The following is a 144,179-nucleotide window of genomic DNA, read 5'->3' as shown; positions in this document are numbered from 1 at the left end:
CAGGGTGATAACTTTGGACCCCCCCCCCCCACCCATTTTATATAATATTCTTTCTACTCCTACGCACATCCCATCCCATTAAATCATCAAACAATATTGCTTCCCCCAATAGTTCTCGTCTATAGTGTGTGTTTTATTATGATAAATCATGAGAAATGTCAGTGATGCTAAAGACAAGGTAGGAAGTGTGATTGATAGGTGTAATATGAGGGTTTGACAAGTGTGTGATGACTTTGGTATGCTATACATTTTCCTTTTCTGTTACATTAACAGGGAGGAGCTGGCTTGTTTATATATGACCTCTTGGGTTACATCCATCTTCTGTGTGAACAGTTTTAAAGTCCTACCATAGATTCTCAGTTGGCTTTAGGACCTAATTATCACTTTGACATGAACTATTGTGGTTTCTTTAGAGTGGCTGGTCCAGTGGAAGACGACCTTTATGCCATTTTCAAGCCTTTTTCAGGTTTTCTTCCAGAGTTGTCCTTGTTTCAAGATCCACCCATCTTCTTAAAGTTAGAGCCTTTTCATATGTCTTGTGATCCATAATTTGTCTTAACTATAGAATTGCTTAACAAATTAAATTACAGTCCAAATAAATCAATTACACATGTTTATTGTGTATCTGTGTGTTTTAATCAACATAAACGGATTAAAAAGAGGCATACAGTGAAGCTGGATGCAATGGTTTGTGTCAAAGGAAGAGGTTGGGGCCTGGTGTGGGGGTGGATGTCGTGTCCCAGCCACACTGCAGGAGGAGGTGCGTCTGGGTGGAGGGATTCCCATCCTTAAGAAGTCTGGTAGCTGGTATCTGGTTACCCCTGTAGGTCTGCTATGATTACCCTCCAATCCAGTTCCACAGTCCTCATTTACTCCAATCCACAAGAGGAATCTTACGAAGTCAGCACTGCAGCCAACAGGAACATATAAACAAAGGGCTACCTCAACACATCAACATTAATTTAAACAAACCAATTATTTCTTCTACAAATTTCCCTTATAAGCTGTTTCTACTTCTTAGAAATTATTTAATGGTCAAACAGAAGTAAAGGGCTTAGAAAAAAACAACAAAAACTTCCTCTGTGGTTGAGATTTGTGTTGCCTCTGCTTTGCTAGCCTGTTGTAAAACACCAGAAGTGCTGTAATCCACGTGGAGGCGTTTGTCACCTAACACCAAACTGCAAGGAGAGAATGGCGGTTTCTCTCCTGCTGGAAGGAATTCTGCCGCAGGACATCCGACCTGACGCCCCAATCAGCTGCTATGACCACATGGTGGAAAACTCTTCTCCAGGACACATCAGGAGGACTTTGTGTACTTAAGTCAAGACAATGGAATTTATGACATCTTTGGCTTAATGTGCAGGAGGACAGGAGCGTACCATCTCATATACTTGTATAAGAGAAGTACTTTTGCAGTTTGTACATGTTCATTTTGAATGAAGATTTTTTAAAGTAAGACAGTTCTCAGATTTTGTCACAATGAAACCACAATAGTATTTAATTGGTAATGTGTGTGATATATGAAAGTAGTGTATTTATGTAAAATGAAAGGAAATCTTTAAACATATAGAAACCAGTTGTGTTAAATGAGCCTTTATTCTAAAGTATATTCCCATTAAAGGTATAGTGGAGGATGTTTTTTCCGGGTGGATTATCAAAATAAGTGGCCCTCCTAATAATCAATCATTCTGGTGATATGTGTACGTAAGGCCGTCCTACATGCTCGTACCCATTTTCACTTACTTAAAGTTGCAAAACTACCTTTGTAAAGTTAGCTTGTATAAACACTGCAAACATCAACTTTTAAAGAGAGTGTGCACGAGGAGAAATGGGCTTGTGCATGCTGTCGCACACGTTTAATAGACGTTCCCTCTGGGGAGCGGGTACAGGGTCGTACATGTGCATTTTCTTTAAAGTAGTTCTTTTGAATAAAATCTCAAAAATACTCAACTATACCTTTAAGTCAAACATAGTTTCCTTCAGACATTCCACCATTACTGCATAACCCACTTCTTTATAGTTCACCACCAGAACAACCCAACCGCTGTGTGAAGTTCGTTAGAAAACATAATTTGTAGGTAGTTGACTTTTAGTTAACCAGGAAAAGCCTGATTGAGATTAAAACTATCTGTGATGTGAAGAAGCCAGCAGTACAAAATTAAAACCTTTATAAATAAACAATTCAGAAAATATAGACAGATCTATGAAATCAGCCAAAACATCTGGAGGCAAATGTGTCTGACTCTAATTTGTCCAACATTTCCTTAAAAGCCTCCAATGGGACCATGTTATGATGACAGATTGCAAGTCTATCACAGAGACACACAGCACAACCAAGCAAACTCACTCATTACCTGCTGCTATTTAAAATGACCACAAACAAATGGGTTTTTTGATTGTGTGAAGAAGAAGTCTGCAGCAACACTCCCAGGCCAGGATTTGAACCCAGGACTCTTTGCTAAAAGAGCTCTGTGCTAACAGCTGCTCCACCATGCAGTACAGGAAGGTGGAAGCTTCCTGAATTCATTTTTATTTAAAAAAGGACACAAAAAGAAAAGACATCTTGATTGTTAATTTGCTTGTGGATGGTTAAAAGTCACATTACGTTCCAATGAAATATGTCTTTCTATAGCCAGTGCGTACTTTTAGAAATTCTGAAACATGTTGATTTGTTCAGAGATTAAACAATTTTGTACTTTTTGGTTAAAACAAGCTAGTAGTAGAATAAGTTTTAGCTTCTTTTTTTTTTTTTATCTCCTCTACAAGTTCGTTGGAGATATGTTTGCTCCTGCTAGTTCCCAACCTCCCAAGAAGAGAGATGCCCCATTGTGGTGGATTTATTCTCTCCAACGTTGAATATGGAAGCTATATCTGAAAGAATCATCAGCTTTGTTCCAACAAAACAAAGGAACTGGAACCCTATTGATTGTGTTTTGGCAACTAAATGATCTCAGATAATATCTCTAGAATGTCTAATGGCTGAAATATTAAACTACTACTAAAGTTTCATAAAAAATTAAGCATGAATGTTAATTTAACAACACGGATGACAAACAGATAAAAAAAAGAGGTATTTGTCAATATTTACGCAGATTTTAAAAATTAAAATCTGGTAGAACCATCTCTTGGTCACTTGGTCATGAAAAATGTCTTCAAAAACTCCTCTGGTAATTACCGACATTTCAAAAGCCATTTTTACATCTCAACTCCACTAATATTCAGCTTTTATATGGGCCATGCTACATTGGCGGGGGTTCATAAGTATTTTAATATAATAGTCCAGCCTGTTTAGCTGTCTCTTACACTGTGAGCAAGTTTTATCTTGCTTTTAAGTGGATGAGTAGGCATCACTGTTTGCTGGTGAGAATAGGGAAATCAGTCTTTGTTTACTGTCAATCACATTCAGCCCGCATGGGGTGAGGCACAAATTATTGTGACTTTTTTCCCTTCTATTAGTTGGAGTCTCTAAACACAACTCTTTACCACACCTAACCAGGATATTTAAAGAAATTACATTTTCCCATATCGTGCTACACAGGGGGTTGGTAGTTTGGTAGAAGAGGCCTGCCTGGAGTATAATGCATCCAAGAACCACCACAGATATTGACTATGTAAATACTGAGCAACCAATCAATTGCATTAACAATGTAAAGGTAAGTTTTTATTTAAGGCCTACTTCAAAACCTTCAAATCCTTAAAAAGGGCATAGAGAATTGGATTTCATGGTGTTTGAATAGGAAAGGTTGACTTAGACAAACTTTATTGTCATTTTGTATGCACAGAGTATACAAAACAAAATGACGTTGCTTACAGCTTGCAACAGTGAAATGAGCAGCTTACAGCAGTTAAATGAACTTTACCATTATAAAGTCAACAGTGATCATCATGTAAACAGTATATAAGAGAAAAAGAAAGCCCATTTAAAAAAAATAATGGTGCAAAAGGGAATTAATATGGAAAGGTTTAGTGGAGTGCAAAATAAATACAGTATGAAGCAAAATGCAGTATACCATTGAGTTCTGTCTTATTTAAAAGGAATATAAATGTTTTAGCCACATTGGTGGTGCAAAAATAATGTTTCTAGTGTGATACAGACTCCAGATTAGAGTTTAATAGTTTTAAGCTGGGCATACACAGTATGAAACCGCAGGGTTTCGTCGTACAGTGTGAGTTCACAGCTCACGATGCATGTTCTCACACTGTGCAGCAAGACGCTCTGGTGCGATCTACCTGCTCCCACTGTACGCCTAAAAACCACGTTGGACTCAGCTCCGCAGTGAGATGGCGCTACTGGGACTCATCTATCCAGAAGCCAGGCGAGCAGAAGAGGAACATGAATCTCACTAGAGTGAAACCCGCTGCTTTGTTAATTTTGTTTGCTGAAAGCCCCTAAAAAGAAAAGACGACAAAGTATTTGGACAAAGACATGGCTGAGCAAAAGAGGCTACTACGGTCTGTCAATTTTACAGAGAGAAATGCATTTCAATCGCACCCCCGCCATGCTTCTCTGTTTTCATCTGAGAGGAAGAAGAAGAAGAATCCTTGTCTGCTGAATTACTGATTTTCAAAAAAGTTTGATTTTCTCCCAACCGGACCATTCCTGATCGGGTGGTGGTCTTGAGCCTGATCACCCCTTGGTACCCCCTGTGGAGTACACTATGCAGGAACAGTCTGAAAGTTGGCCCAATTAAAAAAATCTTGCACAACTGGAGAATCAGCCCAAAATGGGCAAAAAATCATACAGTGTATGCCTGGCCTAACAGTCTGAGGGAAAAGGTTGAAAAAGCTGTTTCAGAACTTGCTGGACTTGAAGTTGATGCTGTAAAGCCTCTTCCAAAAGGGCAGCAGGGAGAACAATCCATGGTGGGGAGGTGAGGGATCATTGGTAATGTTATGGACATGGAACACGCAGCTGAAATGTCTATAATGGAGGGAAGAGGAGCCCCGATTATCTTCTCTGCTTTTCTCACCACTCTTCTCACTTTCTTCCAACCTGAGGTGCTGCAGCCTCCACACCACACAGGGAGACAGCTGGTCAGAACGCTCTCTATGGTGCTTCTATTACAGTCATGAGGATGGATGGGGGCAGGTGACGTGACGACCTCTGCATTTCTGACACATTTCTATATATTCTTTTATACTGCTAATTCAATTCAGCCACTTCTACAGATATAGCCTCAAGTGTCTCACTTTCAAGCCATTTAGGCATCTTTGAGATTCAAGCGAAAGAAGGAAATCCCACATGACAGCATTTTTAGTAATAAACGGTGATATCCTCCACTAATAAAAGTGCATTTCAGGAAAAAAAATAAGAAAAAAACAATCAGAGAAAATTAAACCCTGGGGTAAGATTTGGTCGCATGTTTGACTCAAGCAAGCAGATATTCAGCACATGCTTTATGTTTGTATCTTCACGCTTGTGTGAGCAGAGCTGCTTGCACAGACATTTGCGCTGAAGATTGGACTTTTTTTCTAGTGTCTTGCTCTGTTTTTACCCCGGGGCCTTGTTATGTGAAGAGCCAGATCAAAGCAGCAGTGCTGCTCTAAGCTTGAGAAAGAAACAGAGAGAAAGCGACATGAAGGGATGGAAAGAAGGAGCAGCCCTGGAAGACTCCTGCAACTTCTTCTTTTGCTCTAATTATCTCCTCAGTCAATGCCAGAAGAATTAGTGACAGAAACACTTTGGTAACACACTGGTGTGAGAGCTTGTTGTAGATCCAGCTTCATGCACACTTAAAAATCAACAGCATGCCTTCATGAAGACAGATTTTTAAAACTAAAAAGGAATTTTAGATTGCATTCTAATCTGTTGTATTCATCAATTACTTTCAACTATCTCATCATTGATCAGAGGTTTCTAGTTTAACCTTTCTCATTTTTTTAGGTGTAAAATATTTTTGACTTCTTAATTTCTCTTCAAGACTTTTGCTCCACCTTCACTCCTGTCCCGTCACTGAGAGCTCTTTTCCTGTTGCCCTTTTCTGAGAACAAGTCAGCAATGGTGACGTACTTCCATGTCGCGGCGAACAAGCTGTACTCTGCAAACAAACACAGTGAGGCTGGGACTGGCAAGCTGGCAGATAAAAAGATGAAGACAAATGGGAAGAAAACCATTACATAGATGGGGTTACTGTTGTAAAGAGAGACTTTTTTTCTTGAATTCTTTTAAATAAATCATTTATCACAAAGGAAACTAGAGTAGCTGTGTATAGAGTACAATAAATCATTTTGATTTATTGTACTCTATATACAGCTACTCACACAGACATGGATACAGAAACAAAAATAAAACTGTTTAGTTTATCAGTGCAAAACATGGAAATAACAATAAAATGTTTCCAAAATGTAAAATTACCCCCCCCCCCCCCCGTGACAAATACAGAATATTTTAAAATGAAAACAGTTAATTGTAGATGCATTTTAAATAAAATTCAGATCTTTGTTACTGTACTGCATTTATCTAAGATAACTTGAATGACTCGGCTTCATGAGTAAAGGTGTTTTTAGTTTAGGAGTTGGTCGGAATCACATGTTCAGCTATAATTAGGGGTAGAAATGAGGAAACCCTAAAATTTTTAACATAATTGGAAATTTGACATGAATTTTCAAGTATAATAACAGAATAAAAAAAAAAAGAACCTTTAAATATGTAATTACTTTTTTTGGTAAGGTATAACAATGAACACCTCTACATATAGTCACTGGTTCACAGGTTCTATATTCCCTTTAAACTTCTCCATCATTTTAGATGTGAGTAATCTATCCCTGTTACAGGGATATGTACCAAATGCTTTTAAGGTAAGATAAATATCAGCTGTGCTGCTGCCATCAACACCTTTGTTTATAGATGTTGGAGATTGGCCCATTTTTCAGTGTGGTCTTGTTTCTCTAGCTTTTCCTGGCTCGGAGCTCGTCTGCCTGGCTGTGTGTTTCCTGGATGGGGCCGCCTTTTACAGCTCCCTTTTGTTAAATTAAAACAGCTAAATAGCTAAAATAGCTATAAGCAATCATAGGTGCATCATACCAAATGGGAACATTGTTACTCAGCATTTTATTTCGAGGTTTGTGTAAACATGAGAGATTTAGTTTGACTTGCTCATGACTATTGAAATAACATTTAACACCATGGCAAGATCCAAGAGCTGTCTGGGGACATTATCAAGAAGACTGTCATGTTTTATATTGTAAGACCAAAATGCAAATATGAGCTTCGGATCAGAATGTTGGAGCTTTGGTAACAAAAACAGAAAACTTTCATATCTTGTAGCAGGCTATGGAGAACAGGAGGAACTGAAGATGAACCGGGAGAACCTGAGAGTTTACATACAAAGGGAAGGGTGGGTAAGGACATCAGATTCAGGTTACCTAATCAGGAAGATTAGGAACAGCTGTGGAAAAGAGAAAGATGTGCAAACCAAAGAAAGATGAAAAATAAACATTAAGTCATCTACAAACCAAGGGGGAGATTTTCCTCACATTGATCTGAAGAATTAAATACACAAACAGGAAAGTGCCCTGAATAACATTTACTCAAACTGGAAAAAACCCAACCAAAGCTAAAGGACTAGACCTATATGATGGCATCATCAGATGCACCAATAATGAACACAGAAAAATTAACTAAAGATGGCAACACAATTTAAAAGAATAACAGAGAACTAAGAGGTGACCAAAACACAGAAATGAAAACCAGAAAGCTTTAGCACCTTACAAGTCTGGAAAGAGGTTAAAGAGATCCCAAATAACATTAAAATCAGTCATTTCCCTAAACCGAGAATATTTTATCACTGGAGGACGTTCATTCATGTGATCATCTCCTACTAAATGACTTAAAACATCCTTTGCTGACTTTGTCCAGTGAGTTAGAGGGCCTCTAGAAAACACATTTGATCTAACCTAGTATTCTGTAAAATACTGATTTTGCTTAAGAAAACAAATAAATATCAGAAGTGAATATAAAGTTTCACATATTGTTATGAAAAACCTTTGGCATGACAAGAGTTTCTTTACTTGGAACGACTTATTGCAGTTATTAAAGGAAAAAATGTACTGCACAAAATATTGGTACTGTTAAAATATGAATCACCATAATTTGTTTTCTTTCTACATTAGCAATTCAAGAGTAGCCCATAATGACTTGTATATATGTCTTAAAATTTAAACCATAAGACTTGAGACTCGGCTCCAAACAGCTGACATGTATTACATAGAAGTTTGCAGAAATGTGGCATTCATTTACTGCATTAAAAGCTTTTGGGTTTATGTGCTAATAGAAGATCATAACAAACCAATCAGAAATAACAAATTTGTTAAATGCTGTCTAACATATTTAGATAAGTTTGGACAGAAAATTATAATTAATTACAGCATATTACATAATAAATAACTTATATATATATATATATATATATATATATATATATATATATATATATATATATATATATATATATATATATATATATATATATATATATATATATATATATATATATATATATAGTCTAAATGAAATTGTTGCAGATGGACCTTCAGTTGCTGACTTTTGTCCAGTGCCCACAATCAGTCATTTGGGAAATTGGGGGTCAGGAGAACAATCATTTAAATGGCGAGAGAAGCGTGCTGACATGTAATGATGTGGAGTTTTGTCACTCAGGAAGTAGCCTTAGAAAATGTTTTTCATTCCAGCTTTCTGCCACTGTTTGTTAGTGAAAGCACTCATGTTAACGAGAGGTGGATTCCTCTGGAATGCAAAATAAAGTCTTACAAAAACGTCAACAAAACCAACACTGAGGAGATAAAGAATACAATTACCTTCGCCTTGTAATATTCCCCTTCTTCCTGAAAACAAAATTTCAAACACATTTTAAGAAAGAGTATTTACTGACTAAAAAAATAATCATTACATATAAGAGTTAAATTATGAAAGAGTATAGGTAGTAAATAATAATTCTAAAACTCAGGCCTTATTTCACACTTGACGGTAAAACTTAGGACAACTATACTTAGAATAGAACATAATAGAATAGAGCAGAATAGCATGTAATGTAATGGAATAGAATGGCATAGAAAAGAATAGAGCAGAACAGAACAGAATATAATTGAATAAAACGGAACAGAATAGCACAGAACATAATAGAATAGAATAGAATAGAACAGAAAAGAACGACACGGAACAGAATAGAATGGAACAGAATATAATAAAATAGAATAGAATAGAATAGAATAGAATAGAGCAGAATAGAATAGAATAGAAAATGATAGAACAGAATAACATAGAATAAAATGGAACAGAACGGAATAGAATAGAACTGAACAAAATACAATAGAACATTGTAGAACAGAATATAATAGAACAGAACAGAATAGAATAGGTCAGAATAGAATAGAACAGAATAGAACAGAACAAAATACAATAGAACAATGTAGAACAGAATATAATAGAACAGAACAGAATAGAATAGGTCAGAATAGAATAGAACAGAATAGAACAGAACAAAATACAATAGAACAATGTAGAACAGAATATAATAGAACAGAACAGAATAGAATAGGTCAGAATAGAATAGAACAGAATAGAACAGAACAAAATACAATAGAACAATGTAGAACAGAATATAATAGAACAGAACAGAATAGAATAGGTCAGAATAGAATAGAACAGAATAGAACAGAACAAAATACAATAGAACAATGTAGAACAGAATATAATAGAACAGAACAGAATAGAATAGGTCAGAATAGAATAGAACAGAATAGAACAGAACAAATCATATACAAATAAAATGGAACACAATAGAATAGCATTAAAGAGAATAGAACAGAATAGAGCTGAACATAATAGAATAAAATTGAACAGAATAGAATAGAATATAATAGAACATAAAGAGTAGAATGGAACACAATAGAATATTGTTGTATTGTCTCCCCTTGGGGAAATGTTGGATACCTACAAAGCTGTCTTGGATGTAACATCCCCATGGCACCACCCTGATTTACTGTGGGGATGGCGTGTTAAGGTGCTTCTTGTGATTTTGAATTACAAGATGGTTTTAGAACAAATTAGCAGCTCACATTTTTTCACCTTTTTAATTGTAAAGGTGACAGCCATCCTCTTCCTTCTGCTTTACAATTATGAACACTTTTTTTTTTATTATTCTATCACATACAGTTCCAATAGAAAACATTGAAGCTGCTGTTTTTTTTCAACATGTAAAGCAGTTCAAGAGGTGTGAATACATTAACAAGGCACTGTAAGCCCATACCAATCAATGTGTTTGGTTACATTAAATGCAATGACAAGACAAACTCCACCAGCCCCTAGAGCAGAGCCCTCATAAACATCCAGCTGTTTTCTTGAGTCAAAAATAAGCAGCAATTTCCATCTCTTCCTTGAAGCAGAGCTGAGATTCTGTCATAGATCAATCTCACTTGACATGTAGGTGAAAATTATCACATCATGCCAGTTTTAATGGAGGGGTGTGATTTTAGTGTCTCGCAGCTTCTGAAGATGTTGCGTTTCCTGGATGCATAACATGTTCTGACAAGCAGGGAAGATTCGCATGAGAGCATCTTAAGAGTGCAGTCAAGCTTGGATTAATAGGAGAACATCATGAGTGAACTTTTACAGGGCAGTGAAAAAGTATTTTCCTTTGTTGTTTTTGTAACACTTGAACTTTTCAGATAGTCACATTCTAACATTAGGCTATAATTAAAGTGAAAAAATGCCATTTCCTGTGATAGATAGTTTGCCCCCTCATTAAATCTTGAATAAACTATAGTTAAACAAACACTTGGGACAGGTCTTCCTATCACTTGAATAGAAGCGTTCTAAAAGAAAATGGAATAACTAAAGCACTGCAGGCCTCATTTGCACTAGCTAAGATCAGGATCAACAATTTATCAATGAGAAAGACACTGGGAGTGCTGGTATCTACAGAGGAGTCCCAGAATAAAGACACAGCTAATCATAAAGAACACAGAGGCTCGTTTCAGATTAGTCAAAAAGCATCTTGCTGATCTCCAAGACTTGAACTGACCAGACCAAAGCAGAAATGTTTGGAAAGTGTATTTCCCCTTACAGCTGCCATTAGACTAGCAGATCATTCACACAGTGTTTACAGCATCATCTCAGAAGTCATATAAGGAGGTGGTGATAGTTAAGGCCTGCTTGTTTTCTTCCGCTTCTTTACCTCTAATAGAAATTTCTGGACAGCTGGACATGCAGCCATTGGTTTATAAACTCCAGCTTAAGTTACCTTTGGTTAAACTACTTTGATAACGGAAGGAGGAAAGTGTAATAATGTAGTAATAGAATAAAATACTGATAGTTTCAAAGCTAATAAACACTGGACAGTATTTAGTAGAGGCCTTGGTTCACTAAAAACTACCTCTGAACTCCACACATAACTTTAAATTTCATATTTGACTCTTCATTTCATGGGATCTTTTTTTTTGTGTGTGCAAAAAACATTATGTGGGATGTTCCGCATATTTAGAAACAAGTTCAAATGTATATGTTCATGTTTTCCCATATTCTTAGGGTTAGGGTTTAACATTAGTTTTTATCAAAAAATGTTATCAAACTTTTAGCTACAAACATATTACATTTTATTATTAAGTTTAGTTAGCTTGATGCAGTTCTTTGTCCTGTCATATTCTTTGAATCCCCCCCCACCAAAGTAAAATCAATCAGCTCCTCTGTGTTTATGAAATATATTTGTAATGGCGGCAGAAGAGAGGACAATGTGTGCACTGCAGATGGCTGTAAACAAACATCTGAAGACAATAATATTTCAAAAACAGAATGAAATTTTAAACAGCAGAGGCAGTCTGGGAGAGAATAGTGCAGAGAGCTGGTGCAAATAATGTACTTCATCAGATCCTCACGTCAAGTAGTACACACACTCATACACTGGAAATGTAATGAAGTGCACTTTGTTAGCTAAGGAATTTGTCCATGGTTCACAGGTTTATCTGGGAAATGTGAAGCTTTCTCAAATATTTGGCAAGACACCAGGCAGATTCTTTGGAGCAGGGGAGAAGACATAAAGGGATAAAGGAAAAATAGAAATAACATTATTAGACGCTCTATATATTAACTAAGGGATTGATAAATTCACACTCAGATTGGGATTAATGGCACACAAACAGAACACAGGCTGTAACATTATGCAATGTGAAGTACTTATGATTTGGGTGTTTTTAAAGAGATCCCCTGAACCATGTGTGCATCAAATGCAAACCTGGCAAAAATGAGAGGTAGTCAGAACTCTTTAGAGTAAGTTCACATTTAGTGTGCCATAACTTACTTATTTGCTAAGTACTTTTTGCAGTCTCTTGCAGCAATGACACCATAAAGCAAGTGCCTTTTATACTCACCCCACTGTCCCCATAACAAACCAAACATAGTCCCACAGACCAAATGAAAAACATTCTCCAAAAAGAACAAAGTCTTCGACTTGACGGATGGAATTTATTAATAGCTTAATTGTATTGTTGTCACATGCAATGAACCCGAATATGGGCTCTGATTATAAAGTATTCCTTTTATTAGGCCCAGATTTCTGTAAAAAAACTTTTTTTATTTAAACGATTCAATATTCTGAGAGTAATTTTTTTGTTTTGTTTAGCTATAAGCTACAAAATCATCATGATTGAAAGAAAAAAATTGTGAATGATTAATTTAAAGGGCGACAGTGGTGTTGGATGTAGGAGTTTGCCCTGAAATTGAAGGATTGACGGTTCAAGCCCCAACTCCGACTTTCAGTGTCGTTGTGTCCTTGGGCAAGACACTTCACCTGCATTGTCCACTGATGGTGGTCAGAGGGCCCGGTGGCGCCAGTGTACGGCAGCCCCGCTTCTGTCAGTGAGCCCCAGGGCAGCTGTGGCTACAATGTAGCTTGCCACCATCAGTGTGTGAGTGTGTGTGTGAATGGGTGAATGAATGTAGTGTAAAGCGCTTTGGTCAAGTCTCCTGACTTGAATAAAGGCGCTATATAAGTACATGCCATTTAAATGTATTTCTGTCATGATCTTGGCACTGATGACTGGCTTAGTTACTAACTCCCTTCACCTGTCTAACTCTGCCCGGCTTATAATCACTGCTATCTGATCCATCTGCTCCTGCCTCTATTTAAGGTGCTTGCATCCAGTCATCAGTGCCAAATTATTCTTGTTCTCTCTAGCCAGTGGCGAGACAGTTTTTAGTGTTTCTTGGTGTTTCTGATTTCTTGATCCTGACCTGTTCTGCCTCTCAACCACTGAGCCTACCTGTTCCCATCTGATCTCAGTGGAGAGAGTGTTTTTAGTATGTCTGAGTGTTTCTGATTACCTGATCCTGACCTGTTCTGCCTCTCAACCACTGAGCCTACCTGTTCCCATCTGATCTCAGTGGAGAGAGTGTATTTAGTATGTCTGAGTGTTTCTGATTACCTGATCCTGACCTGTTCTGCCTCTCAACCTCTGAGCCTGGCTGTTCCTGTCTGAGCAGTTTGTCTGATCTGCCTATGGACTCCTGGACCTCTCAGCTTGCCTGTTCCTGTTCTTATCTGTTTGCCTGACCTGACTTTGGACTCCTGCATGTTCACAGGGGCTGAAGCATCTCGGAGCACAGTGCTATACTAGCTTTGCTATCAACAGCTTACTGACAGAATAATACTTGCGGTTGTGATGGCCTTACGGTCGGAAACAGCACCTCTTTTGAGTAAAATAAATTTTGTTATTTTAAAATTTAGACTGTGAAAATTTTCCCCTTTCTCCGTGCAGCCTGAAACACTGCATTTACACCTGTGGTTGTGGCTCATTTTCAATAGAGAAACTGACTGCTCTGTAATTCTTGTAGAAGTAAACCCAGCTGTAGGCTAAACAGCTAAACTGGGGTCTTACATCTACCTCTATTCATGTTTTTGGGCCAGTGAACCAGTGGGCTGGTCTGTATGTCAATTTCGGGGCTTGACCTAAGTACAGGCCAGAACTCCTCCTCTCCTTGAACCCCAGTCGGCCTCAGCAGATGGCCGCTCACACTGAGCCTGGTTCTGCTGGAGGTTTCATCCTGTTAAAAGGGCGTTTTTCCTCTTCACTGTAGCTTACAAGCATGCTAAGTACAAGGGATTGCTTTCGAGTCAATGAGTCAATGCAATCAACTGGTTTTCCTTAGATAGAAAAGAGGTTTGAGCTTCTCTGTACGTCCATTTCACCCACTAAACTTGTGCTATTCATCTATGACAAGGTAAACTCAGTTTTGCATTCTATGAGCACTTTAAGGCAGTTATTGTTGGCTTAGTCTCTATTTCGCTGCATGCAAGTGCTTACTGAAGCTCAGTTAGGCTACATGGCAGCCATTATATTATTTCAGCTTCCTTGCGATGTAGGATTTTATTTAGCACACTTTTGTTTTTATTACACCTCTACCAGAACTTAGAGGCCTGAAAATCAATGGTGTAGGCAGGTTCTTTTCAGTTGCAGCACCAAAGCATGGAAACATCTGTCAGATTGAGATCTGCTCAGGAAAAAAAAAGGCTCAAAACACACCTCGTCAAACAGGCTTTCTACTCTGGTTGAGTTTGATACGCTAATTTGATGACTTGCACGACTTAGTTTTTTTCTTCTTCTTTATATCTAGTACTGGACCCATTTTCTGTAAATTCATAAAACATTTTTTTTGACTTGGTTTTGGTCTAAAGTAACATTTTTTAAAAAATCCTTAACAAAGGAACAAAAAATATCTAGAAAGTAATGATTCTTTACTTCAGACAGAGATAAAGTAAAATGAATTAGCAGACTATAGCACTCCTCGGGTAGTGAATATGTGAGAACTGATCATTGATTGCTAAGGAATTCTGCATTTAAATGCATGCATTTCTGAATGTGGTGAGCGAAAGGAAAAGAAAAGGCATTTTAGCCCTGAAGAAAAAGCTGAATGCAAAGAGGCCACATGCATATTTTTTTTGCTATATAATTGTGTGCCTGAAAGTGTGCAAATATGATGGATGACTGGGCCTCACTGAATGTCCTCCGAAGGGCAATTAGTTTGCATATGCATGTGAAGTACTTTGTATTCTTTAATAACTGAAAAGCTGCCTGTAGTTTAATGGAAAGAGAAAAAAAACAATAAAATAAACCAGACAATAAAAATCAGTAACGACCTGAACTGATCTTTAAATTGCTAAACAATGAGTTGCAGAATTCTCAATCATAGCTACATTTCTACTGCTTTCTGATGATAATTTAACTATAACATATTTATTACCTGAGAAATTTACAAGATGGACTTATATTAGTACTGACAGAGTATGGTATTATTAGTATGAAAATAGTTTCAGGCGATTCTACAGACTACTTAGATTAAAAGCTACCATAAAGGGAACAGAAGCTAGAAATTGATACACTTAAGTCAATCAAAGGATTGCTTTGATCCAGACCCAACATAAGACTTACTTAAACAGATTGCACTCAAATTAATCAAATAAGTAACTAGAAAAAAAAAGAAGAAAAGAATTCAGTTTTTTATCATGATAATGATTTCAAATTGATTACCTTTTATGTAAAACAGTTATGAGATTATGTAGCGGAAGTTAAAAGCTCATTTATATTAAAATATTCACACATCTTTACCAGGGGTGTCAATAACAGATGAGATTTTTTCTGAGACTTCAAATGCAAGCATAGTTTGTAGAATAAAAACTGCGCTGCCGAAACCATAAAAAAAAGGACAAAATAAGTGACCAGTGGACAGACTTGTCATAATCTTTGTGCTGATGAACGGCTTAGTTACTCATTTCATTCACCTGTCTAACTCTGCCCAGTTTCTCATCACTGTTCAGCTTATCCACCTGCTTGCTCCAAGTCATGGTGCCAGATTATTCAAGTGAGAGTTCTCTGGTGTTGCTGTTGTTCTTCTGATTTTCTGATCCTGACCAGTTATGCCCTAAGACCTTTGAGCCTGCTTGTTCTTTTTCGGATTTGTTTGCCTGATCTGTTTTCGGACTCCTGCTGGTTTCTGCTTATGAACCGAACCTGGATCTGCCTCCTGACCTCGGCTTGGATTTCCCCTCAGTCCCTCTTAGGATCTCAGATCTTCTGGCCTGGACTCCTGTTAACCTCTTTGACACCGGCTTGGGCTTAGTTTTCTGGATACTCCTGCCTTCCTTTGCCTGTTTGGGTCTGCTTAACAGCCAGTTCAGCAGTATTCAGGCTCAGGTATCCGGAACTCTCTTGGAGGCATTTGCCACATGATGATGATGATGATGATTGCTGGATTCTACTCCCTCTGCACACAGACTGAACTCTAAAACCAGGTTAGTGACTCACACGCTCGTAATTGCCCTCTGTCAGATTTTCATGAGATTTTTCAAAGCAGAGATTCCAGCCACTGACGCCTTTGTTGCCGAGTTGCAGATCCGATGTACATCAATAAATTTTTTTGTGAATCACACTTATCTGCTTCGAATTCTGGGTCCCCAGTTCTGAGCCTTGTCAAAATCAGAGCTCCTTGCGACTCTTTGTCTGCTTTACTTTTCCGAACAGTCAGTGCTTAAAATAAATAATAAGTTGTATTTTTGTTGATTCCAGGTCAAATTGAGTCTCCTTTCCCATCCTATCCTTTCAAAATATTCTGCTGCTTTGCTGATTTCCTTATCTTCTTGTAGATTGTTGTGATCGCCTGAAATGATCAATTAGTTCTTCATTTTGCTGTTGAAACTATGTTTGCTGAGTGTTCAATTGCTGTTTGTTCATGTATTTGGTTGGATATTTATGAAAAAACCCTAACACTAGTCAATTATGGTATATGTCTTATTTAAAACAACTTCTCCAAATTAGCCCTAAGTGTTCATAACTTCCAAATGGCCTCCTTTTGCTGCGTTCCCTCCAGCCCTTAGTCACCTTTTGGTGACACGTGTTTGTAAAGCAGAGTCTGCAGTAAAATTCATGCTAAGAAAAACATAAGTGTCATATCTGCACAGCCTGCAAACAAATCCCTCAGACTGTTTTCTGTAGCGTGCTGAACTTTTACTCAACCCAAGCTCCACATTAGCAGAGCTGAAAAACACATCCAGTTCAAAACATTGACTTCACTCCCTCAGTAAATTTACTGGCCTATGCTGTCATCCATGTGTCCAGTCTGCCTTTTTTTTTTTTGGAACATCGCAGATGGGTGTTTGGGTGTGAGTGAGCATTAGGACTAAGATCCGAAGAAGATTAGTAGGGTCCAGAAAGCTGCTCCGGGGCTTCATGGGCTTTTCAACAGAAATGCCACTTTTGCTGCTACATTAGTGGAGGGAGGATGTGGCACATGTTGCTCTTTCTTTATCGCTCTGTCTGTTATTAGCTAAGTGGCTAAGACATTGAAAAACATGACTGCAGGGGTAGGCAGTTATATCTAGGTCTTATTTCTCTACTCTTCTCTACTATACAATGCACTACTCTACACTTCACTACTTCCCTCTTTCACAGTAGACTTACTACTATACTTAACTCCATTACATTGCAAATAAGAACCCTCCACTACTCCACATAACGATATTTATATGATATATATTATGTTATAGAAAAATAAGTGTGACGTATCTGCTCTCACATTCTTTCTTTTTAGCTGCATCATGAACAGCTTGGTGGAATAGCCAACCAAAAGTTAGACATCTATTCCTATGGTTCATTTTGGTAATACTGGCAACCAAGGAAGTACCAGTACATTATTTATAGTGGGATCATTGGGAGCTTCTGTATGACTGCCTGTAGCGTGCTGCAGCTTGGGGGACTGCTGTGTTTCAATAAAGGTGTGGCATATGATTAGTGGCTTCTCTTATGATTATAGCTTTAACTTTATGGGTGTGGACTATTTTCATGGTAAATCGAGAAGCTAAATGAACAGGTCTTTTGTTCCCTTTTCAAGGGTCGTGGTGGAGAGAGAGGCTGAGCATTATATTACTAGACACATGTTGGTATGAATTAAAATAATTAGATACAGTAGATCCCAACTAGTTGCATAAAATGTACAAAATAAAAACAATACTATTAGTTTTTACATCTATGGAACATAGTAAAAAATAAATAATAAGTCAAAGACAACTACAGTTATAGTAGCTTGAACATGGCATTAAATGTTGTTTTTGTTACTTATTCTGAGATTTTAACTAAGATGTTTTATAGATTAGATACACATGGATTTAAATGTTTTAAGCCAGTACCTTGTGTGTTTCCTTGCCTTAGATGCTTCAGGTATCTCTGGTTCATGAGGAATGCAGCATTTGTATGTGCAGGATTTGTTGAATGGGTCTTGATCTGCTGATTCCAGCCTTACTCTCTCTCTAAAAAAAACAAAAATCAAGTCAAGAAAACTCAATTAATTTACTTGTTACCAGTTGAAGCAATTCATTTAAGTTGGAGTTGTATTTTCTAATGCAGCTTTCCCTAACAAACTTTTTTTGTTCCACTCAGTTTTGGTCTGAATATGCTATAACGTTTGCACACTATTCTAATTATCAGAGACTATATTAGTGGATTTCATTATCTGCCGTAATCATCTGATTTTCAAGCAATAAATGCGTATCATATTTTTCTCCATATGTAATGAATCTATTTACGAGTTTCACTTTCTAAAATAAGTGACAAAAATGTTTATTTTTTGAAATCACACTTGTATGATTGCAGTTTAAATTCACAATCCACTCTGAGAGGACTTCAATAATGACTCATTTGCTAATAATCACAATGATAAAGTTTTCCTGCACCGGACTGATTGGGTGTTCCCTGATTTTAATTGAAGTAGTTTTTTTTTTCATTTGGATTGCTGTCCTAGACATAGGATGTCCAGAATAAATACCAAGTTTGAGCACATAACAACTGGGGACATTTACAGGAGCCTGGCTTTCAAAAGGATTTTTTCAACTCCATGATTCTAGCCAGTTATAGTGAGGAAAATGAAGAAACTAATTAAAATAAACTAATTTACTGATCTGGATTGAAGAAAACACTCTGCACTGCAGGGAGTCAGGTGAGATGGTTCGGTATCCTCTCTGTGATGGTTGCTAGAGGTTTTCCTACTGGGCAAAGGACAGATAGAGGCACCCTATCTGCCATCTGGCTCCTCCTGGTTCCCACGTTGCAAAGATTCCCCAGCTGGAGGTGGAGTGTTTCTGGTTTAAGGAACGTCTGAATTTTCAGGACATTCAAATGGCCTAACGGACTAAGAGGAAGACACTCATAAATGTCGATGGATGTTTCTGCACTATTTGTCCTAAGAAACAGATGTTTAACCTGCTTAACTTCTGCTAATTATACAATACTGATGATATATATCTGACAAAATATAAATGATAATGAATTTAAGAAGTTTAAGAAATTTACTTTAATTAATTAACGGAAACATTTTTGAGAGAGTCTGTTCCTTTATGACAAGTTTCAAAAATGTTATTATTTTTTTTTACTTAAACAAGGCTCTGGTACTTTCTCCGGGGCTGGGTCGCAGAGGCAGCAGTCTGAGCAGAGATGCCCAGACTTCCTAATCCACACACACCTCCTCCAGCTGCTCTGAGGGGACCCGAGAGATAGTCCCTCCAGCGTGTCCTGGACCTTCCACAAGGCCTCCTCCCAATGGGACGTGCCTGGAACACCTCCCAAGGGAGGCGACCAGGAGGCATCTGGAACAGATACCTGAGCCACCTCAGCTGGTTCCTTTCGACGTGGAGGAGTAACGACTCTACTTCAAGCTCCTCCCGGGTAACTGAGCTCTCGAAGGGTGCGCCCAGCCACCCTGAGAAGGAAAGTCATTTCAGCCGCTTGTATTCGAGTTCTTGCCCTTTCAGTCATTACCCAGATCTCATGACCATAGGTGAGGGTGGGAACATAGAACGATCGGTAAATCGAGAACTTTGCCCCCCGATTTAGCTCCCTCTTCAACGCGACAGTCTGGTACAGCGACCGCATCTGGCATTCAACAAGATTTATTCAATGTGATAAGGCTAGTTTGGAGCAGTTGGATTAGGCCCATAGCTTAACCAATTCTCATCAGCAGTGTGGTAGAAAAATATTAGGTAAATGATCAAATCTGTGCAGATTGTTCATTCATTTTTTACTGCAATAGGAACTCATGACTCAGCAGCAAAGAGGAAAAAAAATCCGATACAAACTAAATTATCAGGAGGCATGCCTGGTGATGTCATAAAATGAGGAATAATTTCTCAATGAGGGGAAGGAACTCTTTTTTTCATGGATCCTGTTATAATCAGAGTCAACATTTAGGAAAAATGTCCAAAGATCAAATTATTTGTAAAATGTGTTTTAGAAGGTTATATATTGAGCTTTGTGATGACATACATGTGGTTGACATATAGACAAAACGGTTCGGCATTTCTTAGGGTTAAAAAAAGATTCAAATAATTTAGCATTTTTCTTGATGATTGCTGCAAAAAAAAACTGTATATTTTCTTATCATAGAAAAACTTATTTTTTTCTCATCATCTAACAGAGAGAGGGATATTTACCTTTGCATTGAAGCAAGCCAACAGCATCACACAGCTTCTCATACAGAACATCCATTCATCCATTTTCCATCACGCTTGATCCCTGCTGGGGTTGCGAGGGGTGCTGGTGCCTCTCCTGCTGTCAATGGGCAAAAGGCAAGGTACACCCTGGACAGGTTGCCAGTCTATCACAGGGTGAACACAGAGACTCACAGGGCAAACAATCATTCAAGCAAACACTCACACCTAAGGAGAATTTAGAGAAGCCAATCAACCTAATGTTCATGTTTTTAGACTGGGAGAGGACGCCAGAGTACCCAGAGAGAACCCATGCATGCACAGGGAGAACATGCAAACTTCATGCACAAAGACCCTGGGCCGGGAATCGAACCTACAACATTCTTGCTGCAAGGCAGCAGTGCTACTCACTGCCCACTGAGCAACCCTCATACGAAACAGTGGTCTTGAAATGCTTTCTCTGTATTCCTGTATAGTTTGATGCCAAATGCGTATAAAATATTTGATGCAGAAAAGCTTTATTTCAGTCTTACCCATAAAAATAAGGATAAGGTGTTTGTTTATGATCATGTTATTCTACTGCACTTAAAATAAATATTTATTTATTTTAAGTGCTTTTTTGTTGCAGTGTTATATTTTTGGGTATAACATTAGATTGTCAAACTAAAGTTGTACCAAATAACAAACATTTTGACAACAGTATTGGCTTTTTGAGTATAAAGCTAATTTCTCCTTCCATCATCTAATAAAGCTAATTTGCATGTATTATAATTTAAATTAAACAGTGCAAAGAACCACCACTACTGATTGGAGGTATTTTTGCTTTGTTCCTTCATATACTGAGTGTTATATGAATAAGGTTTTTAAAAAGGAAATCCTGATCAAATATGAATTAAATTAAACGCCAAATTGAGAATCCAACACTCAAATATATGAATCGGTGGCTGTCAGCTCAGAACTGAACCCTGAATTTGACAGGCACACTGAGACCTGAAGTGTAGTCAAGGGAGAAAACCACCACAAGATGTGGTTTTTGGGTGTGTTCATGTCACCTCTTCTCTTTGCAGCAGGAACGGTGAGGGTGAAACCCTATTTAGGAACAGAAAGCAGCTAAAGCTGAAGGTGTGACCATGCACCACTGTGTGTGAGGGCTAGAGATGAGGCAGTTTGCACTTTGAGCATGTTAAAGTGCAATCACTGCAGCAAGGTTTAGAAACATGCTGCAGTGTGGTTCAAGCATGCTTCAACTGGATCCATCCATCCATCCATCCATCCATCCATCCATCCATCCATCCATCCATCCATCCATCCATCCATCCATCCATCCATCCATCCATCCATCCATCCATCCATCCATCCAGGGTCTACTCTAAAATCTGCCTTAATTTCAGTATAAAATTTGGTATTTTTACTTTGAAAAATTCCCCAAAACAACTGAGAACTGTGAAAAATTTGAAATGAGAAATAAATGAGAAACCTCTGCTCAGAGACAAGCTGGTATGTTAGCAGTAATGATGAGAGGAAGGCCTCTGAGGCACCAAGTATAATTGGAGTTTTCCCAGCCAGCTGAGTCTTTGCCTATTAGACAAGATGAACGGTACCAACAAAGCCTCAGCCACAGAGCTGTCTGTGTCTTCTATAAGCACATAACATAGATAACAAGACTTAATATAAAAAATTCATATCTTACAAGCATCTCATGTGTCTATCAGCTATGCTAAGACAGCAATAAAATTAATCTACAAATGTTTGACTTAACGATATATATTCTTTAAACTGGCTTGATGTTAGTTACATTATCTCTTTTTTTTGCAGCAATGATGTAAGTATACTCGAAAACCTTACCCACTACCAGCTTTATTTGTTCATGCACATATTTTCCTAGTGGTGACATAAAAAAACAACAACTTAGAAGGCAAAAATAGACAATAAAACTGTATTTGGTGTACAGATAACAGATTCTGTATGCATGACTGGTCCCCAAGCTGCAGACAGGATAGTGAGCACAGCTGGTAACTAAAAGAGTGTGTGTGGGGGCGTGCGTGTGTCCGTGTGTGTGTATCTACATGGTAACCGCATCTGAAGTAGCCCCCGTTGCACGCTCATGGCACCATGATTCAATAATATAGAGCCAGGGCTTTGCCTGAATATTAATCTGGGGGCCCAAACTTAATTTGTCTGGCGATAGGGGGACACAAGCCCATCTGGCTTTATGGTAAGTGTGACTGCGTGTGTGTTCGGGAGGGGGCTGTTTTTCAGTTGCGAGACAAAGAGAGACCTATCACCCTTCTGGAGGAAGACGAATCAGACAGTGGAGGCCAGTCGCTTAATGGAGAAATACAGACACACAACACAAAAAGTCTTAAAATGCATGATACAAAATAGAGAGTAAGCCTAAACTATTCGACGCATATTAGCTGCAAAGAAAAATATATTTAATTGCTTTTTAAAATACAGTATTAGATTTGAATTAAAGCGCACAAACTTCAAATCTATTACTAATTAACTCAAAACTTTGCTTTTCTCCATACAACAATGCTTTTCAATGTTTGTTTCGATTCATAAAAGATTATTTCAAGCGTCATCACTGCCTTTTTTGCAGGGAAAGTCTTACGTGTGCAGCTGCGTATGTGTGTGGATAGACATCACCAGCCCCCCCCTGGGGTCAAGTGGGCACCCCTTTGTCACATGGCTTACAGTCCTTGGGGACAGAGGCAGCATGCCTGGGGGGCACGAGGGAAACCTCTCCTTGACCTCCACTGTGTGCAAGTGACCTTCCTCTGACGTGTAAGGTTAGATTTTATACTGCTGCTGAGGTCAAAGGCAGTCACGGAGAGGATGGAGGCTGAATGGATGGAGACAGTGGGTCAGTGGGGGTGGGAGAAAAAAAAGACAGAGGGGAAAGCTGGGACAAAGACCAAAGGAGTCTTTTTCTGAACAGGAGCTGAGTGGGGGGTGGTTTGAGGGGGTCAAAAGTCCATCTAGCATGTCTCTCGCGTTGTGCTTCACAGTTGTGGTTTTTGCTTTTATTGCGTTGCACACAGGAGGGATGCACAGCGAAGAGAGGTGATAATGTGAAGAGACAGAAAGAAATACACACAGGCATGGGAGAACAAATGGACCTTACATCTCAAAACCTACCGCTGTTTCTCTGTTTTACATACAACACATAAATACTTCTTCAATCGTTATTGTTTTGTTAGCCCACACAAGGTAATGCATATTTTTAGAAGTATATATATATATATTTTTTTTTTTAAAACTACAAATAAAAGTCTGTAAAAATTGGTGCGAATTTATAATTAACTCCCTTTAAAGGAAATTCCCCTGATGATACATCTGGAATAACCTGTATTATACCAGATTAATAATCAAAAATAAACATCATCATAAGGAGGACCAATTAAGATGCTATACAGGCTAGGGATAAAGAGACAGACACCAACGCTGCAAACTTGTAAATCACCGTTTCCACTTTCAAACAAGGTAGTAGTAGCATCATGCTGTGTGGTTATGTTCTCTTCAGTGACAGGGAAGCTGGATAGAGTGGATAGGAAGATAAACAGAGTTAAATACAGGACAGTCCAACATGAATAGATGTTATTAGGCTGCAAGAGACTGGAGACTGGGGCAGAGGTTCACAGTTCAAGCTATAATGATTTATGATTTATATTAAAGCATAAATCTAGAAAAGCTCAGTCAAAGTTCAGACAGATAGAAAGATTTTGCTTTTCCAGTCTGACACAGCTACTATAAATAATAACACAAGATTGACATTTTTGTCTCTGAATGAGCAAAGCTGGTACATCCCAAAGACTTGCAGTAATTCCAGAGAAAAGTGGTTTTGCAGAGTATTAATTCAGGAGGCCTGCATTTATTTAAATGCATTCCAGACTGGTATGAATTCTAGTTTTAAAACAAAAAAAGGAAAAGAAAAGTAAACCATTTTATTGTTTTCACTTCAAGGTTATGTGCTGCTTTAGGGTAATCTTGCACATGTAATTGAAACATAATACTTGTAAATGTGAAAAATTATATTAATTATTTTGCAAAGTGCTGTGTGGCCTGTATTAGTTTTTATTTTTTATTTTTAAGAGTCATATACAATTTATAATCAAAGCTGGACCAAGGGTACTGGATGTATATCAACAAATATTCGTAACAGGAACAAGACTAAAATAAAATAGGGCCTCTACATCTTCTGTGTTTACTTTGCTGTATTTCATACATTCTTACAATTGGTTTAAAAGTAATAGGGCAAAATTACAACTTTTTGAATGAAACATTTAAAGTTTTTGAAGCTAAAGATATGACTAATTCTATTTTATTTATTTCAGAAAATGTTCAGAGATGCATAAACTGTGCTTTATCACATTCTGAGTCAGCTGTAGACCCCGAGACCCCTGTTTGACTCCACTGAGAGACTATTCTTGTTTCATTTTGACTCATCAAAGTGTCTCTAGTTGCCTCTTTCATTCTAAGTTAAGGAGGAGCCATATTTAGTGCTGATCCCCCCCACACAGATTGTCTGATGCACTTTCTTTCATATTTAGCAAGAGTCAAATATCTTATTCTTTCATTTTCTGTTTTCGTTTTAAACCACTACCATTACCACGCTTTACATTTGGCATTTTTTTTTATATTACTGTTCTTTTTATATATTTATCAGAGGGGATTTCTTATTGAATACTAGGGAGGTTTAACCTTAATTGAGGCTAAAATAAATGGTAAAATATGCTATTGCTAATGTATATTGTGAAACTTCATAAATGTAGTCATTAAACTGCCTTAAATATGCACTGAAATGCACCTGATCCCATGACTATGTTGCGTATTAGTAAGCAGTTTATTCCACTCTCGGACGTGATCTCCCCTCCAGTCTGGATCAGCAGCGCTGCCGGAGAAATTCCTGTTGAGATTTGAATCTTGGTCTATTGAGGTAATCAGCGTGAAAGTGGAGCCCTGATTGGATAACATGCTAAAATATGTCACTTCCAGTGAGGCTAAACTTCTCAGAGGGTCTATGGAGCATGGGGTGGGTCGAGAAGCTGGCTGCTCAATGCTGATTGGAAAACATACTTAAGGAATGTGGGCAGACAATGAGGAGGTTTTCTTCATCAGTGGAGATAGAGAAGTGATCATTCAGTCAGAAAAGTCATCTTATACTGAACTCTGGTCGTAGTTTTCTGGAGATTATTACTTCAGAGCACTTTGCAACAGCCATTTTCACCCAGTAGTGTGTTTTATGCGCTTAACCCTTTATAGAGCAAGTAACCCTTTGTGATCATTTGCATACCCCTTCCAAATGGACGCCCCCCCCGTCCCTCAGTGAGGTCTAGAAGCACAAGATCTATATCCAGCGATTCAGCAAAGATGCTGCTACATGGCTGTACATCTTATTTTGGCATTTCACCAATTAGATGAGCCCTTGAATGATATATTACAGACTGTAAATTTAGTTGGAAAAAAGTAAACCAATGAATAGTTAAAACGTTAATAAGCCTAGGTAACAATTATATTTAGGTTCATAAACTAACAAAAAAGTGCCATTATTAGCATTAATGCCTCTAAGGCTATGTTGTACCAAGAAAAAAAATTGTTTCTTTCTCTCAGAGTGTTTTTCGTGAATTTCCTATAGATACACTTTTGTTATTTTGCTTAATATATTCGGGCAAGTTGGCTTTTGTTGTTATTACATTGACATTAATGTTTGCCATCAAAATATCCATGTTTTTTGAATGTTACAAAGGTAATAAGGTCTTGTCCTGGATTCCAATAACACTATTGGCTGGAAATTTTGATTTTCAAAATATTTCACTGAGTGCCCTATAAAGGGTTAATACGTTAATAAGGATTTTTGCTCCTGGTGCAATTAGAAAACATTGCCTTTTTAAGCTTTGGCTACTGCTTCAATTTACACCAACATTCACATTGTTTTCTGTGAAATAGTTGTTTCCAAGGTAATATAAACAAACCTGTATATGTATATTTACCTGCTTTTCAAATGACATGAAAATGCTTGTTTTTTAAGGTAAAGAGTTGGTATAAGGTTACTTGAGAATGTTTTTTATTAAATACACACCCTGATAGACCTTCACAGGTGTCAGCTAGCTTGCAGCACAGTGTGTTAACATGGATGTATCAGACAGACCTGACTCTCAGTAATAACCAGGAGCCAAACTGGTTTCTACACCTGCATGTTAATTCTAACACTTTGGTGTTTCCTTTGGCTCTGAGGGCGGTGTTAAGACAAACTGGAGCTTAATTGCCTGCCTGCAGTCACTCCGTGCACAAGTCAAAATGTTCTGTTCACACCCACATAAAGTTTAGAGCTTTATACCCAGCATCTAAATAGGATGTTTGAATATCAGCTTATTGGAGTGAGGAGGACAGAACACATGCCAGAAAGGAGAGCTCAGTCAATAACTTAATCAGTCTCCCTAAGAGAAGGAGTAATGATAGTGTGTAATTATGTCCGATATGTTTCGCCACAAGCACCACAACCTGACTGCCAATAATGAAACTGATCAGTTAGAGAAAAATCAATCAACTCTATCTGATTGTCTAAAGGATATGTCGATAAAACTGATTTTTCTCCTCATATTTGTGATTAATTCAATGTTTTTACAGTCCCAATCGATTGATAGATGTTGGGCAGGAAATTAGAGCTCTTAACAATATGGAGGTTTAACAGTTGTATTGACGCACAGACCAAAACATGAAGGTACACAGTCCATGTGGCCACTACTAGTTCTCTTTTTGTCTTGTTTTTATTATTTTTGGTCAGGTGATCCAAATATAGGTGTAAACTAAGTTCATCTCCAAATAATGCAACCATTGTGGCACCCGGTGCCGCCAACCTCGATGTCAGCCCCCACTGTCTCCGAGACGGGCCGAATCGGGGGTGTAAATAGTTCTTTGTCCGAGCGACTTGTGTCTGAAGTGCAGCCAGCAAAGTTCACTCAGAGACTCACACATTGTTCCTGCATCTACTCATCTGGTGGATATTTTCAAACTTGAACATTGTGTTTGCGCTCTCAGAAAAACCCATTCCAGCGTAGCGCACATACAGTAGATGCACAGAAGCAAAAGCCTGAGGATATGGATAATAAATTATTATAAATAAGTAAGAGATGCACCATCCCACGTATTGTAATTATCATATATATTGTATTGACATTTCACTCAGGGCTCAATGTCAAAAAAGGTACACATTTAATGAAAGTATAAATCTTGGCTGTAGATAGAGCATGCATCGTTAAGCATGATATTATTGTTAAAAAGAAGCTGTAACATACATTGTTACCTCCAGGAGCCATAAAGATACTGTAATGGAAATTCAACGCTTCGCCACGGATCTCATTTTAATGGTGGTGTTAACAGTGTAACCCTGTGCCCCATTTACATTAAGCCAACAATGGTGCACTGAGAAGCAAACTCTTACTCTCTGGAGCCCATAGACTTAAATGTGGCTATACAGTGGTAAGATTGTTTATAAATACTGTGGGATTTAAGCTGAATATTAAAGCAAAAATGTCTTTAGCAAATTTCTCTCTTCACAAACATACATCCTTTCGGTTACAGCAATCAACATGAGTCTCTCTCAGTAAACTAAAATCTAATTTCTATTGCTAATTGATTAGAAGGCTAAAACAAAGGTAAGGAATAAATGCCTGCTAAATGTAAAAAAAAAAGGCTTCAACCAATTTTTTTTAGGAGTGAATCATGGCTAGATTTGTTATTTCCTGTACGTTAGAGGAGATACCAGGGCTTTTTTATCATTATTTTTTATTATTATGAGCTTTTGTTTTTTGTTGGTTGTTTGTTTTAATGATCTAAGCAATACATAAACAGAAAAAACACTCTTTAAAAAGCAAAAAAAGCTCATAATGTTTCAGCAAATACAAACGAGAACAAATATTTTTTTTTCTCCAAAAAGCTGCCAGTACAAAATAATTTATTTCATTTCTTGCAGTTTGTTCTTGATTCACCGTTTAGAGAAAACTTTTTTTACTGTGATGCCCAAGAAGTATTGCACAATTGGTCAGAAATCTGAAGTGCTTGTGATTACTATCCTAACAAGTACTGCAGGAAATGGGATATTTGAAGTTTTTACTATTTGAGTTTTATTAAAGAATGGAATGTCCTAGCCAGAGGAAAGCTTGTTGTTTTTGTCACCTAAGGCACTAGAAGAAATGTTTCTGTTCTTGTGCGCTATGTAGACTACTTAACACTTAAAAATGTCACATATGACAGCTTGTCAGAGTCTAACCTTCGATAAAAAAAGAACCCTGAGATTTCCTCACATCATTGTGGACACAGCCTCAGACGTACAGCTGAGAAAGCAGACGGTAGCTGCTTTAAAACTACTTTGGTTACCAGGAAACAAAAAAAGACTCAGGTGTGAAAACGCCTCATAGACCATGTTACCATGTGTGCAAGTTTTGTTTTTCTGTGTGTTTTTGCTTGTGTTTTATGTGCCAAGAGAGTTCAATGTTGTTAGGAGAAAAACAAAAGAAAAAAAGATTGCATCGAGATGAAGGGGGTTGGTTGCAGATAAAGAGGGAAACAACAAAAAGAAAGCATTTCTTTGAGTGTTTGTTGCAATGTAAGATAAAAGTCTTTGTGAGCTCTCAACCTGCTGACATAGAAACAGACAACAATAATAAGAGCTCTGCAAATAATTAGCACAGAGGCAGCTTGTTCTGTGTTTATTAATCCACACTGTTTGCTTCTTCACAAACTTCAGGGTTTGCCTCCTAAAGTACAAGCGTTGTGGTAATTAATATTTTTGCATCAGTTGAGCAGATTAATTAATTATTGTTATCATTTTTCAGTTTAATTGCATCAACCAGTCCTAATTAGAAAAAAACTGGATATAATGTTAGTCTCTGCGAATCACAAACACGGCAAATGAAAGTCCAGCAATCTGCAGCCAACATGCTGAATGAGAAGCAATCAGGTAAGATGTGGAAACAATCCCTATCTGTTCTGTATTCTGCATGTCATTATTTAGTAACTCTTATGTTAAAAAGTCCTTTTGGTGGATCCAGCTTCCTTAGGGGAGGAGTTCTCAGACATTTTTGTTGCATTACCACCAGAAGCCTCAATGTTTTTTGTTGTGATGACATGAACGTCCACAGATTGTTGATGTAGGGATGGTCTTTGACTAGGCCAGGCATCCCCAAACTCGGTCCTCAACAGCCGCTGTCCTGCAGGTTTTAGAGGTTTCCCTGCTTTAGCACAGCTGATTATAATGATTGCAGTAGAGCAAAAGCTTTCAATTAAAATCAGCTGTGCTGGAGCAAAGAAACCTTTAAAACCTGCAGGACAGCGGTTCTCAAGGACCGAATTTCGGGATGCCTGGACTAGGTCATTCTAACACATAATATTCTAACACTTTCAGCGTTCCTGTGTGTGGGTTAGTGCGAGTTGTGCATCTCTACTATAGAGGATCTTTGTGGAGAACCTGGGTTGCCCAAACAGGTGAAAATAATCTTTATAATCATAGTGCGGGGCTTAAAAGAGCAGCAGAGCCTTCATTCAGTGCTGGTTTCTTGTGTTGTAGAAGTTTGTTTTGTTGCCTTCTAGTCTCTAGTTTTTCTCAAGTATTGTCCCTGACGTTATTGGTTTTTGTTTGGTTTTCAGTATTTTTGTATTTTAGATTTTTGCCTCTGTTCCCCTTGGACTTTTATTAAATCATCCAAACTCATCTGTGCCAACGCCTCTCTGCATTTGGGTCCTCAAATCCTCCACACAACCTGACAAACAGAGCTGTGTATTTAAATCCCTTGGTAGAGTGCCGGTTTGATAGAAATCCAGGATACTCCTCTTATCTAGACCAAGGTTCTCATAGTTTGGAGTTAGAAGGATTAACTTTAGTTTAACTCAGAACCAAACAAATACATTTTTTTTTTTCTTTCTTCCATAAAATACAATAATTTATTCTTCTTCAACTTTAGAGCTAAAACTTACTCTTAGTTAGTGTTTCTGTCCCAGGTTGAGAACAGCATTTCATTTTTCTTTGAAACTTCTAAAACTGAACAGAATCAGTGAATGTTAGAAATAAAAATGGTTTCTGTCCAGCCAACAAGCCATGTTCTCCCAGGTAGCTCTGGGCCTGGTGTGTCGCTGTTTATATGTAGGCTGTGTGTGGGCTCCGTGTTCATACTGTACTCCTCAACAAAAAGAGACATCAAAGATAGCTGACTACTCATCGACATCAGTGACTCAACTTACAACAAATTGTTGTTCATCCCCCCCAAAAAAAGAAGAGAGGAGAAACAAAGTTATAAAATCCTGACGTGTAGCATTATTTAGAGACAGCCTGCAGCCATTGTAGGACCTTGTGGGTGGGAAACACTTAAAAACCAAATTCCGCCTGACTCATGAAACAAATACTCACAGACTGTCAGTATGAAAAAAACAAAAAAACGTCAGTCCTAGCAGTTATATTTAAAGGGGTACACAGTCTGATTTATTCTCCTCCAGATTCAGTTTTACTCACTGCCTCCACATTTGCCCTCCATGTATATTTTTGTACAGGAGTTTGACATCTCTATGAATGGTGTTATTTAACTTGTGAATGCACTTCAAAAAACATCCTCTCAATGAGCCATCTATTTAAAAAAAAAATTTTCTCAAGAGAAGTGATCATCTTTTAGGTTTATCACTTCTCACTTGGAGCAGGTAGAGCTCTGAGTGTTGGTAAATCATAAAAAGGACAGTCATTTACACAATATCCTAACAACCATGTTGATTAATATGCCACAAACCAACAAATAAATTATAAAAATGTTAAAGCAGGTGAGTGATTTTAACTTCTTGTCTTATTTTAAGTAATGTTGGGCTGCAAGCTGTATTGTCACAAGATCCTAGTTTCCAGAGTCACAACAAATTCATCTCGAAAGACCGCTAATAAGTCCTTCTCGTAACAACCAGCGAGTCAGATCAGTGACATGCATGCAGTGTTTTTTGGGCCGGGACTTTGTAGGAATGACAACAGTTAGAACGGCCTTGCCAAAGCATTACAAACATGGCTATGCTGCAGGACTCACCTGTCGATACCGCAACTGACTCACTTCTAACCAAAATAGTGACAATTTCTTGTTTAAAATAGGAGCAAAGGGAAGCACTTTGCCCATTTGTTGATGGGAAAGATGTCTGTGCTTTCCTTCTGACAGGAACTCGTAGAACTTAACTCAGTTCTACACATATCAATCTGGTCAGGTTAGGTTTTAAGACCCTTTAGGCTCAACACTGTCTAAGCTCTCCTATCATGTATTGCTATCATCATTAATTACTAGCATTACTATTGTTAAAAACAGCAGTGAACTGCTTTGTGGACAAAATTCACATTTTCCATTTGGAAAGTTTGCAAAGCCACTTTATAGCAGCACACACAAAGGTCAGAGTGAGCACTCTTCATTTTCTCAAAGATCCTGCTAGTTGGGAAAGGAAATGAGATCTGTCAAAGTGAGTGGATTTTTTCACACCCAGTAAAAAACTCTCTCTCCTTTAAACAACTTTTCCCCCAGGGTGTTGAAATAATTGAACTCCCAGCTTCAAGGAGCAACCTAAAGCGAAGGGATAAGCTCATGACTGTTCATGTCGTAACTGAAGATAGTTCTAGCAGCATCTGTCAGGAGGTTACGGGAGTCTCAGTAAAATTAAATCCATCTGAAGCCCGACGGATTTCTATGACAAACTTTCTATGTTAAATAAATGTCTTTTCACCATGATGGCTTTTTGCACAATCAGTGCACAGGTTGGTAATACAAAGTATCTTGTTGACACAATTTTCAGAGAAATTGGAATGCCAAAGTAAACCATCTATATCACGATAATAATACTAGTTGCATTTTAGTCTTTTGATAAAAGTTTTTAATTTTTTCCCCCGCTAGATTCATTCACAGTGTTGTAACACAGCCCAAAGCGGATTTAAATCCCTGCATAGGGTGCTGGTTTGATAGATTTCCAGGCTACTGTTCTCAAATGCATTTTTAAAAAAATACAATAGTGTGCAAATTCACTCCTTATTAGACTTTCCCCACACTAATCTTTTTTATCATTTTATCATGACCGTTTGGAAGCATTTGGCTGCTTTTTTGACAGTAGGAGGCTCAGTTTGTCTTTCTTATAGATTGTGATTTTTTATTCTCTTATTTTAGCACTTTGTTGCACTCCTGTCTTGTTTTTGGTGTGGAAAAGTTCAATGCTTCACCGATGCCGACCGAACACCCTTGCATTTTCACTCCAGACTCACACTGTAGTGTGTTGCTAAAATAAATTAAGTACAAGAAATACAGCTGAAGCCACAAGTTTACAAAAACTGTATAAAAGACACATAAAGCTGTTTGGCTTCCTGCCTGAAATTAAATTTGACTAAATCAAAGACGCTAATGTTGACCCCATCTGATGCTCCAATTGATTTGTAGGCTTCACTGACGCTAAGCTGTAGCTGTATCTTCAGGCGACACCTCAAACAGTGCTTCATTATGTGACATCATTGGAAAATAAAAATAAGTTACATTTCAACCCGCAAAATAAATAAAAGATGTTGCCTGACGCAGGAGAGATATTATCCACAATATGTCCTGTACTGACATGATAAAAGATTACTTAATATTTTAAAATCTAAATATAACAACCAACATTACAGTGTTTCAAATGCTTACAGGGTCAACTACCTAAATTTTGCAGACTTTTCTGGAGTCTGATTAGACTACAACTGAATTCCTCTGCCATAATGTAACCTGGCCAGCCTGATCTACGGCCAGCAGGTTGTCCAGAGGCCATATGGAGGTGAAATGTGAAAACTTTCATGGCTGAGGAGACCATCCTCCCTGTGAATTACAGGGGTGGTGGCAGCATCATGTCACCTCAGCTTCACGAGAGACTGTTGCTTCTTACAAATTTCACATTGTGCCTGAAGAACAGCATCTGTAAATTTCAGACCTACAGTCAAAGACCTGAGCTCAGTCTCACAGAAAGTGTCTGGACAAAAAAACGGTGTGTTTTAGCAAAGTGGCCTAATTCAGTTACACTTCTAAGGAAGAATGAGTCAAAATTTTTGCAGTTTTAGCAGCTTTTGGAAGGATGCAAAGCACATCTGACTCAAGCTCTGCAGCTTAAAATGCAAATAAAATTCAAGCAAACGCTATGGAAATTCATGCGAACTTTGCATTCTGGTTTGATATAAGGTGAGACTGGGAGAGAGCTGTTCATTTATTTTTTATCTGTTTACCTAAATATCTTGTTTTAACTTTACATTTTAAGAAACTGCCTTTGTTAATTTACTCCCACCAAAGGTTACTCAGCCCTTACAGTAATCCAACATGCTGCTCTCTGACCATTCAAACCAATAAATACCTGATTTCTAAAGCACAGTAACCTGAGTTTAAACAGGAACTTCTAATCTGTATAAATATGCCAGACAACATGTTCCCTCGTTAATTCTGCTCATTCTTGAGAAGATGACACTGTTTCTAGATCCGGTTTCTACGGTCTCTGTAAAGTTGTAGTCAGATTTATGGATGAACTCACAGTTGTTCCAAAAAATGTCCTCTGATCATGCCGACACCTCCATGACAGATTTGTACTTGTTTTTATTGTAATGACGCCTCAGGCTTAAGGATCGCACCAAAGCACCTTTTGTTCGGGGTTTAGATTTAGGTTTATAATTATAGATGCTCGCCAAATGAAATATAAAAGGTGCATCACTGCATTTCGTTATTAAAACAGTCACCCTAGATTATACCTTGGTACCAGTGTAACTGCTTCCCTGGAAGAATCTGCCTTGCTGTTTTAAAGGCTCATAAAATTATTTAATCATCACTTTGGTGACAGCTAGTGCTGAGTACATGTTTTTTTTTAATCTCTATTTTATCACCGGTTGAAGAGATTTAGAGATCGACGCTAAAAAAACGTTATTTTAGACATCAGGTTGACAGCATGTTGGTCGTATCAGGTCTCTGCTGTAGAAGCTGCAAGCTCGCAAAACTTACTGCTGTCATTTACAAGCTTTCTGTCATCACAGATGCTTAAAATTCCTTTTATAAGGACATAAATGAAGAGGTTAATGCTATAATAAACTCTCTGGTCATTGCAAGAGCAAGTTGTAGCATTAACATAGAGGCTGTTTACAGTGGTGACTGGGATGTGATTGAAATAGCATAGAAGAAAATAATAGGATTACAGCTTGTACTGGAAATAAAACGCCCTCTGCATTTATTGGTCTCCTCTGGTAAACCTCTTTCTTTAAAAGAAGAATGATTAGACCTATATGTAAGGTTGATTGACTCAGTGTGGAAGATAATATAATAAATTAGATTAAGATATATTTTTTAATATGAAATCATGTGTAATGTCTGCTGTCAGTGGTGTGTATGATCATCTTTTTGTTTGGAGGAAAGCATTTCATCTTGTAGCCTCGTTAATATTGTCTTCCATTCAGCACACAGTTTGAATTGGATTGTTTTTTTTCAATATGCTGAGATTATTTTTGATGATGAGTGGCACTATATGAATAAATTGAATGGAAACTTAATTTACACACACAAAGGATAAATGCACACTAATAATCAAATTAAGGGGTGGATTGTTCCAAATCAGAGGTGTAATTTTGGGAGGTTGTCAGCTTGATATCAAATCTCACACACACCCCTGTTAAATAGGTGTGCGGTCTTTAGCTTTATATCTTCATGCCATATTCTTCCTCCTAGTGGTGCGTTCAGCAGCTCATTGCTCTCTAAGCATTGTCTGTATGCTCGGCTGTCTCTGCCCTCGCAACTTGAGATGCTGTATGTAATTGAACAACACCATCTGACATGTGTGAATAATTCCTTTGTTTTACTTTCAGGATTTTATTTCTTCCAGCTCACAAGAAGGGATGCCAAAAATTATTCATTTTTACTAAAGGAATCCCTACATTTGATCCAGAATAAATATTTCATTTTTTTTAGTGTTTATTTTTGGATAAAGCCCATATCAAAAAACACGTTCCTTAATTTTTTTCCTCATTGTGATCTACTCAGTTTTTCGTTGTACTGTCATTAATCTGTTTTCTATATTTCCTTTGAGTATTTTAACATTTAAATTAACTTAAATTATATTTTGAAAAAGGTTGGGATGGCACTATATTAGAAGGCAGTTTGGGAGGCGAAAGGCAGGTAGATCCTGGACAGGTCACCAGACCATCGCAGGGCAACACAGAGGCAAACAATTCACGCACACATTCACACCTAAGGAGAATTTAGAGAAGCCATTTAACCTACCGTAAGAGTCATGTTTTTGGACTGTGGGAGGAAGCCAGAGTACCCGGAAAGAACCCACGCATGCACAGGGAGAGCATGCAAACCCAGAGCCGGGAATCGAACCCGGAACCTTCTTGCTGCAACGCAGCAGTGCTACCCACTGCACACTGTGCAGCTCTGGGCATTTGCATTTTCACCTAATCATCAAATATTATTCAGCTCCAAATAGATTTTCTTTTGTAAATATCTATCCTTTTTCTTGAATAATTCAAATGGAAAAGTTAAAAAGCTCAAAATCTAAAATACAAAAGTGTAATTTAGCGGTGATATAGGCAACATTGGTATATGTAAAAAAGTAATCTTTATCCTATAATCCAAACAAGAATTTCTCTTATAATCCAAACAAGAACTGTTTCAGCCCAGTGTAGAGTTCATCTTCAGTGTCTGTAATGTGTGATTTTTGATCAAACTAAATCATGTAAAATTCTACTGATTTCCTTTTTAAGGATGGCAGTTAATGTAAACGTAGACTTTTTCTTGGAAATCATAGGCGGACCTCTGGTGACATGACTCTCTGAATCTGTATGAACAAAGGGAGCAGATAGTTGCTCAAGCACAGCTTAGCACAGCTTTGTAGGCTTCAGCATCAGGGCGTCACTGGAGATGATTCACGCTCAGTTTTCTGTTTACTGAGGGAATGTTTTCTTAGTTTGTCTTTTGCCCTGATCATTTTTTTTGCCTTTTTTTCCCAAAGCATTTGAGAATAATTTGTGATATTTGGTTATACAGTTGACTCAGCCTGACCAACCATTTACATGTGTGTGTAATTGGTACCAGAGGAGGTTGTAATAAAGTCTGCATGTTCACAGACAGAGCAGTACCTTGTACTGGAGTTCATGTGATCCCCACTTGTGCTCTTAGCTCTTTTATGTGTGTGTTTACACACGCTGCGCACTAGGAACACGCCTTGCACTGCATGCCGCCTCACAAATCAAAGGACTGCTGGCACGCAGGGGACTAGGTCTGTAAAAGCAAGAGAAAACCCGACAGCTGCAGTAGGTCTGATGAAGACATACTTGAGTTGAAATGTCAGTTCTCTATTCTTCAGGGCTCCCTTTAAAACGAGTTGTCCTCAGAAGTTTATTTTCACACAGGCAGATTTAAAAATCATGCAATTCTCAAACTTCAAAAAAGTTAGAATTGTTTATAAATCACACTGCCTGAAAAACAGCCCTACTTTTTACTATCAATCCTTTGGTTTAAAATAATTTTAAGAGTTTGAAGGTTTGTTGAAGGAAAGAGTTGAAGTGATGGAGGGATTCTGGTGTAAAGGCAGAGTAAGCTGGAGGAGGTGTGGGAGGAGGAGGATCCTGCAGCAGAGAGGAGTGGAAGGAGATGAAGAATGAGACCAAGAACTAGGGATAAGGGAAATACACTAGATACTATGTGGGATCTAAAGCATGGCATTTGCATATTAAGATAATTTATTTAAGATTTTGTTTTCATAAAAAGGTGCTAGAGTGACCTGAATGTTTTGTTGTTGTTTTTTTTTTTAATTAAGAGTCATAATCTCTAATGTGTTAGCATTACAGCTGCTGCTGTTGAAAATGTTGGGAAATTATTCTAGCAAGAAAATACAGACAACCATGTTGCTAAAAATAAAGTAAAGGAGATCATTACTGTAAAGGTAGAGGTTTGTTTTTTTTCTTTTAACTGCAGGATCTAATCAGGACTAGAGAGGTTTAAAAGTAAAAATTAGGTAAGATTTATTGAGGTTTTAGAATGTCCAACAAACCTAAACCATTAGATTAAAAATCTTCTGATCTCAAGTGTATTTTATAAGAGAAGACCTTCTTTTTCAGTTGTTGAAGTGTAAGAAACAGGACTGAGTAATTACCATCGAAGCACAAATATTCCTCTTTATACTGATGTTATGTCAGAAGTTGTTATAAATTTCTTTAGACTAAATATAAACAATAAATAAAGTAAAATTTTATGCCTTGAGAAAGATAAATCCATCCACAGTCTTTGACAATCTGCAATGGGCAAATATTTATCAGTTCGGAAATGCCACCCCTTCATAAAACTGAGCTGTTCTTCGGCTTTTAACGGCTGTTTAAAACTGTGCGTTGCAGATAATACCATTGGTTGAAATGAAATTTAAAAAATGACATGATTTACGTCCAAACGACATCTAGATTTGGTTGAAAAGGGAAAGATGAAGAGCTGTAATTTTCAGATCGCTGAAAAGACACTGAAAGCAAAGGTTTTAACATTGAAATATTTATGGACTAAATGAAGCCTAACATGACAGACTGACCAGATTAAGCCTAAATACCAAAGTCTTAATTACGTCTGGTGTTTATGGGGTCTGAACCGTCTAGATCTTATCATCCCCTTACATTTACCCAGACTGAAATAATGCCCATTCCAGCAAATTATGTACCTGAGGTAAAAAAAAAAAAAAGACATCTCTGGCCCTGAAGAGAAAACTTTTCGATTTTTGACAGTGCTGTGGGCTTTAAATGATGAATTCTCTGAATGCACATTTGTAGTTTTCTTCTTCGAAGGTTGCATTAAACCTTAGAAGAACAGGTTGCTGCTTCTAGCTGGAGATGTTTCCACATGTCATCCACTTGGGTGTATAAAAAAATCCTTGAAAAATAAAACATCTTTTTTCTCTACAATGCAACGTGGCACACATCTCCTAAAGTGGAAAGATTATGATAATGAGGCCTCTAAATGCAGCTTCTGTAAGCAGTAAGGGCGGTAGACAGAGAGTGACAGCATAAACACAGCAAAAAGAAAAGAAGGCCGATCAAAATTAAGATTGACAGACGGACTGGAAAAACTCTGACAACCATATTGGAAATGATCCAAATGAGTTTTCATGAGTAACTAGATTCAGACCAAACAGGATGCTTTCTAAACCTCTACTGTCAGGCTGATGGGTCTGAGATGGCTCATATTGGCTTAATTCCCTATTTCCCACTTTAAGACATTCTCCCTAGATTTAAAACTAAGAAAAAAAACATCAAATCATATTCAAACCCTTTCTATTTTCCTTTTATCATTGGAGACTGATTGAGTAGATATATTCTTTTATCATTTGGTTAGCATGATTTTTTTTGTTATATATATATTTGTTTTTCCATGATTGCTTATTTTGTATTTAAAATTATAATTTTCTCTAATATTTGTCTTTGTTTTTAGTCACTCAGACCTTATTAGGAAAATTGCCAACAAGCAAAGCTATTGGAGTCTGTTTGTGACAAACTTTAAAACCATTTAATTTTATTTAAGATTTGATCCTGCTGATAAATAATGTCATATAGAAATCTTTTCTCTCTAATAAGAAACAAGAGTAAGCTTGCTTCATATCATCTTCAACCTTCCACCTATGGGACAAATATTCAGATTTCAATTTCATTTTTTTTTATTGTGTCACACTGATAATATTTGTGATACGACGATAGAGTTTAGTGGCAAACTACAACTAGAGATAATATTAATCTTGTAATATAATGTGCGGGCAAAGAGATGTTTTATATCAGATCTGATAGAATGGTTTGTGACAGCTGTTTGAACTAGTGCACAAGTATTTAGCATGCTAAGTTCAGCTTTATAAAGTGACTTTCAGTTTTTCTGCTTCTTTATTTGCTCTTTCTAAATGTCTGGATCCAGCTGTTCTTTCTTTCACTGTCTATCACATAAGTTGGGGGTCGCCTAGCATGCTTTTCACAGCTTGCTGCCACCATGACAGTCGCTAAAGGCGGGAGTCTGGCAACAAAGACATCAAGTGCTGCTTCCTACAGCTCGTCTGCGGACACTTCCCCCGACCTCCAACATTACTGTGCGTGTATGTGTGTGTATATGGTATATGAGAAGGTTAACTTCTGCTCCAGTGAGCAGCAGAGGCTCTACGGATGCTGCCCATTTCCCTTTACATGTCCCTGATTATGGTGTACTTATATACAGGAGTGTGTGTGTGCGTGTGTATTTGTGTTGATTGCTGCTTGAGTGGTCGGTCACCGAGTGCAGCTTGCAGCGGAAGGTTTGCTCATGCCAGCCTGTCAGCCACAAAGAGAGACACACTTCTGGGTGGCTGCACTGGTTGGGTCAGGAAGTGTTACACACATACTGTTACACATCAACGCTCTGCAATTGCAGCATTTAGTTGAGAAGAACTTTGTAAGGGAGATAAAGAGGAATAATCGTATAATTCCCCTCTTTGTATTTACTGTGCTACCATAATATCCCTTTTCCTTCTAAAAAAGTTTTCTCCGCCTCACCTTAGCTCTTACACTTTTCCCCTCTGCAAAGATGTGTTTGTTGACATTGGCAGCTGCTATGCTGCCGCTGGCAGCAACAAAGTGAGAACAGCACACTGCAGCACACTTTTCAGCCGGGCCACGGCAAGGGCATCCATGCTCCTGAACAACAAAGACGTCATGCATCCTCACCTAAAAGCAGGCTGTTTTAAGAGCTGTGAATGGTACGTGTTAGAGTGCAGTTCACATTGCTGTTGCAAAAAACAGCCTTGTAGATGTTGCAACAGAACAGTATTCAACTACACAATTAGTGCCTGAATATATATCAGAATAAGAGATAAAATGACCAGAGTTTTGGAGGAGAATGTCTATGTTCCTGCTGTGAGCTTTGTTTGTGTCTTTTCAGCTGCTTCCGCATTCAGGGGTCACTACAGCAACTCCGTATGACTTTTTATTAGACTTGGCGAAAGTTTTACACCACATGCCCTACCTGCTACAACCAGAATCCAAACCCAGGTCCATCCACATGGTATTCAAAGCCTTGGACCAATAAAAAATTGGGACAAGAAAATATGACTACATGTAGCACATTTAGCACAACTAGCATAACCATGCAAAAGTATTTTTTTGGTGTATTTAGAATAGATCCTGACCTAGCATTTTTAAATTCAATATGCTCTGAAATCTGAAGGCTGCAAGCTCAAAATAAATAACTTTCAATTGTTCAGTCTTAAACCTAATCTTTCCAGGTTGCATTTCCTTTAAACTTTTTGTTGTTCCTCTTTATTAATTTTTAAGACCCATGAGATGGAGGGAAAACTATGGGACTCTGTGCACATTTCTCTCTAGAATCACTTGATAGTCTTGAAATGTCATTGTGTCCTGCAGAGATTCAAGACACCCTGTACCAGATGATGCATAGCAGCTCCAGAACATAGCAGAGCCTCCTCCATGTTTCACTGTAGGGACAGTGTTCTTTTCTTTATAGGCTTCATTTTCTGTCTGTCAACATAGAGGTGATGGACTTTGGAAAAAAGTTTTATTTCTGTCTCAACCATCCATCGGATATTTGCCAAAAAGGTTTGGAACTTGTCAACATGTAGTTTGGTAAATTCCTTTCTGGCTTTTTTATGATTTTGTTTTTAATATGTGTGTCCTCATTTGTTTTCTTCTATTAAGTCCACTTTGTCTTAAACAATGACGGATGGTTCAATCTGACACCGAATTTCATTAAGCTTGAATCTCTTAAGAAGTTTTTCTGGGCTCCTTTTTTACCATTCCTATTATCCATCTCTTTGATTTGTAATCAGTTTCTCTTATACTGCCACGTGAAGGGAGGTTGGCTACAGTCCCATGGACCTCACATTTCTGAGCAATACGTTCAGAAATATGTATATATATATATATATATATATAATATATATATATATATATAAATATATATATACCGGTATATATATATTACTTTTGTCAGATTCAAGTTATTTCTGGGACCATCGTGGGTCTATTTTTCATTAAATGAGGGGCACCAACAATTTGTCAACATTTGTATCTGTTGACACTCCTTAAAAAACAAAAGATCTGTTTTGTATTTGTTACTGGCTACTATTTCATGAAGTCAAATCTTAATACTGTAAATATTATTACAAAATTGTCTGCACTGAACTTTTAAATGACCTCTATCAGTGACATCGTCAGGATAATTATTACAAAAAATTATCAGATGTAAAATACACAATTTGTACCCTGTAATAACTACATTTAAAGATATTTGACAGATTTCTAAGTCAGATATGTTTAATGTAGATTTACATTAGTTTGTCTGCTCTCACACTGAACTTTACCAGAGTCTGTTCTGTTTGTGTCGCCATTTTGTTGTAAGTCAATAAAACTTTAGCTTAGAAAAAACCAAGATTGTTTAGGTGTCTACGTCATTGAATGGCGACTGTTACCTAATTCATGCAATACTTAAACATTTACCTCCATGAGTCGAATCTCTGTTGATGACTTGAGTAGACAAAATCCCAATGTTGTAATATTTTTTCATTTTCCATCTGCTATTTTAAACCCACTGATATATTAAAGCTTTTTGTTGATTCTGAAGCAGATGGCTGCTCACACTGAGCATGGTGCTGCTGGAGGTTTCTTCCTGTTAAAAGGGAGTTTTTCCTCTCCACTGTCACTACAAGTATGCTTAGTGTGAGGGATTTGCATCCGAGTCAATGAGTCGATGAACTGGTTAAGCTGTAAAGTGCCTTGAGATGACATGTGTTATGAATTTGTGCTATATAAATAAACTGAATTTAATTGAAGTGTTATTAATCCTTATATAGATCTTTTGCTGCAAATGTTAAAATATTTTACTTATCCCTGAAAATAGTTTTAAATTTGCCTTCATGTTTATCCCTGATTGATTACTCAGGAAGTGACGTGAAAGAGCAGTCAATGCTTTTTCTGGAGGCGGCTCACCCATCTTCATTTAAACCAGTAAATTGGGTGTTTTGCTGACTCAACACGTCCTTGACTTGAAAGCCCACTGAGGCAGTTCATACAGGAAGTGAACAGGTCTTGACATCATTTCCTTTATTACTGCCTGTCCAGGACGTAGAAACACAATTTTTACCCTCTTTTAAAAATCCCTTCAACCTTCCTCAAACACCAAAATGCCCCCTGAAAAAACTATGTTAATAAATAATTTGGGCATAAACATGTGTGACTTTTAAATATGAATAAGTCAATCTTTTCTAAGTTTAAAAACTAACATATTTTAGTAGCAACAGAATAAACATTTTACAGTATACTCCAAAACACTGCAGAGGATCTAATCTCTATCAAACATAACTGAACAGCCTGAATTTAAAAATAGCTGTGATAAAATCGTTTTTTTTTTGGTAGTAAAATAAACTGATGCACAGTAGCTTGCTGCTGAGATGAAAAGTTCAGGAGAGCAAGCTAAACCCACTTCATAGCCCACAGTTATTGATTTCTCCCACAGAAAAGCATGCGGTAGAGTAAAACATCTGGGAATGCGTCTGTGTTTTTAACTGCACTTTGTTTGCAAAATATCTGGCCTCTGCACTCCTCGAACGACACAGAATACATTTTAAAAGGCTCTCTTTTTTTGTGTGTAGATCATCTACAGAAATTCTCAAACACTGTGCAGAAAAAAAAGAAAAGCAAACATCTAAAAGCAACACATTCGCTGTGAGAAAGTTAATGAATGTGTGAAGGTTCATCAAGACCTGCAGACGTCTGGTCTGTGTTTAAATGGGGGCTACAGTCAGCGTGAGTCTAACCTCAATTTATTCAGAGTAGTGCTCCCTTCCCCAACGTGTTGCTGCTCACTGCCAGCCAGCTGTGCATCAGATCAGGAAGCAAATTCTTCATACATTTACCCTTTGTTTAAAAGTTGAAGAGCTAATTGACAATCATTTCTTATTGGGAGAAAAAATACACATAATTTTTTGTAAGAATACAACAGGAATTTCCCCCATCCATGACTTTAAAGCAACATTTTTTTGAACTGTTCAGTTTGCATTTCTGTTGGTAAAGTAAAAAAAAAAAAAAAAATACATATACATATTTTATATGAATGCATTGTCTGTAGCCCTCATTGATGCAGGGTTGTACCTACGTCTGCAACTATGATTATTTTGCGAATCGATTAATCTGTCGATTTGTTTGTTTTTTTATTAATAATCGGATAGCCAAAGATTCTTTAAAGAAGATTTTTTTTAATAGAATGAAACCAGGTGAAACTAAAACTTTTCCACTTGAGGAGTTCTGGATAGAGCATACTGAGAGCAAAATGTCAATATATTTTGGGAGGTATTGCAAAAGGTCAATATATATTTTTTTACGATTTTACTAAAATTACTGCTTTAAGTGGGCCACTTTTTCAGCTAGTGAGGTGACGTGGAACGTCACCTCATTGGCGGGGAAGGAGCCCGAGCTTGTGCGGGAGGTGGAGCGATACCGGCTAGAAATAGTTGGGCTCACCTCTACGCACAGTCAGGGCTCTGGAACCCAGCTCCTTGAGAGAGGCTGGACTCTCTTCTACTCTGGAGTGACCCGCGGGGAGAGACGGAGGGCGGGGGTGGGGCTGCTTGTCTCCCCTCAGCTCAGCCGTCTCGTGTTGGAGTTCACCCCGGTAGATGAGAGGGTCGCATCCCTTCGCCTTCGGGTCGAAGGGAGGACTCTGACAGTTGTTTCGGCCTATGGGCCGAACGGCAGTACAGAGTACCAGGCCTTCTTAGCATCCTTGGGGAGGGTGTTAGAAAGTGCCCCTCCCGGGGATTCCATCATTCTGCTGGGAGACTTCAACGCCCACGTGGGAAACGACAGTGACACCTGGAGGGGCGTGGTCGGGAGGAACGGGCCCCCAGCTCTGAACCTGAGTGGTGTCTCATTATTGGACTTTTGTGCAAGTCATGGATTGTCCATAATGAACACCATGTTCAAGCATAAGGATGTCCATCGGTGCACCTGGCACCAGGACACCCTAGGCCGAAGGTCGATGATAGACTTTGTAGTCATATCTTCTGATCTTCGGCCGCATGTCTTGGACACTCGGGTGAAGAGAGGGACGGAGCTGTCCACCGACCACCACCTGGTTGTGAGCTGGATACGCTGGAAGAGGAGGAAGCCTGAAAGACTCGGCAGGCCCAAACGTGTAGTGAGGGTCTGCTGGGAACGTCTGGTGGAACCCTCGGTCAGGGACGTGTTCAACTCCCACCTCCGGGAGCGCTTCTCTCAGGTTCCGAGGGAGGTTGGAGACATGGAGTCCGAATGGGCTGTGTTCTCTGCCTCTATTTTCGATGCGGCTGCCCGTAGCTGTGGCCGTAAGGTTTGCGGTGCCTGTCGTGGTGGCAATCCCCGAACCCGGTGGTGGACACCGATAGTAAGGGATGCTGTCAAGCTGAAGAAGGAGTCTTATCGAGCTTGGCTGGCTTGTGGGACTCCTGAAGCAGCAAGCAGGTACCGTGAGGCCAAGCGTGTCGCGGCCCGGGCGGTTGCAGAGGCAAAATCTCGGGCCTGGGAGGAGTTCAGAGAGGCCATGGAAAAAGACTATCGGTTGGCCTCAAAGCGATTCTGGCAAACCGTCCGCCGCCTCCGGAGGGGAAAGCAGTGCTTCGCTAACACTGTTTTCAGTGGGAGTGGGGAGCTGCTGACCTTGAAGGAGGATATTTTCGGGCGGTGGAAGGAATACTTTGAGGATCTCCTCAACCCGACAGACACGCCTTCCATGGGGGAAGAAGAGACGGGGTGCTTGGGGCTGGATTCGTTCATCACCCAGGCTGAAGTCACCGAGGTGGTCAAAAAACTCCACGGTGGCAAGGCTTCGGGGGTGGACGAGATCCGTCCTGAGTATCTTAAAGCTCTGGATGTTGTTGGGCTGTCATGGTTGACACGTCTATTCAGCATCGCGTGGAGGTCGGGAACAGTCCCCCTGGATTGGCAGACTGGGGTGGTGGTTCCCCTCCATAAGAAGGGGGACCGGAGGGTGTGTTCCAACTATCGGGGAATCACACTTCTCAGCCTCCCCGGAAAGGTCTATGCCAGGGTGCTGGAGAGGAGAGTCCGGCTGATTGTCGAACCTCGGCTGCAGGAGGAGCAGTGTGGTTTTCGTCCTGGCCGTGGAACAGTGGACCAGCTCTACACCCTCTGCAGGGTGCTTGAGGGTTCTTGGGAGTTTGCCCAACCAGTCCACATGTGTTTTGTGGACTTGGAGAAGGCATTCGACCGTGTCCCTCGTGCTACCCTGTGGGGGGTGCTCCAGGAGTATGGAGTCGGGGGCCCTTTATTAGGGGCCATCCGTTCTCTGTACAATCGGAGCAGGAGTCTGGTTCGCATTGCCGGCATTAAGTCGGACCTGTTCCCGGTGCATGTTGGACTCCGACAGGGCTGCCCTCTGTCACCGGTCCTGTTCATAACTTTTATGGACAGGATTTCTAGGAGCAGCCAAGGACCGGAGGGGGTCTGGTTTGGGGACCAGCGGATCTCATCCCTGCTTTTTGCGGATGATGTAGTTCTGCTGGCTCCCTCCTGCGAAGACCTACAGCATGCGCTGGGGCGGTTCGCAGCCGAGTGTGAAGCGGCCGGGATGAGAATCAGCTCCTCCAACTCCGAGGCCATGGTTCTTGACCGGAAAAAGGTGGCTTGTCCCCTTCAGGTTGGAGGAGAGTCCCTGCCTCAAGTGGAGGAGTTCAAGTATCTTGGGGTCCTGTTCACGAGTGAGGGAAGAATGGAGCCGGAGATCGATAGACGGATCGGTGCGGCTGCTGCAATAATGCGGACGCTGCACCGGTCTGTCGTGGTGAAGAGAGAGCTGAGCGAAAAGGCAAAGCTCTCAATTTACCATTCGGTCTACGTTCCTACCCTCACCTATGGTCATGAAATTTGGATCATGACCGAAAGAACGAGATCCCGGATACAAGCGGCTGAAATGAGCTTCCTCCGCAGGGTGGCTAGGCTCTCCCTTAGAGATAGGGTGAGGAGCTCGGTCATTCGGGAGAGGCTCAGTGTAGAGCCGGTTCTCCTCCACATCGAGAGGAGTCAGTTGAGGTGGCTCGGACATCTTCTTCGGATGCCCCCTGGACGCCTCCCTCGGGAGGTGTTCCAGGCACGTCCCACTGGGAGGAGGCCCAGGGGACGACCCAGGACACGCTGGAGAGAATACGTCTCTCGGCTGGCCTGGGAGCGCCTAGGGCTTCCCCCAGCAGAGCTGGAGGAGGTGTCTGCGGAGAGGGAAGTCTGGGAGTCTCTGCTTAGTCTGCTGCCCCCGCGACCCGGTTCCGGATAAAGCGGGACGACGACTACGAGTACGAGTACTTTTTCACCTAAAGGCATGTTTAAGAGTCTCTATACTCCAGATAAAGATTAATTGATTACTAAATTGATACTAAGTTGGTGATTATTTCAATAATCGATTAATCACGATTAATCCAATTAACTGTTTCAGCCCTAGTTGTACCTATTGACCAGCTTGCATTGGGCAGAACGTGCTGCAGGCTGCAGCCAAGACACGTTTTCATAACAGACTGACTTAATATTTTGTCAAATCCAAAAAATAAAAATACATTTGAGTGTTTTTTTGTACCCCCCCCCCCCCCCCATTATTAATATCAGTCTGATATTAGCCAAAAAACTAATATTAGATTATATCTGATAGAAGAACTCTGCTTCTGTTTAAAGTTTCTTGAACTCATTGGTGGATATAACATCAGTCAGCTGTTCTCACATCTATTAGTAACTGTTGTTGTTTGTTTTAAGAAAATCACTTCATCAAACATTTTCTTAAATCATACATAACAAAATAGGTAATTAAAGTAAGATTCATGAGAATATTGTATTGATTTATTATCACTGTCAATTCTCTAAGGTATCATAAATGGAATGAAAAAGTTCAGTCGAGATACCCTTACAAAAAATGTTTTTTGTGGACTTTGTCAGAAAAGAAAAAGCATTTACTGCATTAAAAAAAAGAATAAAATAGGGATGAAATATATGGTATATAAGTAATGGTTTGTGAATAGCAAGAGAAGGTCACAGCAAACCTATAAAAACCACACAACAGCACTGGTGGAAACTTAAACGCAAATACAGAAATAATGAAGTTAAAATATACCATCGCACAGAGATAAATAAAAAAGGACATGTTAAAGGCTGAGAAATAACTAATCCAATAGGCATAAAAATGTAAACACAGTCCCCCATGATGAGGACTTTTGGGGCCCAGGTTCAAATTCTGCTTGCATCAGGCAGAGCATCTGGTGTAAAAAAATTTAAAGGCTGTTAAAGAGTCATATTGACCTGCTGCAGTGACCCCTACATATGGGAGCAGCAGAAAGGAAACAAACATTGGCGTAAATGAACAATGTTTAAAAAATTCATATTTTAAAAGGCAAAGTTCGCTGTACTCTTCAGTTCATGTGTTTGGTAAATTCAAAGGGTGGCTTTTTGGTTAAAGCACTGAGAACCTTCATCAACTTTTTGGTTAAAGCACTAGAAAAAGCATGTTTATTTGAAACTGCATTTTAAATGCTCTATATTTCTGCTGAGATCTACCAACATTATGTCAATGTCAGCACAATCCTTAAGATTTCTTCAGCAGATACCAATAATGAATCCATGTCCTGATTACTTTTGTACCACTTTTCAGAGAAGGGCCTTCAGCTCTGTGTTGCCTTTTGATAAATGCTTCCACACAACAGGACTATTTTAGGATTATTATCTAAAACAAAATAATGCAAAGTTCAGGTTCAGGTTTTGGGTGACAGCCTCACAGTGCAGTCAAGTGGTGAAATAATGGCAAGACCAATATTCATAAAGCAACATGTTTATGCATTTGTTCTATAACATTAAGAAATAGTTAAATCCCCTTCAGGAGTACATGGCTTCCTATACCTCAGTTGCACTGTGCAATGGTATGCAGAAATACTTTTTCCAGACAGTTTTGCAGATTTATAAGAGTTTTAAAATTCACAGCTTATTTAGTTCTGCTCCGCATTTAATGCCTAAAGGAGATATTTTTAAAACAAACTCTGCCTTCAGGTGTTTCCTCTACTGCCTTAAAGCCTCCTCTATATTAGATTGCTTTGTTACACTTTCTGTTAAAAAGAAACCTTGTATTTGTATTTAATATGAGTGCTATAAATATGTATATATTTAAAACATGTCAGAAACTATAGGTTAACCACATTAGCACATGCAGTTGTATGTGCTAATGTAGTTACTAAGTATTTACTAAGTCTTAAGTAAATAATCTGATACCTTATAGATGGTTGTTACAACTGTCACTATTATTTTTTTCTTTTTTTGTTCATTCTTTGTGTTGTTTTTGGTATTCTACAAGTTAGTAGTGAGAATTGTACTTTATTTAGGTGAGTTTATATTCATTATTACCCATAACTACGAAGTTAAAAAATAAATATTCTCTTGATTATGGATAGCTGATAGAATTAATGTGTTTTTTTTACCTTCTTCCTCCTTTTGAAATAGATAAGGAAAAGTAAGTTTTTTTGTATACATGTTTATGGATATGTATGTACTTGTATTATATGACCTATCATCTCTCTTCTCTTAATTATATTTTTGCTTTCTTTTTTAACCTGTTTTTATAAAGTAAACAACCACATTGCCTGTTTGATGTTGATTCTGTGAAATAAATACCAAAATACTCAGTAAACTGTAATGAAGGTCTCAAACTGAAGTTCTTAACAACTCTATGATCTCACATCCTTTATGTTTAGTTGTGCATTAAACTCAAAAAAATTGGATTGGAAGAGGAGAGTTAAGCTCACTGAAAAAATGCATAACTCAACTACTGACTGACAAAAACATTCATAGTTAATATTTTCTTTTCTAGATATATGTTTTTTTAGATGTACATTGTACATGTTCCCCATGTTTTGGTAAATATGAATCACATAACCTCAACCCTCCTTACAAGTTAGTGTGTTGCTCTGCTCTGAGGCAGCTGATTGCTTTACAGTAACACGATTAACAGGATAGACTCCAACAGCACGGTGGCCATCATGGTCCCTAGAGGCTGAGGTGTCCGTCTCACTGAGCTCAGCTAAATGAACGGTGATGCTGATTATGAGGCAGGTTTGGCTTTGTCTGTTTCAATCACCAGCAATAATTTCCTCAGTGGGAAAACAATAACAGGAACACAATGAAAAATGCAGTTATGGAAAAAATAAATAAATCAGGACACCTGAACAGATCGTTTTTTGAGACAATTTGCTCAAACATAGATGTCTAATTTATTGCTTACTTGTTAACCCTTTATACGGCACTCAATTAAAGACTTTAAATATCTAAATTAAGTCATTTTCTCTTAAAATTAGTAAATTTTTTCTTGGACTGAGCAGGTAAGTGAGACACTTTGCAAATGGAATAAGAACATTTACATTTAAAATAAGGGGAAAAGTGTAGTCTCCTATATCAAGAGCATAATATCAAATAATCTGATTGTAAGGATAAAAATGCTTCATCCACTGGGAGACAAGACCTTATTATCTTTGTAACATAAAAGAAATATGGATATTTTGATGGGAAAAATGAATGTCAATGTGATAACAAGTAACGCCAACTTGCCCGAATATATTAAGAAAAATAACAAAAGTGTTTCTAGAAGAAATTCATGAAAAACACTTTGAGACTAACTTTTTTTTAAAGGTACAACATAACCTTAGAGGTTTATTAACTCTTTAGATTTACTAACTTTTCAATTAGCTTTTTACCTTTTTTTCTTGACTTATTCTTTTTTCCAACTTAATTTACAGTAGTAGGTAATATATCATTCAAGGGTTCATCTAATTGGTCTAATGCCAAAATAAAATGTACAGCCATGTAGCGGTATCTTTGCTAAATTGCTGGATATAGATCTTGTGCTTCTAGATCTCCCTGAGGGACAGAGGGGACTCCCTTTCTAAGGGGAATGCAAGTGATCAAAACTGTCACTTGTCCTATAAAGAGTTAATGATTATGTTTTAGTCACAAGTAAACACACACACATCAAATATCTTTTAGTCATTGAAGAAATATTTTCAAACATAATAGTGTGCTTAAATTAGGAACACACTAGAACACCTTCCAGCCTAATTCACCCCTTTGACTTTTTTAACTTTTCCGTTAATAAGCTTCAGTGGGACCTGTCTTAAAGGGATTTAGGTTTCTATACTTCAGTTTAAGCGAGAGGAGTTCCTCTCTCCTTCCTCTCAGTTGTTTAAGAAGTTTATTAAATATAAAGCTTGCTTCAAGCCTCATATCACTAAAAAACAACCATTTGGAACAACCGGGAATTTCCGTTTCTAAAATCGTAGTCACCTCTCTGTAGTTTTACTAGTTTGTTTTCGGTCACCATTATGTGAGATTATTTCCATTTAAGGATTCAAATTTTCATCAAACCACTTTAAAAACATGAAGGAATTTCTATCAGTATATAGGATGCAGAGCTGACCTGGTCCTCCTGAAGCATCCCAAACCATGGCACATCCACCTCCATGCTTCAGTTAGGATTAAATTTGACTGTCTTCCAGATGTTTGTGTCAGTTCATGTGTGCTAAGAAATCTAAGAGAGACCTACATTGGTTTACATGCACAAACTTGCTAGTTAAGAGGTTTAGATCATCTACATTTGGTCGCCATGGAGATCCACTTAAAACATTACTAATCTGGGAGCAGGTTTCAAAGGTTGTTGATTTTGCTGATGCTTTGTGTGGACGGGACCTACAAAATCCAGCTTGGTATGGGCGGGCCTTTTTTTAAACTGCTTGTTGAAAGTATTATAGCCCGATTCTCTTCCACATTGTGTTCACCATTTTTTTTTTTTACTTCACATTTATGTGCTACGCCACGTTAGTCCATCCAACAGAATACAAATAAAACCACAAACGGGTGTGAACATGAGAAAATGTAAATTTTTCTGTGACCTTGACGAACCGCCTCCTACATCCGTCACTTTAGTTTGTCTAAAAACTAAACTCTGTCTCTTGTATTTGACTAGTTTAACAGAGAGAGTAATCAGAACTGACATAAAGCCTTTTTTTGTCTTCCACTCAGATGTATGGCATCAGAAGATGAATTTTATCTGCTTAGAAAAGCTGCTGGTGGAGTTTTATGGAATATTCTGGCACATAGGATGATGCTGATTGGTATGAACGAGTGCAGAAGAACACCCTGAAGGTTTGGGGGTAAGGGGGCCTCGGCGGGGAAACGGCCTCAGTATAAAGAGCTCCCATTGGGAGGTCCACGGCAAGAGAGCCTCCGGGCATGTGCTGAGGCTCATCATTGGCCAAGGACGCTGCGTACATCAGCAAACCCGGTGTTGTTATTATTCTGGAGTGTGGCCTGTTTGATGTGTGACCATGTACAAAAGTGGGCATGTAAATGAACTGTTTCGGCGTGTGCTGACCAACTGCGGCGCCATGATTAGTTACGCGGTCTCTCTGGTAACAGCAGCTGCCACCACGTGTCCACCATTGTGATGTAGAAATCCATCTGACACTATGATGACTTCTTTGTACCCACGCCAACAGTAGAGAAGAAGGAACAAAAAAAAAAACACACAGCTTTTCTTCATCAGGCCTTTTTCTCTTCATTAGTTTATTTTCTAGTTGCTTAAAAACAAAAGAAACTCAGAGGGCCTCAGTTTCAGCTAACAGAAAGCTTGCCTGCACCCCAGCTGCTTCTTTTAGCTTTTTCAAAATTCATGAGCGTATGCAAATTATGATGCAACTCATTCAGTTGTCAACTGAGACATGTGACCCAAACAGAAAGGTCTCAGGTCACTGGGGGGGTGGAAGAGGCTCCAGCGGTGCAAAGAGGGAGAGGAGGGAGGCAATCCCCACCTGCCCCAGTCTACTGTGAGATGGAGCCGCTCTTTGCATAATGGACGCTGATTGATGGGATTTTCTTCTTTTCAAAACACAGTAATACCACAGTTACACACCTGCCGAGGAGCGAGGCATCACCATTTAATGTCTTTAAAACCATCATCATTCTTATATAAATGGTGCTAGATTCAATTTAAATAACGTAAAAAAAATCTATTCAACAAATCACCCCTTATTCCAACATAGTGACAGTTAAAAGCAAATACTTAAATGCAGTGTGAAAAAAAGATGTCTTCTTTACTTTCTAACATTAAATTAAACTATATTTTTCCCATATTAAATAATCTAGAATGACCCAATTAATTTATCTTTGCTAAACCTTAGATTAATTCACCTTTTTTTTTTTTATTACTGTAAGTAAATCTCTGGTTTCGACTGTATAAACAATATTTAAAGCACCTCTAACACCACACACCCCACTAATCTTTCGAGGGGGTGTGCTTCTAACACACAGGATCTGAATTCTTGATGCAAGACAGAAATGATAAAAAAAAGAACATCAACTGCCCACAGATTTAGTGGGAAAATTTACTGCTGCCATCAGAAATATTCAACCTCCTCCCCCCCAAAACAAAAGATTCTAGAGAAGACGATTCGGCTGTGATTACGTGATGACTGTCCTTTTAGTGTAACACTGTATTTTGTAGGGATGACCACGCTCTGGTAACACTTTTAAGCATTCTGACAAAGGTAACTCAATTAACTCTTTGGAATCTTTATTGCTATCCTCTATTTCTTTTTCACCAAGGTGAATTTGCAAACAAGAAGCTTTCTTAAAGGCTGAAAGACAGTTTATTTCTTCCAGCCTTGGGAGAAATTTTAAAACTTGCTTATTAAGGGGTCTTGGTGACTTTCAGAGGACAACAAGGAGAAACAACTAAGCAATGGCAAGACAAGCTCAACAAATGTCTGGTCTAAATGCTTCAGTCACTGAATAAATGAGAACTACAAGTGCAGACTCCACTATTAACAAGAAAACGGTTCAGTAGGATTTAGATAGAAGTGATGATGTTTGGGAGACAGTCATAGTCTGCTTGTAACAAGACCTGTAGTATGTCTGAATTGCTGTAGGCCAGGTTAATAACATTAAGAACATCCCTGCTATGGTCTAGCATGAAAAGGGTTATTTTTTTGTCTATGTTGGGCTGGTTTCTGATTGGCGTCATTGATTTAAGGAAAACCATGAGGCAGTCTGTTGGCAATCTGAACCCTGGTCATCATGATGTCTAGGATCCTACAGCATCCCATGGTAACAGTCTCTTTAGATGTTAAAAGGGGAAAGCTGCAGCACTGAAACAAGCAGAATAAGCTAAGATCTCAAGAATATTAGTTGGAAGTTAGGAAAATGAGGCTGGGGGTGGGTTGAACAAACTCTAGTAGGTAAAAGAGCGGCACTTTTGTGTGCAAAAATAACAAATTTCCACTCTCTTTAACTTCCATTCACATCATTGCTAAGGGATTGGTGAGGAGGGGGTTGTTTATTTCTGATTGCAACATTTGCACCTATATGCGTGCATTTTTGCAAAAGATACCTCCAAAGCAACTCCAAAGAGTTAGTGTAGCAAGACGGTTTTCATTTTTAGTGTAACAGCTCCACTGCACCATTTCGCTCCGTTGCGTTTTAGTTAAATACCTAAAGTCCTAAATGCAGATTATACATAAAGCCCATTTAAACATGATGCATGTTTGGCTTGTTGATACATCAATCCTATGCTACAAACATTAGCTTGGAAAAATAAAAAGATCACAAATGAAAAGATCATTCAAATAATAATAGCTTCTCTCATAGCAGTGATTTTTAAATACACAGGATAATAGTTATTTGACAAATTAAAGCGAGATCCAACACAACTCCTATGAAACACTGGCTGCAGCCATGCTTCTGTTGTTTTCCTTATATTATTGTTTTTTCCTTCTGCAAACAAATGTTTGTGATGAGGTCCAGCTAGTCAGCATGCGGTCTGCCAAGAAACCGACAAACCAGGAAAAAAAACAGAGGTCCTATTAAAAAAACAAAGGCCACTAGGCAATTAGAACAACCTAAACTCCATCACGCTGTGCAACCCCCTTCTTTTACTACAACCGTGTAATATTTACTCTCAACTGCTTCAAATTTGAACTTTTTCTCCGAGCTTATTACCAAATATAAAGCAAAATGACATGGAAACAGTGCAAAATGAATCCAAGCTGTGCAATAGAGTCTACTTCTATGTTTTAGCATAAAAACGAGACGTCGATGGTAAAAACAGTACATGATTAAAAATGGATAACAAAAATCAATGCTGTGGTAAATAAAGCACGGACAGGAACTGCTGGGCGGAGGACAAGAGACATTCCCCCGCAAGACGAAAAAACAAAGGAATCATCAGGCGGCAGCGTCTGCTTCAATGTTTTGATGCAGCCCACGTCACTACAGGGTTTCTGCTGCTTTAATGGGGAGTCGGGGGCGACGGCGGGCTGTGCTTGGAGTGTGTCGCCTCACAGGGGCCCGAGCAGCCATCTGCCACCCTACTTCAGCCAGCCTGAGCCTGATCCTCAGCCCAGCCCAGCAGGCCTGCTGTCTCATCCCCTTAGAGGGGGGGGGGCATGTAGCGACGGGATGGGGAGCTCCCCTGTAAGACCCTATGACCTGGTCCCCCACCCCGGCGGGCAGACGGCACAGACAGACAGCGCCGTGTCTGCGCCCCGCCGCCTCCCCTGTCTCTCTTTTATCAGCCAGTAAAACCCCAGGGGCTGCTGAGGAGACATAGGCGATGGAGGAGAAAGAGATTGAGGGAGGGGGGGGGGGGGGGGGGGGGCTTGGTGAATGAACACAATAAGAGACTGACACAGACCACCCTGACCCCCCCACCATGCAGATCTCTTTATTCCCCATGGACAAGCTGCTGACCTCTCCTCCCCCTCTTTTAATCTCTGCACCACCAAAGCCCGGTCAGCTCCCCGATTCTGTGTGGCCAAGCACGCCCCCCACCCCCGGCTCAGGACACTAAACTCTGTAACTTTACCAACATGTAGTGTTGTCATTTTGTCACATGGATGTTTGGTAGCTTTCTGGAGGTTTGCCCCCATCCACCGCCACCTGTTTTATGAAATGTCAAGTTCAGTAGCGGCAAACGGTTAACAGTAAATCATCCAGGCAAGCAACAATGCAAAGGAATATTTTAAGTAGACTTTGGGCATGGGTGGGAGCCGGCTGCTAGGCTGTTGTGGTGAGCTTCTGGATGGTACGGTTGTAGTATTGTGTGGTGATGGCTTCCAGGGGGCTCCAGCGATGCGCATGCAGCTCGATGACCTCCATGAGGAGGGAACGGGTCAGCTGAGACTCGCTCGGACTCAGCATCTTGTCCCTGACGGCTGCTAGGAGCTCCGTCATCATCTCAGGAAGCTGCTCCTCTAGCAGACACCCTGTGCTGTGCAACTGGAGGACACAGGGAGAACGGGTAGAAGTTAAGAAAAATAAAACAGGAAAAAAACACAGTAGATAACAAAGAGAGACAATGTCTGGCACCTTGTTACTGTGAGCACACAGAGATTCACACACCCTGCAGCTATGGAGCTGTGTTTCTTAGCATCTGGGAACTGTTTGTAATTCAAAGCTCACCTACCTTTGCTCTTGCTGTTCCGTTATCCCAAGGCCTTTCCCTCTACTACTGAAGGATAGGTTCAACCTGTTTCAGCTGAGAGGCTTTCATAGCAACATAACCATTGTGGTTCTGAGAGTGCTGATATAATCCCAGATCCTTAGAATGTTTGGAGGATGTTCCTTTAGGGTCTGATTTTTACATGTAATAGTATCAAAACGCAAACATAACAGCATTACACATCTATACTGAGAATATGAATGAAAATATCACTAAAAAGTAAATATAAAGTTAGGTGGCTACAATGAGAAGGGTTTCATGTTGGCTGAACAGGAAAATACTGCTTTTTTAGACAAATAAATCAGATTGTTTGGGATGGGTTAAATGCAGAGAGTGAATTTCTACACTATGAGATCAATGTTATTCAATATTATTATTAAATAAACAAATGAACCAAGGTTGTCCCATTGATCCTTAATAATCTAAATTGTGTTCAGCCTCCTAATGCTCAATTACTGGAATAACTGTTAGAAACTGATCTAGAAACTGTTTTTGCTTCCTTTTTTTTCAATAGCTGAGTTGGATTAGTTTTATATTTTTAGGTGTCATGGTGCTGGGAGGTTAAAGTTTCTCCCGTCTTTGCATCTGTATCCAACCGTCCAGTTGTTATTAAAGAGCATTCCCATATCATGATGCTGCCACTGCCATGTTTTAAGGGATGGTTTGTTAAGAGTGAAGCTGAACTGCTAGTTTTGTTTTAAATCCAATCTAATCAAAATCTAATCTGAAAAGGGCTGCAGAATGGAACATTAATTCAGTTAAAGGATGGCTTGGAACTCACCGGCCATTACTTAAACATCCCCTTCTTGTGAACTTTTATGCTTTGAATCTCAAACTCAATACCATATGTTACCATAGATACCAGCTTTAATGGCAGCTTGGCTGATGCAACGTTGTGACAGTAATAGACCGAACAGTGCTATTTACATTTTGCTCTGCTTTATGTGATATTTAACTTGCTAAAAACAAAACACAGTTTGTCTTAGAAATATGCCAAAATGTAAAAAAAAGTGGAAGGGTTATGAATAGATTACCATTATACTATTTATCAAACACAAAAGGCTTAATAGTTTTCATTTTATCTAATTTCCTTCTCTTGTTGAGGACAGTTTGATCTTTAAAGTTACAAGCTATAAAACAAGCTGGTGCTTGAAAAAAAAACCTTTTTTTTGGTTTTCTATCTTTATGTATAAAATTAGGTGCTTCTTCTGAGACCAACTGGACACTTAGAGAACAGCTTTGCTAAGCGAGGACATTCCTCTGTCTTTTTTAAATGTGTGCTTGTGTGTGGTCCATACCTCCAAGGAGCAACAAAGGACCGCATCCTCTTTAACATCTGTTGACTCAAGCAGCTATAAAAAAAGAGCAAAACAAAAACAAAAATATTAGGATGATAATTAGAAGATCTAACAACTACATAACGAAATTCAGTCTAATGCAGGATACTATCATTTAGATCTAAATCCATCTGTCTGCAGACCTAGTCCCACTTGTAAGCATTTTTAGCTGGTTGAAGGAAGGCCACTTTTCCATTGCCTACAAGAAGGACGTCTTCAGCTGTTTGAGACACATTTGTGAGACTCATTGTGTGAAACGTAATGAAGCCCACCCATCACTCTTATAAGAAAACACTATTTTAAAACTACAGCTAGCAAGCTATAAGCAGCAGGTCTGTTAGACAGCTAAATGCATGCTGGCTATCTAAGGCAAAAGCATTATGGAGCTAATCTCAGCTACTTGTGTTATTCTAGAAACTCTATTAGCCAGATGCTAATAAAAGAGTAACATTCTGCATAAAAAGCAGCTTTACTTTAAAACTACAGTTACATTTTCAGTATTCATTACATATCCCTTTAACAATTTATAGATAAAATACATCTATACATATTATTGTATAAAAAATCAGTTAAACAATCAATGCATTAGGTCTGTTTTGCAATTGTAGAAATAATAGTTTTTCTCTGTTAGGTGAAAGAAACTGGATTATGTTTCACTCTTAGGTCCCAAATTATTCATTTGGGTTTAATGGGTTAATTTTTTTTTATTTTCTGACTGAAGTTAAATCTTAGACTCTGATCTTCAGACAGAGGTAAAAACAAATATGTCTGGAATAGTAGGAGTGTATAAACGTACTCATAGTGCAGTAAAGTAATATGTTGTGTTTATGGCAGGCTTGTTCGGGGTCAAGTCTATTAAAATCTTTTTAGCTGGAGAATTAGAAATGATTCAGATAAAATACAGCTTTAAGTAAAAGTTTAAAAGACGATAAAGGTTGGTTCTAGTTTCTAAAATAAATTAACAATGGAGAATCCAAAAGACATAAAAACACTGACATAAAGCTTGAACCTTCATAAGTCTGAAAGACGAAGGAGGAATAAAAAAAGGCCTGCTCCTAACTGACGTGTCGATCTACATTTAGTGGAAGCTGGGCTCTTATTTCCCTCTCTGCAACTTTCTCGCTGCTTCACCTATCATTCAGGCCCAGCAGTTGAACAGACGTCAGCTCCTCAGTATGCTAAGACAGGCGTGGTGACAGAGAGGCTGTTTGAAGTAGGAACTCCAGTCCTGGCGTTTCCACAGTGGGGAAAGTAAGTGACAAGCTGGAGGAGCTCATAATGAGTTCTCAGGGGAGCTCAATTCAGATCCCCCCCCCACCAAATACTGTTAAAATGATCTAATCAAAGTCATTCCTCTTTAGCTCTCCAGCTCTGCTCTATTCACAGCTTTTTATTCTCTCTCACAGCACAGTAATATACATTTATGACCACATGAACATTTCCTTTTAAGCAGAAGATCATCATGTTTCTTTGCAGGATCAGCAAAGAAACAGATGCACAATAATTTCCTGCAGATATTGGATCAGTGATAAGCAAAAAAAAAAAAAAAAGAACACGCAACCTTCGATCCTCTGATAACTCCGACCATCAAACCACACACTTAAATACATTCAAATTACTATAAGACCTGCCATCATAATGCTGAAAATACACACAGACCTGTTGCTTTTCTCCCGATGGAATAATAAACTAAAAATTCGACTGAAACCATCCTCCCAGTTGTTGCATAGCAACTGGGAGTCTATCTTCAGGATTAGCACCACTTGTAGTTACAGTTAATTTTATTACAGTATTACTGTTGCAACGATGCTGTCTCACTATCTGCTAACCAAATAAGCCTACATATACACCAGAGTCTATAATAATTTGCCTGTGTGGGCATCTGTAGGTTTATATAGTTTCTAGGCAAACAAAAAAAAGCATGCTGGTGTGGAAATGCAAACCAAGTTCCTATTATATGAGAGTTGTATAGTAGCAGAAAAAAAAAAGATCTTTTTAGTGAAACAAGTTCGCTGCTACCTGCTCTATAACTGTGGACTTTTAGACGGAGCAAATCTCATGGTTTATGGCAGCTTTTTAGATTGAAGTCATTTTATCTAAAGCAACTCCTATAAACAAGGACATTCACAAACTCAAGATGAGCTTTAAAGCTGAAAACTGAACTATTTTAAACTGTTTTACTGTGCTAGGTGAAGGAATTTATAAAAACGTAACAGCGATGAGTGTAAGTAACTGAACTCACGTAGAAACCTCATAAACTACAGCAATGTAATAAAATATTAAGATCTGTTAGCGATTTATAGATTGTTAGTCGAGGAAAAGAATGAATCATTTACCAAACCTTTCATGAGACATGCATGCATGCATTTTTTTCACTTTTTTCACTGTTAGTTAATTTTACCTTGCCCTTGTAGAAAAGAAGTGGAAGGGTGCTGGAAAGCTTTTATTTCTGGCATAAAAAAAAAAGCACTCCCACTCACACGAGTGGCGACTTCAAAGCTTGCAGCTCTGCAGCTAAAACAGTGATTAAAGCAGCCGTGTTCAGTTACTGGTAGATCCGCTTGTAAAGCGTGACCTTTTTCCACTTTGTTGGGATCATTTCTGTCTAACTTGTTAAGGACAGACAAACGGGGGTGAATAGTGTCTCAGTTGACTTGCTGGGAAGGTTTAGCTGCAATGCCATGGCTGACTAAAAAGGAGTGACAGTGACTAAGGGTAAGTCACTAAGGTTTATAATTTGAAGTTCTTACGCTGGCTGAAGACAATGGTTGTTTATTCAACTGGCAAAAGGGGGGAACTTTGATGAAAAAATAATCTGTAAATGTATTTCCATAGATTCTCTATTAGTTTCAGTCTGGACTTTGACTGGGCCGTTCTAACACACAAACACACTTGATCTAGGCTAATCCTTTGGACCGCCGGCTGTATGTTTGAGATTGTTGTCCTGGAAGGTACCTGTTACAGTGTCAAGATTTACAGGTTAGTCATTTATTTAGTTCCATTTATTCTCACCCATGCAGAATGATGCTGCCATCCCCATGTGTCACACCTGGCAGAGTGCAACATTTTGGATTTAGACCAAAAAAGGTAATTTTACCTCATTTTACCTTTTCACTCATCTAGCCAAAGCAGTTTGTCTGCTGCTCCGACTACACAGCTCACAGATAAAAAGCTTATCACTTAAGGTAGTAAGCTATTTCTTAGTATGTTTTCAACTCTGTCAGTTTTTCCAGCGCTAACTCTGCATTAAAATACTCCAGATGCAATGCATCATTTTCCTTCTGTATCACAATCATATACCACTTCCTTTGGGTCTATGAGATAAAATCCCAATACAACAGATTGAAGTCTGCGGTTGCATCATGACAAAATATGGAAGAGTTTAAGCGGTTTTGCAAGACGCTGGTCGTGCAGGAAGATGTGTGGAAGGCAAACAAGCACTGTGGTTCTAACTGAACTCTGACGCCCACGAAAACGGATCAAATTAAAGGCAATAGTTCTGGGAAAAAGCCTGAAATCCACGGCATGAATAGATGCATGAACACCCACATATGTTTTCTTTTCTTTTACAATGAGAGTGAAGGATCTACGTACGTTACTTCTAATGCTTTAAACTGTTGGTATGCATGTGGGTTTCTGACTAGTTACCACACCTTTGGTTGAGCAGCAGAGTCTTTTAACAAGCTGAGATAATGCCCTGGGCATACCTACGGACGGGGTGTGGACGGATGGATCGCTGTGTCAGAGACTGGGTGTTTGAAGTGCTAGACTGCTAGAGATGTTAATGCGGGTGCTATAACTCACCTATACGCGTCTGTGTTATTCCCTTGTAGTTAGATGATGCAATTTAAAAGCATTTACACAAGTGGATTCTCAGATCTTGTCTGTCTCTGCCTTTGTTTTCTATCTGTCGCAGCGTAAGCAAACTTCCTCTACACTAACTGTCAATCTGACCACAGTCTCCTGCATTTTCTCCTTGCCGCCCACTCACTTCCCCCTTTCAATACCCAGGCTGTCGTAAACCTCTGCTGTATCATATCTTAGTTTGCTGTGGCTTCTCGTTATGGTTTCTATGGTGACCAGCAGAAAGTTCAACCAGCTGGTGGGGACATAACCCAGGGTCATGCATTTTTTTTTTTTTATACTGGAATAATTGTGTCTCCATCGTTTGCACCTCTAACCGAACCACAATGCGGTGTCTGGAGTCTAGACCGCGTCTGGTCGCAAAACAGGAAACCAGACGGCAGAGACGGCAACGAGCAAAAAAAGGCGAAGGTGCTTCCTCCTGCAGAGCGTGGACGAGTTGGCACGGGTTGGTGCCATTCGTTGCTGCAACCTGAACCTGTTTGAATACAAACCTCTCGTAAACATGTGAAGATGGGGCACACCAGAACCCTGAAAGGCTGGCCGGAGCTGCTCCTCATGGTGCTGAACACCTCGCATAGGAAGGTGATGAAACCCAACCAGTGCTCCACATCCGTCTGCTGCAGCTCCTCACGACGGGAGAAGTCTCTCTGAGGGAGAGAAAGAAAAAAGAACAAAGCACCTTTTAGCTTAGAAAAATGCCAAGCATGTGAAGCTTCTGTGATGGCGTTACACAACGTGTCAGCTAGCAGGTGAAAACACAGCGCACAGGAGTGATCTTTACCTTTTCAGGCTAATAATCACTGTTAACATCTTTCACATCCCTGAAATTAACCCTGTGTCCAACAGTACTTCAAGCCAAAAAAAACCTTTGACAACCACATTAAAAAGATCCTTTTTTTTGCTCATCTCCAAAGTGAGAACGGTGAAGTGTGTCAGAGCTGTGAAAGTGTCGAAGTTAATACAGGTTAATGCTTCATGCGCTCACATATAAAGTTGTTGCCGCACAGGTTAAACTGAACCTTTATTAACAGGCAGCGCCAGGGCTTCCTTTTTTTTCTCCCTCACTGAGGTATCTGTAAGGGGGCTTTAGAAGTATAATCTAGATAAGTAAAGTAAAATCTTAGCAGCAGCAAATCTCACTAAATAAAAGCTGGAAAAATTGCACCTTTAATTTGAGTCCATTTATTCTGTGGGGGGAAAAAAATCCTGCTGTAAGCGATTTCTGCTCCTGTTAGGAGACATCGGATGAAATGAGCTTGTAGTTTTCAAGGGTTTATAATGCTGTGTGTCTCACAAAGTGCATTGGAAAAGCAACGGGTTCAAAGTGAAGCTGTTCTGATTCTGATACCAGTATCTGAAATGTCTCTTTTACTGACGGAAATGCTGGCATCGTTATTAGAAAATGTTTGAATCCAGGCATCGATCCGATACATGGAATTTAAAATAGGAATTTAAATAGAAATGACTATGATAGTCATATCACAGTCATGTAGGCGTAGCATGATTATCTATAGTTTATTGTTACATACTGGTATTGGTACTCGGCATCGGCTGATACTCATAGAACAACCATCACTTAAGAATCGTGTCAGGAAAGAATAAAAACATTTCGAAACATCTATAGTCCAAAGTATAACCCATCTTTTACCTTAATTCAAATCAAATCTTTATAACTGAATTCTCACAATTAGGCAGGCAGGGTTCGTACACCTTTTCCAAAGTCAAAATCAAGCACTTTTCAAGCACTTTCAAGATCGATTTCAAAACTTTTTCCAGCACCTTATACCACCACCATTTGTCGGCCGGAATCAGTTTTGCGCGGATGACTGCGGGGGGATTACTCCTCTGCCATGGCGTAGTAATATAACAAACCAGAGGGTGTCGCAATTCAGTATTATCAGCTGTAGAGTTATCAATGCTATTTTAAGGTCTGGGCCTGGCAATGAATCAAAACTTCTGGGGTTTTTTTTGTTTTTTTTTTTTAAACGTTGGCGAGACGGCCGCCTGGCCAAGATAGTGCTGGGGGAAACACTGCAACACTAACATTACATAATCAAACCAAACCGTACTCTCAGTCACTCAGTAACTCAGCCTGTAAATTCCTAGGTACCAGTTACTAGCGTAAACAAATAGGCGCTAACGTTAACATGTACTAGGCTACTTCAGTTGGCTTACTTAAAAAGTCTATCACTTACCCTTCATGTGACTCGACAGCGCAGACTCACCCATTGTGAAAAGCTGCACATCTTTTTTGCAGACTTTACAAGAGGCAACTCATGGGGTTTGTCCCCGTTTAATCCATAATTTGTATTTTTCATCTTCCAGCCAACGTTCATTGAAACGAAAACCTCCCGGCATGGTGCCATAGTGGTTTCATGGGGGCGGAGTCACACATGGAAATAGACTGGCAGATCGCAGTCACACATAAGCGAGCAGGTTTCATTTTCGGGCTCTCCAACATTTTATTTCTCCATTTAATAAACACACGATTCAGTTAGATAGGTATTTGTTGCGAAAGAAATAGTTACAATTTCAAGCATTTTCAAGCATTTCATCCAAAATATAAGCACTTTTCAAACCTTGAAAACACAACGTCAAAATTCAAGCATTTTCAAGGATTTCCAGCACCCGTACGAACCCTGGGCAGGGCTCATTTTGTTGTTGCAATTTTCTGACTTTTCTCAATCAAAATAAATCTACCCAACTATGTTTTTCCTGTTACAATAAATGGGTATAAGAAATCCCTCATAATTATCCATTACAAGCCCAAAGAAAGTATGATGTATTGTAAAGTTAGAGCTTAAAATAAATGGTTTTATCCCCACTGAATAAATGTATATAAAATATACATCTACATCTGTGATTTTAAGCGACTCTGATTATTTCTTTGAAAGCTATTGTACACATATTTACGAGGATTTGTGGAGTAGAATAAATGGAATAGCTTCAGTTTGTTCTCATACAGCTCTGATGGATCTAAAGGATAGAAATCTTTCTACAACAGTAAACATGAAAACAGAGAAGCGTAGCATCAGCTGTGTTTACTGGGGGAGGTCTTTAATAGGTTTAACAGTGGTGGTGTTTAGGCCCAAACTAAACCTTCCTCTGAATAAACAGAGCAGCCCGGCTAATTGGCCCCATATTGAGATCCGGGGGTCTAATGGCAACAACATTAATGAAAGCCTTCATGAGCCCACTTATGACATTTAAAATGTTTTATCACAAAAAAGCCAAAATGTCAAAGGCGAGCGGGGGGTCTTTGCTGGCTGGGAAACAGAAATTAAAGAGAGAAAAAAGAGAAGAAAAGACCACACAAATGTGATGGAAGTGGGAGAAATGCCTTTAAAAGGAGGTGGAATAATCAAGACAGAATTCCACATGTTCGGACCTGGATAAAAATCTAAACTTTTAAATATATGTTTTTAGACATAATAAATCTCTTATCCAGAAGAAATCTAAGTAAAAGAAATACAAACAGCAGCAGGTGGTTAACTTTCTGATGGCAAGGAGGAGAAATGGGGAGGCATCAGTCTGTACTGTAATGGGTGACAGAGGTGAGAAGACGTGGGAACATGGGAATAGAGAGCTCATGAGGGAGGAAATGAAAGAAGGGAGTGGTAAAGGATGCTGATGGTAAAGGAGAAATGGGGAGGCATCAGTCTGTACTGTAATGGGTGACAGAGGTGAGAAGACGTGGGAACATGGGAATAGAGAGCTCATGAGGGAGGAAATGAAAGAAGGGAGTGGTAAAGGATGCTACGCTTCAGAGGATGTTTTCATCCAGGATGCAGGACTGGAGCTGTGCAGTAAAGAGACGGGATGGAAGGTGAAGAGGAAGCAGGCCATCCGCTCCCCCAGGGAGTTTAGATTATTTAACTTTGTCTATTGAGATGTACAGATGTGAGGCACGCTGAGCCGGCCATCAGAGTGAGCCGCAACCAACAATTAAATACTTTGTAAAATGCAAACAATTCCAGCATAATCAAGGGCAACTATGTCCTGAAAATCAAGAAAAAAATCTAAGAAGAACTGGATAGAAATACTAGAGTTACTAAAGCAATAAGATGCAATATCATAAAAAAATTAATCATGTAAATCGCTGCATTATGAAGCATAAAAGTTTGGCCACGATTCAATTATCCAAGAGTTGAACAAAATTCCTAAAGAAACCCTGTTTTCCAAATTGAAACCATAACTAACAAGATCCCCTGAGATCGTTCACACAGGCTGCAGAACCAGGAGAAGAGATTTAATTTTGGAACAAGAAGTCGATTCACTGTGAGGTAATGAAACCAGTAGCTCACCGCCGTGTTACCTACCAAACACAGCCAGAATCATTATAGAGAAATAAATCTCCAGGGCAGGAGGTTTTCTTCGACTCTAAAAGATGCTCTTACCTGAAGCATGTTGAGCAGCAGAGATCTGAACTTGGTTCCCTCCACCATAAACAGAGCCATCTTGTCGCAGAGTCTGGCTGCCGTTGCAGCGAAGCTTCGGTCAGACACGGCCTTGGAGTAAATGGCTCCAACCACCTGAGCCAGCGACTCCTCAGACCGCGCAGAGCTCTGCGCCTCCTCCATGAAGGATGCTAGCTGCTGTTCCACGCCGCTGCTGTTGCTCCTCATGCTGTTGAGAAGGTCCACCAGCCGATCCATGTTCTGGGGTCGGGACTGGGACTCCTCTGCATGGATCTCCTCCTGCAGAGAAGACAATGTTCATATTTGGCGTCAGATTCCAGACTCAGTTCTTTGAAATTTTCTAAATGTTTCACAAAACTTCATAAGGAATTTAAGACTGATATTTGAACCGCAGGCGTCACACCAATTAACAGGTTAAATGGATTGATGGGTAAAAGTTAATTGAGTAACTCCATGCATTTCAATGGCAGTGGATGAATCTGGCAGATTAACCATGGGTCTTTGAAGGGAAGACCTTTTAATATGTGTTACTATGGCAGAATTTAGATTTCTTCTCTTCTTTTCTAAGCAGAAAAGGGGCCAAAAACAAATCTGATATAACTGAGTGGAAAATAAATGATCAGGTACATTTTAATCAAAAGCTGCAAAACACCCAGTAAAGTTGCATTGAATTATTGTATTTTCTTAAATTAATCATCTGGTTGTTGTCAAAAGGCACAAAGTGTTTTGCCAGTTCATCAGTTAACTAAAAGGTAGAAGCCACAAAGAGCTGTTAAATAAATGCTACCCCCTCCCCCTTAGGGAGCAAACAGACAGTCCTTCTGTGTGACTGCAGAATAAAACACCTGTACGGTTAAATGAAGCCACAGGGTGAAAGACAAGCGTCTGTGCGATAATGAAGCTACTCGTCTTTTACAGGTGATTGTGAAACCTATGTTAGCATGTGCCCACATAGATCAGCCCACATAGATCAGGCCCTAGCTGCCCTGATAGAGAGTGACAGACACTAAGCAGCTTTTCGTTACCTTGTCTTTTAGCCGCCTCCTCAGCCTCTCCTTTGATGACTGCAGTAGACTGACTTTTGGCCGCTCTGTCAGGCCATCGCTTGCCTTCCCACTTGGCTGAATGTTAAGGACTTCCTTACTTACTGTAGGGTCTAGGAGGGCTGTTGCACTGGGTGAGGGGGCAGATCTGGGTGAATTAATGGGACTTCTGTTGTTGCAGTCCTGAGCTTGTCTGATCTGCTCGTCGCCCACTATCACATTCTCAGTTTCTTTGGTTGTTCTTGGCGATGCCTCTTTATCGCCTACAGTGTTTGTCTCTCCATGCCCCTGGCCTTTCTGATTGTGGTGCCAACGCCGGTTCTGGCTGTAACCGTGATGCTGTGGTCCACCTTGGCGAGGTCCAGCATGTCCTCCTTGGTGCTGGCGAGGTGGTCGACCAGCATTGTGGTGTCTGTATTCTCCCTGATCATTTAAATTTAACTCTTGCTGGTTTGGGGACTGCTGGTGAATTTGATCCCTCTGCCTCTGTGGAGACTGTGGCTGTATCTGTTGAGACTGGTTCTTCCCCCCTCCTCCTCCCTGAGGTCGCTGCTGCCTCCTGAAATTAAACCAGGTTTGAGTTAGCGCCTTCATGATGTCACAGGGATCACAAGTCTACACCCAGGTGCCCGACAAATTACTTAAACAGCCATTTACAAACATTAATCAACCTGCAAAACTCAATAGAAGTATTGCTTACTGAACTAGAAGCTACAAACTCAAAAGCTCACATTCTGCTTACATGAGGATGAACAGTCTGTGTGTTTTTTCCTGTCCTGCATCGCTGTGGTGTTTGTGCTGTTCTGGCTCTGGTCTACAAACCAGACATATGGTCCAGGGGATTAGATCCACTCTGAGGTTGCAGCTTATCGTCTACCACAGCTTGTGAACTTGCACAAACTTAACCAACCAACCTTTTTTAGCAAAAACTGACAAAGGCAGGAAAAAAAATGTTTTGTTGACTAATAACATGTTGCAGAATTAGTATGCATGAATAAAGTTTAAGTGTTAAAAAGGTAAAGAAGTTAAATTGGTCATTAGGACACGTTTACGAAAGCATGAAATTAACAAGTCAACATTTGCCAAATGAAACCATCATGGGCATCCCATTCAATGAATGTAGGTGTTTTTCTATCTTTATAGGTCAGGACATAGCTAAGAGGAAATACCCAAGAGCATAAATGTGCCTTAATCTATCAAGAAGGCGATGATTAAAAAGATCAAACCTTATCTGCCTAATTTTGGCTCAGCAATTCTCAAACATGAGGCACTGTCTATATGCCAGCAGGTTGTTTAGAATAAATGTTGTCACAATCACAGATTTAAACCTGTGGAGTTTGGTGAGACCTGGGGGGTTGGGGGTAGAACCAGAACCCTTAGTTTTGTGAGACTATTAGAAAGCTGTTCAGCAACACTTCAGGTTCACCAGCAGCAAAGTCAAAAGCAACCGGAGGCATGTAGATAATTATTAAGATTTTAAATAAAAACCTGGTGGCCTTTGCCCAAAAAACACAAGCAGGACATTGCTGCATCTTTCTGGAAGAAAAGCAGAAGAAAAAAAATGAACACAGTAATTGTTCATCAGACTAAGTTTTAATACCCTTTTAACGTGGTTTGTGGTTAATTTTTGATACAGATAATCCTTTGACGTGTCTTCATTTTATTTCCCACCTAGGTCCCTTAAACCTCAAACTTCTATAAACATCAACACATTTTCTCTCATATGCTATTGATAACTTTAGTCCTCACACATAATTCAATTTTATTAAGTTTATCCACAAAGGACCAATTCACAGCACCTCCAAGAAGCAGTTCGATCAAATCATACATACAGACTGGTTAAAATGAGGGCTTGACAAAATAATTATATTTGCAGTACAATTGTAGTTTATCAAAATGCAATTGTCGAATTGCAGAGGCACTCAATTTGGTAACATTTAACAAGACACCGACTTTCTCTCTCCAAACCTTTAGGTGGTGGTAATACCCTTAGAGGGGGTTTGCCACCACAAGGAGAGTTGCAGCTACTATGCAGGTCAAAAAGCATACTAGCAGAAGAAGCACTTTTCCATGCAACAGTATCAGTAAAGTCACAATCGACTCTGGACCAATAAGCTTTCAAGGTCGTGGAAACAACAAAACCCTGAAATGAAACATCTACAGTTAGTGCAGAGAAAATCGAAATAAAATCTCAATTTTGGTACAAAATACAATAAAAATAGTATTTAGATTTGTGTAGAAATAAATTAATTAAGCCCAAATTAAGGGATTTCTATCTAAGAAGACCCAGCTGATTGCATCAGGTCATTCACTATGCCACAGCACAAAACCTTTCCATTTCTTTTGCAATGTAAAAAAAAAAAAAAAAAAAAAATAATAATAATAAAAAAAAATATATATTTTTTTTTTAAAAAGGCAAAAAAAATACCCATAAGATTATGGTCTTATAAAAAAGAATCAGAGAAAAAAATGAAAAGGTGGAAAAAAATAAATATTCAAGAAAAGCAATTTTTTTTATTTGTTTATTTTAAAATAAGGATGACAGAAAAAACCTTTCACACTCACAATTACCTTAAAGTCGTAGGGAAACTACTGTTCCAACTGTGGCATTTCCGAATTCTCCTGAGTTGTGCCCGACTTTACACGAGTGAATAAAGTGAATGTGATTGGTTGTTTATTAAGGGGGCGGGATTTTTGTGGCGGGAGGTTCGCAAGCTTTTTGGTTGTGGCCGGTGTCTCAGGAGCATCGTGCTAGATTACCAGTTAGCAACTTAGTGCTAGTAGGTTTCAAATGAGAAATTACATTGGGACCAAGTAGCACTAAATTGGTGACTTAGAAATGACACTGTCAAGGAACGCTATGGACAGTGGAAACATGCAAGAGGAGGAGAGTTTTGTGTCAGAGGTCGTGGATGAGTCTCTTGCATCATACATTTTTTATTTAGAGGAGGAAAGTGGGGACGAAGATGTTTCAAAGATGACGCCAGGGTGGCAGAAGCTTTGTTTGGTGTAGAAGGCTTACAGCCGTACATGTTTGAGCCCTTGCCTCGCAACGCTGCCAGTTCTGTTAGCTCTGCGCCTGCTGAAGACACAGACGTCCATCCCCAAGAACACTGGGACGGAACTAAATGGGAAAGTAAATGATTCTTATTTCTTATTTCAACCGTTGTGTATATATAACCTGGGACATATGAATCAAGATGCTATGACCGAAAAAATTATATTGACAGATGACCGTTGATATATGATTGGCAGGATTTAGGTGTACAAGCTGACGTATAACTAACTGGCCTACATAACATAACGAAAAAAACCCACAGATTTTAAAATAGGATTTTTTTTTTAATAAAAATCTCAAACTTTCAGGACAATATGGTCTGTTAAAGAATACATTTATATACATGTTTAAGCCAGAATCAAAAGATGGCAAACCAACCTTGGAAGTAATGTTAAAAGTTAACTTTCTTAATGTTCCCTCAGACAAGAAAGCCAGGTTTAGACACCCATAATTGGTATGACTAGTGTGCTGCTTTAGCAAACCAGGTAAAGTCTAAGGTGCTGCGGATAAGCTGGTCTTTGCAGGCATTAAAAGATTAATGACAGAGATAAAATAAACCAAGAATATAGTATTAAGCAGAAGGTATGTTTATTCCTTTTTTACAAGCCTATATTACAGGGTAATGAAAGAAAATAGCAGTTATTTACATTTCATGTCTCCTCAAACGTCCAGTCTATTGGACCAGGTTCTGTTGGAGTCATTTCTTTCCACTGTCACCACATGTTTGCTCAATGTGAGGGATGGAATTTGACTTCCTTGGTTCCTTTTTAATTTGCTTTACAGTTTTACAGTAAAGAAATTGAAACAGGTCTAACATTTAAAAAAAAAATATATATATTAACCCCTTGAACCCTACGGACCCACCGGCGGGTCCAGCTGCTACGTGACCTTGTAGTTTTACCAAACCCCCAGTATTGATGTAAAAAACATATTTGGCACAGTTTGGTGACATTTATGGATAAATGTGCCAAAATGGCCTCTCCGCCTAAGAAATTTCTCACTAATACCATTCTAAAATAAATATGATTCATCTGATTGAGTCCAAATTTGGTATATTTTTACACAACATTTAGATTTGAAAGTCTGTACTACTTTTTTGCGCTATAAATAATATTTTGGTAGTGTTTTGCAATGTTTATTTCAAAGAAAATTTTGGCGAGGTTCAAAAAATGCAAAATATTTTGTATTTTGTCCCTAATATTTCAGGCAGAGTCAAAGCTACAATGGTGCTGACACCAGAAAACCATTCTATGACATCTTACCTTTACAGACGTACCAAAAATGTCTTCTTAAATCTAATAGCTTTGAGGCTATAAGTTATTTACTTTTGTGTGTTTTTGTCAGGCAGAAATTTATTTATACCCCCTTAGGGTGTAAGAGGTTAATCTGTGTATGAAGTTGGATTAATTCAATTATATATTTATGTATATATCCTGGATCTGATTTCCATGTGTATAAAGAACCTTGAAATGTTATATAAACAGATTGAAATAAACTATTTCTATCCTTATAGATTGAGGTTGTGGTGTAGAGGAATTATCTAATTTCAAACTTTTTGACCTTCGAATAGCAAACAATCTAAATAAAAAAATAATTACTAAGATCTGACTTAATCTTTCAGGGGTGATGATATCTATAGGTTAACATAATCCCTTAAATGACAAGTAATGGACATTTGTCCAGTGTTATCAGCTCTCTGAACTACTTAGCTTTCACAATGATTTTAATAACTCTGCGATAGATTTTTATCAGGAATTAAAGCTTAAAACTGATAGTTCTTATTTGTTGGCAATATGTTGGCAATGAAATGTAAAGTACCGTATTTTCACGACTATAAGGCGCACTTAAACGTCTTTTTTTTCCCTCAAAATGTGCGGTGCGCCCTATGGTGCGGTGCCCCCTATGTGTGTTGTAACTGCGACTTTTGAGACCATCTCATTGAGGAGATGATGAAAGAGTGGCTGAATGTAAGGAGACCAGGTGTTTTTTTTTCCACTCATCACCATCGCTGTTAATATGTAACTCCATGCGTGCCCATCTCACAGCTGATGTGAAAAACATGGGGAAACAAATTAACGCTGTGCTCGCTGTTCAACCGCTCGACATCGGTGTGAACCGGACCCAGCAGGTGCAGCAGAAGCAGCGAGTTTACATGCAAAGTAAATGGTTGACGCGCGTATAGGTGCAGCAAAAGGTTCTGCAGCGCGTTTTGAGCAGCAGGAGCGTTTAAGCATCTGCCAACGCGCTGCTGCTGCTCGAGATGGAAAAATTGAAGTTTTGCTGCTGGACGCGCCGCATCAACCAATCAGAGAAGCTGATCTGGGAGCTGACAGCGAGACAGACACAGCGCTCTGATGACATATGATATTAACGCAAATGGAAAAGGCTGGATGGATGAGGAGATGATGAAAGCGTAGCTGAGGGAGGTGTAGCCTATGTGAGGAGACCAGGTGGTTTTTTTTCCACGCATCACCATCGCTGCGTGCCCATCTCACAGCCGATGTGAAAAAAAAGGTGAATCAAATGGACGCTGTGCTCGCCGTTATCCCGGGGGTCTGACAAAGGAATTTCAACCGCTCGACATCGGTGTGAAGCGCCCGTTCAAAGTAACGCTGCGTGGGAGTCTGTAAATTAGCTGCCAACCTCTGAGCAGTAGCCGCCCGTTCTTGTGTTGACAGCTTGCTACCGTAGTTAGCATGCTTTGTGGCAAAGTGACGGCTGATATTGTACTCTTTAAAAACTGCAACCGTTTCTTGGCATATCAGACATACAGCCGTTGATCGGACATCAGTAAAAAAATATTTTGTTGTCCACTCCTTTTTAAACACTCAGCACTCAGTGTCCACTTTTCTTTTCTTTGGTCCGCTCATGTTTAATGTCAGCTGGAAAGTGTGTCTAGAGGGGAATGGGAAATGAATCAGGATTTTACACATCCATGGGTTTTTACGACACCGTATTTTCACGACCATAAGGTGCACCGTACTAACAGGCGCAGTCTCAGTTATGTGTCCCATTTCTGTATTTAACACACACATAAGGCGCACCGGATTATAGGGCGCGTTTTTTATATACAGGTACATGTCCTCTACTACGTTTAAATACCTCTACTGCGTATTTAAAAATACAGCGGGGGCAAAACTGAGTATGACTGTGCTTTATTCATGTATTTATTACAAAGTATTAATCAAACCTGGGAGCTGGCCGTGAGACAGACATATCGCAGATGACACAGCGCTGTGGTCACTCCTAAATTAACTTAAAATCCTAAAACCTGCCGACGGAATATGTTCGCTTTTATTACCGGCATCCTGGTGCCTGCAGTTAAATTATTTAGACGAAAAACACCTGCCAGCAGCCGAGGTGAACCCGGAGGCTGCCCGGCCTAGAGGGATTTCTACTGTCGGTGCACCGCTGGTATGTGGGGGTCTGAGCGGCTCCGACAGAAATAGATAATCTGGATGAACTGACTGCAATTATTAAGTTTTCAGGTGGACTTTCTCACTTAAAAACATATTAAAACTACTTTATTCCACCTGATCACAGCAAATATAGCTGCAAGATTTAGATTATTTAGATGAAAAAACACCTGCCAGCCACCGCGGTGAAGAGGAGGAGGAGACCAGAGGCTGCTGTTGAATTAAGTTTTCAGGTAGAAAAATAGAGCGGGAGCAAAACTGAGTATGATTGTGCTTTATTAATGTATTTATTACAAAGTATTAATCGAACCCATCAAAGTCATCATCCTCTGTTTCTGAATTAAACAGCTGCGCTAAATCAGACATGCCAGTTTCTCCTTCTGCGCTGTCAGAGTCACTTTCCGTGCAGCGCGGCTCCTCAGAAATAATGCCGGCTTTTGCGAAAGCTTGAACAACAGAGCCAGCAGACACATAGTAGTCCAAGCATCAACAATCCATCCGCAAACGGTGGCGTAACTTGCCCGGCACTGCCTTCCACTTATCCTGAAACTGTGGTCTCCGTCTGTCATCCATCGCTCCCACGCCGCTCGCAGCCTTACTTTGAACGGCCGCTTCTCTGATTGGTTGATGCGGCGCTTCCAGCAGCAAAACTTCAATTTTTCCATCTCCAGCAGCAGCAGCGCGTTTGCGGCGCGTCAGATAAACGCTCCCGACGCAGTGCGGGACCTTTTGCTGCGCCTATACGCGCGTCAACCATTGACTTTGCATGTAAATTCGCTGCTTCTGCTGCACCTGCTGGGTCCGGTTCACACCGATGTCAAGCGGTTGAATAACAGCGAGCACAGCATTCATTTGTTTCACCATGTTTTTCACATCAGCTGTGAGATGGGCACGCATGCAGTCACAGATTACCAGAGATGGTGATGAGTGGAAAAAAACACCTGGTCTTCTTACATTCACCTCCATCAGCCACGCTTTCATCATCTCCTCAATGAGGAGATGAGGAGTTCTGCATCGTGGTCTCAAAAGTCGCGGTTACAACACACATAGGGCGCACCGCACATTTTGAGGAAAAAAGAAAAAGAAAAAAAAAGACGTTTATGTGCGCCTTACAGTCGTGAAAATAGGGTAATTTGGACAAGTTCGGCGGGCCGGATTAAAAAGCCTAACGGGCCGTATATGGCCCGGGGGCCGTAGTATGCCCATGTCTGGTATAGAGCTTCCCTGCTGTGACTGGCTACAATATAATAATAATAACCATCATGACAATAATAATAATAATAATAGCTTTAACAAATATGCCACATTAGTTTAAATAATGGGCTATCAGGGCAACATGACTGGAAGTCTTGTCACGTGGATATGACTTATGGTAGCCTACAAAATAATAGCTATTTTAATACCTGCTGATTTTGTACAAACCACTTAAAAATAAATAAAAATAAAATGTGAACAGCTTTTAAGATTTTTCAATACGATTAACCCTCCTTTCTTGGCATTGTGCTGCAATTACTAAATCAATATACAATTAAGACAATAAAGAGACCAAAATGTGTTAATTTATGTTGCCTAACAAAACCTATACAACAGAAAACGTTTGTCTTAACACATAGATTTGTATGGAAGGATTAGGGCCACTGGAAAGAAAAAAAAAATGACTGATTTTTAAATTTTATTTAAAGGGTTAGGGTTAAAAAGTCAGAATTCTGACTTTTTTCTCAGAATTCAGTCAGAATTCTATGATTAAAGTCAGAATTCTGAGAAAAAAAGTCAGAATTCTGAGGGGAAAAAAATTAAGAATTCTGAGATTAAAGTCAGAATTGTGAGATTAAAGTCAGAATTCTGACTTTTTTCCCATACTAAACTGAAATAAAATTTAAAAATCAGTTAACTTATTTTTTTTTTTCAGTAGCCCTAATCCTCTTCTGTAGATTTGCATTTTGCAAACTCTACCGAAATTATTTGTAGCCTATGTGGTCGTCCTCACGTTATCTGTCATTGACTTGGGCCACAGTGTAAAACTTTCAGAATCAGGTTTATTGCCATTGTTAGTGAAGGAGTTCACAAACTAGGAATTTTTGATGGTACAATCGTGCAACATGAAACATATAATATGGAATAGGTAAATAAAATTATAAACATATCTAAAAACTGTGGGTATACAGCATGCAATAAAATAGACTAATATATACACTTAAGATAAAAATATGGTTATAAAATATAAAAAGTAAAATAGCATCTTACAAGGAGACAACTAGTTTATCAGGTGACCAGTCGGCCAAAATGCGTGTTTGGTGCTGCTGAATGAGACATTTTAATGCACAACAAAATGATTCTGCTTGATCTGTATATTACCTGGCTAATGGGGCCCGAGAGAAGCAGCCTGTCAGCGACCGTTCCTGCTATCTGAAGATGCTACTGAACTGCTATGATGCTGCGCATCTGGCATGCCCTGCGGGCGACCGAGCGAGGTCACGTGACAAAGGAAGAGAGATACAGTAGGCTGGTCAGCTGGTGGCTCATTTCGGGGCATTGTTTCAGTCGTTTTTAATGGCTCAGGTTTTCAAAAGATCATTTCAAAACCGACCTCAGTAAAATCTTAATATATTAATAATAATAATAATTAAAAAAAACGAGTTTCAAAAGGGCATTTTCTTTGAAAAAGGGCAAACTTCCTAGTGCTTTAGCACCACCTAGTGTCTATGTATGCACGCCCCTGAAGCACAATCATACTCAGTTTTGCTCCCGCTCTATTTTTCTACCTGAAAACTTAATTCAACAGCAGCCTCTGGGCGGGTCTCCTCCTCTTCACCGCGGTGGCTGGCAGGTGTTTTTTCATCTAAATAATCTAAATCTTGCAGCTATATTTGCTGTGATCAGTGGGAATTAAGTAGTTTTATTATGTTTTTAAGTGAGAAAGTCCACCTGAAAACTTAATAATTGCAGTCACTTCATCCAGATTATCTATTTCTGTCGGAGGCGCTCAGACCCCCACATACCAGCGGTGCGCTGACAGGAGAAATCCTTTCATCAGCAGCCTCTGGGCCTGTTCGCCTCCGGGTTCATGCAGTGGCTGGCAGGTGTTTTTCATCTAAATAATTTAAACTGCAGGCACCCATAAAAGCGAACATATTCCGTCGGCAGGTTTCAGGATTTTAAGTTAATTTAGGAGTGATCACAGTGCTGTGTCATCTGCGATGTGTCTGTCTCACGGCCAGCTGCCAGGTTTGATTAATACTTTGTAATAAATACATGAATAAAGCACAGTCATACTCAGTTTTGCCCCGCTGTATTTTTAAATACGCAGTAGAGGTATTTAAAGGTAGTAGAGGACATGTACCTGTATATAAAAAACGCGCCCTATAGTCCGGTGCGCCTTATGTGTGTGTTAAATACAGAAATGGGACACATAACTGAGACTGCGCCTTTTAGTACGGTGCGCCTTATGGTCGTGAAAATACGGTAATGCTTAAACATGCTTTCTCAAAAAAAAAAAAGAAATCTATCTTATTTTGTTGCTAAATCTGTTTTTTAGTCATCGTTTTCCAAGCGTTTTCATGTTTAATAAAATCTTACCACTTCAGTGTGTAACTGGTAAATAGAAACCATAAAAAGCTTTTCAGATTTTCCTTTTTTCCACATCCACAGTGTGAGTTAAAGGTCATGGCTAAAACCTTATTAACACAATTATTCTTTTTTTCAAAAAGAATACGTCCACAAGATGTATTACTGTGATACATAATAAAAGCATTTAAAAGGGATAAAAATAATAATTTTATATATTTCAGGGGTCAAAAAAATTTTAATATTTATTTTTGGTAATCAACATTAAAACAGTTCGGCACCAATAGGCGTAGTAGGTTGAAGTGTTATGGGACGTAACTCAGGTGTTGCCGATAAGAGCTGGGAAATTGCTTTGTTTCTGTTACATCTCTTAGATTCAAGCAGACAAAAAAAATTCTGATGTAAATAAAAAAAAATTAAATCCTCATTTAAAATCTATTATATAATAATGATCATTAGATTAAATGTATAAATGACAACACAAGAAATGACATTAACGGTAGTAAGTAAATAAGAGGAGTGTTTAGTGTCTAAATAACTGTAACAGGAAATGCTTTTATTTCTATAAACTCTAGATAAGTGGATCAAAAGTTACTTTTATCTTTAATATTATCATCTGGCTGTGTCCTTCTACCTTTGCAGAGAGAATGTTGGAGGCCAGTTATGCTCACAATGTTCTTAAATGGTCCAAAGTCATTTATCACCTCTTTCAATTTAAAAGACATTTCTGTTTATAATTAATCATCTACAGCTAACATAACGAGATTGCCATGAGCCCATAAACTGCATCACCACTGGTCAATAATCAGGCTCACCCCTTTATACTAAAGCCTGCTTGGCAGCTGCAGTCTGTAGCTCCCATACCTGCTTCATTCCACTCAGTAAATTACAAGAAAACAACCGTTTTCAAGTCGAGTATTAATTCTACAGCGCACAATTCTAAGTGGAGTCTGAATATTTTTGTTTTCTTGAGATACAATATCAAACTTGAGTTGCCATTCCTGCAAACAAACAGTCTTCCTATTTGATTCAAAAGGTTTACAGAGAGACCTTTTGATGTTTCCGCAGAAACCATAAGTGATAGCAAATACTTTGCAAAGGACACTCCTAGAACTACTGACTATGACAGCTCTGATAAATTCACAGGATCATGCCAGTTGCTGTTAATTTAGGCTCAGATGTAATAAACCACCCTCCTTATCTACTGATAATGTGAGAGGGGTTAGAGCAGGCACAATAAAAAGTTAATCATGTTTCATGACTGTGACCTCAACTGTGGTTTGAGTGCTGATCATCTATCAGCCATTACTGTCTGAGAGATGACTGCATTTAGCATAAATGATGGAGCCACTGATGGAATTTCATCCCACAATACGTTATTCATATGTGACTATACATCTAATCAAATAAAAATAATTTACCATTTTCAATTGATCATTTGAATGGTATTTCTCAGGCCTTTATTATTTTTTTATATTGCCGGATTCTGACCTACCGGTACTTCTTCCATTTGATAGACATAAGCCACATGCTTTACAAACAACTGCCATAACAGTATTTAAAACTGATAAATAAGAGCATTATTGGGTGGAAGAACGAACATAAAACTTGGCTGTCAAGGTCTTTACAAAAAAATAAATAAATCTGAAAAGTGTGGAGTGGCTTTGCTTTCAGATCCCCAAGTCAGTTGTTCACAGCCATATTTTCTTGTGAATAGCCATTTGCAGAATGTCTTTAGTTGCTATTCATGTCCTTGAAAAGTGTTCAAGTCTTTTCACAAATTCTTAGCTTTGGACATCTAGATACTCTCTTTTTTGCTATTTTTTTTCTGGCCTGGTAAGTCCCTCTTCATGATGCTGTTTAGTAGGGGTGGAACGGTTCACAAAATCCACGGTTTGGTTCGGTATATGTTGATTGTAAGCCTGGCATGTTGGTCGTGTTGCTGTTAGCATAAACAAAACGTGTTGCACAATGCTTGCACACTGTTGCACTTTTATCCACAACTTTCTTTCCACCGTCATCGTAGGTCACTCTAAATACAAAGTGGTCCCAAACAGTAGACCTATAAAGTGCTGCTGGCGCCTCTTCCAACTCCTGTTCTTTCCCACTCGCCATACCCACACAATTCTCCACAACAACTGATTTTTTTTCTGCTACACCCAGCTACACGGCTTTGGTCGCAGTACCACCACCTTCTGCTCTGGAGTGTACATGCTTCGCCTATGAGAAAATAGAGCCAAGCATGAAACGAACGCAACACACGCGAACCGAACCGAGACAGTCGAACCGAACGGTTCAGACGCTTTTCATAAACCGTTCCATCCCTACTGTTTAGGTAGCTAAAGTTCTCTGGCAAATCACTAAGATCAACACAAAAAAGCTGCAAAAAACACTAAGAGGTTTAAGTATTTCCAAAAGTTACATTACCTTTCGTGGTCTTACTTAAGTTGTCACTAACCTGGCTGAGACTTGTCGTTTCTCCCCTGGACCGGTAGGCAGGAGTACAGTTAACTGCTCTCGGGTGAAGTGATCAAATGTTCTACAAGCAGGAAAGAGGGGTATGCCGAAATGCAGATGATTGGAAGGATGAAAAAAATCAGAAGTGGAGTGAAGAAAAAGTGAAATTTTAAGGTAACGGGAGAATTTACATGGGAGGTAAATAGGAGAAAACCAGAGAGCAAAGGAGGGCAAAAAGCAAAGCAAAAAAGGAAACAAAAAAAACTAGAGGTTGGTAAGGTCACACAAAACAGTGAGTCTACAGGAATGCTATGTAAAGGATGAAATGAACTTAGAGACGTGGTCATGGGGGGGTATGATTAAAAATTATCAATCATGACTTTTACTGTGTTCAAGAGGAGGATTCATAGAACCACTGGTTGACCCAGACAAGAGAATCGATTGACCTTGGGGAAGAGATGTCTGCAGGCCAGACAGACAGTCAATAACTTGGCCGAGGCTCTACACAGGCCACACAGCACAGACTTAATGCACTGTAGGGAGAGAGGTTTCAGCTGCCTGATTGAACATTTGCATTATTAAATTCTAAGATTTTTGAAGGAAACATTGATGTGGGTGCATGCATGCAAGCAGAAATTATATTGATCACACATAATATCTTTGAAAAATTACTGACAGAAATGAAGCTCAGAAAAGCTGATCTTTGATTGGATGAGCTTGGAAAACAAAGAGGGAACGATAATTTGTACAAAAGTTTGAAAGTGTTGATGAACTAAGCCATAGTGAGACAGATTACATGTATTGAAGTAGTGTGGAGCAGAACAGGATCCAAAATATTGCTTCTGTCAGTGAGCCCCAGGGCAGCTGAGGCTACAATGTAGCATACCAACATCAGTGCGTAAACATGAATGAAGGTAGTGTAAAGCGCTTTGCTGTGGCGACTGGTAAAGCTCTTATACAGGTACATTTCATTTAATATTTAAAGGAGAATTCCGGTTTTTAACACTTTTAGCCCATTTTCTGTAGTGTCCAGGATGAAATCGAATGATCGACACCAAAGTTTTGACAATTGGTCCTGTCTCTGCTCTTTGGCTCATGCAGAATCCCCCCCCTGGCTGCTTCAGAATGGCTTCCATTGTGCATGTCCGATAATGTCCTTAAAACAACCTTAAACGTTCTTTGTTTAAAATATGCTACTCACCGGGTCGTCAGCGCTGTTCAATGACGTTCCAAAAAAAGTTTCGTGAAGAAAAACCGTTCCTGTCTTGTTTTATTTAGCATTTTGTAAATCCCAGAACTATTTTTTCCGATACATCACAACCGCTTATAAACTTCCGCTTCCCGTTCGAATCTGAAGCGTTGCACACTCCAGACCACTAGTTGGCGACGGTATCCTCTACCGTCAAACTCAAAGTCCAATATGTCCTCCTCAAGAATCCACCTTTCGTATTCCATTTTCAGAGTTTTTTAAAGTGTTTAACAGAGACGTTAGCACCTCGACGTCGGAGTACACAGAGTGAAGCATAAACACTTGGGCCTTGCGAAAAGACTACAACTAAGCGTAAACAGGCCCCATTTCCGTTTCCGGTGGCGGAGGGATATTGACTATTCCAACAGAACTCAATGGGATTTACAAAATGCTAAATAAAACACTACAGGAACGTTTTTTCTTTACGTGCACAATGGAAGCCATTCTGAAGCAGCCAGGGGGGATTCTGCATTAACCAAAAAGCAGAGACAGGACCAATTGTCAAAATTTTGGTGTCGATCATTCGATTTCATCCTGGACACTACAGAAAATGGGCTAAAAGTGTTAAAAACCGGAATTCTCCTTTAAAGAAAGGTTAAAAAACAAAATCACATTTAAGACATCAAGAATAAATTTAATTCTAAATTAAAGAACTTGGGGTTTAAAGACAACATCCAGACAAATGGGGTCATCAGAGATATCAGCTAAGCCAAGGATGAGGTGTATTTCATCCTCCTACTGTGATAATTTATTCAATTAATATATACAATTTCACATTACTTAAACTTTCTGACAACACAACCTCAAATTTCAACATTTCTTATTTGTGCATAACTATTAAATGGAAGTAAAACAATATCAGATTTTTGACCTTTTTACAATTAAAGTCTAGGACACACGGCTTGCCTCAGTTATTAAGAGGCTCCATTAGAACAGCTTCAAACAGAACAACCCCAAACATAAAACAGAAATCTATGGCAAAACAACACCAACTCAGTTTTCAATAATAAGTGAAAAATTCAATGTGCATAGCTGGTAGACAAACCTTAAAGGCCCTAAATGAAGCGCAAAAGTGATGCAACAAAACTACAGAACCAGAAAAACAATCCACCACTATGTAATGAACTAAAGTTAATAAACAGAAAACTGCCAAAAAAATGTTTTTTTAATAAGAGCAATCCAATTTGAGTTTAGATCAGAAATCTATTCTTAACCTTGATTTAACATCCATCCGTCCTAGTAACTGCTAGCAGTCATACATTCAGCTAAATAAATAACTGGCATGAAGAAGAACCAACTACTGCTCCTAAAGTTGGATCCCATCCGTATTGAAAACAATGCAAAGCTGGCGTAGACAAATCATTTTCTTTTTGTCATCTCTAACAAGGCAGCGAAAATCAGAAAGGAATAAAAAGGTGAGGAAGCTGCTCGTTCTTTTACTCTTTGCCCTTCTCCCTTCTAAAGCAACAGAAGAAAAAGAGCAGTAACCAGCACATTCCTGTAAATCACAACTAATTTCAGCCCTGCCTGACACGCCTACTAAAGTAGAAACACATGCACTGCCTCCTCTTTTTCTTTTCCATCCTGCCACAGCCAGCCCACACTTTTTTTCCTTGACTACGTCTCTCAGTCTGCTCCCTTTGCTAGTCATTTGTTCAATGCATCCCTCATGTTTCAAACATGTAGTCAACGGATCAATACTCTGCTTCCATATTTCATCATGTCTTTCCACCAAGTTTAGTTTAAACCACTTCTTCTCTTGTCCCTGTGGTGTCGATGGAAACCAAGCAACACAACACAAAATCAAAGCCAAGTGCAGCATTTTTTGCGGTTTCTCTTTACTGCCCTCCAGCTACTGTTGTCAAACTTTAAATTATGGCTGAAGCCTCTTGAATAGACAAGTAAACCTAGTCAGGCAACTTCGGAAATCCATGTTAAGCTTAATTTTTCTATTAAAAGCTTGAAGTACTCTGATGCATTTTACACCTGAATGCCAATTTAGTGCACATTTGTCATAATCATAAGATATTTCTGTAATTAAACCCCCCAATTCTGTTTTTTTTTTTGTCCAAAGGGTTGCAAAAATGTTCATAATATTTTTAGGGAATTGTGAGTGACATTTTTAAGACTAAATATCTTGTGGAAACAAAAAAACTAACAAACAAAAAAACGAAACTTTTCTCATGTTCATGTCTTGTTTCTGTACACACTTGTGTCCTTTAATTCTTAACCTTAAGTCTTGGGGTGGCTTCCCTCAGCATAAACAGAGAAGATGGCGGTTGTTTCTTTTCAGGCTTCAAGGTTTGGAGGAAGAAAGTAAAGACATCATCCTGTAGACAGAGGTCTCCATTCAGATACTCTCACAATTCTCAAAACTATGAGGGTATATGAGTCAATGTGGGAAATTCCTTTATTTTCACTCAGAAAAATGAATAAATAAACAAATAAATCAATCAATAAATAATCTTCTATGTAGAGCTAATATGCCAAGTTGTTCCAGGTAATTTTCTTTCATTTAAACTTACAAAAAAAAAGGAAAAACTAAAATAGAAGTGCAATTACTGAGGCATATGACAGATCAGTTGCCCGGGAATGAGGTTAAACTAATTTTTAACATGTTTTTGTTGCCAGTTAGAAAAAATGCAAGATATGTCTCTTGCTTTGGAACTAACATCATTTTTGGTTTTATAATTTTTGCTTTTCTTTTGCGGTGAAACACAAAGGTGCAGAGCCCTGTCTGATAACTGCCTTCAAATGCCTGCCAATATGATGGTACAAAGACACTTGGCATTACCTGAGGAGGTAGCTTTTAATAAAGGACCGAGAACCAGAGAATGTGGAGCTACATAATGAAAACAAACAGTAGACCCACATGTGGGATATCAAACTCTGCTCTATCCAGTTATGTGATAACCTGTGCAGGGATAACAAATAGAATATAATATTAATGGCCTGCTGTATCCCTGTAGGATGTCCTAATTGTTTAGACAGAGCAGATCCGTCCTTTGTAGACACTGTTTGTTGCTACTACTGACTGGAGGGTTTAAAAAGGTCCCCTAATCAGGAAAAGAAGTTATGTGTTGAAGCATCACGTTCTGACATTAAGCAGTAGCTGGGTTATTAGTTTGCATGTACTTTCTTGACAGTATGGCCGTCTACCTCCATTTCACATAATGGGCTTTCATGCACCATTTTCCTGAGCTATCATAACCAGGGGAACCCCCCCAAAAAACGGCCGCCTTTTAGTATTAATGATAATAACAAATAAAACGTTCAAACTTCAAAACAGGGATACAGACAACACAGATGCATAATCTTATTTCAAAGTTGACAAACGTCTTAAGTACAAAGACGTGTGTGCTGAGCAGTGAGCAGAAGAAAACAGGATGGTCTCTGGTTACAGCTTCCACTAACCAAAACAAATAGAGTGAAACCCAAGCAAGCGGCTGTTGGCCGATGTTGATATTTTTGTTCTTTTCTTTGGGTCAGGCCAGCACTGTGCAGCAAACACTACAGCTGAGTGGAGACACACAGTTATTCCCTGGGCTTAAAAACAGGAATTTAACTGTTCTCTGTCCATTTGGTTTAGATATAATTCCCTCCTTTTTGAAAGCCACAAAATACAAACAAAATATTTTCTCTTTAGCACGTATCTTAGCAACTAAAGAACGGTTTTCCAGTGACTTCAGGGCAGGGAGTGAAAGGGATTTTTTCTTTCTTTTACTATTTTCAGTGAAGTCAGACTTGACTTAGGGTAAATTAGATTTTGCAGAATATATAACCAATAAAAGAAAATCTCCTTTGGATCGGGTTAAAGGTTGCAACATAGAACTATTAAATCAGTCGTGAAAGAAACTGGACTGGAGCCTGCTTTCATTTTCAGACGTTATAAATGGCTGTGGAGACACACTTAAAGCTCTGATCCCAGATTTTCTCCATCTGAGGTGGAACTTTGTGAGCTGCAGGTCTATGTGTGTGTTTGCAGGCGTATGCATGGTGAGTAAACACTACCGTCGGTCGTTCCTCCTACGTCGGAAGAGCTTTTTGGTGTGAGCGATCTCAGCCTCATTAGGAAGGGGTGGGAAGACCTGTGAGAAACAAATCATGGTGTAAGAGAAGGCTGCCGTCAAAACCAGCAATTTCTAAGACTCAAAGTGCATGTAGAGTCAGATGGAGCATCCTTGGTGGGTTTTTTTTTTTCTTTTTTTTTTTTTTTCAGTTAAATAAGAAGGTAAAATTGCATGCAACTCTTAACTTTTATCATCACACAGATGTGGACTGACAGCTGGATGGGACTGACCTCACTGATTTACCTAATGACAATTAAAGAAGGACTAGCTGGGTTTACAAGTTGCTAATATTTTTCCTATCAATAAAAAACACATTTATTGCAGTAAAACTGTATTTGTCCCTGGGGGGCAAACAAATGGCACAGTATGGCAAACATGTTCATAGGCACATAAAAAAAATAAAGACAAGTTAACAACACAAGAATACCGAAGTCAGGTTACTAGAAAGCTGCAATTGAAGGAAAAATCTGTTAACCTCTTAATATCCATCTAATTTCTGGGAAATTCGCCTATTTTGCATACCCAAATGGAAAAGCAAATAACTGAGGAACTGTAAGCCCAAATTACATGTGTGATACTTTATTTGAAAGCTAACACCTTCTAGTTCCTGAATATATACATGAAAATTGGGTGAGTAAAACATCCGAGCTGCTTCGGTTCAAACAAGATTGAAAGTTGTTTTTTTTTATTCTCGAAAATAATAAGTCTTTTTTGAACACCAGTAATAAAGACATGCTTGCTTGTTGAGGTTTCTTTGTCATGCTACATTTTGACATGCTGCTATAATTGTGCTTTGGTGCTCACTATGTCCATAAAATGAACTAGGTGGATGAATTGTGGAGAATTGAAGCTTTCCAACGATGTCTAACATGTCTATATTGGTAATCATTTTACCAGCGTAATTCTCATGCATTCTGAGTTATTATTTGTAAACGCTTTAAACGAGGCTAAATGTAATAACATATTTCCAAACAACTGCAGCTATAGCTGGTGTTATAGTTTTTAGAACAAAATATATTGGTTTGCAAGAAAAACTGCAAACTAATATAAAAAAGTATGTATTTTATGAAACTGATGGGAATCTTTATTAAACAAAGAACAGAAAAAAAAAAAAGTACAACACAAACATGTCCCGTGTTTTGCTTTAGCACAGATTCATATGAAGGAGCTTAGAATGGATCTTTAAATGAAGAGCTTTCTAATATCAGCCCCAGAATACATTTTTAAAAAGTCAAAAGAAACAATTGAGAGAATAAAAAAACAGACCTTAACTCTTAACATGTTAGGCAGATGATCTGACCTTTAAGACCAATAAACTAGGAGAGGAATAGAAGGTGGCTCTGGTCTAAATAATTTCTTTCTCGTTTTCACTGAATAACATTCAAGGACCACATGAAAGGTTCTTTCCCTCCTCTGCATTTTCTCAGTGTTTATAAACCAGACAAACCTTGTTAAATATACTCCTAGCAGCATGCACGCTGCTGCCAGGTAAGAGAAGTTCTTAGGAATAAGCTACATCAAAATGAGTCATTTCTCATTTGACTAAATTTGATTTCTTTTTTCCAGCAGGTGGCTGACAAATTGGTATTACTGCTGGAATAAAGTCTGATGGATATTTCCTCCCGCTTTTACAGTTCACCTCTTATAAAAAGGAAATATGAAATCCATCATCCATAAAACATTGGCTCTGTCAGTCAAACAGTACAGTTTCCCTTTGCTCATCACCACCGTGTGCTGTTACCATGGTTATAAGTGGCCTAGGACTAGCCCTGGTGAGTAAACATGCAGGGTGCGATGACCAACAGTGTTGTGAAAAGGATGAGTGCATAAATGAGCCAGACTATGGACAGCTGTGCACACAAGGTAATGTTTAAGACACGGTCCATGAGGGGTGAGCCCAGGGAGAGAGTGTTGTCTCACCCTGGTAATATTTTAAAAATCAGACAGGTGGGGATTGATCAAAAAGAAAGTAAACAGTTTCCCAAATGGTAAGAAATGAACTATGGTTTCCTCCAGCTACACATTCAAAATTACAATTTCAGTTTTCTGACTATTATTGAAGCCATGTTATCTTAAAATCCTCCAAACTGCAACCAAAAAGCATGCTACCAACACAGTTTTATTTTAGATTTTTTTTTAGATTTCTAGAGTTTGTAGATAATTTCCAAGCATATGTATGAATGTTTTTTTTATGAATCGTTTGCAAAGATGTGTGAAGAGGCTCGCTAGATGAAAGGACAGATTTAATTCTAATAAGATATAAAGCAAAATTTTATGATTATACATAAGCATAATCTCAACAAATTTCAAAAATAAAAAAATAGAAATATATAGTCAATTTCATTCAACCACTTAGAAAACTGCATTTTTACATTTAAAATGTTTTCTGACCATTTTACACTGAATTCAAAGCCATCCTTTCAGATAAACAGGCATATCATGAGAGAGGACAGGCGGCTGCCAGATGGACGGACAGGTTTAGGAATGGATGGTCGAACTGACAGATTAGCTGGTGAACAGGGAGTGAAATCAGGGATTTCTACAGGTGTGGAAAAAAACTCAAATCAAGCCATTTTCAGACTCCATAAAGAGTTTGTTGAAGCCAATATGAAAACCATTTTTCTTTGGTGGTTGTATTTTTCCCCTAAGTGCTCAAACAAAATAAAGAACCAGAACATTGTTAAAATTGATTATTCCTTACAGGAAACGAATAACTTGGGATTGTTTTAGCTTTGATTGAATATAGTTGACAGAACATGAAGGAGGAGACTTTCAAACAGACGTCCAGGAGTCTTTTTCTAAAAGAGGGCAATGGTTAGATTTTTTTTCTGTTTTAAAAGGAAGATCAAATACAGAACTAGAAAATCCTGACAATGCAATCTGTTAAGTATTTCATTCTTGTTTTTTTTGGGAATAGAACATTTAGCTGCAAAGCATTCATTAGTAGAAGAAGAACAAAAATGGGAAACCAACACATTTAGCTACTCTGGATTACTTGTAATTTGTCGTTGATAATTCTTGCTATAATTCCAAAACAAACATCAGCAAGTGAACAAAATTTACAAATAATTGACATATGTACTTTACTTTATTCTATAACTCTGTTTTGAAACAAATGTAAAATATCAAGAACTTATGCTGTGAAGGCCTAATAACAGCCGATATTATTAACTTGACAAGTGTTTCCGCCTACAGATTCCTTTTTTGTCAGTCTTAAGTGCTTTAAATTAAATAAAAGGTTGTAGCACACAAAGCTTATAAAGTTAATAACTTCAAAAAGCTGTTTACAAATGATGATTTCATTCACTGAGGTGAATAGTTGCCTAAACCAACCTTGGCCTATGAGATAATCTAAACATTATAACCCTGGATTGATACTGCTAGCCTCTTCACGCCACCTTGCTTTGCACTCCACCACAATTCATTTAAGATTCTCTGAGAAGCATGCATGGTTAACATAATAAAAAGCAGTGATGAATCCAGAAGTTAGACCAAAACAATTAAAACAGGGACTAAAAACCAGTTTAAAAAAGCCTACCTTTTTTTTTTCTATTCAGACATTTTCACTATTTTTGTTCTGTAATGGCTGAGTACTGCAACTACAGAGGCTATATCTTTTGTCTATTATAGTCTATTTATTGTGTATTTGATGTGTATTATGCATAACCAGTAATAATTACTTAGAAAGGATTTCAAATCTGTGCATTAATTGTCAACACATAAGATGACAAGGCCTTGAAGAAAATCTAGACTTTGGGGAATTATTTGGAAAGCACAGATGTAGCGCCTGTTTAACTTTTTATAGGTGCAGTTTGATCCCTGTGCATCTGACTGCAGGGTCTGGAAAAAATAGAAATGGGTCATATTTGGTGTCAAACCATTATCCTGCAGCAGCAGTGTACATGCTCACATTGACCATAATGGGTCCAACTGTACTGTGGTGTTTGCACCACAGCAGAGCAGAGCCAAAGCACTGTACATGCGATGTAACCTGTGTCATGATTTGCAGAAACAACAAGCAGCACTATATCATATTCAGCAGTGTGACATTCAACACAGTTCATTGAGCTGATTGGGTACCTTCCTCCCATGTCAAGTTTTTAGCCAATCCCAATAGCAGTAGCAGCTTGATTTGTATCACATGTAGCCAAGTTAACTGATAAATCAAATTAATACCAAATCCAGTTTGGGGGAACACGCAAACATCTTCCCATCCACAAAGGAAAAAACTGCGTCCGTGTGCCCGTTTTTCAAAAAGGAATAGCAGGTATTCTAGTTATAACTAGCGCTGGGTATTTTCGCCAAAGTCCTGAATCGATTCGATTTTGATTCATACAGTTCTAAATTGATTAATTTCGATTCGATCTGTTTTTACAATAATGAAAGTGGTTCAACTGTGTTTCAAAATACTTATGTATTTAATTTTTTCCCGTCACATTAAACACAATCAGACAGTTTAAACTTGAGATGTGAACAAAACTGTCTCATAAAAGCAAACTTGTTAGTGAAAAGTGAAAAAGTGAAGCCTCACCATGAGCAAGCAGACGTGACACAGTGGGGACATGCATGCGGACATGCATGAGCTGCATTGTCTTCACTGCACAAACCATATTTGCAACGTTGTCTGTAACAACCACCGGGTGTTTGCTGGTCAGCCCCCATGTCTTCAGTCAACCTATTGGCTATATTTGCAGTTGTCTGGCTTGAAGTAATCTTGAGTGCATCTTTCCGGCTCATTTGAATGCGAACGTCACGCACGTCACAATAAAACTAATCGATCTCATTCCCTAGACATCGATTTTGCAAAGATGTAAAGGAATCAATTCAAAATTGATTAAATCGATTTTTTTTACCCAGCCCTCTTTATAACCGGTGCAGCTTCAGCCTAAAATGTCTATTCAACGCATTGTCTTATAAATCACTGCATTTCATTTGTCCGAAATATTTCTGGATCGAGGCAACTATTGGCTCCTGGCAAGATGTATTTTCGGGAGTTTGTGAATTCACAAATCTTGCAGTAATTTAACTTGCTTGAAAGGTAATAGCTAGAAAGGTTCTACAACAGCGATTATATTATACAGGTAAGGTGGTAATCAGGCCGAATGAGTCTAATGTGAGAAAAAAACAACAACAACAACAACAAAAAATAGGATGATCAGTTGATTCATGATTGCATTTCCCATTTCTAGTAACCCTTGTCTGATAACAAAATAGGGCTGATGGGCTAAAATATTTAAGCATGACAAAACAGCAGAAGGAATCTATAAGGGGGCAAATAATTTTTCACTGCACTTTCAAGAAAAAAAAAATCATGTAGAACTAGATTAATAGGAAGACATTGTGGGTGAGAATATGCTGTCTGCAGGTAGCAGGGAATGCAGCTTAGATCAAAGGAAGCAGGAGCTCTCCTGGTCTCCTGCCAGGGGACCTCTAAACTCCTAGCAGGCAGTGTGACCACTGTGGACGTGACAAGGATAGGGATGGGGGTGGGGTGGAAGCACAAGGTATGAACCAGAAAATGATGGTAGAAAGCTGACAGAGTGAGACTTTGAATTCTACATTTGCTTGTATGTTTTATACTGAACACAAATAATAAGACAATCTGTAGAGATTTGTTAAAGAAAAACATGAAGGACTTTTTCTCCACATTACATAGAGAGGAAATTGAAATGCAGATTATCGTTCTAGCGGAAAAGACAAACCAACTTGTACCAAATTAAAAAGTAATCAAGACTAACAGTAAACCAAGATTATTTAGAAAGGATGGCAAAAGAAGATGGTGTTCTAAAGATAATCTAGAAAGTTAAGACTTTCTCTGAAGGATTTTCTGTCAGGCTCCTGGAAATGAATGAGGCTGCACTGTTGAGGCAATCAGTTCAGTGGTAGAGGTATAAGTAGCCGAGAAAGAAAGTAAGGAAATGAGAAGAGCTACTGGAGATGGAAACGTGAAAAATACAAACAGAAAATAATTAGCGAACTTTCACTTCAGTAGCCTGGAAAGTGGAGTGCATGCTTTCCTGTCGGCTCTTATGCGTAACAATTCTGGTATGATGCTTGGTCAGTCAGTCCATTGTTTCTCTGAGCTTATTTATGTTGAGAGGGACGCCGTCCAAAAGCAATAAATTAAAAAGTACCCTGGGGGTGGCACTGAAGGACAGATTGTTGAGAACTGAGGAGAGAAAAAGAGCAAGAATGACTACAAGGGAGGCTGTAAATACAAGATAGGAAGCACGTAGCGAAATACAGGCAGGGAGGAGACACACGCTGATACAAGGCCAAAATAAATACTACTCCTGTTTGTGTTAATTCAGGGACTGGTTTGATCTTTTTTTTTTTTAAACAAAGTGCGAAATATTTTTTATAAAGACCAAAAGTGTAGAATTATTAAAGCCGAATTTGAATGAGTTGGGACATAAAAAAAAAAAAACAGATCAAAGCAGTGTTTCCTTTATTCTGCCTCTCTGACACCTATAGCAAACCAGATCTCACACACAGGGCATCAGATGTGTGGAGGATTTATGATCGATGCCTTTGTTCATTACTCTGAGAGATGCCAACAGAACTGTGTATTTGAAAAGCTGCTGGTTCAGCAGAGGTTGCTCTTCTATAGGGCACGGTTGTCTTTTCTTTTCTCCTCACACTGTTCCCACGATAGCCTGCCTCCTGTTGCCAGACTACCTCGATCTTTGATGTACCTGTATATTCCTCCGTGGCTAAAGTCTCAGATTGCATAATAAATAAGACAAACAAGTCGGGACCTTACATCTATGCCTTTCATCACAGATCACCTCCTGATTCTCACTGTAGCAGCTCTAAATCTTGGTTGCAGGAGCTTAAGTGAAGTTTTATGAAGAAAAGGGTGTATAAAATAGATCTTAAAGCATGTGGAAAAAACCTAGAAGGTAAAGGGAAGGATTTCTGATCTGAGAGAACCCAAATAAAGAATCAACAGGACGATAATTATGGTGCTCAGTTTCACAATTACATATTTTAATAATCAGGCGCTTCAACTGCTATAAACAGTAATTATCATTAAGATTACCTGAATATATATTTTACAATTGGAATTTTAAATCCATTCTAAAAGACAATAGCTTTAAACTATCAGTTTTAGATGAAACTAAGTGCAGATGGTTTTGAAAAATCAAAAATATCTGTTTGCGCGTTTTTTGACCTTTTATAAAGATGTTCACAGGGAAAGACAAACTATTAGATGCTGCCGGATGTTTTCTAGTCTGTGTAAAGTCATCCTCTCTGCACACTTATATAACCTTAACCAACAATCGTTGTAAGTACCGCGTTATGTTTTCTCTTCAAGTACTTTTACCTGCACTAAAATATATTGTTAGGAGAAATATCAACAATTCAGGTCAAAGAGAGTAAAGATCTGATGTTACCATGGCTATATAGCGAACTAGTCTAAGTCTATTCAAGGCTGTAGTAACTTTATGTGTGGAGTCCCATAAATGTTTGCATGCAAACTATAAAGCTAATTCTACTCTTTGCTTTGGTATAATTAAGGTTTTCCTACATAAAACTCCAGAAAACGGGAAGAAAAAAAAGAGTGCGGTATCCTGAACATCACCAGTGAGCTCAGTAGGAGACAGTCACATGGATTTTGATGGAAAATGCAGTGTCATTGCACAGCATTTATTACTAGTACAATTTTAAATAAATGCAAAATCAGACCATATAAGTGCCGCAGAGACAATATGACTTGGTAAATAAAGAAAGGTGTTTGGATCTTTTTGCCTTGGGTTTGTTACAGACCCCAGATTTTGAAATGCCAAGAAAATGCACTATTTACAGTCTGGAAATGTTGTTTATTCAGACAAACTTGCTTGTGCTGTCTACTGTGTAAGCCTAATGTGCATCCTTCTGATCTGATTGTCTCATCCTTAATTACCCAGATTGGAGATAAAGAGAAGTAACTCTTCAGTAAGCAAAAGGCCTACCTATTTTAGACAAGCAAACATCAAAGCTCAAATGTGTAAGACAGTTTTTATAACCGGTGGCTTTGTTAGAGATTAGGAAAGGGGATTATGAGAGAAACTCCTTCCTTTAAATGTGGGAATTTATTTAACCGAATGGCCCTACTAAAACCATACAACCTGATAAGGGATGCAAGCTTTAGAATAATGATTAAATATAAAGATTAATGATCTTATCGATCGACTAATGAGTAATTAATAATCAATCAAGCTCTTATAAACCTACGTTTTTATCTCCCACAGTTTTCTTAGAAATGTCCTCACCTTCTCGTCTTAACAAAACTGTAAATTTTTAGTTGAGAAACTGATGCTGCTTTGCCGTGCAGCACAGCTGAATGGATGCTATCTAGGTGATAATGTAAGGATAGAATAATTCACCCAGCATCCTTTGCTTGGAACATTTCACATTTCTGATCTAGTATACCTGTGCAGAGAATATTTGTCTTACATCTGTAGTGTTTCGGCTGCCCTCCTCTGGATGGCCACCAAGTAGAAAGAAGGACTGGCCGCAAAGAAGATATTATGTAATTGAACACACTTTTGTTTGACAATTAATTGAAAGTCAGCTAGTTGTTTGCATCATTAAAGAAGTTGCATTGCCATTTTTAAATGTCTTGATTGTCTTCAGATGTGGAGCTTGTAGTTTGGGTTTCTGGACCTTCACATTTTAAAGTCTACTTGTGAAATCTCAGAAACCCGTCCATTTTTGGTCCTATAGTAAGCCATTAAGGATATCTTATGAACTATACTTTTCTCACAAATGCTAAATATTTTCAAGTTGCATCTAATAGGGGTTTTTCATTAATAAAAGTCTTATCTAACTGACTTATTAACATTGCATATCCACCTTACAAAATTACTGTAAACTCAAAACAAATCATGTATTCTTGTTTCCATTTGTACATGAAAAGTAAGCCACCAATCACACGCAAGGGAAAGTTTGAGGTTAACTGGGCAGACATGTCCTCAAAGGTATCCGGCTTACATGCAGGTACTCAGGTTCGCAGAGATTCCCCTCATGCTGGGATCGTGGAGACGAACGTGAACAGAGGTGATTAAGCCAGTCTGTGAGCGGTTAATAAAGTGGAGGAGCCAGTAAGCAGCTGAAGCAGGAACAATAGTGGGAAGTTACAACAGGGAGGGGGCTACCGGTCACCATGACCCCCTGGATATTGTTCTGCTGCCCACCAACATGTGAATGATGGAGGGGAGAAGTGAAGGACGGTGTAAGGAGAACAGGGAAGAGGGCAGATTGCAGAGCAGATGGTCAGAGATGGAGGAAGAAATGTAGATATTAAGGAATCCAAGCCTGGCCAGGTGTTTGTTGATCAAAACCAAATAAGGGAGAAAGATTTAGATGAGCTGGAATATACTGGAAGAGTATGATACATCCAGTGTGAGGTGTAAGACAAACTGGCAGCTGGCAGTCAGACCTCAAACAAAAGTCTCCCCGCCCCCAGCATCCCTTCAGAACCCAAGTCCTGCCCTGCAGCACGTACACTTCCAGACAGAGGGGCCAACCAGTCTGCAGAATCTCAGCTCCAGACCACGTCTTTGTTCCGCAGTCACACTGCTTTGTTTTTCTCTTCACACACCAGAGACCGGATGTGTCCTCAGTGACCAGCCACTTTCTCCTCCTATCCTGACTCCCTCTGCTCCTTAGCTAATCCTGGGGGGAAAGATGAACTGGATCCACTTAGTAAACCCTCTTAAAACTAAAAAGGATGAAAAATCAGTTTCAGATTTGGTTTCGTGTTAATACGACGATGCTTAAAATGTGAATGAAATGAGTCATCTAATCAAATTTAAAATATACATACAAGAATAGCCAGAGGTCAGTAGATTGGATCCACCTATGATATAAAAACATTTCTGAACAAATGTATCATGAAAACCAAGAGCTATTGAAGATGTAAAGTTGTATATTAAAAAATTAGAGCAAACATTTGATTAAATATGTCAATTTTAACTGCTCAGAGCATCAAGATAAAGGGCGTTTATCAGACACAACTAACATTTTTAAGATAAAAAAATAAATAAATCTCACATTACTCCCAATTTCCAGCCTTTCTTGCTTTGCTCAGCTGCAAACATATTGTTGTGTTGTCTATTGAATAAAGTGAAGATGGCCATCTGACACCTGCATGCCTCAGGGTTGCTTTAGACATTAACTTTGTAAAGCCTTGCTCTAAAATATACATTTTTCCCTTGCCTTGTTTCCGTGTGTAAGAGGTGCACACACGGCAGAAAGTCTGTTTTGCTTATTCTAGGAGTTTATGTTGACAGGGTCAGAACAAAACTCAGCCTGTCACACACTGAAGGACCTGAAGTTAATCCCCTCAATCAGCAGCGCTGCCTGAATGACTTTCGATTTAGAAAAGGAGGAAAAAAAAAAACATACAACTCTGCAAAAAACTAGCTGCTGTCTACTGAATGTGAGTTTATAAGCCATCTGTTAAAGGCAAAAATATTAGCATCTGTTACAGGTAAAATAGAAAAATTGATAGTTTGCTATGACTTCTATAAATGGTGAAAAAAGTCTTATTTTGAATGAATACGGCTATAAATTACATACTCAAAGGTTTCATAATTTCTCTTTTTTTTTTTTCCAACAATGTTATACGTGACCTGAATGCACAGATCAACTCCTTGTTCCCTGACCCCTGGATGCTTCTGTCATTACGAACTGACATTGGACGTGAAGGCAGGGTTATTGTGTGCGCCGACTGACATTCCAGAGAGGCCATCGGAGGTCCAGCTGAATCGGAGAGCAAAGGGAGGAAGCGCTTTTTCACAGAGTTGCAAGCACACCCACCCACCCCCCACACACAAATGGGATGTTTTTAACTTCCCTGGGCTATTTGTGTGTCCATTCTGACTCCTGGAAAAGGGAAGTAGATGTTAGCATGAAGCGTGGAATGCAGACAGGGATTTTGGATGATGAAGTACTTCCATTCATTGGCTGGAAATGATGACTCTGAAGACATGTGGCTGAATTTGGTTGTTTCACATTATGACTGAACAAAAGTTAGAGGATACTTTATAAATATGACTTATTTACACATGGAGTTAAGAAGCTTAATCCCACCAAGCAAGCAGATGATCTGAAAAATTACATTTTTGTTTTAAAAACTAAGATCTATGTCCAAAATCTTGATTTAAAACATATATAAGTCCTGCTACCAAATCAGAGGTTCATACCCTAGAAAAAATAAATGAATAAAGCTATGATAAAAACCAGCAACCCTTGTATTGAGACACTGTTTGTCAAAATAACATTGTTTGCTCCAACAAGTTAGATTTAAGACTTTTAAAACATAAGTAAATGTACTTTAAACCTAATGTGAAAAAATCGGGATGCATAATTTTTCTTTTTTAAGCCTAAAAATCAAACTAACTCTAATGTGTTAAGGACATTTTGAAACATTTGTAGAAACCCTAAACAAAGTAGACGGACTGTTTTGTAAAATTGATTTGGAGAAAAGACAGAAGTTATCAGGCATGTACATAAAACTAGGGGATGAAAAAAAAAAGGAAATAAAAGTGAAACAAAGTCACAAAAGTAATAAATATGTACAATTATTTATTTTATTTTTACATTAATTTAACTGAATTTAAACACAATAACTTTCAATTGTTGAACTTAGTCTAACTTTAATAACCATCCAAGGTAATCTTTATGTGTATTGCCTTAGCTTTTGCAACCACCAGGTGGAACCATAGCACCAAATGTCTAAAAACTTGGATAAGTGCAGTAGCAATGTGCAATGTGGCATCTTTACTGCTTTGTTTAGCATATAGCATATACCCATGGCAGAAGGTCTATGGAGCAAATTGGCAGCAAATTCCGCCTCATTGACTTTGTTTGAATTTATCAGATTTGGTTTGATGTAACTGAAGGGTCCCAATCAATGAGTGTGATCCAAAAAAATAAATCTATCATTTCAATGCAAGTGAAAAAGAAAGACAATGTTTAAATCTAAGTTAACAGGAACAGTTTCATCCAGAATAAAGGAAATCAGATTTTTATCTTTAAGAAAATTAATTAGGGAATTAAGTCTACACTATTAAGTCTATTTCACACTTTTCAAGACTGTAGAAGAACCAGATATATAATACATATGCAAAATGAGGCATGTGGGCATAACGTGTGGGCGTTTTTCTGGCACATTCAAGTTGTCTGAATATGTTTGAATAAAAGCAACAGGGTTTTTGCATCTGACACATAACCCTAACACTAAAACGTATAGGATACATACATCAACCAAGATAAAAAAATAAAATAAAATTATACTGTCAGTTCCCATATATGAAGGTTTCAGCACCCTTGTTAAACGTCAAAAAGGATGTAAATCTTAATTTTGTGAGGTTAAGAATATATGGCCAAGATGTATAATCCACAGGCAAAGTGAGGGAATGAGGAGGCTTTAGTTTTGGGGACAGATGAAGAATGTCAGGGAAAGCTGTCCTCAAATCAACCTCAATCTGATCCCAAGCACACCACACAAAAGCAGCTGACCCCCGTCTTACTTCAGGTCCAAAGTGAATGAAAGGAAACTGCAACCCTGGTTCAGGAACTACACAGAGAGAGATGCCAACTCGGTAGCTTAACAAGAAGCATCTCGGCTAAAACATCATGAGAGGCAAAACACAGCTCAATCCAAAGGGCAGGAGGGGAAGGAAAGAGGAAGGCCCTGGAGCTCAACCACTGTGAGAGAGGGAAGCCATTTTGGCTGCGAAAGCAGGGAAGGAAAAGAGGACTGTGACAGAGGCGACACGAGGTGAACCCAGTCACCTCATTAGATCAAAATTAACTGTGGAAAAACCCAATGCTTCATTCCTTGTGCTCTGCTCACACAGCTGCAGAATCAATTACACTGTGTTGAAGCCAGACGCTTCGTACTCAGAGGGACTGCATAATGACATCAGGAAGCTGTTATTGAGCACACCTTTTAAACTGCAGGACATACAGTAGGAACTAAAACAACAAATGCCCTTATTTGGTCCGTATTCAGTGATGCCAGAACTTCAGCCAACCACAGGGTCATTTCCCTACATATTGTACATCAAGCAGTATAATGAGTATAATTATTAGAGATGAAGAATTTCCACGGTGGAGTTGGAGACTGTTTTAGAACTCAGATATATTAAACAAATAGAGTATAAGAAAATTAAAGCATTGGATATTTGGACCCGACTCATCGGAGAAAGTTTATAACATTGAAATTTGTACAATAAGCACCAATGTGTTTGTTATCCGAGACAGGGAAAACACATTTACAGCAATACATTATGACTCTGGACAGGAAGTACGGTTAAGTTTTGTTTTGACTTTTCAGGAAATAGCAATCTTTATGTCTGAGTATAAGGTGAATTTATTTTGGGCCAGTGGGGATCACTTTAACATCTCACCAGCAGGTGTCACCGAACCTTCATTAATGAATAACATTTAAACTGATAAACTAAAAGGATCTACTTCCACATCAATGCATATTTCTTATGAACTTAGTTTCCAAGAAGCTGAACTTTCTGGAAGAGAGTTTTCGATCAATGTCTCCTAAATGATTTAGGTATTATTTTTTTTTCTTTGCGTTCCAGCTGTTTTCTGATTCTGTTGATTTTGTTTGACCGCTTAGCTTTCCCAGCTATACATTAACACATAAAAGGGTATTCCTAAATGCAAAATGTTGTCAAAATACGCAGTTGTAAATAAAAACTGTTCCAATTCAAAATCCAGTTCTGTATTGAGCATCAGATGCTTAATATTTCTCTACTGCACCACTAGATGGCAGCACATAACAAATAAATGACAAAGCTTCCTCCTGAGGATCAGCTATGGCAACAAAACCCTTGATAAAAAGTCATGAAACACTTTTCTATTGATACTAACTAATATAAACTGTACTCTGCAAAGGTACTTTGCATATTTGTTTTACAAATGAAAAAGTAATCTACTACTTACAGAGCACAGATGAGGTAAAAACCTCTCCAGGCCATTCATGTCTATTCCATCGTCTTCTGCAAATGTGTTTGTGCTCATGCTACAAAAAAGATATAACACAGAAATTTTATTTTTTAACATCACAAGCATAAATCACATTTTTATATTGCAGAAGCTGAGAAGTAATCGAAACCAAACTGTCTAGTTATTCCAAATATCCTTGATACATAAATACTTATCTTACCCCTCTCTGTCAATGTGGGGCAGCTGCTTTGGCATTCCTCTTGGTTTCCTGTGAAAATGGCTGAAATCCAGCTTTTCTGGTTGTACGTCCCAACCGGCACCTCTGCAACAACATAACAGATATACACAATTTTTGGGGGTTTTGTTTGGCAAATAAAACAAAACAAAAGCTGGAAAAGTGAAATCTTTACAGGTCCTTAAATATGGGGTTTAAATAATAATAACAAAAGGGATAAAATAAAACTATTGTTGTTTTGTATTAGATCTATGATCTTCTAAGGTGCATTGGTCTTATTACATTTAATTACATCATGAAATGTTTTCTTTACTTTAAATGTCATAAGTGGACGTGTTTGTCTGGTAATTAAAAAAATTCAAGATGATTTTCATATATTTTCCGCATATAAACTGTTATAGTAATCTTGTTCAAAGCACTTCTTGGAAACAAGTAATTTATATACATTTTGCAAGGATGTATTTTTTTAATAATAAATTGTTCTTTTCTCTTTGCAGAACAGCAACTAAAGCGACCCTTTTTCTACATAAATCCATGGGGGATGAAACATTTATTTTTAAAAATACATAAAACTTTCAAAAACAGAAGCACCAATGCATATCAAACTCTATACTACTACAAAAGCTGACAGGTCAGTTCAAAAAGAGAAAGTAGAGGGTGGAGCGGATACAACCAGCACTCATTTATGACCTGAGATAAGAGCACATTTATCACCTGAGCCTCCAGAATCCACAGCACAGAGATGGCAGAGCAAATGTAGCACTTACCCACGTGAGTCCATTGTGTTCGCTGCCCATATGTCCGTCCCCAGGATGTCAAAGGAGATATCTCTGTTCCCATTCTAGAAGAACACAGAAGCAAATTAATTTTACTGGATCAAATCCCTCAATCCTTTTGAACAACTTACTAAGAACCTGGAAAAATAAATACACTTTGATTTGTATTTTTTTTTTTGATGAATATGCCGAAATAAATAGCCAAAAAAAAAAAAAAAAGATTATGTCAGTACCTTAGGCGATCCTTTAAATTGATTGTTCCTTCCTCTGCTCCCAGAGCGGGAGCCGGATCCTGGCCTGGACCCTGAGCTGGGTCTGGATCCTGTACTGCCATTGCTGCTGTGTTCCCACTCGTCCTGCAATATGGCATCAAAAGATACTTTTCAAAACAAACAGATCCAATTCAAATGCCTAAATAAAATAATCTAATCATTGTAATCACATTGAGGAATTGCGTTTTAATCAGACATTCCTGCATGGTACACAAGACTGTTCACTGTACTGTGGTAACAGAGGGTTGGTGTCACAGCAATTTCCTCAAGATGAGTAAGCATAGAATCTAAGAAGCCAGTGTTGCTTGATATAAGTTGAATCAGTATTAGGGATACCACCTTAAAAAAGTGACATTGGAGACATTTAACCAGCATTTTTCTGACTCTTTAGTATAACACAAAGCTGCTACAACTCTTTCTGAGCATTCAGGCCACTTAAAAGATACATTAGAATCAAAATAAATGGACAAATAAATTACTGATACAAAAAGTATCAATCTGTGACATTTGAATAAGTTTTTCCGGCAGTGCTTTAACAACTGTAACGTTGCACATATTCTGAACAAAAAGCCCATATTGTGCACATTCAAGCTGCAGATTTATAAACAAGATAAGCTTAACTAAGATAACTAGGAAGCAATAAGTGATAACTGACCTGTATTTGAAAAGGAAAGCTTCTTGATAAATATTAAGAATCTTTGTCTATTTTGCTGTTTTTTAATTTAAACATTTCAAGGATGATTTATTTGTTTATTGGGGTTAAAATCAATTAATTGTCAACCCTTAATTCTTATGACTAAGAATACACACAGTGTGACAGAACATAAAAGTACATAATCTTAGTTTTATGTCAATAAAGACAATCAGAAACCTGGTGCAACAAAAAATCCACCACATAATTCCCCATCATTCATCTTTTATGTTATAAAACATTGACCGTTGGTTAAGGACTCCATATCAGTTACCTGAGCAGTGTTTTCAGTAGAAGCCACATTAAACTTGTAATCTGTAACCAGACTAGGAGGTTTGTTTGCATGTATGCATCATCTAATCTATAAAAGAAAAGTGAGAGATGAGCAGGATCTGGACACAACTTACACGTTTAGAAGAGCCTCTTCCCTGAGATGACGTCCAACTACCATCTCTCTGGTTGATGCAGTCATCTGTCCACTGGTAAAGAACCAAACAAAAGGGGAGTTTTTAGTCTACTGAGGGGTAACAGATAAACATTAAACAGAGAGCACAGCAGTGTGGCCTAGAGGTGATTGCCCCATGCACAGATGTGATTCATTCTTGCGAAATAAAATCGCAGTAGCTGAATAGGGGAAACCAGAAAATTCAAGAATATTTTCTTTGATTCCCTTGTTTTGGTGATCCACTAACTATAAATCTATCAGATGCACAGCTGTAGCATGTGAGAGAAGTGGATGAATGTAGAGAAGAAGGTAAGTGTAGCGCACATCCAATAACGTTGGTTCTATTTCATCCCTACTGACCGCCAGAGGCGGTGCTTAAAGCACGAATGATCACTCTTGCGCATGCACAGGTCGAGAATCTTATACCAACATAGTCACGTGTGACCCCCGGTGACACTGGTGTGCCTATATAGTCACGTGACAGCGACAGCTCAGTCCCTTTTCATCTTCTCGCATGCGGGTTGAACAGGTGGTACGACACTGATTGCTTGTCGCTGGTAGCCTCGAGACTTTGGTCGGAGCTGCGAGGCTCATCTCGCCCTCCAGAGGCTGCGCAAGCTTTTCATTATTTACAGCTTGGTTTCTTCGTCTGGTAAGTTTTTTTCTCTTATCGACGGCGAACGGGGACGCGTTCTCACCGTGACTCCCTGTTGCTGGTGCCTCGGCGTTAGCCGACTCCGCCCAGCTTGTTGTTTACTGTAGCAGCTGTTTTTCGGGCTTGCTTTCTTGTTTACTGTAGCAGCCGTTTTCAGGCTTGCTTTTTTTGTTTACTGTTGCAGCTGTTTTTCGGGCTTGCTTTTTTGTTTACTGTAGCAGCCGTTTCCGGGCTTGCTTTTTTGTTTGCTGTAGCAGCCGTTTTCGGGCTTGCTTTTTTGTTTGCTGTAGCAGCCGTTTTCGGGCTTGCTTTTTTGTTTACCGTGGCAGCCGTTCCGGGCTTGCTTTTTTGCTGTAGCAGCCGTTTCCGGGCTTGCTTTTTTGTTTACTGTAGCAGCCGCTTTCGGGCTTGCTTTTTCTGTTTTCTGTAGCAGCCGCTTTCGGGCTTGCTTTTCTGTTTCCGTAGCAGCCGCTTTCGGGCTTGCTTTTTTTGTTTGTTCACTTTGGCAGCCGCTTCCGGGCTTGCTTTTGTTACCGTGGCAGCCGTTTTCGGGCTTGCTTTTACTTTGCTAACGTGCTTGGCTAGTTCTCTTGTGGCCTTGCTGCTGGGGAACCCCTGGTGGCGTTCTCTGCTCGACCGGGTCTCCCGATCTGTCCGCTCGGTGAGTGTCAAGAGTGGCGAATTCGGCTCGACCTGACCTAGCCCTGTGAGCGTGACATGTTGGACGCGCCGTGCTGTAGAGCTTGTTTGGCCCCTCTCCAGCTGGAGGATGGGCATGATCTGTGTCCCTCTTGTTTGGGTCTGGATCATTTGGAAGAGGCCTTGACTGATGCGGCATGCCCTAATTGTTCTGTCCTGCCTTTGTCCATACGTAACGCTCGTTTGGCTGGCCTTCGAAGCGCCAGCCAGCCTGTGAAACGTGTGTCTTCTGAGGCTATGGGGCCTCCACGGAAGAGGAGCAAGAGGAGCCCCAGGGTTCCGGAGGGCATATCTGGGCAGGTGGCCCAGCTCGCTTCTGAACTAGAAGGGATGAAGGCGTTGCTTGAGTCCCTTAGGGGCGAGCGTGGCGCTGACATGTCTGGAGACCCTGACCAAGGACATAGCGTTGGTTCGGGAGTCTCTGCTTTAGAAGATGATGCCATTTCCCTGGCAGCGTCTGGCACTGATTTTCGGGATCAATTTGACTCCGGCTCACTCCTCTCAGAAGCCGGTTCACATATCTCTTCTGGCTCTCAGTCAGAGGAGGATGGTTCTGTAGTGGGCGCTCTGAGAACTGCCCTCGCCCGGTTGCATCTGGATGCTCCACAGGACCAACCTGCGGCTTCCAGTGCTTTCTTTCGGCGTCCTACTGCTAGGGCGTCCTTTATGGTTCCCCCGTCTGCAGAGTATGTGAAGGAGCTCCATGCCTGTTGGACAGACACTAAGGCCTTCTCGAGGCTGACCTCTGACGGCAGGGCACTGGCGGCCATGCATGATGCGCCCAGTCTTGGCTTGGGCCATATGCCTTCGGTTGAGCCAGCCATAGCTTCCCTCATTGTGGCGCCGGATGAGGCTTTGAGGGCCAATGCCAGGTGTCCTCGTCCTCAGTGCCGTGTCACTGACGATCTGCTCTGTAGAGCCTATGACTCTGGGGCTCGTTTGGGGCGACTTGGGAATTCCCTGTCGCATTTATTACTCGGTCTCTCGGCTTCCTTGGAGGGCGTCGCGATCGACGCACCTACCCAAGGACTGATGGATGCGTCCCTCCATGCATTTGCTCTTCTGTCGAGGGAGGTTGGACGTGTCCTGTCTACCCTTGTTCAGGCACGTCGCCAGGTCTGGCTGGCTCAGTCTCCTCTGACGGAGGCATGTAGAAGGACCCTGATGGGCCTTCCAGTTGTTCCTGGGGAGTTGTTTGGCTCCGCTGCACTTGCAGCCCTGGAACGATCGGCCGAGGCCTCGCGTACCAGGCAACAGTTGGCCGGTCTGCATCGCAGACGAGCGCAGCGTCCTACTAGGAGTGCCTCTGTGTCCCTGTCATATGCTTGTCCTGCCCGGACTACACCTTGCTTGGGGCAGCCACGGTTTGCTGCAGGGCCTGCTGCCAGGCCTGCCCATGGCCACTACGATCCACCGAGGGGTCGAGCTAATGTCGCTCCTCAACCTGGGCGGGCAACTCAGCAACCCTCCCGCCCCCCGAAGGGCAGGGGGGCTCGGAGATGACGTCACTGGACCGGCGGTGGGACACTTTACCCCGGAGCAGCTCGGTTGCTGGGCCGCTCTTGTGTCCGATCCATGGGTGGTGTGTACACTTACCCGGGGTTACACGCTACAGTTCCGCCGCCGCCCTCCTGTCCCTGGTCGAGTCAGGATGACGGTGATTCGCGACCAGGTAAAAGCTCAGGCTCTGAGCCAAGAAATAGACACCTTGCTGGCCAAGGGTGCTATTTTGCCCGTCAACCCCCTGCGGGACCCAGGGGGCTTTTACTCGAAGTATTTTTTAATTCCCAAAAAGACTGGGGGACTCCGCCCAATTTTGGACCTGAGGGGTTTGAATCTTTACATGAAGTCCATCCCCTTCCACATGTTGAGCATCAGGGACGTGCTTCAGGCAATTTCCCCAGGCGACTGGTTCACCTTGGTCGATTTGAAGGACGCATATTTTCATGTCCCGATTGCACCACAGCATTGGCGTTTTCTCCGCTTTGCATTTCAGGGCAGGCATTTTCAGTTCAGGGTTCTCCCGTTCGGCCTCTCTCTGTCCCCGCGTGTGTTCACTCGGTGCATGGCCGCGGCCTTGTGTCCTCTGCAGGCCAGAGGGTTGAAGATCCTGCCTTATTTGGACGACTGGCTCGTCTGTGCGCCCACAGAAGCTCAAGCTGCTGCAGACACGCGCACCTTGCTCGATCACATGGACCTATTGGGTCTTTGTGTGAACTGGCAGAAGAGCAACCTGATTCCGTCTCAGCAGGTAACGTTTCTCGGTATCACGATGGACTCTCTCTCCATGACTGCTCGCCCATCGCCTCAGTGTGTCGAGAGCATTCTGCAGATGCTGCCTGCCTTTCTTCCCGGTCGGGCGCCCCCCCTTTGTTCTCTATCTCCGTCTGCTGGGGAAGCTGACAGCTGCCGCTACTGTAGTGCCCCTAGGGCTGCTGTCTCTGCGACCACTGCAGATGTGGCTCAACAGCCTGAGGCTGGATCCTTCTCGTGCGTCACACCGTCACAGGAAATTGCAGGTGTCCCCTCAATGCCTCGTATCGCTGGCTCAGTGGCGAGAGGCAGGATTCATGATAAGGGGAGTTCCGCTGGGTTTGCTGCCATCCCGTTGGGAAGTTGTCTCTACCCACGCGTCCACCACAGGATGGGGGGCCTTGTGGCAGCGACAGATCGCTCGGGGGACATGGTCTCCACAAGAGAGGCGGGACCACATCAACGCTCTGGAGTTGGAGGCTGTGCACCGCGCGCTGCGGCACTTCCTCCCGGTCCTGCGGGGAAGGCATGTCCTGGTGCGGTCGGACAACACGTCGGTTGTTTTTCACATCAACCATCAAGGGGGAACACGGTCTTTGATGCTACTGAGGCTGACCCGGGAGCTTCTGACCTGGGCAGCCCCTTTTTGCCAGCCTGAGGGCGACCCACATCCCGGGGGTGCAGAATGTTCCTGCCGACATCCTATCCCGGGGGCGTCCACCACCCGGGGAGTGGAGGCTCCACCCGGATGTAGTGGAAACTATTTGGGAGAGGTTCGGGAGAGCAGCCGTAGATTTGTTCGCTTCCCGAGAGACGACACATTGCCCGCTGTGGTTCTCCCTGTCGGACAGTGCCAGTCCCCTAGGTCAGGACGCGCTGTCGCACGACTGGCCGAGGGCACTCCTCTACGCCTTCCCGCCACTTCCCCTGATAGGCCCAACACTCCTGAGGGTCCTTCAGGAGGGACATCAGCTCCTTCTGGTGGCCCCCCGGTGGCCAGGGAGGACTTGGTTTCCGATGCTGCACAGGCTCTGTTGCAGCTCTCCGATGCCTCTTCCCTGCAGGAAGGACCTGCTGTCACAGCTGGACGGTCGGATCCTGCATCCCAATCCCAGTCGCCTCCGACTCTGGGTCTGGCCACTGCAGGGCCCGGCGTTTCCTTCTCGGAGTATGGCGGAGACATCGGACACACGATGACTAACGCCAGGGCCCCTTCCACGCGTCTGGTGTACGCCCATAAGTGGAAGGCTTTTAGCCGCTGGTGTCAGGAAAGAAGTGAGGACCCTGTACACTGTCCTGTTTCTGTTATTTTAACCTTCCTTCAAGCACTGCTTTCTCAAGGTCGCTCTCCATCCACTCTAAAAGTCTATGTGGCTGCCATCTCTTGCTGGCATTCGGTGGTGAGTGGGGAGACGGTGGGTCGTAACAAGGACGTTTCCTTGTTTTTGAGGGGTGCCCGGCGTTTGCACCCTCCCACACGCCCTGTTGTGCCGGTGTGGGACCTTTCTATTGTCCTCGCTGCCCTGCGCTCTCCTCCCTATGAACCATTGGCGGGGGCAAGCCTTGAGTGTGTGTCGAAGAAGACAGCTTTTCTCCTCGCCATGGCCTCGGCGAAACGGGTGAGTGAACTACATGCACTGTCTGTTCACGAGTCCTGCTGCCGTTGGAACCCGGCTGGTTCGGGTGTTACTCTTTTGCCTAATGCGGCGTTTCTTCCTAAAGTGGCTTCACCCGCGAGCCACACTGTGCCCCTCCAGCTTGCTCGCCTTGATACAGATGGGCCTGATGAGCTTCTCTGCCCTGTTCGGGCACTGAGGACATATGTCAGTCTCACAGCTTCTCTCCGACAGGCAGATAATCTGTTTGTCTGCTACGCGGGGCCCCGCAAGGGGCAGGCCCTTTCTAAACAGCGCCTTGCGCGTTGGATTGTGGATGTAGTGGAACAGGCGTACATTCAGCGGGGCCTCCAACCCCCCGCTGGTGTACGGTGCCATTCCACCAGGGGTGTCAGTGTGTCATGGGCCGCTATGACTGGTCTCACTCTGGAGGCTATTTGCTCAGCAGCCTCTTGGTCATCCCCGAATACCTTTGCTAGGTTTTACAGGGTCAACTTGGCCACCCCTCACCCAATGCAGGGGATCCTGTCCCAGCGCACGCCATCTTCCCAGTGAGGTGGGCATGTTTGGGTTGTTGTTTCTGTGTGTGATTCCTCAGGACTCTGTTGGTAATCGTCATCTGTGCTTTAAGCACCGCCTCTGGCGGTCAGTAGGGATGAAATAGAACGAAAGTTACGACTGTAACTACGGTTCTATGAATCCCGGATGACCGCCAGAGCGCTCGGTCCCTCGGAATCATTGTGTGTTCGCGAGAAGATTAAGGGACTGAGCTGTCGCTGTCACGTGACTATATAGGCACACCGGTGTCACCGGGGGTCACACGTGACTATGTTGGTATAAGATTCTCGACCTGTGCATGCGCAAGAGTGATCATTCGTGCTTTAAGCACCGCCTCTGGCGGTCATCCGGGATTCATAGAACCGTAGTTACAGTCGTAACTTTCGTTTCACCACTACTAATCCAACAGTCAGTTATGAAAAGTATTTAATTTTATGCCATTACAAATAATAAAAGGGCAACTTTAATGATAAGAATTACATCTACATTCACATTACATAGAATAAGATTACATCAGCAGAAGCAGAGCTCAGTGGTTATTGTATAGATGACAGTAGCTACGTTTAAATGCACACACTTAATTAGATTGAAGACCTAATCGGATCAAAAATGTTTCATGTAAACATGTCAGACTGATGATTCTGATCAGTTTCATTCTGGAAGAGAGCGGTGGTTTATGCCTGTCAGCTGGCAAAAAATTCCGACTGTCACCCATGCAGACCTTTGGAGTAAAATAATTGTGACTGTGGATGTGTGCAACATTAGCGTTGCCTTCTTCCGTCATTTTTCCGAAAAACCTGTCAGTTCCGCAGACGCAGAAATGATTTAATCTGATTGAAACCTTGATGCATGTACACACACATCATGATTGGATTCAAAGAAGAGAAGAACTAGTCACAGAAATTAAACTCAATGAAGTATTAAAGTTTTAGAAAAAAGGTTTTCTTTTTTTTTTTGTCAAATACATGAGATTAATAATTCCATACAACTTTTATTTTTTCATTTGCTTGTTTTTTTGATGTGTAGATTTATTGAGGTATTATTCCCTTCAGAATTAAAACCTTTCTGGGCTTATACAGTAGAGTTTTGAAGTGAAAGTGAGAAAAAATAAAAACCCAGTGAAGGGATTTTGTAAAAACATAAAAAACAGATTTCATGGGGCCCTATACTGTTTAACATAACCGAAAATTAAACTGTGGATGAAGACAGTTGATGGTCTCACAGTTCCATGGTTACATTCACTGTTGAAAGAACATTGAAAGCTTCTGCTGTGTTATGGTCTTTACAAATCAGAGAGAGCAGTGCATTAGATTTCAGAGCAAAGCGAGCAATACATTTCAGGAAACGATCATCTAACCTGTGGTTCTTTGCTGTCATTGTCCAACTCCAATTCTCCGTCTGGCTTGTCTCCCAGAATGCCCTGCACCTGGTACTCCAGGACGTAGCTGTCAATGAAGCGCTCCAGCTCCTCTATCTCCTGTGAGCGGGTGCTTCCGGCCTCAGACGATGCAGACGCCACTGAAGAGTTCTCCATGGCAACCGCCGCAGAGATGGCAGGAGGGAGGAGGGGAGGAGGAGGAAGGAGGGAGGGAGGTGACCTGTACACAGCAGGGGTGAGGGTAAAGATAGAAAGGTTTGTTAGAAACGAAGCAACAGATGAAGCTTGTATGTTTTCACCTGTGATTAGATTTCACATTTAATTCAGATTATTACAATCTATGAAAATCCAGGGAGCTGGATTAAATCTGCTCCTCCTTTAAGCAGAGGGGGCACCATTAACCTTCTACTTATCCAGTTAGAAATCTAACGTGAAGAAATCACAGGTCAGTGACAGAGAGGTCAGTGGTGAAGTGAAAAGTTTCTGTGAAATTAGTTCAGATGAGGCCACTGAGAAACTGAGGGATCGTTTCAGAAACACAAACTGAAGCATGTTCAAGAGCTTTCATGGTGAGGACATCAACAGCCTGACTGAATGTATCACTGACTATATGACCTTCTGTGTGGAGGGCACAGTGCCCACACGAAGGCTGCGGAGCTTCCCCAACAACCATCCCTGGGTGACTCCTGAGCTGAAAGTCCTCCTGAACCAGAAAAAAAGTGTTTTCAACTCAGGGAACAGAGAAAAGCAGCGTAGAGTTCAGTGAGATCTCTAATGGAGGAAAATAGAGAAACAGCTGTCTCAAAATAACTTCAGAGATGTGTGGAGGGGACTCAAGAACAACTCCGGCTTTTTTGAGTCCCATCACCAGCAGGGCTGCAGACAGAAACACCAACTTTGCAGAGTTAAACTGATTTTTCCGCACAGTTTGACCCCCTCACAGCAGCTCCCCCCTCCCTGTCCTCAACTCTCAACATGTCTACAACCCCCAGGCCAGCAGTGACCTACCCTCCCCCTCACCGCCACTCTCACCAACCCCAACCCACTCACACACTCTGTCCTGCCTCCCTACACCCTCACAGTCACTACGATGCAGGTGAGAAGCCAGCTCACCTGAAACAGAGGAAAACCTCTGGACTGGATTTCATTCCTCCAAGTCCGCTGAGGAACTGTGCTGTTGAACTTTGCAAGGTCCTCAGCTACATTTACAACCTGCGCCTCAGCCTAGGGGTGGTCCCCACTCTGTGGAAGACCACCTGTGTGACCTCCCACCTGATGAAGACCATGGAGCACCTCATCCTAGCTCACCTGCGCACAGTGGTGAGCCACATCCTGGAGCTGCTGCAGTTTGCTTACCGACCTGACATCGGAGTGGAGGATGCCATCATCTACCTGCTGCAGCGGGCGGTCACCCACCTGGAGACCACCGGGAACGCAGTGAGAGTCATGTTCTTTGACTTTTCCAGCGCTTTCAACACCATCAGACCACAGCTACTCAGAGGGAAACTAGAAGACACTGGAGTGGACAAACATCTTGGTGCCTGGACAATTAACTATCAGTACCCTCAGTACCTGCAGCTGCACAGCTGTCAGGCAGAGGTGGCCTCAGGGCACTGTTCTATCTCTGTTGCTCTTCAACCTTTACATCTTGGACTTCACCTACAACACGGACAGCTGTGATCTCCAGAAGTTCTCAGATGACTCTGCTATTGTAGGCTGTGTTTCTGGGGGGAACAAGCTGGAGTATTAATCGGTCATCATGACCTTTGTGTACTGGTGTGAGAAGAACCACCTATGTCTTAACACCAGTAAGACCCAAGAGATGGTGATCGGTTTCAGAAGAAGACCCCCACCTCACCCCCCTGTGAACATCCAGGGGCAGGACAAAAAAATCACGGAGAATTTAAAATATCTGGGTGTTCATGTCAACAAAAAACTGGAATGGACACATAACAGCGACGCCCTGTATAAGAAGGCACAGTGACCGCCTCCACCTCCTGAGGAGGCTGAGATCCTTTGGAGTGAGCAGGCCCCTGCTTAAAACCTTCTATGACTCTGTGGTGGCATCAGCCTTTCTCTTAGCAGTTGTGTGCTGGACCCCTGGCAGTTCAGAGCGGGACAGAAAGAGACTGACCAAACCAATAAGAAAGGCTGCTTCTGTCCTAGGCTGCACCCTGGAGGAAGTGGAGGAAGTGGCTGAGAGGAGGGTGCTGCCCAAAGCTTACCTACATCATGGACAACACCTTCCACCCTGTTTGTAAAAAGGGGCGCTACCGCAGGTCATTCATCCCTGCTGCCACCAGACTCTACAATGTGACACTGCAACTGCAATAACTTGTGCAATGTATAATGTGCAATTGCTAGTTAATACCCTGCCTAATAACCTGTTTCATTAAATTTGACACCCAGTGCAATAGCAATATATATATATATATATTAGGGATGGAACGGTTTATGAAAACCGTCAGAATCGTTCGGTTCGACTGTCTCGGTTCGGTTCAGGTGTGTTTCGTTCGGTTCATGCGCTGCTCCTTTTTCTCATAGAGGAAGCGATTACACTCCAGAGCAGAAGGTGGCAGTGCTGCGACGAAAGCCAACCGCCAGTAGTAAACAAGAAGAAGAAGAAGCGAAGCAGCTTAGCCGGGTGTAGCAGGGAAAAAAAATCTGTTGTTGTGGAGAATTGTGTCGGACTGGCGAGTGGGAAAGAACAGGAGTTGGAAGACGCGCCAGCAGCACTTTATAGGTCTGCTGTATGGGAGCGCTTTGCATTTAGAGTGACCTACGATGACGGCGGAAACAAAGTTGTGGATAAAAGTGCAACAGTGTGCAAGCATTGTGCAACACGTTTTGTTTATGCTAACAGCAACATGTCATGCTAACCCCGAAATCCCTCATACTCCGTCAGCAACCCCCGCTGCGCTCCAGACCGGCTGCTCAAAGCAAAGCCTACAGCCCCCACTGTGGCTTCGTCTGCTCCCCTCTGAGTCCCTTGGAGAGCATCTGGCTGTTGTCAGGTTACAGAGCATGCGCCAGATGATTAAATTCAAAGCAGCAAAACATACGGAAATGATCCAGGGTTTCTGCAGATTATTTAAAATAATTACAATCCATTTTTTTGGGGGGGATTTTTTCAATAATTTCATAAATTTTTATGGGATTTCGGTGTAACAATCAACATGTATCGAATCGAACCGAAAACCGTGACCAGAAACCGTGAATCGAACCGACCCGTGGATTTTGTGAACCGTTCCACCCCTAATATATATATAGGGGATGGAACGGTTTATGAAAACCGTCCGAACCGTTCGGTTCAACTGTCTCAGTTCGGTTCGCGTGTGTTGCGTTCGGTTCATGCGCTGCTCCTTTTTCTCATAGGCGAAGCGTGTACACTCCAGAGCAGGAGTTGGCGGTACTGCGACCAAAGCCAACCACCAGTAGTAAACAAGAAGAAGAAGAAGAAGCAGCCTAGCTGGGTGTAGCAGGGAAAAATCAGTTGTTGTGGAGAATTGTGTCGGTATGGAGAGTGGGAAAGAACAGGAGTTGGAAGACGCGCCAGCAGCACTTTATAGGTCTGCTGTATGGGACCACTTTGCATTTAGAGTGACCTACGAGGAAAGAAAGTTGTGGATAAAAGTGCAACAGTGTGCAAGCATTGTGCAACACGTTTTGTTTATGCTAACAGCAACATGACCAACATGTCATTCTAACCCCGAAATCCCACATACTCCATCAGCGCTCCGCCCCGCCTGCACAGAGCAAAGCCTACAGCCTCCACTGTGGCTCCCGTCCACTCCGCTCTGAGTTCCTTGGACATCGTAAAGGGCATGCGCGAGATTATTAATTTCAAAGCAGCAAAACATATGGAAATGATCCAGGGCTTCAGCGGATCATTAAAAATAATTACAATTCATTAATTTTTTTGGATTTTTTCATTAATTTCATTCATTTTTATGGGATTTCGGTGTAACAATCAACTTATACCGAACCGAACCGAAAACCGTGACCACGAAACCGTGAACCGAACCGGGGATTTTGTGAACCGTTCCACCCCTAATGTATATATATATATATATATATATATATATATAGAAATACCCATCTATAGAAATACCCATGTAAATACTAATATTATCCAGCTAAAAAAAAGAAACGAAAAGAAAAAAAAAGCTGTCATATACACCCTATGTACTATACATATCCCATGCACCTTTTTCTTCCTTTGGCACCTTCTTCTTCTCTTCTTTCTTCTTCTTTTTGACTATTTGAGCTGATGTAATGATTACATTTCTCCACTGTGAGATCAATAAAATCAATCAATCAATCTTAACATCCTCTATGCTGTAACAGAAAAAATACACCACACTCCTCATTTGCACCTTTGATCCTCCTACTGAAAACCACCCTGGCCTGTAGTTTCAAAAGATTATTTGAGTGTTAAAAAATAACTTTTCTTTTTCTGCACATGTTCTCTCAAACTATTTGTGGTCTAACTGGTCTCTTACTCTTTGTCAGAGTCGCTTGGGATCACCTGACCCCTGAGCAACGGGGAAGCGGCTTCCCTCCTGACTGTCTATTGCTGCTAAGCTCCTTTACATCATGGTTTGATCACCAGCCGTGCAAAGAGGATTTATGGCTGGAGCACGCAGAATACTATGTGCTGAGCCTGGTCTACATGCTGGGGAGCCAGTCCTATGCATTTCCATCAAAACAAGTCAGCTACAGCCAGTCTGCATGGTTTGTTTTGGTTCAAACAAGTAGACTATCTACATTAATGAAGCATATTGTATAACTCTCTCCAATGAACTTTGGCACCTGATTGAAATGCACCCGTATCATTTTTTGGTGTTTTTTTGTTAAATTTTGACCAATTTAGATTAATTAAAGCATATAAACTCTGTAACAGGCTCTGATTAACAGGAGAAACTCTTTAAATTTTCAATCTATGAATTACCATCACATACTTTTTTTGTCCACTTTTTGTTAAAAATGAAAGTCAGACTTCTGCTTTGATGCATGATGAAATGGTTTCATCATGCACCTTTCCTTTTTCATGTATTATAGATCTTAAAAAGAATCAGAAACTAAAGGCATGAGAAACAAAAACAAAAATAACAACAACAAACAAAAACAAACAGCCTGCGCTGGTGTGAAGTCAGCTCACTTTCTCATAGAAAATAGATCTTACTTATAAATTTAAAAGAATAAACCCTAACTTTCAACGTTTGAGGAAATTTGTATTTGAAATGTTTGTATAAGTTGTAACATTTCATTCTGTATTCTTGTAATTCATTTTTTTTTGTTTGTGTTTTAACTTATTCTGTAGTTTATAAATTTGAATTAAGCACAGCTATCGTCAATTATACCTTTAAATTCACATTTATTTTAAAAGCGCTCCTAAACCATACAAGTACATCAAGATGTTTCTTTATCAGCAACAAAAAAATAATGTATGCATTTCTAATATGTTCAATGGATTCAAGAAACAAGAGAAGTTCAGCTGCTGACTTAACTTCAGTAAACTAAAATTCCTGCTTATCAAGCTATCAGCAGTTTTTTTCCCACATATTGCAGTTGTACATCAGGCCAACATGTCTATAACCTGACCTTGAGTCAAAACTATAATCCTTCCATGTCAATAGTACAGTATAATCCATTCATACCTTGATTAGCCTGTGTCTTTGCAGCCAAAGCAAAATGAAACCATTTCACACCCAGAGAAAACAGTTTCCTTCAAACGTAGTAACCTAAAGAGGAACCCAGGTTTATGACCTCTTCAGCCTTTGATACTTAAATTTATTATTTGCTTTATAGTGCTTTTTATGATACCAACACGTTGATATGACTCCACAGCATACCTGTTTTACTGTTCAACTGACAGGAGCTGCTGTCCATCTTTCCTAGACTTCCTTTGTAGACATTTCCATTTAAACCTTCCATACATGAATGCTGATGTGTGATAACTAATCATTAATAGCATATGAATAATAAAAAGTTCATCATTTAAAAAAATGTATTAGCATCCAATTTAAAATCATGCAAGGGAAGAGTGCACAATTTCAAATGTAAACATGCAAATGCTTTATCAAAAACAAATTTTTCCTTGGCTGTGCTACTTGAGATGAAGACACTAATGTTTTGGCAGCTGTTGGACTACAGAAGTTCCTACTTTCTGATCATCTCAGCAGCAAATATAAAACACTAACGCTGTCTAAACAGAGCAGTAAACAGATAAATCACTAGAAAGAGAGAAAAATAAAAAAGCTCTACATGCTTGGATCTTAGCAAAGTCAAGAATGATTCATAACTTTGCAGATATGCACCGATAAATTAGTTGGTGGCCAAAATTGTCAGACTTTCAAATTAATTGATCCTAAAAGTTGATTGAATGGTTCAAAACGCAATGAGCATTTTTTCTGATCACTGATCCCATTGGACTATAGCTTAACCAAGCAACATATGGGATGATCTTTGCTCCAGTTGGTCAGAAGGCAAGACAGAACACAGAGCTGGAAATAAAGGATGCTACTATGAAAGTCCTTAATGCAGCCTCTGATTTGCATATATTTTTTTAAATTACATTTGTTAAACCATTTTAAGAGTCTGGTACAAACACCATTGGCTAAGGTATGACTTTCAAATTATTTTCTGCTACGGTGGCTTGCCAAGTCCAAAAAGGTGTTTGCTTTTTGTAGTTGGGATCAGATCTATACAGCACCAGAGTCCATTTGGAAGACGACTGAGACCTTCTCAAAAAGGGTCCAGGTGAACCTGTTTGGCATAGATCAGGGTTCACTCCATTGTAATAGCTCCTGCACTAAAGGTCCTAAATGAGGGTCAGTTTAAAGTGGACTAGATGTGGCAGAATGATTTACCTGTTACAGACAAAAGGATCATGCCCTTACCAGTAAGTTAAAAACCTACTGACTATATATTTTATATCCTTAAAAACATATTCTAAAAATAATCTGGGACCTGCTTAAACTGATTTCTCTACAGTTATATGTTTAGCTGTACAAAATCCACATAAAGAAAACAGACCACGAAAAAAAACTCAAAGTCTCTATGAATTTGGTAACATCGGTAGAAATTAGTCCTGGGCAATTAATTACAATGTAATATAATGCAATATACTCACAATTTAACAAACAGTTTTCAACAAGTTTTCAAGGTCATGAAAAAACCTCAACCCCGGATTTAAAGATCTACATGACAGTGGTTAATGCAAAGGGAAATCTAAATTAAATCGCAATATCTGTGCTAGTCTGACGGATACAAACGGGTCATTGCTGCATCTAAGGGGGACGTCTTACCTTTCTCCTTGACACAAAGCCTAAACTTGTGCCTGAAGGCAAACTGCTGCCAATAGATTGATTTTTTTATATTGATTGGTACGCAAATCTTTGTATTTTTGTCTGGATAAATATATTTCCAACATCATGTTATGATTAGGAATGTTGTGATGCACTAAAAAAATCTAAATAACAATAATTGTTGTTTTGTCAGTATTTTTTATTCAAAGTCACAATCAGGTAATTCATTGGTTTGCTTTAACATACATATAAAATTCCAGTTATCCTTGTATGTGCTCAGTGTACAGGAAACAAAACAAATTAGGTCTGGACTGTGCTAAACTAGACTGTTGACTAAATTCTGAGGGTTGCTTCATATGAAATTCAAAATGTGCATTAGTCTTGGAAGTTTTCACAGAGCCCTTTAAAGTCGCAGGGACAGGAACGGTTACAGTTCCGAATTTTTCAGAGTATAGCCCGACTTTACATGAGTGAATAAAGTGAATGTGATTGGTCTATTATCAAGGGTCGGGATTGTTGTGGGGGAAGGTTCCCAATTAACAAAAATTAAATATCACGATTTTTTGATTATATTATTGTGATCTCGATTTATCACAATTTTTTAGATATGACCAACATAACTTCAATTGCATGCAAAGAAGAGAAAAATGTAATAAATGAACAAGTTTATTAAAATTAGAGAATCACAGCAGTGCTAACAAACTTATTTTTTTATTTCTATATTGTAAACACACCAAAGAGTATAAAAATGCAATAACTCCTGAGTAAAACAATTACAAATTAGTTATATTTTTCAAGTAACTACAGTCAAAATAAATTAAAATTCTACCTGTAGTGCAGTTTTATTACTTTAAAATCTTGACTGTTCTAATAAAGTAAAAGAAAAAAGAATGCACACAGAAACTAACTTGAGTTTAAAAAAAATATTACATTAAACAATAGATTTGTATAATTTCTAAAGTCTTTAGAAACAAAAACTACTATGGAACTGCAAATATAGTGCAAGTCTAGATGTAATCTGTGCAATCTATGATGATATGATCAGGAAAATAGGCTGTCTGCAAGTGTTGCATTACATAGCTCCCAGTTGCTGATGAAATGTATGGTTAAGCTCAAATAAGGCTCTGACGTGCGGCTGGACCAGAGGTCGCTTGTGGTGGCAAAGAACTGCACATTTTTAATATTTTGTGAAACTTTCTCTCTGCATTCAGCGTACATACAGGTGCTGGTCATAAAATTAGAATATCATGAAAAAGTAGATTGATTTCAGTAATTCCATTTAAAAAGTGAAACTTGTATATTATATTCATACATTACATACAAACTCATATATTTCAGATGTTTATTTTGTTTAATTTTGATGATTACAAATGACAACAAATGAAAATCTCAAATTCATCATATCAGAAAATTAGAATATTGTGAAAAGGTTCAAAATTGATGGCCCCTGGTGCCACACTCTAATCAGCTAATTAACTCAAACCACCTGCAAAAGCCTATAAATGGTCTTTCAGTCTAGTTCTATAGGCTACACAATCATGGGGAAGACTGCTGACTTGACAGTTGTCCAAAAGACGACCATCGACACCTTGCACAAGGAGGGCAAGACACAAAAGGTCATCGCTAAAGAGGCTGGCTGTTCACAGAGCTCAGTGTCCAAGCACATTAATAGAGAGGCGAAGGGAAGGAAAGAAAGATGTGGTCGAAAAAAGTGTACAAGCAAGAGAGATAACCGCACCCTGGAGAGGATTGTGAAACAAAACCCATTCAAAAATGTGGGGGAGATTCACAAAGAGTGGACTGCAGCTGGAGTGAGTGCTTCAAGAACCACCACACACAGACGTATGAAAGACATGGGTTTCTGCTGTCGCATTCCTTGTGTCAAGCCACTCTTGAACCACAGACAGCGTCAGAAGCGTCTTGCCTGGGCTAAAGAGAAACAGGACTGGACTGCTGGTGAGTGGTCCAAAGTCATGTTCTCTGATGAAAGTAAATTTTGCATTTCCTTTGGAAATCAAGGTCCCAGAGTCTGGAGGAAAAGAAGAGAGGCACTTCATCCACGTTGCTTGAAGTCCAGTGTAAAGTTTCCACAGTCAGTGATGGTTTGGGGTGCCATGTCATCTGCTGGTGTTGGTCCATTGTGTTTTCTGAGGTCCAGGGTCAACGCAGCCACATACCAGGAAGTTTTAGAGCACTTCATGCTTCCTGCAGCTGACCAACTTTTTGGAGATGCAGATTTCATTTTCCAACAGGACTTGGCACCTGCACACAGTGCCAAAGCTACCAGTACCTGGTTGAAGGACCATGGTATCCCTGTTCTTAATTGGCCAGCAAACTCTCCTGACCTTAACCCCATAGAAAATCTATGGGGTATTGTGAAGAAGAAGATGCAATACACCAGACCCAACAATTCAGAAGAGCTAAAAGCCACTATTAGAGCAACCTGGGCTATCATAACACCTGAGCAGTGCCACAGACTGATCGACTCCATGCCACGCCGCATTGCTGCAGTAATACAGGCCAAAGGAGGCCCAACTAAATACTGAGTGCTGTACATGCTCATACTTTTCATGTTCATACTTTTCAGTTGGCCAACATTTCTATAAATCCTTTGTTTTTATTGGTCTTCAGTAATATTCTAATTTTCTGATATGATGAATTTGAGATTTTCATTTGTTGTCATTTGTAATCATCAAAATTAAACAAAATAAACATCTGAAATATATGAGTTTGTATGTAATGTATGAATATAATATACATGTTTCACTTTTTAAATGGAATTACTGAAATCAATCTACTTTTTCATGATATTCTAATTTTATGACCAGCACCTGTACATGGAATAGCGGTTGCGGCTGGGCAACTCGTAGCGTGGATCCAAAACGTTAAACATTATATTAAATCCCACTCCTTCTAAGGATTTTTTTTTTTTTATACAAATTTTCTAACTTTTGGGACAATATGGCCTGATAAAGAATACATTTATATACATGTTTAAGCCAGAATGATTTGAAATTTAAAATTACTTCCCTACAACGTTTAAGTTACAGGATTCTAAGAGAATAAACTCAACATTTCTAATAGATGCCAAGTAACACTAGCTTGACCTTTGCTCATTAGAAAGTCAACAAGCCAAGGTACCAACATCCCAGCAGGGTGCCTGAAGAACGGGAGAGCAGGAGAAGATTAAAACAAGGATTTGCCTGACCCAAACATAGAAAAGTCTTCATTAAGTATACATGGCACTAGTAGACAAATTTGAAAGGCTGAAGGCTGGAAGCTCATTGGATCTCTAATCAAGAATAGACATTGATCCTTCAAAATTGGAAACACAAACAGCATTAGATGAAATCTCAATTTGCACTTTCCCAAATGCACATAGGGAAGGCGACTAATGAATATTGTCTCAGATTAAATGAAGTTTATGAGTACGACACCCCCTTAGAGGGGAAAACCACCAAAACTACTTTATATGAATTAACAGAGCTATATGTTAGAGAAACTGTTCTGTTCATCTGTGCATAAAGCAAAATATGTGATTAATTCCAGTTAATTATAATCCCCCATCCCCCCCAAACAAAAACAGCCCAAAACTGAAAATATTTACCCGTCTATCTAAATGGAGAGCCATTTAGATATTTAACTAGGGTTGAATAATAAATCGGATCAATCATGATTAATCGATTGTTGAAATAATGATCAAGTAATTTAATAATCGACTCATCCATAACTGGAGTATAGAGACTCTAAAACATGCCTTTATCTGATAGAGCAATCCTCTAAGAGCAGTAATTATACCAAGATTGTAAAAACAAAATAGACTCTTTGCATTTAAGATAAAAAAAAAAAAAAAACTGTCAATATGCTCTGTCCAGGCCTCCTTAAGAGGAAGGTGTTTGAGCTTCATCACATTTAATTTCGTAAAAAGACTTCTTTAAAGAATCTTTGGCTGTCTAATTATTAATCAATTCAATCAATCGAAAAAAAAAAACAGATTAATCAATTTGCATGATTGTTAGCTGCAGCCCTATATTTAACTTAAACTATAAATAAATTTAAAGTATGTGTTAATAGGTGCAACCAGATGCAGATTCTTTTAATTGGCCCTGATTAAAATACATTTGGATGCTGGATGAGAAAAGAAATGATAGAGTCCAAAGAGCAAAATGAACTCAATATATAGTGATCTGTTGGGTGTTTTCTTTACTTGCAGCTCACTTCATAGGTCTTAACAGATGCTAAGGTCCCTTGGCCCTTTCTTTGTCCCTTTCTTCACCAGCTTCCTCTTGTTTCCACCCATTCATCCTTGTTTCCTCAACTCTACCAGCTGTCCCAGCAAAGAGCTGCCTGCCATACTCTGCCAGTAACACTTTTAACCCAACATTGATGACTTAACTTAACAACGTATGCAGAAATAAACTCAAGAGAAAGTTTAAAAGGATATATAAGAGATGGTTTAGCATTTCCACAAAAAAGTATGGTTATATATGTATTCAAATTTTCCTTTTTTTGTCATGAAAAGCTCTAAATTGCTTATTCATTCCAACAAATGTACATTGTCTGTTGTTTCTTAAAGTGAACTTTAAATAATGTTCAAAAATGTGAATTTATCACATTAGAATTTGACTGACACCAAAAGAAATGGCAGACCAAGCCCCGATGAAAGGTGTCTACTAACAATATTCAGTGGGTCCAGAGAACATCCCTACAGCCTGCTGCAGCTGTTCTGACCACAAGGACAGATCAGCGCTCTAAAATGCAAAGCTGTGTGTGCTGTCTAGCTTCAATCGACCACTGTGCCCGGGGCCCAGAGCCACTCAGACGGATACTAAATAACCCAGACAGCCGCAGCGTGGCACCAGACGGCACAATGACAGGTTCAACCAACACCATGTAGATCCTGAAAACATAGTGAACACAAAAAAGGAGCACTTTTTGCATTATATTAATAAGAGTCATTTGTGCAAACATTTTATTTTCTACAAACAATTCATGTAGGGAATTCAAGGTAACAGCATAGTAGTAGGTTAAATGTGTGTGAGATTTCTGTAAAGTATGATCAGTATTACCCATCTCTGAAAGAAACATGGTTAAGAAAATATCAGGGGGTTAAGAGGAGAGCCGTTTTAATCATGCAGCTTCAGTTTTCATTGTTTTGGGAAATAATTGGGTCTTTTACAATAACACAGAGGTCAGTATTTTGCATCCAAACATTTTAACAGAATTATTTGGCTTTCCAACTGCTAGTTATAGAAATGTACCCATTAGATCTAATATATCTGAACCTGTCCTGATATTAAAGAAAATTCTAGATCAGTTATTTGCAAAAATGTGCTATATCCATAGGAGCAGATCTATTCAGGCTTCTTCTGTAACAAATGTACATTAAGTCAAAAATGTCTTCTGTAACCTTGTAAACATTTTGCATTTAAGATAAAAATCTTTTGTCAATATGCTCGATCAAGAGCTCCTCAAGTGGAAAAGTTGTAGTTTCACCTGGTTTAATTTAATAAAACATTTTCTTCAAGGAACCTTTGGTTAATCGATTATAAATCGACTAAATCGAAAAAATAGGCGACATTAATTGATTTTGCAAAATAATCGTCAGTTGCATGCCTAATATATATATATGAAGACCACAGCAAGCATCCTCTCATTTTTTGGTGACAGCGGATGACTGCTATGTGGTGAGTCTAGAAAGATTTCAACACCAAAACAAAAACTGACTAGCTTAACTTTAAATGTGACCTTGGGTTTTATTGATGCAAGGCAACATCATTAATGGTCAAGCTACAACAGGCAGATCCAGTAGTGCTGAGGTCTTCAACAGGGGGTCCATGGAGGTACGGCATGGGGGTCGCGAAAGTTTAGGTTGATGAAACTTTTTTTTAATATTCCCCCCCTGCAATTTTTTCCACTAATAGAAATGTCTTAAAATACACATTAAAATGAATTCAACACACTGTAGTAAACAGATAAATGGAGGCAGAAGATGTCTTTCAGTCTTAAATGCACACATTCAGCGACACACAGGAGCTCTTTCAAGCTGGGCACCGTTTCATTCACAACACCTTAACCAGGAATCAGAATCACAAATACTTTAATAATCCCACTGTGAAATTACTTTTGTTACATTACTCCATCTGTAATAGAGTGACTATAGGACCAGTTTGATATAACAAAATCTCATACAATATATGTATAATTAGGGGGTCCCCCGCTCCATCTCGCCATCAGTTTAGGGGTGCTTGGCCTGGAAAATGTTGAAGACCCCTGCAGTAGTGGTTTGCAGTGGTGAGAACTATAATCCTCTCATCCCAAATAGAGGAAATGTAGAATCGGCCTTCCCAGTAGGAGACCGAGTCAATGATTTCAGCCTATACAGGCGGAGCTGATAATTCGTCTAATCTGGTCTAATTCGTCTAAGAAAACTACTCATGGGGCTTAAGGTTTTCATAGAGAGACCTATTAGAGCAACAATATATTGTAGAATCTCCTTAAACTGACAACTAAAAACAACGATAGATGTTCATCTATTTAGAACATGAATTAAATACATACATTTTTTTTATGGATTTGGAGAAACTTTTAATTGTATAAGTCATTGGTGACTCCTCTTTCCTCAAATGCTTTCGAGTTTGAAGCCATAATTAGAGTTTAAAGCTACAACAAGGGGAGGTAAATATTTTTTCATGTCACAGAACCTGTGCTAAAACTCTCTGTCTGTCTGCTTGTAACTGTTGAATATACATTAAGTCGGTACAGCAGAGAACCTGCATCACATATTTTCTCAGTAGATATTTACTGGTAGGAAACACATGGGAGACCAGATGAAAACCCACCTGCAGCAAATAACCTTTAAACGCAACACGAGGGGTCAGGGGGGTGTGTTAACTTATGTGCACCATTATAACAATAACCCCGTTGTTTCTCTATGTCTCTGTTGTGACCTAATAGCAGAGGATTGGGCATGTGCAGAACTGTGGCACCATTCAGGCTGTAGCCCCACAAAGCCATGTTGTCCGTATCTATGCACAGTCATGGAATAATTCCCAATATTCCAACAGGAACAAAGAGGCAATGCAGGTTATTTTCCAGAGAGGATGTCGCCATTACTTCTTAGACCCAAACATCTGAGATGATGGCAAAACAAACAGCAGCATGCTAGCAAACAATAAGCCACAGAAAATTCATTAATAACACAGTAAATTATCTTTCATTTTGTTGTAGACCAGCAATTTATCTATTTTTTTTTTTTTTTGTAACTGCTCTGATTTCTCACCTTTGAGCCGGTGTTTTGTTTTCCTGAATCATCAAATATGTAATCACTACTCATTTCACTTTTCCCACACACTCGTCCATGCAGCAACAGCAAGCTAATGAGCAGCAGCTCCCACTGAAAAAAGAATGGATCACTGCGACGCTCTGTGACTCAGGGTGCTTCTGTTTTCTGCTGACTGCTCCCACTCTCTCCTCCTCATAAAGCTGAGTTTGTTCAGCCTCCACATCCTTTAAAACACAGCATCCATGCAATACACGTTGCACCGTAGGCCTGTTTGAAGCTAATTTGCTGGTCATGCTCATATGTTTGCAGCAGTGTAACAGCAGCAGCATCAATCCCAGTTGGACATGCGCTAAGGCTAAAAAAAAACATGGAGAGAAAAACATTTTACTGTAACACTGACATCCTAACTGAACAATTACCGGTAAAGTGTATATGATACTCCTAAGTTCCATTATGCAAAGCAAACTTTTATAGAAATATTTTATAGAGCTATACAGAGATGTTTCATTTCACTGCATCATTCATCAGATCTAGAAGGTTAATCACTTGGCTCTGTAGTGTGTACCTTAAGTTTACTTATTGATATAGGCTACTAATATTTCCAAACCCAAGTTTTTCAATAACAAACTGAGGCTGAGACCTTAACAGAATAAAACAGACTAAAGGGCGGATTATACTTCTGCAACCGCACACATCAAATGTCGCTTGCGTCTGGTCGCGAACCAGTTTTGCTGGTATGCTTCAGCAATGTCGGTCTGGAATTTCAAGGTAAGCACAGCAGTTTCCCGCCAAAGCGCAAGGGGGAGCCTATTGGAGAATTCGCGAGAACTTTGGTGGATGGTCACGAGAACTTCTTCGGTGGCGGTGGCGGGAGTGTTAATTTTTCAAAACACGTCTGAGGCATTGTACAAGTGGTAGTACTTCCGAACCTCCTAGATCAACCTCTCGCTGTGGTTATCCATTGTTGTTATTAATTTAAAAATGGCGCGCCCTGGCACTGAATCGAGAAGGACGACCACACACACAGCCGGAAAGGCATACCAAGGACAAATCACAGCTTCCTTTTGTCTGCGCACTTCCGCTTGAGGTCTGCGTGGGTTTGCGACCCTCGGACGTGTAGTCAGGCTTTTTTTAGGTGTGCTTCGACGGTTGCAGAGTCTCTGCTCGGGGGGCGTGGCCACACACAGAGACCGATTTAACGGCTGCAGAGGCTAAGCGTCAGAAGTATAAATGACATATCATTTTTAACATAAATCAATTGCATCAAAAAGTTCTTTTTAATGCAGCCAGAGTTCTGATGAAAATTAATATCCTGGCTTCTCTTCATTGGCTCCCTGTTAAATCAAGAATAGAATTTAAAAGCCTCCTTCTCACATATGAAGCCTAAAATGGCCAAGCTCCATCTTATATCAGAGATCTGATTGTTCCTTATGTCCCTAACAGAGCACTTCGCTCTCTTTAATTGATATGGGTCAATGTATTCTGTTATTTGGTGTGCTTTTAATACCCTACAAATAGACTTTTATTCACGTGGATATATCAAACAACCCTAGCCTTCTCTTTAGAGACATGTTCTCTATGGATGGGAATCGAAAACCAGATTTGTTCCAATTCCATGGCACCGTTTGGCAGCTCGCTTAACGGTTCTCTTAACAATTCCAGGCAGCACCAGAGCCTAGCGCTGGGCAGCACGTTTTATACGCAAGTTATGCACACGGCATTCAGTAAGCAAGTACGACGTGACCAGGCGTAAGTCTAGAAAAGCAAAAAAAAAAAATAAAAATAATGGCGTCCCATGTGGTAAAGCGATCGAATGTTTGGATTCATTTTAAGAAAGAAAAAGATGGCAACAAGGCGCTTTGCAATCATTGCAAAGTGGTATCACAACAGCGGGAGGAAATTTGTCAAACATGCAGAAACACCTGCGCACACAACATGGCATACATTTTAATGAATGCCGTATTTTTGATGCTTCGGACAGAAGCTAAAGTTACGACCAGCATGGAAGGCAACTCTGGTGGTAAGTAGCTAGTTTTATATCACGGGCTGTGCTTAATGTGATTCCTAGTAAATCATATGCCATTTCTGGAAATAAACCAATTTCCTACCTCTCTTTGGGGTTATTAAGGGAGTGTGCCTTTCTGGTAAATCCAGCCCTTCAAAGCATGTTTAATTAGAACTACTAGTAGGTGGAATTCGTACTTGATTCTAGTTATTGCAATGGATATAACGAAACATGCTCCGAAATTGCTCCGCAGTTCATGGAGCGAGGAAAGGTGACGCTCCTTTATTTAAATCAGGGGGAGATGAGCTTATATCTTGAAATTTTACAGTAATGCTTTTTCATTAAACAAATTCTCCATTAGATTAAGACTGTGACGAGAATTGATAAGGAATCAAATATTTTCACAGGATAAGGGAGTCGGAATCGTGAAAATCTTATCAATTCCCAATCCTAATGCAGTCTCTTTTAGAAAAAAAAAAGTCTGCCAACATTCTTGTATTTCACCAAAGTAAATCTGATGCATTGAAAACAGGAACGCTAGGAATGAAGAAAACTGGACTCAGCTTTAATGTAACAATCAGGACCTGTGTGCACATGCTTCAGAGGTTATGTAACAGTTAAGTAATGACAGGACTGTCAACATTATCATATAGAGACTTTAAATATTGGAGGTTAAGTTAATAACATGTAATAACCAGTAATATAACCATTACATCCGGTTTGTTTCTTTTTTTTTTTAACTGCTGTGTTACAGATACTATTGATCCACTTGTGGTCTTTGAACAGCTGCAGCAGAGCAGTGATCTTCTCTTTGTTGTGAGGGGTCATCAGCTGAGACTGATATGAAGCTAGCTCAATGCAGATAAACTGAAATACTACAATGATTGTGAGTTTACATGTTTATACCACCTAACCACACCCATTTAGAATAATAGCAGTACTGCATGCTGGAGTGACGATGTTAATATGGTTACAAACCCCTGCAACACAAAGGCGATGATAAAGTAACAGATCTGCATCTGAATCCGCCTCCACGCCCCGGTCCGTCCGTCTCTGTCCGCCGGTAACAATGGTGACGCAAGCTTTGCAGCTAACCAGCTGGCTAACGTTAGCATCACACAACAATAACAACAGACCGCAAATACGAATTTCAAAATGCTCTGTGTAAACATTAACACTTCAACAGGTTGCGCCAGTGGCTGTAAAATGATAACCAGTCTGCTCACAGACACACCATTCTGTCCTGGCTGCTCCCAGTATCAAAGTGTTGTCTGGTTTCAGCGGTTTTTCTTTTTTTAAGAACTCCAACTGAAAACCGTTTTCAGCTGTTGGTTAATCCTTACCAAATGGAGATTCTGGTCCTTGGAGAACCCCGGATCACACTGCGAAATCAAATCCACCGTGTCATGAGTGTTTGTCCAAGAGAAAATGAGAGAGGAAGGAGATTAGCAGTCCTGTGGCAATTCCGACGTCTCACGCTGAAGGAAAAGGGAATGCAGGAATGTGACGTTCAGTCCGGTCCGGTGGCAACGTTGACACGTGCATTTAACAGTGAAGCATCCTGGGAAATAGAGTTTTGTTCAACAGCTTTAAATCAAATCTATATTATATTATATTATATTATATTATATTATATTATATTATATTATATTATATTATATTATATTATATTATATTATATTATATTATATTATATTATATTATATTATATTATATTATATTATATTATATTATATTATATTATATTATATTATAATTAAGCCATAATTTAAGTAATATGATGTAAGAATTTTATAGAAATGCTTTTAAGAGCAGTCATTAGTTTTTATTTACCCTCTTTTTGGGGGGATAGCCGCCCAATCACTGAAAATCTGGTTTAACAGTTCAGTCCATCCTCTTCGAGGAAGGCAGGATCTAATTCAGGGATGTCAAACTGGTTCCAGAAAGGGCCGTGTGGCTGCAGGTTTTCTTTCCAACCAAGCAATGGCACACCAGACCCCAGTCATCTCATCAAGTCATCATGTTCAGATTGGACTCACTTGATGAGATGAATGGAGTCTGGTGTGCTATTGATTGGTTGAAAAGAAAACCTGCAGCCACACGGCCCTTTCTGGAACCAGTTTGACACCCCTGATCTAATTGGTGGACGGTCAAATGAGCTGCGACGCAGCATAGTGTTCCCAGTGCAGCAACCCCAGTGAGCAGCCAGGAGACTGATCCAGGTCAGGGAAAACAGATCAGACAGAACAGTTCTGGAATCCAGGAGTCTGCAGCCCAGTCAGGGGTTCTTATCCACACAGGAACAGACAGATTCAGAGTTCCAGGAATCCAATGAGTGTGAAGGGATGTTCAGAGTTCCATGAGGCACCCACAGATGCAGACAGGCAGGCTCAGCAGTTGAGGGACAGAGACAAGTCATGGTACCAGGATATCTGCAGAACTTTTTAGACTGGTCTCCACCTAGGAACCAGGCTTGCAGGACCTAAAACTGTACCCCACCTAGGAGCCAGGGCACGATCAGGAGACAAGACAAACACTAAAACCCTCTAAACCAGGGGTCTTCAATGTTTTCCAGGCAATGATGGCGAGATGGGACCCCCTAATTATAAATATATTGTATGAAATTGTGTTATATGAAACTGGTCCTATAGTCAATGTATTACATATGGAGTAATGTAACAAAAGTATTTTCGCCCTGGGATTATTCAATTCAATTCAATTCAGTTTATTTATATAGCGCCAAATTCACAACACAAGTAATCTCAAGGCACTTTACAGTTCAACCAGATCATACAGTCAAATTAATTCAAAGTTTTCTGTCTAAGGAAAACCAGTTGATTGCATTGACTGATTGACTCAAATACAGTCCCTCACACTAAGCATGCTTGTAGCGACAGTGGAGAGGAAAAACTCCCTTTTAATAGGAAGAAACCTCCAGCAGAACCAGGCTCAGTGTGAGCGGCCATCTGCCGAGGCCGACTGGGGTTCAAGGAGACAGAAGCAGAGACACAAAAAGCAGCTGTAAAAGGCGGCCCCATCCAGGAAACACACAGCCAGGCAGACGAGCTCCGTGCGAGCTCCCATGCCAGAGGACGAAGAGAGCACATCCAGCCAGTCACGGTCAGAGAAACAGGACTACACTGGAAAACAGGCCGATCTTCAGCATCTATAAACAAGGGTGTTGATGGCGGCAGCACAGCTGATGTTTCTCTCTAGGATGGCGTCACAGCTTAACACGAACAGACGAGGCAAAGCTACTCTGAGGAAAAGCAGAGAGAGCAGAACGTTAGAGATTGAACAGATTCTGCAGAATAGGAGAAACGAGAGAGAATGAAGCAGAATGATGAAATGGGGGTCCCTATGTCCTCCAGCAGTCCAAGCCTATAGCAGCATAACTATAGAGACAACTCAGGATAACCTGAGCCAATCTAACTATAAGCTTTATCAAAAAGGAAAGTTTTAAGCCTAGCCTTAAAAGTAGACAGGGTGTCTGCCTCACGGACTAAAACTGGTAGTTGTTTCCACAGGAGAGGAGCCTGATAACTAAAAGATCTGCCTCCCATTCTATTTTCAGAAATTCTATGAACCACTAGTAAACCTGCAGATTGAGAGCGAAGTGCTCTGTTAGGAACATAAGGAACAATCAGATCTCTGATATAAGATGGAGCTTGGCCATTTAAGGCTTTATATGTGAGAAGGAGGATTTTAAATTATTGAAGTATTTCTGATTCTGATTCCTGGTTGATGGGACAGGTGTTGTGAATGAAACAGTACCAAGTTTGAAAGAGCTCCTGTGTGTCGCTGAATGTGTGCATTGATGACTGAAAGACATCTTCTGCCTCCATTTATCTGTTTACTACAGTGTGTTTAATTCATTTGAATGTGTATTTAATGACTTTTCAATTAGCTGCAAAAATTGAAGGGTGGAATAAAAATAAAAAAGTCTAATCAACCAAAACTTTCTCGACCCCCATCCAGTACCTCCGTGGACCCCCTAGGGGTCGCCAACCCCATGTTGTAGACCTGGGCTCTAAACGACTGGCCTCAAAGAACAGGAAAATTAACTCTGGAATAACTAAAATCTAACGAAACAAACAAGCGTCAAACAATGATCTGGCCCCAACAGCTGGGCTAAGCAGAATATAAAGCAACAGACGCAGGTGGATAAGTTGAGAAATGATCAGGAACCAGGCAGAGTTAGGCAGCTGAGTGAAATGAGCAATTAAGATGAGCTATCAAGGCAGATCATGACAACTTTAGCAAGTCTACAGATTCAATTTAGTCCGTTCTCATTTTAAAAACAACCCAAGCTCAGACTAAACAGTCATCATCAGTAAACAATTAATTAAAGGTTTGCCAAAACATAATGGTAACATTCTGTTATACCTGTAAGTCAGAAAGATATTGGTCTCATCTGAGAGGAGCACTTTCTTATACTCTGTGCCTACTCTATGAGCAGTGTCAAACTGTAAATGTGACTTTTTTTTAAAGCTTTTGCTATTTATTTTTTTAAATAGTTTTCTTTTGCCACTTGTAATGGGATACTCTGTATTATGAATGCTTCGCTGATTAATTCTGCCTTTGCTCAGCATCTCAATTTAGACCACCACAGAGGCGGATAGTAAATAGTTAAATTTACCCATTTGCATTTACTTGAGCAACTTTTTGAAAGATGCAGACCAAGGAGTAGTTCATCTGTCCTGTGTTTCTTATTGTATATTGTATTCTATTGTATTGTATTCTTATTTAATATTTTTTTAAGTATCATTACTCCTACTTGAGTGAGATCTCTGGCTACTCTGTACACTGGAAGCAACATGAGCTATTCCATGAACAGGCGAATATACAGTAAACAGTAGATATTTTCAATTTTCAATGGAAGTTCTTCACCCTGCAGCTCTAAATATAAGTAACTCTAACTGGAAAAATTGGTTTTATAATTTGATGAAATAAAACAGATGTTGAAAAATGATATCTTCTTTGTATTTTAGTCCCTAAAATATAGGAACTTTTACATAAAGTCTATCTTTATAATTTCTAAATATTAAATCAGATATTATGATCCAACAATTACTCTGCACGTGAGTCGCTTCAAACCAAATACATTTTTACATTTAATTGAGTAATTTCTTGACTAGTTTTTGATGTTTAAGCGGTGCTACTTTCTACTCTATGCTCCTCTGGGCCTTTGGAGGAGAGGTTTAGTTTGCAGTTGCGTCCTATTCTGTCTAATTACAGGAGATAAACAGAGCATCATATCTTCAAAGCTTAGGGTAATGTTTTAAACTAACTGAAGCCTTTCTTGAAACTTAAGTTAATATCAGCTATAAATCCCCTACTCTTCAATCACAGAAACATTTCACCAAAATTTTGAGAATTATTTAATTTTAATACATAACAAATCCTCATTTACTTTTTCAGATATGTTTAAGGTAATGAGCATTTTTTCTGATCACTGAATACAACACACATACCCTCATTAGTGTAGAGATTGATACTGAGTGAAAAAGACTCAAACTTGAAATGCTGAAGAATGACATATTTATCAAATCAAACAATAAACTGTTTGTATTTGAATTAAATTCACTCAAAGTATTAATGTATAGTAAAGTATACTTTACTATTTATTAATACATAAACCTGATGAGTGTGTAATTTCAAATGAATAAGGTTTATTAATTTTAAATAAAGTTTATGTAATGTAATAAATATGGTTCATGAAAGTTTTATTTAATAAGTTTGTGTTAAAATTATAAATGTAAATAAATCAATAAAAACAAGTTTTATTTTTCTTTTTAGTTCACAATTCTGAACAACTTTGTTAGTCTATCATATATAGTTTCAATGAATTGCATAGAATTTTGTGTTTTTTGTGTAAAAAATTGAATGCAAAAAAAAAAAAAAAACAGATCATAATCTGTCTGTCCGTGTTTCTGTTTGAGACTAATTAATACATTTAAATGACAAGGGACAAATACAAAATAAAAAGAAAGTATGGCAAAATCCCACTTCTGAAAGCATCCCTCAGTCTTTAGATCAGTTTAACACTCCTTTCTGAAAATCTGTGCCCCCATGTGGAGTATATGGAAAGTGCAGGTAAATTAAAAAATATCTCTTGTAATTGCAGGTGAATGTGAAGTTTTATATTTGGAAAAGTAAATACAAGTAAAAGCTAAAGTAAAAACGGATTGGATTAAAATAATTCTTTAGTTAAACATTATGCAGAACTTTTCCATTTCATTTAGCAAACTCAGAGAAATGAAATCTCCATTAATATAGGAAACAAATTTGCTGAAGTCAGAAGTAAAACAAACATGTAAAATAAACCACAAATACCATTTATATTCATAACAATCGAATCTAGATGAATAGTTGAGGACTTAGATGAATCCTTTTGACCTCCTTCACCTCCTTGTCTTTCTTCTCAGTTCAAATCTAAATCACTCTCCTTCTCCTGTGCATCCCATCGTCATGCATACCATAATTACTTTGTTTCCTTAATTAAATCGCCCGCCTCACCACAAGCTATTGTGCACTCTTTTCTCCTCCCTTGTTGTTGTGCTTGTACACGTGCCGAAGTCTTTAAAATAGCTTTCTCAAATATACTATTGAGATTGTAGTTTTTAAATCAGAGTTTACATAGCATGGATAGAAGGATTTAAAAAAGTAAGGTTATAAATGTATTGTTTCTATGGGAACTGGGATGTTAAACTCTATAAATTTGTTATACAAAAACAAGTTTAAGATAAAGAAGTCAACATGCTTAGAAAATCCTTTCTCACTTCAGATAAATATTGATGTTAAGAGGCAAAAACATTTCTGTGGCAAGAATATTAATCATCAGAAAGGTTTTAAAGATAACAGATCATTCATTTTAGAACAAAAGACATACAAATGTGGAATACAGCATCCTATATAATCTTTAGATGCCTCATGGAGGAATCCCTTTATAACTAAGCTTTAAAATATGATTTACATATAGAGACACTATTGTACAGCAGGATTCTGACTTCTTGATTTTGTTGAGCCATAAGGACTATACTAATTCGTTTTTATTAATTGGCACCACATTATATCTAGCAAAAATAATGCATTTGATTTTTCATTAATCAAACATTAATTTCAAGATGTACAAAAATTAACAGAACTGTTTGCTGATGTTTGAACTCCAACTCCAAGTAGGAATGTCAGACTTTTCCTCATAAATTATATCAATGTTTTGAGGATAGTACCCTGCCTCTCGCCCGATGACTGCTGGAGATAGGCACCAGCACCCCTCGCGACCCCACTCGGGACAAGCGTGCAAGAGAATGGATGGATGGATGGATGGATGTTTTGAGGATAAAGAGAGGAATCAAAGTTGCAAACTATTGCAAGAGATACATTACATTCAGGTTCAGAAAACAAACAGATGTAGTCCAGAAAAGGTCAACTAAAAGTGAGGCCATAGTCAAAATACAGAAACACTATATAGAATGAAAAATAGACATTATGGTAAGGAGAGAAGAAAACATGTTTGCTTGAATGGGTGAGAAAGGAACACAAAACAAGGTGAAACAAATGAGGAATCAAGAGGGAAACCTAGGAAAAGCAAGAGAAAAATGGTATAAGTAACCATATAACCTGAACACATTCAAAAACCCATTATAAGAAAACACCAGATTGGGTTATATGAGAAAAAAAGATGTGTTGATCTCTCTATTAATTTCCTAAAAAAAATAAAAAAAAACACCCAAACTTGCCAAATTCCATCAAAGCAAAAATTAAAAACACTCAAATAGCTACAGCTGTGACCGAAAAGGCTGGAAGAGCCGTTTATCTCTCCAGTTAGAGGGATTGTAAGATAAGTAATATATCTTTTATTTCACTAGTGTAATGGTTCTGATAGGTGCAACAAGTAGTTGCCCCTTAAGGGCACAACATTTCCACAACAGTTTGTTAAAATGAATCTGTGCATTTATAAGGGGTAAAATTATTTTAAAGTGCCGAGTAAAACAAAGAAAAGTATTGCATATGAACTACATTTATTATAGAAACTGAGTGGGACAGCATCAGTAACAGCACGGTTCATGTAAGTTTGTTTTGTCAGTTATCCTGACAACACAAATGTCCCCAACATAAAGTTTAAAGTTGGTTTGATGGAGCAGCAGAAACATCTGTCTAGAGAGAAAGACAGAGGCTGCAGCTGGCGCGGCTCAGGTCGTACCACACAAAGCTGAATCCTCACTGGGAGGGAAGGTACCGAAGCTCCAATTAGCAGCGGAGAAGGCCCATGGTGATATTTCCATGCACTTGTGGCTTGGACGCCTCAGTCTTTATGAGTTATAAAAGGCAAAGCCATAAACATAGAGTTAGGCAGGACAGGCCCAACATCTCCTATGGTCAGAGACTCTCCCCTCCTGCGGCTTCCGAGAGCAACAGTGTGACATAAACAACACCAGCCGGCGAACTGTTATTACTATACACACTGGTTTCATAAAGGGCAGCTGATTATTTGTGCTTGTCAGCATGTGGAGTTCATCAGGGCAGCAGCCCCAGCACAGCAGCCCTCTACTGTCCTGCTCTGTTGTTCTCTGCCTGAATGGCTGCAGGAGATGTAGGTGTGGGAGACAGAAAGCTGCATAGAGGGAGCGAAAAACGAAGTGGGTGGAAGTGATCGAACATCGCTTTCTGTAAAATACACACAAGAACACGCACATTAGCCCTCACTGAGATTGGCTGGGATTCAATTTGTTGAGTAACAAAAAAAAAAAAAAAAAAGGCAAAAAATATGAGAGCTTTCTAACCAGCAGGTGGGGGTAGGACACAGTTCTATGGACTGGTAGCTGCTGGAGCAACTCAGGGAGGAAGGAAAGCAAGCAATTCTGGAAAGAAAGCGAAACTAAATATGATCAAATTAATTAATCATTTATTAATCAACAAAACATACAACAGTTTAAGGTATAGTTTTGTTGTGTCAGTTATTATTGTTTCCACAAGCCAAAGGTTTAGCATCTATATTATAATGAAAAGCTTTAATTTATAAATGTTTTAATAAAGTTAAGCAGCTTATGAAAATATTACATATTAAAAGCTTTATCATCATATACAGTGATTAATTTTCTTATATTATACTTCGTTTGGTTTTCCAATAAACACTGTTAATTGAATGAATATATTATTTAGAATTATATCAAGAACCTTCTTTCGCATTTAATTATATGATTTGCTATTAGTTTTATATTACCTTATATTTAAACAATATGGACAAAGTGAATAAAACTGCTTTGCTTTTCCTTAATAAATATATTTAATTATGTACTAACGAGATAAAGATATCATTATTCTACAGTTGGCACAGACAGTCATACAATTTCACTTGAACTGAGTTTTTTGATAACAAGGGCATGTGCCAGAGAAAATGTGCCAGACGTGTTGCAAATAAGACACAAACTACATGTGAACATTAAAAAATGTTTTTTTTTAAGCAGATTTTTTAATTAGATAATTTTTATGATTATTAAGATGGAAAACTTAAGTTATTAGGTTTGATGGAAACAGAAATGATATCTTCCATGTGTTGCCATTCAACCACCTTCCCCAGAAGAAGAAGCTGCAGGGGTGCCTCTAGTTTCCCCTCCTCTCCACCATCCTGAAGCCCTCCCCTGCTGCTGAGTTGCAGTACAGAGTGGATGGGTCCGAGGAGCACGTTGACAGCTCTGGCCCGTCTGTGTGGGCCCGCCTGCATGCATGGTGAGCACCCGTTGAGTAGGTGGGTCTGCTGGAAGGGAGTGGGAGAGGTGGGAAAGGGGCAGATGGAACACAGAAGGAAGTTCACCAGCGACTCAGAGTGTCAGAAAAGTAGAGAGGGACAGAGAGGGAGGGGATCAGTGGGATCCGCAGGGGCCGTGAAAGGTAGAACAGTCAGAGCAAGGCGGGGCAGGGGGGACAGGGATTTGGAATGAATGAGGAGGGTATATAGCGGGCAGTGGGAGAAAAGTGGCAGACCCTGAAAATGGAGAGGTGAGAGATGTGTCAGGGGAGAGGTGACAAGCAGCGGGAGCTGGAGGAAGGGTGACAGGTAGGGATGGAGGGTGGAGAAGTCAGGATTTGGGGAGAGATAATGATAGCAGGTGGAAGACAGGAGGAGGGAGGAAACATATTTTTGACCTTGAAAATATTTGTAAAATGTATTAAAATATAAAATGCTAACAGAGGACATTAGAAATTACGATATTGAATTTATCAGTAGTCTAAAAAAAAAACCCATCAACAACAAACAAATATAATAATTTCTGTTTTTTCCTTTCTCTGCTGAATGATCTGAAATATATTTTTTGTTAAATAAGTGAATAATTTTTAATGCACATTTTTAATTGCAGGTGTACTCTGATTCCTTCCACGTTTTTTATCTGCTATATGTTGCTGATGGTCTTTTCTTTTATGAATTGCTTTCATACCCTAAAATAAACACAGCTATACTGTGTCTCATCTTCCACCCTTAGCAGAGGAAATCTGGTTTGACAATGCAGGGCAGCAAGCCCCGCCTTAGCAGGACATGGAAAAAAGGAAAACAGAACAGCAATATTAAGAGGCATCTTCAAAAATGTGTCCATTTTAAAATGACAAACAATCCACAAAGAAATACCAGACATGCACCCGTCATGTATTCACTCCTTAAACACTCATTATGATGTCATGTGTTTGTTAAATTCCCATTTGACTTACTTTTGTGTTTGAACATCAGCAACAGAAGCTGGTGACATGTTAACTACATTACTGGAGGTTTTAAAATTAAACCATCATCCAAAGTCAGCTCGTTGCCACAATTTTGGTCTCTTAAAGCTACAGTGTGTAATAATTACAGGCATATAAAGTCAGAAATTTAATATATTATACATAACTATGTTATTTATCATCACCTATGAGCTCAGCCTTTTAACCATAATATTTGCGTTGCCTTAGAATTCGTTATTTATATCTACATAGGAGCGGGTCTCGCAGCCATGGAGGCTGACATCTTTGCGCTACGGCAAGCGCAGAGGCAACAAACTAGCGATTGCGAGATCTCCCATGACGCTCAAAAATAACTACGGCAAGTTGAGAGAGATTAACTGAGACGGTACTGAACAGTAGATGGCAGTATTATGCCTGAGAAGCGTTTAGTCTGCCTGAAACCAAAGAAGAAGAAGAAGCAGGTATACTGCGCCTCAGTAACAAGAAAGGTGAACAAGGCGGCAGGCGTGAGTGACTTTGCAAACTGTTTGGCACTGTGTGGCCAAACATCAGACGAATGGAGGATCATGCCTACTCTGTATCACAACGAAAAGCGGCGGACACCGAACCCCCGTCATCTAAGAAGCGGAAACACGACGAGAATAAACGCAAGCGTGACAAGAAACGGCAAAAAACACGGATCAACATTGGCACGGCATTTACACGATGGAAGTCACTGATGGAGGAAAAAGGTTTTCAAAGTGACGCTCAAGTTGCCAGTTTTCTCTTGGACAGGTAATTAATCCTACACACACAATTGTCTAATATCACTGCAGTTTTTGGAGTACAGGATGCTCAGACCTGTCTAAAACAATAACATGCTGCGTGATGATGCTGTTACTCTCCAGTATACTTATTCAGCAACGTCCCTGACGTTTCACAGGTAATGATTCAGTAATTTTCTGTAAAATAATTTTCTGGATATATACCTCGGTTACTTCTCTCCGGCTCCTTTGGAGATCTTCAAGCCTTTCCTCCTCTGCTCTCACCCCGCTGGCTCCCCTCTCTCGCCTGGCCCTAGCTGCACGGCCTCCCTGCCTTCGCCCTCGTCCTCTCCCTCTCCCTCGCGTTGTAACCCCCGTGCCACCAAAATGACTTGGACTCTGTAAACGGGGGATATATATTCTTCCAGCGAACACAATCTCGCTGTTAAACCAATGACTAAAATTACTTCGTCTGTTTATATCACCATGCAAAGCAGCTCACCAAGACGTCACAACGATGTAGAAAAAATAACGGGTATATTTATTATCTTAAGTCTACATGAAATCTATACCCTACACAGACTAATGAAATACTATCTGTAAAATTATCTATGTAAACAAACCTCATCACTTGAGAGGGTAGGTGATGTGGACGTCGTAGAAGAAATTTTGTCCCGTAACGCTCGCCGTACTGTTGGGGGGGAGAAGCGGTGGGGGGGAGATGTTCATGTTGCTGCGGTCTGTAGTCTGACCGCTAGATGTCGCTGAAAATTACACACTGTAGCTTTAATGAAAGAGGCAAAAAAAAAAAAATCATAATGCTACTGCAAACGAATATATACGCTGGAGTTTCACAGTCACTATGTGGAAAAAAGCAAATAAAAAAACTATGTGATGACTTTCTGTCATCTTTAAAATAGAATGAAACTGATGGTGAATTGACCTCCCAGTTTCTGCTGATGGGAAATGTCTGCCACACTGTTTTCTGTCCCGATAAAACTTTAACCCTTGTTTGACACAAGCTTGCTTTCCCGTGTTTGTTAGCGAGCGAGATGAAGCTACATTGTATTAAACATTCCCCTCTTCACTCGTTTGCATTAATGTTTGCTGAATCAGAAATCTCAGCCCACTTGCTGACCTTGTCTGAAAAATACAGTGTGTGCAGTGACATCATGGGCCACCTTCTGGTGGACGGACCGTAAAATGGTATAAAAACCTTCTGTTTTTGGTGTCTCGTCTGGACAGGGGGGAAAATGAGGGAGGGGTGTCTGGTTATTCCAAATGTATGCCAATTAAAACATCATCCCACACAAGGCTGAGACACTGTGGTTGTCTTTGAACCATTTTCTTTTGCTCCTTAATTAAAACACTTCACATTGAGTTTCACCATGCACTCCCACTACCTCTGTTTTCCAATACACTGGAATATTTCATAGTTCTAACATCAGAACAACCTTAATAACATAAATAAAGTGAAAGAAGAAAAATTTCAAAGCAGCCATATGGGAAAAATAAGGACACAGCAGGAAAGTCTGCATGCTTTTTGAACATTTTTGTTTAAAAAACATTTATGTTTATACCAGACATATTTTGGTAATAGCAATTATGATCATATAAACTGTTCTTTGAAGTGTAATTAAGAGAGACTTTCCTGGTGAGGAATTAATTAAATACACAGAATAAAACTGGATCATCCACACATGATAAGAACATCAACTCAGCATCCTGAAGAAGGCTTTCCTCATATAAACCTAAGACCTTTAGTCTTGTGTCCAATTGACTGAAAGCAAACTAGACCTACAGCAGACTATTGCTATGCTTATATGATTGTTAAAAAAAAGTAATTAAATTCAATTCAGTTTATTTATATAGCGCCAATTCACAACATATCATCTAAAGGCGCTTCACAGAGACAATTCAACCAGATCATACTGTCAGATTGATTCAAATGTTCTATCTAAAGAAAACTAGCTGATTGCATTGACTCATAGACTGAAAAGCAATCCCTCACACCAAGCATGCATGTAGCGCCAGTGGAGAAGAAAACTCCCTTTTAACAGTAAGAAACCTCTAACAGAACCAGGCTCAGTATGATAGCAGACAGAATCAGACATACAGAAACAAGCAGAGATACAAAAGATAACTGTCAAGCAGCTCCACATGCCGCCCGTCCATGAAAGACACAACCAGGCAGGCGTGCTCCGAGCCAACTTCCATGTCAGAGGATGAAAGAGAGCATATCCAGTTAGTCACAGTCAGAGAAACAAGGACTACACTGAAAAGCAGGCAAAGCTCCAACATCTATAAACAAAGGTGTTGATGGCAGCAGCACAGCAAAAATTTCTCTCCAGGATGGTGTCACAGCCAAACAGGAACAGACCAGATGATGGTCTGATGATGAAAAAAGCAGAGAGATCATCGTACAATTCTAACAGTGTTAACATTTTGTTTTCTAACAAAAACAACAAAAAACAATAATTTTTACAGAGAATGTGGTTATAAAATAATGTTCTTTCATCTAAAAGTATATATTTGGACACCAGATAGGAAGAATAATTCAGAAGCATGAGGGTGGATGTGGCATAGTTGGTGGATTTCCAGCTCACCATCAGGAATTTAACAACTTTATCAATAAGAGTTTGAAAAAAATATCAGACCGTCTCAATCAGTCCCTTCAACATGAAAATAACACTCCAGTAGATTTACTGAACATTGGCAGGCAACAAAGAAGTGGAAAATCTGGGGTCTGGAAACAGGCTGCAAATACAAGAAAGTAAACAAGAAAGCAAATACAAGAAAGCCCCAGCTAAAAGGAAATAGTGTGGCAAGTCTTTCTCTCATTGATAACAGTAGATGGTTTCAAAATGTCCTTTTGTACAACCGGTAGCGCTTACTGTATTAAATGAGTGTCTTTCAGGCCTAACAATTTCAACACACACACCAACCACATGGATGTGTCCAGGGATTTTTCTCGGCAAATATTCCATGGTTGGTGAAGTTTTGCCATAAAGTTTTGGGATAGTTTCACACCCTGAGATTTTTTTTAAAGGTTTTATTCACACACTGATGTTGTTTAGGTGAGCTTTTGAAGCAGTGTTGCTATGGCATTCATTTGCAGGTCTTAAGTTAGTTAGCATATAACATGTTATTTATAGAACCATCTCTGTATAACTGTAATCATGCATTAGTATTTATGTCTGAATCAGAATATTAAAACTCAACAAACCGATGAGTTTAAAAGGAACTTATAATTTTTTTTTCAATATTTAATGCCTCATTATTCAGGTTTTTTTTTCTATATTGGCTTTGGAGAGTTTTAAAGGCTTTTGTATTTAACTTTAAGATGTGTTTTTGTTTTAAAGCTGCAGTCTGTAACATTGAGAAGAGAGCAGACTTCGACTGAAAATTTGAAGAAAAACAGGTTTCACGCCACTCCCCCACCCTCTCTGCTTCACTCATGCCCCACCTCCAAGCTCCACCCCTCTCACAGCACCTGCGCGGCTACCGCATGCGACCAGAAGCGTCCAAGCAGCGTATGCGGCATGGAGTGTGAACCGGTAAGAGCGATAACACTCACCTCCAAGCAGCTAGATATAAGATGCTGGTTATACCGAAGTTTGCCGTGTAAGCAGTTGTCGGCAGGGGCAGTAAGGGCAGTTTCTCTTTCGCTGGTGGCTGTCGCTCCGCCATGACTTCCACGCGCGTCCTCCTGACTGCGTTAACCTGACTGGCAGGTTAAGCGGTGAGGGGGGGGGGGGGGGGGGGGGAGCTGTGATTGACACTCCATCAGACGCTCCTCTGGCTGTGATTGGTTGTTTTGACTCGTCCCGAATCATTCTTTCCAGATTGAAATACAGGCAGTAGGCGGTACCAATTGAAGCAGTTTTTTTTCACAGGTTACATATCACATGTACTGCTGTCTGGGCATAGGGACAGTTTTAGCCAATATGACAAAAAAGTGATTTTTAAAAACTTACAGACTTCAGCTTTAAGCAAAACATGGCAGCATTTGAAGATTACTGCTAGATTGTTCTTTTGCAAAAAAACCCCACAGGTTGTATATTCTCACTATCGTCCAAGAGGATATTTTAGACATGAAGAGGTAGTTTTCAACTTCTTAAAATTCGTAAGGTGGAGAAGTTTCAGTTTAGACTAACAAAATGAACAAGTTTACCCTAAAAGGAAAGTTGAAATCTTAAGGGAAAGCTTTCTTATGCTTCATAAATCTTGTACTTCTTAGAAAGGGTGTTTCTTTTTTGGGGGGGCAGGGTGGCATCAGATCCAATCCCTTTTTGTGGAAGTCTTTCTACTCAAGAATGTGGTTTATTCACAGGGAAACATGTGAGAACATGCTGGCCCTGGTCTCTATAGAAAGGAAATCCAGACAGAGAAAAGTTTCAATCCTCTGAGCCGTAGATTAAACTATATTTCTATCTTGGTTTAATTAGTCTAATTGACTTGATACATTTCTTTCTGTTTGCTGCAAAGGGAATAAAAGGTGAAAAGCAAATAACAGGAGAATACATTTTTCCTCCAAGAATTAAAGTTTGCATTGCTTCTTATATAGTGAAGATTATTTGAAGCAGGGGTGAATTTGATTGACCTTAGTAAGCATCAGTACACTGGAAAAAAATTTAATCTATATAAGTAATTCTTTCTTGAAATAAATGGATTTTTTCTTGGATTAAGGATGTAAAACAGCCATCTTGCCGATGGAACAAGACAATCGACACTTAAACTATGAAAACACAATTGCATTGTCTTATTTCAAGTGCATTTTATCTAATTATCTTACTTTAAGAATAAAAATACTCATTCCATTGGCAAACGATCTTATTTACCTACTCAAATAAGGGTAAATACACTTAATTCAAAAAATGTTTACTTATTTCTAGATTGTTTTTCCAGTGTAAACCGTATTCTCTGTTGTTACTTTTGGTAGTGGATGAAGACTGGCTGCAGCTGTTCGTATGAAATAAAATTAATTAGCAAATTTTAGACTTTTTCTTGAAAAGCTTCCCTTAGACAGAAATATTTGCACTTAGATTAAACACCAAGAGGAAGAAAACCTGATGTCACTGTGTTATTCATTTTGCCACACTTTTCTGGAAACACAATACAACACCTTCACCCAACACATACACCATAATGGGATTATTATTTTAATTAATCCCTATTAGACAATTTCTAAATTTGCATTATTTTAAGTATTCCATTGTTTAGATAGCATCATAGCAGTAAGAATTGATTTAAACACTATTACTTCCAGATCCAGTATTAAATGACAGCTCAGAGGAGGACTAAGTTTGAATGTGTCCGTGTACAGTACCAGTGGTAGACCTGTGGTCGTCACTGTGAGGGGACTTTGGGGGTTTCATTGTAGCGGTGGTTGCAGCTCTGATATAATCAGGGGTAGAGAGTCTCTGTGTGTCTGTGGGTAGAAATGGCTTTTGGTGAACCATTCAAATCACTGAGGTGTGGTTATGTCTGAGCCTCTTGCTGCAGAAACGGGGTGTGGGTTTTCTCTTTATTACAGACAAAAGTTAAACAAGGCGCACGACACTGAACCAAACAACAGCGGGAGCATCAATGTAACAAGCATGAGTTGCAAAAGATGGAGTCTTGCAATAACTGAAACAACATGCAGGAAAGAATTTGGCTGTTTATTGCCAACAATTGCTGATTCCAAATATCTGGACAGTCTGTTGATGGGTGTGTGTGTGTTTGATGATGACTCATGCCAGAACATGCTCGTGTTTTATATTCCTAACTTTTCTAGTCAGTCACGTTCTTTGTGCTGGCAGTGCTGGCAGTTTCAACATTGTCATAAGTGCATACACACACACCCACACACACACACACACTCACACACACACACACACACACACACTCACACAAATGTGCACACACAGTAAACCTCTTGATATAGCATTCATTAGACCATGACCACATTAATTAAACTAAACATATCTCAATTAAGACGCTGTTCTCATCTGATTTATTCAGTAAGGACAAGGATGCTGTCATTGATGCCACCTTCAAAAGTAACTTTGATGAGAGATCTTTCCGCTTTACTATGGTGCCCCTGGATGGCTGTAGATGACTATATACACAGCAGAGCTCCACTGAAATGGTTTAGATCAAGGATTACTCATGAGTCAGAATGGCCTAGTCAAAGTCTTCATCAAAATCCCTCTGATAATTTGTGAAAACACTTTAAAATTAATGGCAAACAACAAACTGTTTTGATTTTAAAGATACTGAGATTGGGATGAACTCTAATCCAGTCCAAAGAACTGCACCAACTGTCACCGATTTGACCCTGGTGCGGTTTGTTTTAGGTATGAATACAGACCAACATTGCTCCACCCCAGATGCAGCATATGTCTCTTTGGACTTAGCAAATCACTTTAGTGAACGTAGTAGGAATTCATACCTGTTCTGCCATCTGTTGCTTAGCAACACTGCTGTGAACATGCTGTGGATCTCCTTGGAGTTGAAGGATGCATTCTTCAACATCTTGACAAAATTTAAATTAAAAAGTATAAAAATTTGCTTTGATTGAGCTGCTTTTGAGGCTCTCAGTGTTTGTTTTTAGCTGGAATAAAAGCATGGTCTGTGCCCTGTCCTGACGCAGTTATTTCTGACCGATGGGAGCAGCAGCTATCACATACGTGGCTTTGATGTGAGTATGGTCCATTTATAAAAAGTGCAATTCAAATCCAAACTGCTTCAAATGAAAAAAATAAAGTTTGCTTTTGGTTAGGACCAAACAATCAGACCTAAGAACTCCATCCTTAGAATGGCTAAAAGATTTGGATGTGCAATAAAAGACGCTTCTACATAAAAAACTGACCTGAGGAAGTGAATGGAAATATAAGCCAGGCTTTAAAGATTTTCATTTACAATGTAAAAATAAAATTTTTCCCACTTCACATGCATGTTTTAACTTTTGTTGGGATTTATGTCCTGTCTATTTATCTCTGAGAATAAACTCAAGACTGCAAAGGTTCTGTCCACAAACTAAAGAATGACTTTTCATTCACAGTGTTTATTAGACAAGCTGGACTACTTTGGGACAAGAGTTGCATCTTTTAGGATCCTAAAGTTCACCTCAGCTATTTTAAAACTAACTTCTTGTAAACTGCATCTTGTCTTTTTTTTGTTTGTTTGTTATTGGAGTTATTGATTTTAAGGTCATGGAACTTTCTTGATCATGACAAAAGAAAGAAGACTGCCTGCGTCAGTATGAGTACTCTCGAGTAGCTGAGTAAGTGGCTCTTTCATTATGAAGTGAACAAGTTTATTTTTTTTCCTGAAGGTTCAATAGTTATTTGCTTTTATTTCCCCCATTAGTATCTGTGTTTAAAAGGTAATTTCATTTCTTATGCCTGAGAAACATTGAAACCAAATAAACCTGCCTGAGATGCTGCTAACACTTGAACTTCACTTTAACCTTTCTGAAAAGAGTTTATTCATTGTTAATGCAAAGCTCTCTCATTAGACTGCATGGAAAACTTATTCAAGTGTTGTTTAGAGGAAGTGCAGTATTTTGAATTTTAATCATAAAATGCGATTTTAAATTATAAAAATGTGAGTGCCTGCCAAAACTATGGTGAAAAACGAAATTAAGGAAAAAGGGATCCTTCCTGAGGTCATTTGTACCTCTAATATTGTGTGCTCTGTACATAATATTGTGTACTGTCCGACTGCAGAAACATATGAGGGCGCTGCTGTCAGTGATAGTGTCATTAAAATGAGGGAATATGAGAGAGTTGTTTTTTAATTTTTTGTTTTTTGCATGCAGATGATGAGTTTACAACCATTTCATTTAAGTTTAACATAACCTCCCTCTAAACTGCTCTATGTCTATTGTTTTTTTGGTGTTTCTCCCTGATCCCGCCATCTCAGCTATAAACACTATATTTTCTATGGTTCTCGCATCAAGACATTGATATTCTCTTAAAAGCATTGGCTTTGTTATCCCTATTTGAAGTATGCTTGGAGTCATTGTTTCTTTGCGTGGTTCATTTGTGTCATAGATGCATTAAGATCAGCAC

The 144,179-nt window shown here is 39.5% G+C and overlaps 1 protein-coding gene across 3 annotated transcripts; it reads right to left on the bottom strand.

Moving 5' to 3' along the window:
- Positions 1-53,828: 53,828 nt before the first annotated feature.
- Positions 53,829-126,162, bottom strand: ctif (CBP80/20-dependent translation initiation factor). Of its 3 annotated transcripts, XM_038294945.1 has the most exons (15): positions 126,004-126,162; positions 108,040-108,280; positions 100,864-100,935; positions 99,727-99,849; positions 99,485-99,558; positions 98,703-98,804; positions 98,480-98,558; positions 84,468-84,544; positions 83,329-83,370; positions 79,209-79,289; positions 66,695-67,271; positions 65,649-65,948; positions 61,743-61,898; positions 57,346-57,399; positions 53,829-55,824 (listed from the first exon to the last, which is right to left on the bottom strand). In XM_038294945.1, the coding sequence occupies exons 2-15, from the start codon at positions 108,214-108,216 to the stop codon at positions 55,603-55,605; spliced, it is 2,136 nt and encodes a 711-aa protein (XP_038150873.1). In that variant the 5' UTR covers positions 108,217-108,280; positions 126,004-126,162; the 3' UTR covers positions 53,829-55,602. The 3 variants fall into 3 exon arrangements, with proteins under 3 accessions (XP_038150873.1, XP_038150874.1, XP_038150875.1); XM_038294946.1 differs by lacking the exon at positions 83,329-83,370; XM_038294947.1 differs by lacking the exons at positions 79,209-79,289; positions 83,329-83,370.
- Positions 126,163-144,179: the final 18,017 nt, after the last annotated feature.

Source organism: Cyprinodon tularosa, unplaced genomic scaffold (assembly GCF_016077235.1).
Source record: "Cyprinodon tularosa strain WSP-4 unplaced genomic scaffold, ASM1607723v1 ctg349, whole genome shotgun sequence".
Classification (NCBI taxonomy): Eukaryota; Metazoa; Chordata; class Actinopteri; order Cyprinodontiformes; family Cyprinodontidae; genus Cyprinodon; species Cyprinodon tularosa.
This window is presented reverse-complemented; position numbering and strand designations above follow the sequence as displayed.

Coding starts and splice junctions, on each gene's coding strand:
- ctif (XM_038294945.1), bottom strand. CDS start 108,216: ATGGAGAACTCTTCAGTGGCGTCTGCATCGTCTGAGGCCGGAAGCACC. Junction 57,400..61,742: donor TCTTCACATGTTTACGAGAG/GTTTGTATTCAA, acceptor CTTTTTTTATAG/CTGCTTGAGTCAACAGATGT. Junction 55,825..57,345: donor TCCTTTGTTGCTCCTTGGAG/GTATGGACCACA, acceptor TGTGTCCTCCAG/TTGCACAGCACAGGGTGTCT.